The sequence below is a fragment of the Meles meles genome, chromosome 4 (genome assembly GCF_922984935.1).
Source record: "Meles meles chromosome 4, mMelMel3.1 paternal haplotype, whole genome shotgun sequence".
Classification (NCBI taxonomy): Eukaryota; Metazoa; Chordata; class Mammalia; order Carnivora; family Mustelidae; genus Meles; species Meles meles.
This window is the reverse complement of record NC_060069.1, coordinates 104,182,878-104,327,056: the sequence shown is the minus strand read 5'-3', so window position 1 is coordinate 104,327,056 and position 144,179 is coordinate 104,182,878. Positions and strand designations below refer to the sequence as shown.

Sequence of the window (144,179 nt, the reverse complement as noted above, 5' to 3'; positions counted from 1 at the left end):
CTCTTCTGACTCCTCCTCGCCCTTCTCCTGTTTCTGCACCACCTTGGATGTGGCCTGTGTAACTGGCTTCTGTACCATCCTCCATGCCTCAGGCACCACAGCTCCTTCTCCCCTCACTGTAAAAGAGCAAGAAGAGCACCACCTGGATTTAACACCACCCACTTCAGATTTGCCCACCAGTGTCTCAAGTTAAAAAAAATAAAAATAAAAGTGACAATGGGGAACAAATTGACTGACTTTTAAGTGAACCCAGGTGGAACATATTCACTATTTAAACTAATTTAAGTTTGTTGGTTTAATTAAGATAGACATGTCTTTAAAGTTGTCAGCATTAAATGTGAAACTTATTCTACCAAGGTTTGCTGAAGCTCAAATAAGCTCATGTTACCGCTGTTGCAGTTTGTTAGCAATACGATGACTTAAAACAGGGGCACCTAGGTGGCTCAGTGGGTTAAGCCTCTGCCTTTGGCTCAGGTCATGATCTCAGGGTCCTGGGATCGAGTTCCGCATCGGACTCTCTGCTTGGTGGGAGCCTGCTTCCTCCTCTCTCTCTCTGCCTGCCTCTCTGCCTACTTGTGATCTCTCTCTGTCAAGTAAACAAATAAATTCTTAAAAAAAGAAAAAAAGACGACTTAAAACCTGGGTAATCTGTTCTGTCTCAAAGTGTTATAAGTAATTGTTAAGATAGCTTTCAAAGTCTTTGGTAACCTGAAACTTTAAAGTTTTGCTTGGATGATAAGTGGAATTAAAATCATTGGATATACACGACAAGGATGCCCACTCTCACCACTCTTGTTCAACATAGTATTAGAAGTCCTAGCAACGGCAATCAGACAACAAAGAGAAATAAAAGGTATCCAAATTGGCAAGGAAGAAGTCAAACTCTCTCTCTTCGCAGATGACATGATTCTTTATATGGAAAACCCCAAAGACTCCGCCCCCAAACTACTAGAACTCATACAGCAATTCAGTAACGTGGCAGGATACAAAGTCAAAGTACAGAAATCAGTGGCTTTCTTATACACTAACAATGAAAATACAGAAAGGGAAATTAGAGAATCGATTCCATTTACTATAGCACCAAGAACCATAAGATACCTAGGAATAAACCTAACCAAAGAGGTAAATGATCTGTACTCGAGGAACTACAGAACACTCATGAAAGAAATTGAGGAAGACACAAAAAGATGGAAGACAATGCCATGCTCTTGGATAGGAAGAATAAGCATTGTTAAAATGTCTATACTGCCTAGAGCAATCTATACTTTTAATGCCATTCCGATCAAAATTCCACCGGTATTTTTCAAAAAGCTGGAGTAAATAATCCTAAAATTTGTATGGAATCAGAAGAGACCCCGAATTGCTAAGGAAATGTGGAAAAACAAAAACAAAACTGGTGGCATCACGTTACCTGATTTCAAGCTTTACTACAAAGCTGTGATCACCAAGACAGCGTGGTACTGGCATAAAAACAGACACATAGACCAGTGGAACAGAGTGGAGAGGCCAGATATGGACCCTCAACTCTATGGTCAAATAATCTTCGACAAAACAGGAAAAAATATACAGTGGAAAAAAGACAGTCTCTTCAATAAATGGTGCTGGGGAAACTGGACAGCTGTATGTAGAAGAATGAAACTCGACCATTCTCTTACACAGTACACAAAAATAAACTCGAAATGGATAAAAGACCTCAACGTGAGACAGGAATCCATCAGAATCCTAGAGGAGAACATAAGCAGTAACCTCTTCGATATCAGCCACAGCAACTTCTTTCAAGATATGTCTCCAAAGGCCAAGGAAACAAAAGCGAAAATGAACTTTTGGGACTTCATCAAGATCAAAAGCTTCTGCACAGCAAAGGAAATAGTCAACAAAACAAAAAGGCAACCCATGGAATGGGAGAAGATATTTGTTGGGGTGCCTGGGTGGCTCAGTGGGTTAAGCCACTGCCTTGGGCTTCAGGTCATGATCTCGGGGTCCTGAGATCGAGTCCCGCATCGGGCTCTCTTCTCAGCAGGGAGCCTGCTTCCCTCTCTCTCTCTCTCTCTCTCTCTGCCTGCCTCTCTATCTACTTGTGATCTCTCTCTGTCAAATAAATAAATAAAATCTTTAAAAAAAAAAAGATATTTGCAAATGACAATACAGACAAAAGGTTTGTATCCAGGATCTATAAAGAACTCCTCAAACTCAACACACACAAAACAGATAATCATATCAATCAATGGGCAAAAGATATGAACAGACACTTCTCCAATGAAGACATACAAATGGCTATCAGACACATGAAAAAATGCTCATCATCACTAGCCATCAGGGAGATTCAAATTAAAACCACACTGAGATATCACCTTACACCAGTTAGAATGGCCAAAATTAGCAAGACAGGAAACAACGTGTGTTGGAGAGGATGTGGAGAAAGGGGAACCCTCTTACACTGTTGGTGGGAATGCAAGTTGGTGCAGCCACTTTGGAGAACAGTGTGGAGATTCCTCAAGAAATTAAAAATAGAGCTTCCCTATGACCCTGCAATTACACTACTGGGTATTTACCCCAAGGATACAGATGTAGTGAAAAGAAGGGCCATCTGTACCCCAATGTTTATAGCAGCAATGGCCAGGGTCGCCAAACTGTGGAAAGAACCAAGATGCCCTTCAATGGACGAATGGATAAGGAAGATGTGGTCCATATACACAATGGAGTATTATGCTTCCATCAGAAAGGATGAATACCCAACTTTTGTAGCAACATGGATGGGACTGGAAGAGATTATGCTGAGTGAAATAAGTCAAGCAGAGAGTCAAGTATCATATGGTTTCACTTATTTGTGGAGCATAACAAATAACATGGAGGACATGGGGAGATGGAGAGGAGAAGGGAGTTGAGGGAAATTGGAAGGGGAGATGAACCATGAGAGACTATGGACTCTGAAAAACAACCTGAGGGTTTTGAAGGGGCAGGGGGTGGGGGGTTGGGAAACCAGGTGGAGGGTAATAGGGAGGGCACGTATTGCATGGAGCACTGGCTATGGTGCAAAAACAATGAATACTGTTAAGCTGAAAAGAAATTTTTCAAAAGTGAAAAAAAAAATAAAATCATTGGATGTCTAGGTCTTTTCCAAATAGCATAAAGTGCTAAAACATTGATTACTGGACATAGGTTTGTGCTTTTGACTTCTTATTTCAAAGAAACTAAGGATATTTAAGTCTGTTGGTAAACTTGCTTTGTACTTAATCAGCTCATGAATTTGCTGTCTAAGAAATTGTAGTGTAACAGTTCACAATTGGTTGTTACTTGGTCTTCACTGGATACTGAGGTTTCTAAGAGTTCAGAATTCTGCTAACTGTAGTTAAAACTGATGGAGGACATAGGGGGATGGAGAGGAGAAGGGAGTTGAGGGAAATTCGAAGGGGAGATGACCCATGAGAGACTATGGACTCTGAAAAACAACCCGAGGGTTTTGAAGGGGGGGGGGGGTGGGAGGTTGGGGAAACCAGGTGGTGGCTGTTATGGAGGGCACGTATTGCGTGGAGCACTGGGTGTGGTGCATAAACAATGAATTCTGTTACACTGAAAAGAAATTAAACAATAAAATAAAATAAACCTGATGGGAATAGGGAAGCAACTCTGTGTGTAAAAAAGTAGGAAATGTGTGAGAAAAATATAAGGAACAGGAATGTATTTTTCTTTAAGGTAAAAGAAAGTAGTTTTGTCCTAAATGATCCTGGTTGTTTGGAGAGAAATGGCTTGGGACAAAATCTGAATGCAAAGGAAAATTGTAGAATGTTTGTGAAGGGAAATCTTTGGAAAGGAATTCTAGGTGTGGTCAGGATAGACTAAGATTGAAATGAATGCATTTTATTTTATTTTTAAAAAGATTTTATTTATTTACTTGAGAGAGAGAGAGAGAGAGTGAGAGAGAGCATGAGAGGGGAGAAGGTCAGGGAGAAGCAGACTCCCTGCGGAGCTGGGAGCCTGATGAGGGATCCCCGGGACTCCAGTATCACGACCTGAGCTGAAGGCAGTCGTTTAACCAACTGAGCCACCCAGACACTCCATGAATGGATCTTAAAGTATACTGGTATAAAATTGAAAAGTCTGCTCTCTCTCTGTTAAAAAGACAAAGTTTTCTGGAATTGTTGGTCTGTTCTTAATAAGAAAATATAAATAGTTGCTTTCTTTTTGCCTGCCCAGAAAAAACAGTTTCTGCATTTTGCCTTTATCAGGTCTTGATAACCCTAATCCTATTTAGGCATGTGCTTTAGAACTTTCTAAGGTTTTAAGAAACTTTTGCAAGATTTGAATTATAAACAGAAGTCTCATTGACTTATTAGGCTTGTTTATTTGGTATTTTACCTTCTGGTATTAGGTCATCACTCGATATTCTGGTTATTGAAGTGTTATGTGTCACAGAAATAACTGAATTTCTTTGTCAATTGCATCATAATGAACTTTCATATCAGACCATTAATAATGTCCATTCCTGAGTTTTTGTCATTTCTTTTTCTTTTTTTTTTTTTTTTTAAAGATTTTTTATTTATTTATTTGACAGATAGAGATCACAAGTAGGGAGAGAGGCAGGCAGAGAGAGAGAGAGAGAGAGAGAGAGAGAGGAGGAAGCAGGCTCCCCGCCAAGCAGAGAGCCCGACGCGGGACTCGATCCCAGGACCCCGAGATCATGACCTGAGCTGAAGGCAGCAGCTTAAACCACTGAGCCACCCAGGCGCCCCTTCTTTTTCTTTTTAAGATTTTATTTAAATATTTGAGAGAGAGAGTGATAGAAAGATCATGAGCAGGGGTGGGGGTTAGAGAGAGAAGCTGACTCCCCACTAAGCAGGGAGCCCTATGTGGGACTTGATCCCAGGACTCTGGGATCATGACCTGAGCCAAAGGCAGACACTTAATGACTGAGCCATCCAAGAGCCCCACTTTTTGTCATTTCTAAAGTTCTTGTTGTTTTGTAAAATGAATTTCATCCAAGGAGGTTCGTATAAAAGACTTTTAGGGCAAGTACAAGTACTCAATACTTTTTTTTTTGCCTTAATCAGAAAATCATTTTTTTATTATTAGCATATAATGTATTATTTGCTCCAGGGGTACAGGTCTGTGAATCATCAGGCTTACACATTTCGCAGAGTACTCAATACCTTTAAGATAAAACCTGAAATGGGTAAGAATCTTCTGAACTGACTAAAAAGTTGCATTCAAACTGAACAAGGATTAGTGACATGGGACTAAATGAACTCACAAGCTGATTATAATTTTGTGACTCTTGTTTGAAACATTGCTGGTTCTCTAATGTTTGCTCTCCCAGATTAAGGAAACTTTGTCTTAAAATATCTATGACTTACAGAAATGTGATAAAGTACTCATTTGTGAACAAATTGAAGCATTTAACATTTCTCTCTACCTGAGCCCTCTGGTATTTTACCAAGGTGAGACTGGAAGTCATACTTGAGAAAGACATGCATAGACTCAGATAGGACCAAACAGCTTTAAGGAACTAGGGTTGAATTTATGAAAGTCATAAAGCCCCTTGGAAATGTTGGCCTGATACCCTGTTTACAGAGTTCCCAGGAGCCTCAACAGGTGAGTAAAGAATGTCACTTCCTGGCAAGTGCAGCAACCTCAAGATATACTGGGGACCTTGAGAAGAATCTTCCGAATCTACAGATATTGCAGGCATGTCCGTTGGCAAGTACTCGGCTTGGCTTGGCTTCTGGCCTGTAGAGGCTACTAAGGGTTCAACCCAAAGATTCCTTATAAAAGTTCCAACAAAGCAGATTTTTTAAAAAAAATCTATAATCAGGGGCGCCTGGGTGGTTCAGTGGGTTAAAGCCTCTGCCTTCGGCTCAGGTCATGATCCCAGGGTCCTGGGATCAAGCTCCACATCGGGCTGTCTGCTCAGTGGGGAGCCTGCTCTCTCCTCTGTCTCTGCCTGCCTCTCTGCCTGCTTGTGATCTCTGTCTGTCAAATAAATAAATAAAATCTTGAAAAAAAAATCTATAATGAATCACTATTCTTGCTGAGCTTATATAAACAATTAGGCCAAGCTTGTTAATATTGGACTTGTTTTGCAAGCAAATTAGCCTTGATTTGGCTATCTCTGAAAATAAAGGGTGATTTTATAGAGAAAAATTGTGAAAAATAACAAATCCTTGCAGATGTTAAATTCTAGTTCTGATTGTCTTTGAATATTTGTTGTTTACCTATGCTAGACAACTTGGGGTAAACTTCAGAGAAATTGCCACAATGGCTCATGTATAGACCATCTCCTTGCTTGTTACTCTGTGAGGATAATAACAGGACCCCAAAGGCATATGATTACTTGAACTGCCGAAAAAACTAGCAAACAGACCAATTCTGTGTGGCTGGGAAAACAAAATCACTCCTTAAAAGCCATAGCATAACCCATTCCATGGGGTTAACTATGGACTTGTGGAGATAATGGATGAACCCACTTTCTCTATAATGGGATTGGATGATGCACTTGGGGATGCCCTTATTTCTGAGACAGGTTTTCTCCCACTTGCCAGTAATTCCTTACAATTAGGATAGTGTTAGGGGTAGACCTCAAACAAAGAGGGTTCCTTGATGGTTTTATTCCTTAGTTGTATTTGTCTGAGGAACTACCTCTATTGATGTAACATTACAAGTAGAGGCTTTACTCAAGCATACAAGTAACTTTAACTAAGCTTAACATGTACTCACCCACAAATTCAAAAGGTGGCTCTCCAAAAGCGAGTAGCCCTTGATATCCTGACTGCAGTTCAAAGAGGCCCAAAATTAGATGGCTAACTCCTGATGGGACCCAATGGCTAATTTGTGTCAATGGCTTCCCCCAGACTGCATAGGCTGCTGTACTCTGGGTTTTGCCTGGATGCACAGACGCATTATTAAAACTATAACCAACCCAGCCAAACTTACAAATTTAAAACAATGGTATACATGTTCTATGTCTCATTGGTATGACTACCTAACATCCATTTTTTTTTCCCCTCTTTGGGACTGGAGGATGTTGTTTGGCACATGGGAGCTCTTAATAACATATGGTCAAAGCCCTAAATGATACTCAGAATAACATTTATCTACTAAATACTGAAGTGACACAAATGTGTTCAACAGTTTTACAAATAGAATGGCCATAGATGTTTTAACTGCTGTACAAGGTGGAACGTGTGCTTCACAAAACAAAATGCTGTGTCTGTGTTCCAGATTACCACAAATATATTTCTAGGTTTCTAACTGACATGTATACCTAACTTGGTGCTTTAAACAATTCCTCTTTCCTTTAATGATTGGTTAAACTCCTGGACTGGAAAAGGATTTTTGTCAACTATCAAAGGACTCTTATTTGGGCTGATTTCTTTTTGTTATTCTAATCATGTTTTGCTGTTTTCTCCCATATCTCTCCACTTGGTGGTGAGACTTCTTCACTGCTGTAACTTCCAGCTGATACATGATCCTTTCCACTTGGGAAGATCCACACATTTGGTCTCTTTTGGATTCAACTGCTTCAGCCTTTCATAACTCCCATATCTATATAAGTCCCAGATGACAATGTTGACCCATAGGTAGAGACATCTCTACTCCCAGCAGGAAGAAGTTACAGAAGATTAGACCTTCCACCCTCAGTAACCTTAAAGATTTAAGGGTCAAAATTGTTCAGGGGGAGAATAATGTGGTAAACAAAGGCAGAAGAAAAATTATTAAATTTCCTTACAACTTAAGCCCATTGACAAGTCCTTGAAATGGGCAGAATGACATTCCTCTAGGGACTCAGCTACTTCAATGTTGATACTTTGCTGAGGGCAAAGGGAAATCTTAGCCCAACTCCCAAGACCCTGTAAATCTGCTTTAACATATAACAATTTCTTGGGAAATCTCCTTTATCTCTACCCTCTCCAGATACATGTTGGCCTTCATCCTGCAAGCATATGACCTACTGATATACATCTGAAGAGTCTCATGACTGAGTTTTTAGTAAACAATAATAAACGAACTTTCCTAACCCCATCAGGATCCTGGAAACCTTGATTCCAGAATACCTGGGAGGCTTATGCTATCCGTAACCTCCCAACTTGAAGTTATATAATGGGCCATTCCTCATGACCCCATTGCAGCTCTTTCTGCCCATAGGTCCTATTGCCATGCTTTAATAAAACCACGTTTTGCACAAAATAAGAAAGAAAAGAAAAGGAAAGGAAAGGAAGGAAGGAAGGAAGGAAGAAGGAAAAAGGAAAACTTGGATCCATGAACTGGAAGAGCCCACTGTGTACATGGAAAAAATGGCCTATCATGGTCAACTCTGTGATATAATCTAATAAACCTATTAGACATCAAATATACAAAAGCAGTCTTATGTGTATCCATGCAAAAAGGCCAAGTCACTGACAAACAAAATAACTTCATAAAGTAAGAGAATAGTGGAAGAAGAATTTTTAGAAACTGAAGAAAATGTGAGCCAACAATTTTATTTGTAGGTAAGCTATCTTTTAAATATCGGTCCTAGAGAAAAATAGTCTGATATAGACAAAGCAATCAGTAAATACTCTACACATGAACTCTTCCTAAGAAATTTATGAGATACATTTTAAAGCAGTGGTTACAGGAAAATGCAGAGCTCTGCACAGTTATGATACTTAGATAAATAAAAAAAAATAAAAATTAAAGCAATTAAATCCCTAGCTCAGAAAGATAGGGGAGAAAAAGAAGAAAAAATATTTAAAAATAAGGAATAGAAATCAAAATAGGAATTAGAAAATCTTAAATCTAAATAAATCAAAATACTGGTTCTTGTTGAAAAATTAAATATATAGACAAGCCACTAGTTAATCTTACCCAGAAAAAGAGAAGAAGGTGTAGATACATAAAATAAGAAATGATGTGGGGGAAATAACTATTGAAAAAGAATAATTATAAAAGTCATAATGTTCTATATAGCTGTATGCAATTTATTTGAAAAATGAAATGAAATGGATAGTTTCCCACAAAAATACAATATGCCAAAATTGACCTCAATAAAGATAAAAGTTTTAAGCAAATAATTTTCACAGGAAAAAACAGTGAGATGTGACAGAATTATCCTACAAGAAGCCCCAGATTCATTTATTTTTCTCAAAGATATTCCATCGTCCTTGCTCCTGAGCATAGTAAAAGTAGGGAAACTTCCAAATTTCTTTAATTAAACAAGTATGACATTGATGCACAAATCACATAAAATATAAAAAGAAAACTTAAGAACCAGTCTCAGTTTTAAATATGGTTGCCAAAATTCAAAGGTAAACACCAGCAAACAGATTCCTATGGTATATTAACAAAATACACCATGATCAAGTGATTTATTCCAAAGTATTTTAATATTAAGAAATCTAATATAGTTCATTACCATTAATAGCTAAGGAGAAATAACAAATGATTATTTATTATAGATACTGAAAAGGCCTTTGACAAATTCAGCACCCATTTCTGATTAAAAAAGTATACACTCAACAAAATAAGTATTGCTTCTTCTTTAATAGTAACTATGTGTAACTCATTTCTAGAGCCATATTTTTACTTAACAGGGAAACTTTAGAAGTACTCCCACTAGGATCAGAATAAAGTTAAAGATGCCCACTCTTTATTCCATTAACATATTCCAGGTGTTAGCCAATATAATTAGACAAGAGAAGATGATTTCCAACATGAAAATTTGAAAAGGAAGAAGCAAAACTACATCTTTCTTTTTTTTTTTCATTTTATTTATTTTTTCAGTGTAACAGTATTCATTCTTTTTGCACAACACCCAGTGCTCCATGCAAAACGTGCCCTCCCCATTACCCACCACCTGTTCCCCCAACCTCCCACCCCTGACCCTTCAAAACCCTCAGGTTGCCCCAACCTCCCACCCCTGACCCTTCAAAACCCTCAGGTTGTTTTTCAGAGTACATAGTCTCTTATGGTTCGCCTCCCCTCCCCAATGTCCATAGCCCGCTCCCCCTCTCCCAATCCCACCTCCCCCCAGCAACCCCCAGTTTGTTTTGTGAGATTAAGAGTCATTTATGGTTTGTCTCCCTCCCAATCCCATCTTGTTTCATTTACTCTTCTCCTATCCCCCTACCCCCCCCCCCATGTTGCTTCTCCATGTCCTCATATCAGGGAGATCATATGATAGTTGTCTTTCTCCGATTGACTTATTTCACTAAGCATGATACGCTCTAGTTCCATCCACGTCGTCGCAAATGGCATGATTTCATTTCTTTTGATGGCTGTATAGTATTCCATTGTGTATATATACCACATCTTCTTTATCCATTCATCTGTTGATGGACATCTAGGTTCTTTCCATAGTTTGGCTATTGTAGACATTGCTGCTATAAACATTCGGGTACACGTGCCCCTTCGGATCACTATGTTTGTATCTTTAGGGTAAATACCCAGTAGTGCAATTGCTGGGTCATAGGGTAGTTCTATTTTCAACATTTTGAGGAACCTCCATGCTGTTTTCCAGAATGGTTGCACCAGCTTGCATTCCCACCAACAGTGGAGGAGGGTTCCCCTTTCTCCACATCCTCGCCAGCATCTGTCATTTCCTGACTTGTTAATTTTAGCCATTCTGACTGGTGTGAGGTGATATCTCATTGTGGTTTTGATTTGTATTTCCCTGATGCCGAGTGACGTGGAGCACTTTTTCATGTGTCTGTTGGCCATCTGGATGTCTTCTTTGCAGAAATGTCTGTTCATGTCCTCTGCCCATTTCTTGATTGGATTGTTTGTTCTTTGGGTGTTGAGTTTGCTAAGTTCCTTATAGATTTTGGATACTAGCCCTTTATCTGCTATGTCGTTTGCAAATATCTTCTCCCATTCTGTCAGTTGTCTTTTGGTTTTGTTAACTGTTTCCTTTGCTGTGCAAAAGCTTTTGATCTTGATGAAATCCCAATAGTTCATTTTTGCCCTTGCTTCCCTTGCCTTTGCTGTTGTTCCTAGGAAGATGTTGCTACGGCTGAGGTCGAAGAGGTTGCTGCCTGCATTCTCCTCAAGGATTTTGATGGATTCCTTTCTCACATTGAGGTCCTTCATCCATTTGGAGTCTATTTTCGTGTGTGGTGTAAGGAAGTGGTCCAATTTCATTTTTCTGCATGTGGCTGTCCAATTTTCCCAGCACCATTTATTGAAGAGGCTGTCTTTTTTCCATTGGACATTCTTTCCTGCTTTGTCGAAGATTAGTTGACCATAGAGTTGAGGGTCGATTTCTGGGCTCTCTATTCTGTTCCACTGATCTATGTGTCTGTTTTTGTGCCAGTCCCATGCTGTCTTGATGATGACAGCTTTGTAATAGAGCTTGAAGTCCGGAATTGTGATGCCACCAACTTTGGCTTTGTTCTTCAATATTCCTTTGGCTATTCGAGGTCTTTTCTGGTTCCATATAAATTTTAGGATTATTTGTTCCATTTCTTTGAAAAAAAATGGATGGTATTTTGATAGGGATTGCATTAAATGTGTAGATTGCTTTAGGTAGCATAGACATTTTCACAATATTTATTCTTCCAATCCAGGAGCATGGAACATTTTTCCATTTTTTTGTGTCTTCCTCAATTTCTTTCATGAGTACTTTATAATTTTCTGTGTATAGATTCTTAGTCTCTTTGGTTAGGTTTATTCCTAGGTATCTTATAGTTTTGGGTACAATTGTAAATGGGATTGACTCCTTAATTTCTCTTTCTTCAGTCTTGTTGTTGGTGTACAGAAATGCAACTGATTTCTGTGCATTGATTTTATATCCTGACACTTTACTGAATTCCTGTACAAGTTCTAGCAGTTTTGGAGTGGAGTCTTTTGGGTTTTCCACATATAGTATCATATCATCTGCGAAGAGTGATAGTTTGACTTCTTCTTTACCAATTTGGATGCCTTTAATTTCTTTTTGTTGTCTGATTGCTGAGGCTAGGACTTCTAGTACTATGTTGAATAGCAGTGGTGATAATGGACATCCCTGCCGTGTTCCTGACCTTAGCGGAAAAGCTTTCAGTTTTTCTCCATTGAGAATGATATTTGCGGTGGGTTTTTCATAGATGGCTTTGATAATATTGAGGTATGTGCCCTCTATCCCCACACTGTGAAGAGTTTTGATCAGGAAGGGATGTTGTACTTTGTCAAATGCTTTTTCAGCATCTATTGAGAGTATCATATGGTTCTTGTTCTTTCTTTTATTAATGTGTTCTATCACATTGATTGATTTGCGGATGTTGAACCAACCCTGCAGCCCTGGAATAAATCCCACTTGATCGTGGTGAATAATCCTTTTAATGTACTGTTGAATCCTATTGGCTAGTATTTTGGTGAGAATTTTTGCATCTGTGTTCATCAAGGATATTGGTCTGTAGTTCTCTTTTTTGGTGGGATCCTTGTCTGGTTTTGGGATCAAGGTGATGCTGGCCTCATAAAATGAGTTTGGAAGTTTTCCTTCCGTTTCTATTTTTTGGAACAGTTTCAAGAGAATAGGAATTAGTTCTTTAAATGTTTGGTAGAATTCCCCTGGGAAGCTGTCTGGCCCTGGGCTTTTGTTTAAAACTACATCTTTCTTGAGAGACTACAATAAAATACCTATGAAACTCAAAGGAATAAATGATAAAACAGAAGTAATAATAATAATGTAGAAAGATAAAAAATTAATATATGCAATTAAATAACTTTCATATATATATGCAATAACTGTTAGAAGATATATAATGGACAAAAAACATTTTATATTAACAATTCAAAAATGAAAATTTAAGAATAACCTTTAAAAGAAATAATGCATATTACTTCAAGTTCTGTCATGGTGGCGTACGTCCACTATGATCTACCTTTCTAGCTGATTGCAACTAAAAATCCTAGATAAAATACCAAAACACCTCTAAAATTAAACAACAGCAAGCAGAATGTGGAGGAAAATTTATCTTTCTGGTCGGGGGAACCAGGGAAAAGTCATCCTGAGCGTTGGAACTTGATGAAGGAAAATCCCATATCAGAAAGGAATCCCTAATAATGCATATAAACCAGAGTATTTTAGGCTGGTTCTTGAGTTGTGCATTTGTGGGAAAAACCCAATCCAGCATAGCAGTGCCTTAGAGAACCCAACTTCATATGAGCCATAGCCACGGAAAAGTGAAACATTACTTGGGTCTGAACCTATATGGTTAAAAACGTATATGGTTCTTAAATCATTATATTCACAAAAGGATTATAACATATTTCAGGGTCCACACAACATAACATTCCACAGTTTATAAAATACAACCATAAATCGCCTAGAAAATGTGAGCAATTCTTAAGAGAGAAGACAACCAATAAATGCTAACCACAAAATGACTTGGAGTTTAAAATATGAGAAAAAAAGATTTTAAAATAGCTATTATAACTATACTCCATGAGGCCATGGAAAATGCACTTGAAAGCAATGGAAAGAAGTTCATTGAACCCCCAAGAGGATATAAAAACAAAAGAGAAAAATAGCATGCCTAGACATAGCATAATTAAACTGCTGAAAAACAAAGAATGTAAAGACATATAAACAGTTTTGAAAGCAGCTATGAAATGACACATTACATTGACTTTTACTTCTTTCCATATGCAAAAACAACTAAAGCTGGATTGTAGACCTAAACATACAAATTAAAATTTTAAAACCTTAGAAGAAAACACAAGAGAAATCCCTTATAATTTAACAAAACCATAAAAAAATAATTGGGACATCTCCGCAATTAAAAGCCTCTGTACATGGAAAATATAATTAAGAGGGGAAAAAAGGCAGGCCAAATATGAGAGGATATATTCAGAATACATGTATCAGACAAAGGACTTGTATCCAGATTACATTAAAAACATACTACTTAACAGAAAGACAAAGGACCCTCATCATCACCAAATGGGCAAAAGGTTTGAATAGACACCACAAATGAAGATAGACCAAAAGCAGATAAAGACAAAAGGACATGAAAAGATGATTGTCATTAGTCATAATGAAAATGCAAATTAAAGGGCTCCTGGGTGGCTCAGTTATTAAGTGTCTGTCTTCAGTTCCGGTCATGATCCCAGGGTCCTGGGATCAAGCCCCATATGGGGCTATCTGCTCAGCAGGGAGCTTGCTGCTGCTTCTCCCTCAGTCTGCTTTTCTGCCTACTTGTGATCTCACTCTCTCCCTCAGTGTCAAATGAATAAATAAAATCCTAAAAAAAAAAAAAAGAAAAAAAGAAAATTCAAATTAAAACTATGAGATTCTACTACATACCCATTAGAATGATGAAAATTAACAAAACTTAACCAGGTCAGGAGTTGGTGAGGATGGGAAGAAAGCAGAACTTTCATACACTGCTGGTGATAGTGTAAGATAGTAAAATCATTTTGGAAAATGTTTTGGCAATTTAGGAAAAAGTTAAACACACCCCTAGCAAATTACCCAGCCATTCCTCTCCTAGGAACTGGCTCAAGGAGAAAAAAGAGGAAAATCCGTTCATCCAAAGTCTTACATACTTTTGTTTATAGCAGCTTTATTTGTAATAGTCAGTAACTGAAAACCCAAATTTTGATCAACAAATGAGTGGATAAACAAATTTTGGTATATTTAACAATGGAATTCTACCCTGTTATAAAAAATAACGAACTGTTGATACGTACAACAATATGAGTGTATCTCAAAATTATGGGAAGGAGGCCACTCACACCCCCAAAAAAGTACATGCCATATAGATAGAATTGAACATTTAGAGACTTACAGTGTCTGTTCTGGCATGTAAAGAGTTTGGAAGTTGTCATCCCATTTACAATAAAGAAAAAGCTAAACAAACTAAAAAACAAGTCTTCTTAGATTTATTGAACTATTGACTTCACAATACAAACCACTGTCTTGAAAACTGGAATCAGAATATAGGAAATCACAGCTTAGTGGGATCAGAAACTACTGCTGGAGCTTGTTAGAAACAGTTAAAAGATAATTGACTAATTGCTGGAGACTGATACAGACTAGCATCAGATAAAAACTCCCGGGTGCATCCCAGAGATAAATCCCATTTGATGATGGTGTATGATCATTTAAAATACAAAAATGAGTCACATCTATACACTAAAAATAAACTACCTGAAAACGAAATTAGAAAAACAGTCTCATTTACAATAGCATCTAAAGGAATAAAATACTTGGGAATCAACTTAACTAAGAAGAGGAAATAGTTGTATACTGGAAACTACAAACACACTGATGAAAGGAATTGAAGACATAAACAAATGGAATGATTTCCAGTGTTCATGGATGGAAAGACTTAATATCATAAAGTATCCTTATTACCCAAAGCTATCTACAAAGTAATTCTAGTCCTATAAAAATCCTAATGCCACTTTTTATAGAAATAGAAGAAAAATTCATGTGGAACCATGAATAGCCAAGTAAGTTTTGAGAAGAAGAGTGAAGTTGGAGGCATCACACTTTCTAATTTCAAAATTTATTTCAAAGTTAACTATAATCAAAACAGTATGGTGCTAGCATAAAGATTGGCATACAAACCAATAGAATAGAATAGAAAATCCAGAAGTAAACCCTCACATATGCAGTAAATTGACATTCAGTAAGGGTGTCAAGAATAGACAATAGGGAAAGGATGATTTCTTCAAAAAAAAATGGTGCTGTGAGAACTGCATATCTACATGCAAAAGAATGAAATTGAAAACTTACACCATCCACGAAATCAACTTCATATGGATTAAATACTTCAATGTTAGACTTGAAACTATAACACCCCTAGAAGAAAACAGGGGAAAAACTTTTTGACACTGGTTATTGGTTATGGCAATGATTTCGTGGATATGACAACCAAAACCATAGGCAATGGAACCAAAAAATAAACAAATGGGACTACATCAAACCAAAAAGATTCTGCTCAACAAAGGAAAAAATGAAGAGAGTGAAAAGGCAACCTAGAGAATGGGAGAAAGTATTTTCAAGACATGTATCCCATAGGGAATTAATCTTCAAAATATAAAAGCAACTCCTACAACTCAATAGCATAAAAACTAATAACCTGATTAAACTGAAGAAATTTGGATACTGAAGAGGACAAACATAAATGGAAAGATATTCCTTGCTCATGGATTGGACCAGTTAATGTTAAAATGTTTATACTACCCAAATAAATCTGCATATTCAGTGCAATCCCTATCAGAATTCCAATGGCAATTTTCAAAGATATAGAACAAATAACTATAAAGTTTGTATGGGACCACAAAAAACATTGAATAGCCAAAGCAATCTTGAAAAAGAAAAAACTGGAAACATCATTCTTCCTGATTTCAATTAATTACTATTAATTACTATAAAATTACTATAAAACTATAGTAATTAAAATACTATGGTATTGGCATAAAAATAGATACATATATCAATGGAATACAAATGAGAGCCCCCCCCAAAAAAATGAAAAAAAAAAAAGAAATGAGAGCCCAGAAATAAACCTATGCCTATATAATCAATTAATTTATGACAAAGGTGCCAGGAGTATACAATGGGGAAAATAGTTTCTTCAATAAATGGTGTTGGAAAAACTGGATCACCACATGAAAAGAATGAAACTATACCACTGTCTTACTCCACACACAAAAATTAACTTAAAATGAATTAAAGACTTAAACATAAGACTTGAAACCATAGAACTCCTAAAGGAAAACACAGGTGGTAAATGCCTTAACATAGGTCTTGCTGGTGGGTTTGTTTGTTTTTTTTAATTTAGCAACAAAAGCAAAAATGAATAATGGGACTACATAGTAATAAAAAGCTTCTTCACAGCAAAGGAAACCATCAAAAAAATGAAAAGGCAACCTACTAAATCGAAGAAAATATTTGCAACTCATATATCTGATAAAGAATTAAGATCCAAAATATATGAAGAACTACAACCCAGTCACACACACACACACACACACACACACCCCACATATCCAGTTAAAACACAGACAGAAAATCTGAGTATATATTTTCCAAAGAAGAGGTACAGAAGACCAACAGGTACATGAAAAGATGCTCAGCATCATTAATCATGAGGGAAATGCAAATCAGACCCACGATGAGATTTCACCTAACAACTGTTAGACTATTATCAAAAAGACAAGCAATATTAAGGAGGGCACGTATTGCATGGAGCACTGGGTGTGGTGCATAAACAATGAGTCTTGGAACACTGAAAAAAAATTAAAAACAAGACAAGAAATAACAAGTGTTGGTGAGGGTGTGAAGGAAAGGGAGCCCTTGTTTACTTTGAAGGGAATGTAAATTGGTGTAACTGCTATGGAAAACAGTATGGAGATTCCTCAAAAATTTAAAAATGTAACTACCATATGATCCAGCAATTCCACTTCTCAGTATTTATCTGAAGAAAAATGAAAACACTGACTTGAAAAGATGTATGCACTTTTATGTCCATTGCAGAATTTTTTATAATTGTTAAGATATGAACCATCAACAGATATATTGTGGTATATATACACAATGGAATATTATTCAACCATAAAAAATAATGGAATGTTGCCATTTGCAACAAATGGATGGACCTTGAAGGCATTATGGACCTTGAAGGCATTATGCTAAGTGATAGAAGTTTCAGAAAGAGAAAGACAAATACCATATAAGCTCTCTTATATATGAAATCTAAAACAAAATGAAACAGCAACAACAACAACAACAAAAAAAAATTATCCATAGATTCAGATTGGTAGTTGCCTGAGGAGAGGGGTGGGGGTGGGGAAGAAATAAGTTAAGGGGGCCAAAATAGAAAACTAAAATGGGTTAAAGACTTGAATAGACATTTCTCAAAAGAAGACATACAAATGACCAATAGGCATATGAAAACCCCTCAATGTCACTAATCATCAGGAAAATGTAAATCAGAACCACATTGAGATATCCTCTCACACCTGTTAGGATGTCTGTTATCTAAAAGACAAGAAGTAATGAGTGTTGGTGAGGATGTGGAAAAAAAGAGAATCTTTGTGCGTTGTTGGTGGGGATGCAAAATGGTGTACCTGCTATGGAAAACAGTATGGAGGTTACTCAAAAAATTTAGAATAGACTACCAAATTATCCAGAAATCCACTTCTGTGTATTCATCCAAAGGAATCAAAATCAAGATCTCAAAGTGATATTAGTACTCCCATGTTCATTTCAGCACCATTCATAATAGCCAGTGCATGGAAACAACATGTCCATTGACAGGTGAATGGATAAAAATGTATTTTATACACACAATGGCATATCATTCAGCCTTAAGAAAGTAGAGATTCTGCAATATTTCACAACATGGAAGAATCTTGAGAACATTATGCTAGGCGAAATAAGCCAGTCACAGAAAGAAAATACCACATTATTGCACTTATTCAAAGTATCTGAAATGATCCAATTCATAGAATCAAAGAGTAGAATGGTGACTGCCGTGGGCTGGGAGAGAGGAGAAACGGGATTACTAATCAACAGACAGAAAACTTCAGTTAAGCAAAATGAATAATTTCTAGAGATCTACGATACCACATTGTACCTATAATCAACTCTACCATATTGTACAGTTAAAAATTTGTGAAGAAGGTAGATCTCATGTTATGTTTCCTTGACACAATAAAATAAAACAAAGTTGAAGGCACTATTCAAAATGAAAAGGGATTTTTCAGAGTTTAAAAAATGTTTTAAGTATCCAAATTTTTGAATCTCAATATTAATGTCTCCTTCACAGTGACATTGACAGGATTAAATCAGGTACATGTAAAAATGATCCCCTTACATAATCTTTTTTTTTTTTTTAAGATATATTTGTTTACTTCAGAGAGAGGGGGAGGGCAGAGGCGAGGGGAAGAGGAAGAGGGAGAGAGGATCTTAAGCGGACTCCTCACTGAGGGCAAAGGCCTCCTCGGGTCTTGATCTCAGGACCCCAAGATCATAACCTGAGCTAAAACCAAGAGTCATAATCTTATGTAAAAGTGGAATAGAGAGAAAAATTACAAGGAACTTAAAAGTACAGTTTTCTTTTTAGAGTTTGTTTTCCCTTCAAATTTCATATTAAAACCTTACACACATTTAGTTTAAGAAAGGAAGGACAAGTAAGCTGCTTCTCCTCAAGTTGTTGCTCATGTTTGTCATTAGTGTGAGAAGGGAGGCTCTGGCCTGGTAGAGCAGCACTGCACCTCCAACTAGGTATGACTGGAGAGAATGAGAGAATATCATCGTAAATAACTGAGCTATAATCTGAAAAATTAGCTGATTATTCTCTCCCTGTATTCCTGTTAGTATTCCCAGTTTATTCTGGTGTTATTTTAAGCTTCCTATTAAGTCTCTGCTCAGAGACTTCTCTGTCTATACCCAGGATATCATTTCAATGCAGAAAAATCAAACCGTGAGTTTCCTGAGGGGAAGAATCATGTCTTACTCCTTTTTTTCCCTTTCCATCAATTAATGGTGCTTAACATATACAAAACCCATAAATTCTTAATGTTTAGATAAGTAAATAGAAGAAAAAAATATTGTGGCAAATTATACAAGGAAATCTTTGATTTTTATTTTTCACTAAGGAGAAATTTATTCCTAAGACCTAAATCAGTACAGTCTTACTTTATTTAAACAAAGCTGAAGATGAGATGGGATAAATTAAGAGTAGATAAGGCATAAAGGAATGGTAATTCTTGTTTGCAGGAAATGACATCACTTAGGAGTTCTGTTTTTTCTTTCTTTATCCTTCATTTTTCAATGACTATTTCAAGTTTTCCTGAGTCCCTGATGATACAGTCAGTTATAGCCTTGAGCTATGCTAAATAAAGGAACAATTATAAATTTCATAGTGAAGGTCTCTCTGGCATACCATCCTCTTGTGGAGAGGTAGACAAGAGAGAAAGGTGGGGGAAATACCATGATAAATTTTTTTCATTGTCCCTTTTAATTCTTGTCCATTGTGTGTTTTACTACCATCCATCAGAGTTATGTCAAGAACAGGCTTTACCTAAAATAACTGAAAAGTACCATAGTCTATCACTTACCCCGTCAACAAGTAAATTTGAAGCTTACCGTCTTTTACTAGGTCAAAAGGAATTGCTAATATTTTTAGAGAACATGATGGATTACAGTGAGAACTCTAACAAAAGGTGACCAAAATAAAACATCAACATCATTTTCATTTCTGAATTGGATGGAAGAAGAATGGGAAAAGCATAGATGACATTCCTCAACCTTATTTGCGATTTATTTTAAGAGAGATGGAGGAGGGCAATGGGGATAAATTTCAAGCCATCATTTAAAAATGTGGCCACAGGCAGTTGTTATTGATGTGTCATTGCATCCTGCTATTTGATACAATTTAAAATGCATTTTTCTTTCCTTGAGTTTGATTTAAGGTTGTCTGCCCAAAACTCCTCTAGGGGCACTCCCATTTTGTGTCTTCATTTTTCAAAGAATGTGAAGTTGACACAAAACTTAGAGAATTTGGTCTTAAAGTCATTAAGGAAAGAAAATTGGTCATAGAGGAAAGAAATCAGTCCCCTCTTTTATGGGGCATATCTCTGAAACCTTTATGCTTTTCCTAACTGACTCTGGAACTCCCCAGAACCACAGACATCCCAGTCTCTAGCTGTATTCAAGATTTGGCTTCTATTCCATCATTTCAAATGTATTTAGTTAGTTTCAAGTGCTTTATCGCCTACGTCCATAGTACAACAGTTTATAGATTGTTGTCTATAGAACACTAGAGGAGCCAGAGGAGGGTTGAAGAGAGTACCAAGAAAATGTAAAATCTGCCTCACACCTACAGTTCATCCACGGAACATCTGCCTTTTCTTTAATGTTAAGATTTATTTATATACCATATGAATTAAGGATACCACTAGTTTAAAAAGTTGGAAAACCATTGCTCTACCCAATTTAGAACAACTGAAGAAAAGTAGAATCATAGAAATTTAGAGCAAAAAGAGATTTAAGAGAAAATTTAGTCCAATTCTTTGATTATATGGATGAGAAAATTGAGTTGGGAAGAAGTGAAGAAACACGTCTGAGGGCTCATGGTGATTTGCAGACACAGATCTGTTGATTTGTAGTCCAATATTCTTCCTTTCTTGTTTTATAATGTCAGTGATGTTTAAGGAATGGAAAGTGAGGAAACATTTCTAGTAGCTAACTAAACTCCATGATGTTGTTAGCTACTTCAGAGATCCTATGAAATATTAAAACAGATTAACCCCCATTCACTCATCTTTCTGTCTATCTATCCATCCATCCATCTACCCAGCCTTAACCAAAGAAATATAGGTTAATACCGGGATGCTATTCCTGATTATATTTTTTGTAGCAGAAATACTGTAATAAATACACCAAATTCCCAAGCACTCAAAGTTTAAAGACTAAAAGCTTATCTTTAACCTAAGGGTTTTGGGGGTGTGTGTGTTCATATAACCTAATATATAGATGTTCATAGCCAATCCGTGTGGATCTGTGAGCCTGATGGTGGGTATTGTGGAGGGCACCCATTGCATGGAGCATTGGTGTGGTGCACAAACAATGAATTTTGGAACACTGAAAAAAATTAAATTAAATTAAAAAAAAAACATCTATATGGAAGGCATGTATTCCAGATCCTTTATCTAAGACAGCACTGAATCAGATAGTGGACATACATATGAGACTTTTGATCAAAGATTCTTGGAACTTCCAAAAATAATTCATATTAAAAAAAGGGAACTTTTAACTTAGATTTTGCTATGAAAACCTGGATATCAGTATGTCAAGTTGAATCACATACTGATGTCACTTTTTGTCATAAGTGATATGTGTCTTCAAACCAGACATCCTTACTCCTGTACTTGTGTTACTCTCTAGAAGGACATAAAACATGGGAATTAAAGTGATATTAAACTTTTCACTGGTTCTTTCAATAATCTGCTATTATAGTATCACTAGCTCCCATATTAATCCCCCAGTTTGCAAGTGGTATCTCACATACACTTCAAATAATTCTTTAGTGACCAAAAGTCATGTGCCCTTTTCTTATTCTTCTGCTCCAGACTCACTCAGAGATGTATGCTTCCAAGGCCTCCAGTCCATGTGGATCTGTGTGAAGTTGCCTTGCATCAGCTGGCAGAGCCCACAGTAATTCTCTCTTACCGGGTGCACCTGCTTTCATGGATGTCACGTCACCTCCATAGGGCCCTGATGTTGCCACTGGGCATGGCTACTACCTGTCCCTGGTACTGCTTCTTTCAAAGAGTGCTTTCAGTTGCTGCTGCTGCTACAATATACTATTAATGTCTCAATGCACTCTGTCACTTACTCTGACTACCATCACCTGCATTAGGGGCTGCTCTTGCATATGAACCCTCGAGGAACCCTGGCCAAAGCCATTTGGGATCTGAGAAAAACTGTAAAGATCTCTTCTTTACAACCTGTGTTGTTTCTTTTAGTGGTATATTAAAAAAGAGACTGTACCAAACTCTACAGTGTTTTTATTCAAACAGCTATGATAAAATAAACTTAACATAGATGTTCATAGCTTCTTTGCCTCCCTCCTCTCTGAAGAGATAAAGGACAAAATTTAAGTGTATTGTGAGAAAAGCAATCAAGGAAATAGAACTACAAATCCAATTAGGGGATAGAGGACATATGGTAGAGGGATTTCCTATGTCAGATGCATATCGTGAATGCTCTATGCAGAGGATGGGGAGCTTGATAGATCAGGACGGTGAGGACAAGACTATGCAGATGGGAGAATTCTTTTTTTTTTTTTAAAGATTTTATTCATTTATTTGAAAGACAGAAATTACAAGTAGGCAGAGAGAGAGAGAGGAGGAAGCAGGCTCCCTGCTGAGCAGAGAGCCCGATGCGGGGCTCGATCCCAGGACCCTGGGATCATGACCTGAGCTGAAGGCAGAGGCTTTAACCCACTGAGCCACCCAGGCGCCCCAGATGGGAGAATTCTATTAGGATACAAGAATGAGAAATTTCCAGGAATGTGGAGATGCTCAAGAATCAGGAATTTTTCATTAGAGTGGCTGTGGACTAAGTTTCTCTACTCGCGTGATGCTGGAAAGATAAAGAAGGCTTAAATTTCAGTCTGGACTAGGTGCAGCTTTATACACACTGTGTAGTTATTTCCATAGTTATGTACTGCACACCATCCCATCCCCTCCCTATTTCTCTCCCTTCCATAGACGTGAGTTCAGAAGGACTAGGTCAGGAGTCAGTTGTGAAGGAGAGACACCAATATGTATACAGAATTCCTGCTGCCTCTTGAGGCTGACGCTTCACTACAAAGTGGAGCCTGATGATCTCTGCTCTCCTGAGATAAGTTCTCACTGAGATTATTCAGAGTCCCATAAACTTATTGTAGATTTACTCTTGAGTTGGCCAGAGTTATCCAGGTTTGCCTTAGCCACGGCCAAAAAGAATTTAGGTTCAGCTATCCTCACTTTCAATAAAAAGCAGAATTGTCTCTTGGATCATGGTAAGCTATTCTTACTCATGCAGTTAAGTTCTTTGGGTGCCAGTGTATACTGACACTTCCATTGTTTTCGCATTCATGTACTCCAATTTTATAATCCCCAAATTAATTCGGAACAGCTGAAGATGAATCTGCATGAGAAGACTACATGCTTCCCAAGGTATCCCAGTTGATTCAACGGCAGATTTATTGTAGACTTGTGGGCTCACCAGCTTTTAACCTCATTTTGCTTCCCAGATCGGCATCTGTGTTTGTTTAACAGCCACTGGCTGAATCACTCTGAGAATCATGGAAGCATGTGGAAACCCCAGGGGTCACATGGCTCATCTCCTGAAGTGACACTATGGGTGTTTATATCACTCATTGTGTTAGGATTTGTCTCGTGGAAATTGAGCTCAAAGGTTGAGTCTGTCAGTTTCCCTGAAAAATAAATCTCAGAATTCTCAGTGACCTAAAGTTTTCCCTCAAGGATATCAACATTCTTTTCTCCAAAAGCCAAGGAAGAGGTGATGCCATATCCTGATAACAAGGAGGCTGTATTTAATTCATGTTTCCAGTATTTATAGTGTTCCTACCATGTGCCAGGCCCAGCACTATGTACAGAGATGACTGGAACATATACATAGTCTCCCTTCTTATCTCAAGAAGGTCACTGGCTATTAGGGGAACAGACAGTACTCCCACAAGGCAGAGAGAAATACGAAGTAGGGGTGTACTCGAGGTATATGCCTGCCTTCTGGTAGATGGGCAGTTAAGTTTGACTATGGAGGGAGAAACAGTTAATGGTAGAGCAAAACAGGTGAAGACACTTAGTCATTTCTTGCACATGACCACATCTGTGCCATGAGGGAAGGCACTTGACTTGGAAGCCATCATATCTGCCATTTGTAAAGTTCTTACTATCCCCCCCAAATACTCCCACCTTGAGTTAATGTGATAGCTAAATATGAAAGTATCTGAGGCACCTCTGAAAAATGGAGATGCCCAAGCCCCACCACAGACTGACTGAAAGAGGATCTCCAGGAGAAGATCTCTTTCTTAAAGCTTTCTCTCCAGAGGTTTCCCTAGTAGTAAAGCTAGTCAGCTTGGCACAAGCTTTCACACTGGCTTTTTGAAAACCATTGCTCTGAGAGTTCTCCTCAAATGGCCTCAACCAAAATCCCATACAGTTTGTCAGTTGGGCTGGGTAAGTATTCCTTGACACGTGCCACCTGATGTTACCTGCTTTTAAAAATTCCGCTGCAAGCCAAACCTGAAGAAGAGGTATCTGGGGGAAATATGGTATATGTTAAACTTGGAAGTCCCCCAAGTCCTCTTCAATCCCATCCATTATGTCTAGACTCTCATTTTACCACCATTGGGTAGGGCTATTTAGGACAGAGAACACTGTGGGCCATGGGGATATGTGTTTGAGGCCAGCTTGAGGTTAGTTTCAAGGTTAGTCTTAGCCCTTTCATAAATTTCTGGAAGTATTTATTTGTCAGTCAGAATGAATGCTCGTTTTTCTGTTTGATATGAGTATACACTGCTCAGCCTCTTGCTGAGACCAATAAGCTAACTGAAACCTTGCAAATGTCCCTAAACCTTCAGACTTCGTGGACACCATGACCATTCACACTTCTTTCGCCCAGCTACAGTAGTATCAACATGGTAATTGGGAGGTCTTGGCAAGAGAGCTGGCTTCAAGTCCCGATTGTGCCACCATGTATATCTGTGGACCTTGATTGTCTCATTTAATCTCTCTGGGTCAATTTCCTTGTCTATAAAATGAGGGAATTGGACTGGAAGATTGTCAAGGTCTGACCCGTTTTCACTGGGGTACTGTATGCTGGACTGTCCTTTGAAGATTGCTACAAAATGACTTACACCAATGTTGTCTCTGCTAATGTTCTTAGGTAGAAGTGTGAATCCTAGAAACAATTTTTCAAAAGCCATCCTTTCTTAATTAAAACGGGAAAGAAGAAAATCACGTAGTATTTATTCGGTGACTATCATGCCCCAGGCATTGTGTCAGGTGTTTCTTCTTCTGTGAATTCATCTAATCCCTCTAAAATTCCAGGAGAATTGCTCTTCTAGTTGGGAGACCCTGGAAAATTCTCATTTCAGAAACAAAAAGAAGACTCAGATGGTAAAATAACTTGCCTAAGTTCACTGAGCTATTAAATGATAGAAGTAGGGCTCAGGTTAAGGTTTTGTGATGCTAAACCCAGTGCTGTTGATAGCTCAAATTCTGTTATAATCCTGCGGGTGGAAGAGGTCCTTCCCTGTAAATTAACTGGCTGGTCCACTTTGGTAGAGAATGACTGCGGATAACAGCCTGTGAGAGCTCTGCTATTTGCCCTTCATTTCATGCTTCCCTTCAGGGTCCTCCATGAGGCTCACATTAGTCTCTGACTGAGTTACCAAATGAATGTCTGTCTCCTCTTTCTGTTCACCAACTTTTCTTCCTTAAAAAGGAAAAATAAAAATAAAGCATAGTTAAGTATTAAGGCAGAATTAATGCTGTGTTTTTAATCATGTAAATGCCAGTAAAAATCCCAAGTAAAATCCCAAGGCAAGCATAGCCGAACCCATTGTACTAGCAGAAGAAGGAATTAATGCCATACCAGATAATGAAAAAATTCGAAGTACTGCTAGGACATTGGATGTAGTAGAACAGGGAGTCACAACTTAACGTTTTCTGCCTTTCTGTATGATTAAAATACCAATTTTGAGACTGCATTAATTTTAGCCATAATTCTTTCCCATTTTATGAAACATTCTTTGAAAATGAAGCATTATTATAAAAACCTGAAATGTTAAAAAGAAATACATAAGGGTGTTATTGGCTCAATCAATATTCATTAAAAAATGAGGAAATAGCTTGAAATGACTCTGAGGTCACACAGTAGGGACTTTAGGTTGTCAAGCCCCAATTCATAGCTGACAGCTGGCAAACATTAAAACATTAAAACAACACATCTGCGAACCATTTAGCTATTCTTTTGCATAACAGGCATTCTTCATGTGGAATCTACTCTGGCAGAGGAGCCACTGAGCAGACATGCCATTTACTGCGACCTCAAGTCTGAGCATTTTCAGGTGGTGTGGGGGAGCAGCAGTAGTGTGTTCTGGCCTCAGCTCTCTCCTTGGCCCCTGACATTCTGTCATTTACTTAGTGCTCAGTTTTCCCTCTACCATCACCACCACCATCGTTTCAATTTCTTCTAGCTCAGAAAATGTTGCTCTAATATTAATATATAATTGGCCAATTCCAGAAGCTAATGGTCCTTACCAGTCTTGAGCTAAGAGAAACATATCTTGGGACACCTGGGTGGGTCAGAGAGTTAAGCATCCATCTTTGGCTCAGGTCATGATCCCTGGGTCTTGGGATCGAGTCCCACATCGGGCTCCTTGCTCAGCGGGGAGCCTGCTTCTCCCTCTGCTTGCCCTTCTAACTCTCTCTGACAAATAAATAAAATCTTTAAAGAGAGAGAGAGAAACATAATTCATTCATCTGTCTGTCTGTCTGTCTGTCTGTCTAGATTCTAAGCAGGGTCTTTCCAGTCTGAGGCTATGAGGTTTTTCAAGTATTTTATTTCCTATTTTCTATTTTATTCCTACCTTTTTCCTATTAATTCCCTTAATTTTTCTGGTTTGGTTTCAGCATAAGCTCAGGTATGGCCAATAGATAAAGTAGATACAGTATCATTGGCTTGTGAAAGTAATCGCTTTAATGAAGGGTCTGCTGAGCTTCTGTTGGTTCCCAGGAAGCATGGCAGAAGGGACTGTGTTTATAATTGACTCTAATCCACTCTAATCTTCCACCTTAACCTCACCAAGAATTAAGTGATTGATTTTGGGTCTCTTGAAAGAAAATAAAGACCTCCTGGGATGAAAGTTGGCAGCTGCCCAAGGACAATCAGACAATTGAGGGTTGGCACCATTTGTATTTGGATGTGAAGAACTATCTTGATCTAATCAGGTGATTTCCCTCCCACATCTCCACACAATCTTGGTTTTTTTCATCCCTAATTGAGCACTAGCATGATCCTGGGTCAGAACTGGACAGAATTGCATAACCATTTCTTTACCTCACGTAATGCCAGATATACCTAAGACAAAACACAGCCAGAATGGTGTAAGCAAAGCTTATTCTTTAGCATTCTGCTTCCTCTAAGTTTCACCCCTCACTCTCTTGCCCCCAAGTCCAAGGTCTGTGGTTCCCTGTGTGCTGACCTTAGGCTGCAGGCACTACCCTTTTTCTCTTCAGCCCACTAGAAAGTTATATCATATAGTCTCCATCTAACAGAGGCCATTTTTCCACATATACTTGTGTTAGCTACTACAACAATGAGATAAATTGGATATTAATCGCACGAGTCCTTTTTTTTTTAAATGCTATTGAAATTGGGTCAGAATTATAAACCAATAGGAATGGAGAACAATCGGCAAGCACAGAGAGAGAGTCGACCTTCCTCTTCGTTACCTCCCTTCAACACTCCTGTTGTCCCCATTCTTCAGCCACCTTTCCAGTTTCCATTTGTGCCAAGATACCTCATAATCAGCAAATTTAGTTGTCCTCTGTCTTCTCTTTGTACGTGGGCCTCTCAGCCCCCTGACAACCGTGCCTTGCTGAGCTGGAACCCTCTGTCATGCATTCTCCTCTCCTACTCCCTGACTTCAAGTATTGTTGATTTTAGCTCAAAGTCAACATACCATGTTCAATCACAGTCTCATCTCCGCTCAGGAATCCTTTACTTTATTTCTCTTGCCTTCCTGTCACCATCCTTCTGATAGGCGTTCCAAAGCTCCCTTCTCCACTTTCCTCAGGGCTCTCCCCCTCATTGATTTTCTGCAAGTTACCCACCTGCTTTTCTATTTATACACAAAGCTGGGGGCTCAGATCTGAACTCCTCCAACTTTCTTACTCTCCACATACCAATCCTACAATAATTTTTCTTCTCCTCCCCATCAGACCAGAAGCACTTTCGTTTTCCTTTGCAGTGTGGCCACTCTATGTTCTGATCTCAGCCCTCCTCATTGTTTCCCAGACACTTTTCTGTGACTTTTACCTTTTCTTTTTTTTTTCTTTTCATTAGTCATCTGTTTCTCTTCGCTCTGTTTCCCCTCTGCCCCCACTCCTGCTACCTCACACTGTCCCTTTCTTCTCAAAAGAATCCTCTACTCTTTCTGCCTCCCAAAATGTAGCTCAGCCTCTGAGTATGCTATCATTCTTCCACCACCTGCTTAAACTACTAGTGAGAAAAAGAGCAGGGAGGGTAGACAGAGAAGAAAAGAAAGAAAACAGAACTTTAGGAAGACCCATATCATGGAGTTGAAGGTTGAATGGCTTGCAAATAAAGAGAAGGGTTAGCCACAGAAGTGTGCATGGGGTGGGAGATGCGAGCAGAAGACCACTGCCCTGGATTTGCCCATGGAAGCCAGACAAGTTTCCCAGCAGTCCCACCCTCTGAGCCAGGAGAATCAGGACAGGAAAGAGCCAATTTTCCATTCCAACCAGGTGGACCCTTAACAGAGTCAGTTAATGGGCAAGTTGGTGGGATAGAACAGTGGAATTCCAGTGCAGCAGGTACAGGGCTGACCTTGGTCCTCCTGCCATACACTGCTGGGCAGAGGAACCAGTCAGCTGCTGATACCAGCAGGTCCAGAAATCCTGGATGGAGCTACTAAGGGATGAAGGAACCTGCTGGTTATGTAGTATGGTCTCCTCTCACCTCTCCCCACAATCCCCCATTCACCCACACCTTCTAGCCCCAGGTGGTTCACTTTTAACAGAGCATTATCAGTTTTTAGGTTTTGCTCTCATCTAAGTTCGTCTGCTCTTTTCTCAGTGCCTGTCTCAGATGATATCTTTTTTCTTTGAATTAATGAAAATATTCTTAATCTTTGACCTATCAGCAAACTTCAGGACCTATCATCAAACTTATATTTTTAAGAAGCAAAGCCAGACCAAGGCTCCTGTAAAACTCAGAGAGAAGTAAGGTCTTTATTGTTTTGTCATACTGAGGCCTTGAGCCAGAAAGATCAAGCTTGTGTCAGAAGATATTAAAGACCAACTCAACAACATACGGATTTAGAGGCATGTGTCACATTTGATATGGGTAAGAGAGGAATAGCCATGACTGAGTCAAGGCAAAGTATACTCGGAAGCACCCTGAAAGGAACAGGGACCAGTGCAGAAAGAACCCTTGAGTCTTTCTCAGCCCAAAGAAACATAGCTCCTGAATCAGACAGTGCTGAACCTGAGTAAATATCATCAGTAAGGGTATTCATCTTTGTGTTCCCACTTTCTTTTATGGTATCATTATTCTAGGCAAGGACCATTCCTGTCTAGTTTACACTGAGCCCCCAAACATCACCAACACATAAACACTAACTTGCTTAGGGAACTCGCTGGCAGCAGAGCCCAGGGAAATTGTGTCATCCATTTAAGATGTCTCACATCCTAGACACTCTGTTATCCTAGGCCGCTGCTGGCTCCCTTGAAAGCAATAAGCCGACAACACAGGAAGCAGTCAGGAAATCCAATATCTAAACCCTATATGAGATTGTGGCCCCAATCTAATAAGAATAGATTCATTTTATTTTATTCCCGTTTTGTCACCTGCTTTGTGGGAAAAGTGAAACATGATAAATCAGAACATTGTGGCCACTTCTGAGTACATATTGACTCATTCCTTGAACTTTTATACCAAACATTTTGAACAGTGTAGATTCGTGAGACTGAACTTCTCGGCTTCCTTCTATCACGGTGTTGCAGTCGTCCCCTGCTAAGGAAGCTTAAAGATTTCCTTAGGGTTAACTTTAAACTCTCAGTTGTTGAATGATCTGGGACTGATTTAAATTCCCAAATGAATCTGATGGAGACATTCCTCTGATCTAGATTCATCTTCCTGGAGTGGCCCAGAACCAAGACCACTCCAGGAAGCAATTAGGGCAGGTGCATTGGCTAACTTGCCTAAGACTTTCAAGGAATCCGTGGTTTTAATAAAACCTAAATTTTATTTGAGCAAAATTGCTAAAGAAAGCAAAAAGGTAAAGAATCTGAGATCCCAGCCTCTTCCAGTTTAGACGGTTTCTTTTTAAGTAGATAGATTTATTAATACAATTTTAACTGGATTTTATAGTGTCTCTATGCCCTACCCAGAACATCTGTATATTGGGTGGCTGTTTACTTTAGGCTTTCATGTAAGCCCTAGCAAGATCTTTCCATTAATCCAATCACTACAGCAGGCTATGATTAATTTACTATAGCATTGATTTTTAAGGATTAGAGAAAAAGCCTTCTTACTCGGTGGGGAGGGGGGAAACATTAAGGGATTATAGGCTGCATCTGCCAGAATTTAGATATTCATCCATATAATTTATTGCAATTTTCTATGTTTTATATGGTCTATCATCTTCTGAATAGTTCATGGATATCTTATATTTTGTAGCTTAATAGCATGCCTAGCAGACTACTGTAATGTTGAGATCTCTAAAAGTCATTTAATGATGACCATTAGACTCGTCTTGACTCAGTGAACTAGAAGGCCATTTTCATTTCTGTAATCTTTAGCAGTTTACTATTTTACTAATGAGGAAACGCAAGCACAGAAAGGTTAAATGACCTATCTGTCCAACATCACTGAATTGAGGAAGAGCTGTGGCTAGAAAGTCTTCCCTGACTCCCTTCCTTTGCATCTTATTGTTATTACCATTATTGTGGCTTCATAGCTATATTGTTGGCCAAGCTCTGTACCAAGTGCTTTCAGATGTGCTTTCTCACAGCAGCCCTGGAAGCTAGATATTGTCATTACCCTCATATGTAAGAAGACTAAGGCTTATTCTCTCTTCTTGACATCCAGGACCTTTTGCTTTCCTTCTCTGTTTGAGAAATATATTCTCTAATTTTTATTAATGTGAAGATTTTGGTTTGCTGTGTCTTACTAATATTCACTACCTGGTAATCATCTATTTAGCCTCATAATTTTTGAAAAATATTAGTTATATTTTAAAAAATGTTTTGTCTTTTTCATTTTGTATGTAACTTCATACTTCATGTTTTTAATCACAGGGATGATAATAGAGCAAAGAGCTCACACAATGGAGGATAAGGACTTCTTTTACCCAAGTTCTCCTTTGATCATCCAAATGGCTCTCCCAGCCCCTTGAGCAGATGGTTCTCCAAAAAGAATCCTTCTGAGCTACTTAGAATATCTATGGTTTATCTCATGTCAGGATGTGATTTAGGTCAGGGTCTTTGGGAAACATATGTGGTGAGATTTGCCTGCAGGAGGTGTAATGGGGACTGCTCTTGGGAACAACACCTACCAGGGAGTGAGGAAGCAAAACAGGGCAGAAGGAGACGTTGATTTGTGATAAAGTTAAAGCACAGGACTCAGCCGGCCCTACAAGGGAGCTCTAGAGCTGGGATAACTCTTCAGAGTTGTCCAGAATTGAGGCAAAGACCAAGCCTTTGTACCTGACCCTCATTATCTTCTCATTACATGTGGGCTTTTCCCAGGAAGGAAGCATAAACTTGGCAGAGGCAGCTCTCTTCAGATGAAGAAAATTCTTGGAGAGTGACTCAGTTATGAGCCATTAGCAGGCAGCACTTTCAGCAGCAGGGGAAATGTGTGATTCAGTCTTGGAAGAGGGAGTTTGTCAGCACACCACAGGATCTAATACTATAAGATGCCAGTTTCCTCAGTGCTGAGAGCATGCTTGATTATCTGAGATGATTTTGCTTCAAGATACCTTTAGAGGTTTGAAAAGTGACCCGCCGAAAAGAAGTGTGCAAGTCTTAATCTCCAATATCCATAAGTGCGACCTAACTCAAAAGAGAGTCCTTGCAGATGTAATTAAGTTAAAAATCTCAAGATGATATCATCGTGGATTAACAATGTGGGCCCTAAATCGAGTGACTAATGTCTTTATAAGAAACAGAAGAGGAGATGACACAAGGAAAGGGGGAGAAGGCCGAGTAAAGACTGAAACAGACTGGGTGATACTAACAGTCCCCAGAAGCTGAAGAATTAATGAACAGATTGTCTTGTAGAGCCTTCAGCTGAAGGCTCTGCTTCTGGACTTCTGGTTTCTAGAATTGTGAGAGAATGAATTTCTGTTGTTTTCGCCACCGATTTTGCACTAATTTATGCAGCCCTAAGAAAACAAATATATTAAACCATTTTATCCCTACATAAGAAATTATACATTTAAAATCCATAATCTCAATATTTCTGTCCAATGGATTTAGTGCAAACAAACCATGACAACAGTGTGTCAGGATCCAGAACAGCACAGACATCACATGGTGCTGCAGAGTATCTTGACAGTTATAAGAAAGTTATAAGTCTTAGTTCATAGTTTGTGGCTGGGTCCCGTTACCCACTTTGAACTCTCCATTTCTGGTTTGCTTATTCTCAAGTATTTATTTCCCCTCCTAATAGGTCATGGGGGTATTTTCCTGATCTGTAATATTTCATGCCCCCACAACGGGCTTCTTTTCCACATGACAGAGGTAGAAATTTCCTTGGAAAAAATCCAAGAGTTTTCCTTAGATGAAGATTTCAGATTGATGCCTGTGCACCCACTTTTTCTCCAGGGAAACCTTGGTCCTACCCGGAACGGGAACGTTGAAAGCAAAGGAAAAGAGGAGGTCTATTAAGTGTTAACATTTGATCTCCCCAGGGAATGCTCTTAACATACAACGAGGTGACAAGAGGTGGTGAAGCTGAAGTTTAAAGGTGCTGATCATTTGTTTGTCTTTAAAATCAAGAGCTAACTCCTATTGCACAATGGTCAGAGCCTCAAACAATGTCTTAGTTCATTCTATATGCAGAACATAATGACACATTCTTCTGATTTCAGCTGTTCGTTTGGAGAGATCCGAGATCTTACAGACATTGCCAATAGGGGGAGCTTTTTCTCACGAGAGGACTTAACCTCCTATTGCATAGGTCTGAAGGAAGTGACATCTTTTGAAGACTTTCTTGGAAGGGAGAGGATCCTCAACTCAAGCTCTCATCCACCACCATTCTGAAAATTCTCTGACTGGGCTTCTGAGGTGACTCTTTTGAGGCTGGGCACTCAACAGTGAGCCTCAAAGAAAGCCTGCAGCCTTTCTGTTACAATAACTGAGGACCACATTGCTGGTGTGCTGGATACTACTTTTGTGTGTGTGTGTGTCTCTCCAGATCTACCATGTTTATTGGCCCAGGAGGCAAAGCTGTGTGGACTGTAAATGAGCTCTCTTGACCACTGGTTCTGCAGATGTCTCAACCTTACTCTCCTTCCTCCCTCTGTGGAAAGTGAGGTTGAGATATTCATGTCCCCAGCTCCCTGTGTGAAGAGTTGTGGCTTGCCTGCATTTCTATACTGAAAAGGCCACAGTTCTTGTCAGGAGGCCCTCTCCCTATAGTTATTCTCTCCAGTGACCCTCTCCCAATTCCCCTCAGTCCTGGGAAAGGAAATGGCTCCCCAGTGTTGCTAGCCCTGAGAATTATGCCATCCCTTCTAATTTCCCCTATACCCTACCATGCCTTATATATAAACCCTATATCACTTTTGGATATGCCTTTTGTTTTCTGATGGGTCGAGACTGGCTTACCAACTCTGGGGTAATGCAGCTCCCAGGAAGTAAGAAATTCAGTGAGAGCTAAACCACTAGTACCAGCAGAAGTTGTTCTGTGTCTTCTCTGATATTTAAAATATCACCTGCCTGTATGTAGGAGACCTACGTTTTATCATATTCATTTCCCCAGAGTTATAGCATCATACTCCTTAGCTTTCTGGCTATCAGAGAAAAGAATCTTGTCATTGGTAGAAGTAGGTTTGTCACTTCTATCTTAAGTACTGCTGTTGAATTCCATGGCTCATGCGACAAGGATTTCTTTATTTTCTATAGTTCATTTGAGCATTTGGCAGGTCAGCCATGAAATGTCTTTAAATTTATATTGACATTGTCAAGGTGTATATTGTCTGCTCTTTTATGAGCTACTGATTTCCTTAGCCATTTATACTTTAAAGTGAACTTAAATGTCATAATTGGTAGGGGACCTACGGGGGTCCTTGGACTGCTCATACTTATAGTGATCACCCCCTCCTTGATAATGTTAAAACGATGTCAGTGGGGAGGTTCTTTATCTTTGTCTCTGTAGATCAGTCCTAGTGCCTGGCATGTAGTTGGAGCCCAATATTTGTTGAGAAACTCATCAGAAAAAAGGATATATATTGTTTTTAAGCTATTGATTAGCTTTTTGCAATTTTGTGGACATTGTGAGAGGAGTATGCTAATTTGTTCCCATTGATGGGAAATGATGTTATTTAATAAAGAGAGTTTTGTCAAAAAAAATTAATATAGTATCTGTTATGTGGCCAAGACCATTCTGGGGGCTGGAGATAGAGCAGTAAATAAGAAGACAGCTTTGTCATGCATTCCCCCCAAAGGCACAGCATGAGATAAGAACCTGTTTACAGCTACCTTAAAATGTCATTCTCTGGAACAGAAATGGGGGGTGGAGAAGAGTAAAGCAGGGAAGGGAGAACAACCAATCTAAGGGCATATTATTAAGCAGATTATACTATGGACAGATGTGGCTGGGTCCCTCTGGGCACCTTCTAAAGAGTCCTGTAGAACACACCTTAGAATCCCTCACCTGATCATCAAAAGAGGAAGGATTTATGCACAAGCTCTTGCTCCTCATGGGCCATGTGTTGCCCCATGGGGTGTTAACTACCTTTCAGGGTTGTTCATGTGTCAGAATGGATGAGGCACTGTGTCTCTGCTCCAGGGACATCCAGGTCAGAAAGTGAGGGTCATTCCGGGCAGCAGAGGAGAGGCACTTTCAGGTTGTATACGTAAGGAGCTGGTTGCTTCCACAACAGCTGGAATGAAAAGGTTTGTCGAGAGGATGTTTGGTGAGGTGTAAGAGATGATTAATACACAAAATTCCTGTCCCTGCAGAGCTTACATTCTGAAAGAAAATAAAGTGACAATACACCAACATGAAAGACAGCAACCTAACTTCTCTTAGTCAATCGATAAGCACCATGGAGGAAATAACTGCTGTTGATGTGAATGAGACCCATAGGTGGGGAGAGGGGGCGTGCTTCTGTGTACACTCATGGGGGTCAGAAAAGTCCTTGAAGAGGAAGGGGCGACCCCAGAATGACAGAATCCAGTCATGTAACAAGGCTGTGGAAGAGTACTAAACAGAGCAAATAGCTCATGCAGAGACCCTGGGGATTAAAGAACACAGAGAGCCTGAGGGACAGAAAGGAAAGAGGGGGCAGACTGTGGTGAATGAGGGCCTCTGGGGCTAGAAGGGCGGAGACAGTGGAGTCAGGGGCTTAGTGGTCGGTTGTGCAGAGTCTGGCCAACCAGGGTGAGGTGTTGAGTTCTTCTCAAGCACCTGTATGCCTTAGAGATGTATGGAAAGAGGAGCTTAGACATTTACAAAGATGGCATTTAAGGTTTATACTTCTTACAAGTAAGTGCCAGATCTCTGTTACATTGTTCTATGCAATTTTATGTCCCAAAGGCACATATCTGAGTCACACGACCTGTGAGGCTGGTATGTGGGAGTGAATGGTTTTGCTGGGACTTGAGTCCAGTTGACAGCCCAGTCTGGTTTTGTGGTTCTTTTCTCAGGGTCATGTAAATAGCAATATTTGTGGTATGATTAGCCTTTGTTTCTGTATGAAAAAGTGGCCCACGTTAAAGCCATGCCTTTGAGTTCAATATTTATGGTATGCATAGCTCTGTGACTTCAGGTTCATCATTTCCCTTCACTGGGCACCAGGTGCCTTGTTTATAAAATAAGAGGGTGATGATTCTAAAGTTCCAGGGTCTATAACTATGCTTAGAGCATGAAACTGATACAAATGCTGATAATTCCAAGTAGATTCTAACATTCTCAAATGCAGCAAGGCATGATTTGGTTTTAGGGAAAAAGAAGAAGCAAGAAAGAAAAGAAAAGCTTTTTCCAACTTTCTCAAAAGGGACAAGGCATGATTTTGTTTTAGAAAATAAAGCTTTGAGGATCTTCTGCTTGCTTCAGAGGGCTCTCCATACACAGTGTTTTCTGTTGTTCATTTGTTTGCCTCGTCATCCAGTTCTAGAAATGTGGCCTTCCCAGCTGGGCGCTGGGTAATTAGAGCAGCTTCCCCATAGGCCGGCTGTGTGCGCGGAGGAGAGAGGAGAGGCCGCAAAGAGAAAGCAAAGTATTTGGAGAAATAAATAAGAGATCTGTAGTGCCTTCTCTGAGCAAAATGAAAGAGAAAAATACATAATAAATAGTGAAAGAACAGTGGCAATAAAATAAAATTGATGCTGAGTTACATAATACCAAGCGAAGTTAATGCAATACCTTCAATTTAAAAATGGCTCCTGTGGTATCACCCAGAGAGCTGGTCAGAATTCCTCCCGGAAATTAAATTGAAAAGCAAGCAAGCAAACAAATACACAAACAGAAACTTCTCAAACGAATATGTGTGTGTGTGTACATCTATACATTCAGACAGAAATTGCTCACTATTGTGAGCAATATTGCTCACTATTTCCTCTGTGACATACTATAACAGTTCAGTAGAGAGAATTGTAATGGGAACAAACAAAACCAAATGATTTCTAGATTGTTTCTTACTTAAGATATCAGAGGCATTTTACTTTGAGGAATGGTTGCTTTCAGCTGTTGAGCATACTGCACTGAATAGTTGAATAGTGTAAGAAGATTCCGTGTCTCAGTGTACGATGTAGTACAGGGTTTTCTACAACAAACTCTTTGACCTTGACCAAGACACCTCTGGAACCTCAGTTTCTTCATTTGTAAAATGAAGAGCTCTGGTTCTGCTAGATCATTGGTACAGCTCCTTCTAGCTCCAACATTCTAAAGATTGTGGCAGAAAACAGACAACCTTTGTGTCGAGGCATGCTCATGCCTCTGTTTTTGACTCTTCATAAAGAAGGCAAATTTTTCAAAAGTTAGACTTCTTCTTTTGGAGAAGGGGAGCATGTTTTTATTCACAAAAATCCTCTATGTTCTTAGACCACTCTGGGGTCTGAGGTTCAAAAGAATGTCTGTGGTCTCTGTAAGATCCTCAGTCACCAAATAAAGTGGAGTAATGTTTATTGCAAGGTTTTCATTGAGCCAGAAAGGTGAAATAATACATTTTTAAGAGATGTTCAGCAGTGAGGACTTTTCCCTCACTTACTTAACCTTCCCATCACAATTCTTCCCCTATGAAAAGTATTTGATTTAGCTCTCAGTTACCCAGGAAATGCTATTAATCACAATCTCCTATTTCCTGATAACATTACCTAACTGAGGTTGTATTGAGCCACAGCATTACAAAAAACAGCAAATACCAAAGTGGCCTCTGTCCTCTGTCTTCCTCTCACTCGCTGGTTCTGGCTGTGGCTCTGGCTCTCAAACTCAGAACTCCTGAGCCAGGGAATGTAGGCAGCTTCTGGAAGATGCAAAAGGCCAGAAAAGTCCTCTCTCCCTAAAGTTTCCAGGAAGAAACAGAACTCTGCCAACACCTTGGTTTTAGAGTAGTAAGACCATGTCAGATTTACCTACAGAACAGTAAAATAATAAATTTATGTTGTTTTAAAAGGAAATCATTGGTGGGACACATTACTTCCAAAAGATCAGATGCAGTCCATGGCTGACTTGACGTAGTCTCTTGTTTTCACCAACTATAGAAACACGGTATCTGTATGTGAATCCATAGTTGTAAAAACACAATGTGGTTAAGAATATATTTGCATCACAGTATGTGACTTGGCTCCTTAACTAACTTTTTTTAAGCTCTGAAATCAATTGGAACACTTCTCAGTTTTTTAGGTGGTACTTTTTTTTTCTCATTGCATTTAGAAGAGACGTTTGAAGAAAATTTCAATGTTTTGAAACTGGGTAGAACATAGAATCTATAAGATTTCTTTTATTGTGTGTTAATCCTAGTAATATTAATAGTTTTAAAAATATATTCCTGCAAAAGTCAACATTAATGAATTATGAGTGAGCTAGCATTAGCTTCCCAGGTCTTTGGCAAAACCAAGCTCTCTCTTCTTTCTGTCGGTGGCCCTTTCTCTCTCTCCTTATTTTAGCTTGCCACTGAAAATTATTCAGAGGTTACTAACTATAATTATTATTCAATTGAATTTTTAGATTCTATTTCCTAAAGTAAAACATTAGGTAGAAATTTTATATTTATCTTACTTAAAAATTCTGGTTTAAACATCTATACAATAGAATCCCATGCAACTGTTTCAAAAGAAGGAGGTTTATCTTTGTTTTATAACATGTCTATGTCTGCAATATATTATGAAGTAAAACAAAAGGGACAGGCTGGAGTGCATGTGGTAAACACAGTAAAAATCAATTTTCATCATACATACACATTCATATTTATGTAAAATCCAGGGAGATGCAAGACAAAAATAGAGATACTAGTTGTCTGTGGGTGGTTAGGATTCCAGCTGATTTTTATTTTCCTTGTTAACCCTTTTAAAATGCGTTGTGGTAATGAACAGATATTGATGTTGTCATTGGAAAAGTGTATTACATTAAAATCAGTCTTTAATGGATGGCATTGAGCATGGTGGAAATGATGGTGATTAAATGGATTGCCATCTGCTGAAAGTGTCATGAAATTCTTTCTCTCCCATTAGAGGGTAATTCTTAAATCTCATAAAATCTGAGTGAAAACCAAAAGGGGGGAACTTGCTTCTCATGAAGGCGGGGCCTCTACCTAATGGGCTGTCCCTCACTTTCCATCAAAGTCCCGTGATCCCTTGCTCCTTGAGGAGGTGGCTCTTCCAGCAGGGACCCATGACATTTAATCCATGACCCTTCTCCATGGTCTTACAGCCCTTGCATCTTCTACAGTTTTTCATTTCTCCTCAGTCTGATGCATGAAACTTCCCAGCAGATTTTGATTCCCTGTCCAGTTGGACACCAAGGCTTACCTCCTCTTTCCTTGTAATGTCCACACCCCCTCACACTCTGCCATAAACGATCAGTAGACTCTTGTCCTCCAATGCTTAAAGAAATACAAGACCCTCAACAGGTCTTCCTCCTCCATCTTCCCCCCTTATTTTATCCACCACTCCACTCAATTCATATTTCTAAAATGTTATTTTATATATGTCACTCTTTTGTTGAAAGACCTATAACATGAAGAAAAAATATAGCTCAGAATTCAAAGCCCTCCATCATCTAATCGCACCCCTTGGACAGCTTTTTTTTGGCCCACGCCCCTCAATAAAGCCTCTGTTCTATGATAACAACTGACTCACAGAGTTGGCCTTGAACTGAAGCAGTTCCAACTGATGGCTCTTAGTGTTTCCTGTGGTTGAAATGACTTACCTTGTGGTTTCCACCAGACTTGTTTTTACAGTATGAGGCCAGGTTTAGGTTCCCTACTGACTTGATCCTTATACCTCTCCTCTCCTAAAATTCTGGGCTACCTACTCATTCAGTTTTGTGCCTTGTGTTTCTTGACTCCTTTATGGTGTGCAGGGATATTTCTCTTCAGCAAAATAATAAATGCAGGAAGAGCAAGAGTTGTGTTTCATCATTTACATTTTCAAATCACATAGAACTGGTGCACTTGACTGGCTCAGTGTTAAACGTCTGACTCTTGATTTCAGCGCAGGTCATGGTCTCAGGGTCCTGAGCCCTGCACAGGACTCTGCTCTGAGCTGTGGTCTGCTTGAGATTCTCTGTCTCTTCTTCCAGCCCTCTCTCTGCTTGTATACCTGCCAGCTCTCTTGCTCAAAAATAAATAAATAAATAAATAAATAATTACATAAAATCACCTATAATTATGCCTCTTCAGTAATCCCTTAAGAGTTGGCACTCAATAACTATCTCTTGATTAACTGAAACATTAAGCAGCATGTTTTCTAAGCATGCTGCATGTACAAGGGTGTAACACTCCACTTTCGAATTTTTATATATAATAATGAAAGAATAAAAATCCAAGACAAATCAGTAATACAAACTGGTAATAATGAGTTAACCTCTGCGCAAGCCACAAATGTAAGTTTACCTTTTGCCCAACTTCCTACTTCTGAAAATGTCCTTTTCTCATTGAGTGTCAGTGTTTAGATGAAGCATTTAAAAAGTTTGCTCAAAACACACAATTATGGCTTGCCTCCAGCAGAAATAATGCGTGCCCCTGGTTCTCTTTGTAAATAATTGAATTTGCCTCTGAAGTTCAAGAAGTTCAATATTTCTTTGTGTGTGTGAAACGGCCGGCTTCTGTTTTCTCTTTATATGCAGCCGACTCTAATCTGAGGCAGAAGAAATGCTGTGCAATTGGGATTTGGTGAGCAGGGAGGATAATAGAGATTTTCAAGACTTCCATAGAGGAGCTATTTTTAAGTACAGAGAATGTCTATCCCCATGCTGAAAGGGCCTTTAGAAAACGTTACTGGAATTGAAAAGCCGCGGGGGCAGTTCCCATCACCTGGGCGAACGGTGCCAGTCCGCAAGGCGTTGCTGCCCTCTGCTGCATGAACACGGGCATGGAGGGGCTGTCGCATGGGGCTTGCCCCTGGAGGACACCAGGTGCGTTCCATTAATATTCTGTGGGCATCTGCAATTTTTCTTCTCTTAGAGCCTGGGTGAACTCCAATGGAGAGCTAGTCAAATCTGATGACTCCAGGCCACAGAGGTTTCTAGCTCCAAAACCCACAGACCAAGCTCTAAGACACACCCTGAGAGGACAGATTTGCCAGGCTGCCCAACCCCAGTGGAAGGCAAGGATTCCAAGTGTCCGCAGCTCTGGAAAATAAGTGATGTTTTCCCTTTTTCTGAATTTGAGGGATTTTTTTTTTAAAAAGGTGTTTTAGTTTAAAGCACTAGGAGCATAACTGCTTCAAGAGGAGCTATTCTTAGAGAATTCAGTAAGTTTAGATTTTTATGGATTTCATGTTGGTAAATTCTCTTAATAGGACTAGTGGAGTGAGGTGACCGAAGTCCTTCCCTGGGCTTGTCATGTGTCCCAACGGAATGGGAACATGAACCTGCATATCAAGATCTCCTAGCCTATGTTTGCCACTACACGTCATCACTGTGATTTATTAGAATTTCTGGGGTTTAGTAAAGAGAAAGAGACGAAGGCAGTCAGAACAGGGACATCTCCTGACTTTCAGTCAAAGTCTTTGCACTCCCCAGCCTCCCTGAAAGCATCCCTGTCAACACCACCTGGCCCAGCACCTCTAGGGATCTGAAACTAAGTGTGGAGGTGGGCATGGGGGTGAGAATAAAGGTCTGAGGAGCCCTGAGCTAGGAAATAAGTAACTCTATCTTCTGGCCTTTGCAAGAAACATCATTAGCTTTGTGGTGAGAAATTGCAATGATAGTTGTCATGGTGATTGTTCCCAGTGGTGGTACAGAGGGTAGCCTGGTGTAGAGGGTGGAGGGTAGTCTGGACATCCAGGACGGAACCCCTGTTTCACCACATGCAAAATCTCTGTTCTCCCAGCTAAATTCTGGCCTTCTAAATGGCTTATGGTAATGCCTTATGTCTTAGCATCGTCCATATTCCTCCCAAGTCCTTCTACAGGGACAGATCAGTATATACAAGATAGATCAGTATATCATGATGTCGTGATACACGATGTCAGTATACATGACAACAACGTGGCCAGAATTCTCTCTCCACAAGACCCCCATAAAACAACAACCTTAGGAACACAGCTCAGCCATCTCGTTTGTCTTCAGGCTTGCTGGCTGCTGCCCTATTGTGGTAGTGTAATCAGGGTTACAGAATATTTCACCAATGGTTCATATGGTTGCATGTAAACACATGTATTTCTTTGGTCTTATTCTTTGTCCATCAACCCTATCCTGTAGTCCTCAGCTCAATGCTCGTTCTCTTCAGGTTGGAAGGTTATTTTGTTTCAAGCTAGAAAAACCAGTATGTTTCAAGCTAGAAAAACCATCATATACTAGGAGTTGCCTCCCTAAACCCCAGTCTCAGTCCTCTCTAAATGGAAGTGACGGGGCAGATATCCCAGGCCTAGTAGCTGGCTGAGGTAGGAGGTTCTCTGCCTTTGGATTCAGATTGTTTCGGCCTTACTCTCTCTGGTTTTTGGCTGGGACACAGACAAGTTCTTCTGCTGTCAGAAGGAAAAAAAAAAAAATCCTCCAGCTGCCGGGGTGAGATTCCCCTGTCTCACCTCCAGCCTAGCCCAGATGGGGGTTGGGAAAGGAGCCCTCCCTTCTCAACACCCCTCCCCTCCACCCAGGAAATGTGGGCTTTCCTGCATTAGGGGTGACAATAAAATTCGGTTTGATAACTGATGTTACCCTCCGTTACTTTTCAGATTTTATTACAATTAAGTGTGTTAATTCTTTGTTCTTTCACCCAGGAGCCATTCTGGAAAGAAAACATATTTAAAAGTGAACAGAAAAACTGTTGTGAAAGACACGAAGCTCCCATTTGTTAAATGACTCCGTGTTCTTGAAAAGAAATGTATAAAAAGCACATTATGAATCGCTCTGCATGATTTCCTTTGTTTGGATTTTAGAAGCAGCATGACTGACACAGAGATCCTGAAGGAGAGAATCTTTGGATCCTGAGAAGTCTTTTAATGAAGGTGATACACAAAATTTCAGAGAACAGTTTCAACATTGTTCTGGTGAAGGTTATACTTAGCTCCGAACCACATTACTTTCCTGTCTACGTTTCACTTCCTGGGGTCTTGCCAAGTGATAAACAGACCCAGGCGTGCAGTAGGTTTGGGGTTTTTCTGCACAAATAGGGGAGCTGGAGTTTGCTTCAAGGCATCAGTTGATGTCCATGATCATGGAAATGCTGGCGTAAGGCCTTCAGGAGACGATGGAGAAAAAATGGACCTACTGTGCTGTCTGCTCCATCATCCAGATACATTTCGTCAGGGGTAAGGCTTCCAGTTGTCCTGTCTTGTCAGATCAGCTGCTTTGGGGTGAGTGGGGCCTCTGTTCGTTGAAAATGATTATGACGACTGCTGACATTAATCGCCAGAGGCAGATCATTGCTAAGGTTTTCAGTTACAAATTTAAGTGGCAGCTATCGGAGAGATGTTAGAGTCTAGAAATGATTACTAATGAACACTAAAAACGAGAAGGGAATGAGTGGTTTGTGCCACTGCTCTGAGACATTTTCACCCATTTCCTTCCTAAGAGGATCTCTAGAGTAACTGGAAATTATGCTTCTTGGAAATGAAATGCTCTCCACATGGTCGTCAGAACAACTCCCGAATTCTAAAAAAAATCACAAAGCCACCAGTACTGTGGGATCCCTGCTCAACTTTTTCTCCCTCTCGAGGATCCTTTTTCTTTCGTATATAACAAGCATTACTTCTCCAAATACGAATGTCTTTGGGAGTTAAACATATGTTGAATTTTAATGAGGCATGTGTAGGTATGGACCTGGAAGACAAAGTAGGGTCCTTACAACTCTGGGAACTGGTGCCTTTCGGGCCTATTTAAAAATAGCAGGAGGAAAGATTAGTTCTGCATTCCATAGCATGGGGGAATTATAGGGAGCCCGAGTGTCTTAAGAATTAACTATGCTTTACAGATAGAGCTACATAGATTTTAAGGAGAATTTCTAAATCAAAGGAGACGTTGGAATACAATGCTGTGGATAGAATCAGAGGCATATTATCAGGCAGAGGAGAGCTTACAGGGAGCGACATTAAACTGTACTAACCTCTGCCTACCCAAACTTTTGAATCCATGAAAGTGTAATAATTCCCATTTGTCAAGTACCTTAGAGAGCCTTGTTTCTTCTCCGTTGCTTGTCATCTTTTTATCTTTTTCCTTTGTGAGCTTCAGTGGTACTTGTCATAATAATATATCATTCCTGGAACAGTGTTCCATTAATGCTAAAATGGAGGCCTCCACTAGTGAAGGCATGTCAAAGGCTCAATGCTTAACATATTTTAAGTGCCTTGTACTATGTGGTCAGAGAGCTGATGGGAGAGGATCTTCTTCTTTTATGTCTAGTACTTCAAAGTGTTGATGATAGATGATGCTGACCGTAGTTTATCTTCAGTGGAAACTCTACCTGAGGTATTTTCTCCCTTCCTCCCCTCAGGAGCCCTTACTGCATGGACATGGAGGTCTTTTTGATCTTTATAGTGAATGTCAAATTTCTTTCTCTTCTCAACCAATTTGGGAGGCAGTTGGGTTGTTATGAAGGTTAGAGAAAGAGCACAGACTTTCGGCAACCAAATGCCTGTTCTTTTACTGAGGTGTAACTTGAATCTAGTCACTTAATCACCCTGTGCCTCAGTTTCCTCTTTGATAGAGTTTTAACATCATTCTGTGGTACATGAGGAGGATTAAATGGAATAGCCTATGGAAAAGCATCTTGTGAACATAGATCTTTTTAAAAACAACCCACACATATCAGTTATTTTTTCAGTTTCAGAAAATATTATTGGTGTGTTATATGCAGCTCTTAAAAAAAAATCAATAATACTCATTGTAAAAGTAGTTGTCATAGGAAGTTTGCTGGTGGACTTCAATTTCTAGATAGGCTTAATTTTATTCATAGGTGGTAAGAGAACTTAAGTTATCCTTTGGACGGCCCAACAGACAAAAGAGAGGACTGTCTCTCTAGAGTCCTTAAGCAAATGCCTCCTCATTTGTACTGAGTCTCTTCTTCTTTATGGGGATCATGCACTGGCTCCCTCCTGTGCGTAAGGCAGCCGGAGAGAAAGTTTCTTAGTTGCTCTCTCACCTCACCAAAGTGACCAAGGTTTAATTAAATAAGAGTCATCCCACATGAATCACGTAAGCGAATGGCTCATGTTATTCCTTTTCAGGAGTATGGGAAAAAGCAACCAATACAGAAGACATCTATGCTTCCCCTGGCTCTGACGTCAACCTGACCTGTCAAACATGGAAGAAAGGCTTCTTGGTGCAGATGCAGTGGTCCAAGGTCACTGATAAGTTGGATCTGATTGCCCTTTATCATCCTCAGTATGGCTTTCACTGTAGTAACGGCGGGCCCTGTGAGTCACTGGTGACTTTCACAGAAACTCCCAGTGATGTGTCCACGTGGACTCTGCACTTAAAGAATCTGTCATCCTTGCTCACTGGGAAGTATGAGTGTAGCTTTACTCTGTATCCAGAGGGTGTTCGGACTAAAATCTACAACCTCCTACTTCAGACAAATGGTAAGCATAACTGTAGAGGGAAAGGAGCACACACTTTCTCTCGGCTCTCACTCATTTGACAGATGTGTCTCATGCGCCAAATGTGTGCGAGACACAGTGCTAAGTTCACAGAGGTTGGGCAGAAAGAGGTATTGCCCAGAAAGGAAGACAGAAATTCATCACATAATTCCACAAATAAATGTAAAATTGCAACAGTGACAAGTGTTAAGGATAAGTGATAAAGGTCTTGTGAAAGAGCATGTACTAAGGATCAGGGAAATTGACCCTGAGAAAGCAACACAGGAAAAGAAGTCTGAAGAAAGGGTAGACATGAGCACCATTTAGGAGGTGGGAAGTTTGTGAGTGATCCAGGGGGAGGGAACAGCTTCTGAGAGGGGCTTTGTAGTGTTTGAGGACATGGGAAAATGCCAGCGGGGCTGCGGCGCAGAGGTTAAGGGATGAGGTGGGAGACATGGCAAGAACCAGATCATGTCAGATCTTGTCAGCCATATTTGAAGTTTTGATTTTTATCTAAGAGCCATAGGAAGACATTGAAGTGTTCACAACAAAAGGATGGCATGACATTTATAGCCTGGTTGTACTTGTGTCAGAAAAAGATCGTGCCGGCTTCAGTAGGAGAATAGAACAAAAATGGGCAAGAAGGAAATGATGGGATCCAGCTAGGAGACAGTCCCAGTAGCCCAGACGAGACAGAGTGATAGTTTGGGTAGATATAGAAAGAAACAACAAATTGAATGCTTTGGGCATAAAATAGGTGTGACTTGCTAATAGAGTGGATATAGGTCAGTGGTAGCATGAAGGAAAGGGAGAGAAAAATTTAAGGTGACATGGGAGGAGATGCCATTCATTGAAGGCACAGAGAGCAGAGCAGGTTTGTGGGGGGGATGTATGCAAGTGGCTTTGGGTATATGGCCTATTTAGTCTTGGGCAGGCAAAGGTACCAAGGAGGCTGCTAGACAGGTAGCATTCACACATATGTGCCTTAGAGGGCTGCATTTGGAGGCAGGAATTCTAGGCTTAAGTTCTAGCTCCTTTCTGGACAGAAATAAATTTCACCAGGGGACTGTCACGTACATTCTCCGAGCCCATCTAGAAAATGATGATACTAAGGCCTACCCTAAATTAGTTGGTCCTACAGTAAATGATTTCCATTTATACTAATGGAAAAGAATGAAAATGAAGGCCAACAAATGGAAAATGCACTGGAAATGAAATGTTTTTAAGTCCGGGGAAAAGTGGCCTGGTAATGTAAAAGAAAAACAACAAAAATTAACTCATGAAGGCTGTGCTAAAAGAGGCACAGGACTGCCCAGGTCGGGCAACAGGGATGGATTTATTACCTCCTCTCCTTTTCTTATCAAGAGATAAGACCAAGGTGTTGGAACAGCTCATCTGGAGACCGGGAGGTCCTCCACCACTACTTTACAATGCCCTATTCCCACTGCTGTTTTCCAGGAAAAAAGAAACACTTGAGTTCAAATTGGGGGTGGCGTGGGGTGGGGTTGAACAAAGAGAAATAAGGAGACCTGCGTAGAACAGTGCTTCGCTACACATACTTTGGAGTCAGCGACCTGGATTTGAGTGTTGGCTCTGTCCTCTACTATATATACATACCATCTTTGTCAAGTTATTTCAAGTCTCTATGCTTTTGTTTTCTTATATAACAAATATGGGTAATTATAGTACCTCCTTTATAGGTACCGTTATTTTGATGATTAAATGGGATAATTTGTGTAAAGCACTTAGCATAGTTCCTGCCAGAGAGTCAGAGTTTGGAAAAGGGTAGTTTTCCTTAAGAAGAGTAATAATGATAATGTATGAACTCTATTTATCAGTTCTTATTTAAAATGGGTCCTCCTCCCTCTTTTTTTTTTTTTATATTTGCCTACTACTGAACCCAGTAGAACATTGAACATACATTAGCACAGGTACACAATGACCTTGGCTTTAGACAAAGTTTTTGTACCTTTTGCCTAAATCTGTAAAATGCGCTCTCCCACCTCTGAGGATCCAAAGCCTCCCCTGAGAACTGGCACGATGGATTGATGTTCCCTCTAGTAAAGAAGGGATAGGGGACAGCTCAACATGTGGACAGCACTGGAGAGGAGGTAGTACGTTACCCGGAAAGGAGAGTGGCATTGCCTTTAAGGAAGGCATATTTCTTAAAGGGCAACTCAAAGAAGCCAAGTTTAGCTTTTGAAAACTGCAAATCTCTGGAGAGGCAGAAGCCATGTCTACACGCTTTGTGGTTAGAAATTTCCCAGTCTTCTGATTGTAACTTTGCTGCTTGTCAGCTGCACCAGATTGAAAAAAAGAAATGGCCTCAATAATAAAGAAATAGTTCTGATATTGGGTACTGAGTACAAAGAGAGCAACATACGAAAGAGCAAAACAGGAAGGGGCAAAACATCCTTCCTTACAGAGTGACCAAAAGTGTAAGCCTGGTGGAGAGTGAAAGGGTAGACACTTAACTCAGATGAGGCAGTTGCCATTCAAAAGCCCTGTCAAGTCCCCGCCCCAGTGACACATCTCTTCCCCCATTATTCCTTTGATCTTCACTCTCTTCTTCTCTCGCTCGTGCCATTTCCCTTGTATACCCCTGGGAGATCTTGAGGTTCGCGAGCTAGGTGGGTAAGCAAAGCACACACGAAGTGAACATGAACAGAGCACATGAACAGAGGCAAATTGAGATGGTGTAGAAGAAGCTAAATATGAAAATCTGAAGGACCGCAGGCGGCTGGGACTTCTTGTCTCCTTTCTCTTGTCCTCTGAGCCATTCTCCTCCCCATCTGTTCATAAAACAGTGTCTGTCCCCATGTTCCAGAAGGCCTGAGAAGGGATTCTGTTCTTCTTTCACAGTATTTTGTTCCTTTGTGTGAGCTGGTGCTCTGAGGCTGCAGATGAGAAATTATAATGAACACTTGGGCTTCGCTTCTTTTTCATTTTCACCTGACAGGGTTCCCTCCTGGGTTAGCTTTCGAGTTACCCCAAGAAATGCAGTTTTCTGAGCTAAACCCTTAGTTGCTATAATTAATCCAGGTTTCCTGGATTTTGTTTTCTTATATAAGTGCCTGAGATTGTAGGATTTTTGATGTATTTTAAAATTTAAAGTTACTAGTTTCTGTTATTAAAGTGCATGTGGCTCTGATTTCCCAGATCATGAAAAAGCCTTAGAGGGCCATTAATGTTGTGACTGAAAGCAGTAGGAGGGGAAGAAATAATGGTAATACAAGGAGGAGGAGGTAGATAATAGAAGTAGTATAGAATATGATAAAAGAACTATAATATTACTAGTAATGGAATATACTATCTTGAGAATATAATCTTGGTAATTTGACTACCCTATCTAGAGGCATAATGTACTCTTTGACTCTCTTCCAGTTTTATTGAGAATATAATTGACATATGACATTGTATTTGTTTTGGGTGTACAGCAGATGATTTGATACTTATATACATCTCATGAAATCATCACCACAATAAGTTTAGTTAATATCTATCACCTCACGGAATTAATTTTTTTTCTTGTGATGAGAACTTTTAAGATTTACCCTCTTAGCAACTTTCAAATATATGATACAGTATTGTTAACTTTAGTCACCATGCTGTACGTTTTATTTCCAGAATTTATATATCTTATAATTGGAAGTTTGAACCTTTCGACCCTCTTCACCCATTTCACCCCCACACCCACCTCTGGCAACTGCCAACCTGTTCTCTGTACCAATGAGTTCATTTTGTTTTGTTTTTTAAGTTCCACATAGAAATGAAATCATACAGAATTTGTCTTTCTTTTGTTCATTTAGTATAATGCCTTCAAGGTCTATCCATGTTGTCACAAATGGCAGGATTTCCATCTTTTTAAATGAATATTAGTATATTATTAATGTATATTAGAGTATTTTCCTTCTCCATTCATGCATTGGTGGATACTTGGGTTGTTTCTATCTTAGCTATTGTAAATAGTGCTGCAATGAACATGGGGATGCATATCTTTTCAAGGTGGTGATTTTATTTTTTAAATATATACCTGGAAGTGGAAATGCTGGATAATATGGTAGTCCTGATTTTATTTTTTATTTATTTATTTTTTAACTGACTGTGAACAATCAATTAAGATAACTCACTACCTTCGGACCAGCCTATTTATTTATTTTTTAAAAGGTTCTATTTATTTGTTTGAGAGAAAGAGAGAATCTTCAAGCAGACTCCCCACTGAGTGAGGAGCCCAAGGCTGGGCTTGATCCTACCACCCGTGAGATCATGACCTGAGCCAAAACCAAGAGCCAGAAGCTTAACTGACTGAACCACCCAGGTGCTTTGGTAATTCTATTTTTAATTCTCTGAGGAGCCTCCATACTCTTTTCCAGAGTGACAGCACCACTTTGCATTTCCACCAAAGATGCACAAGTGCGACCTCTTCTCCATATCTTTTCCAGTATTTGCTATCTTGTGTTTTTGATAATATTAATTTTAACAGGTGTGAGGTAATATTGTTGTTTTGATTAGCATTTCTCTGTTTAGTGATGGGGGGCCTTTTCCTTGCCTATTGGATACTTGGATATCTTATTTGGAAAAGTGTCTGATCAATTTCTCTGGCCATTTTTAATTTGGATTGTTTGTTTTGTTGCTGTTGAGTTGTTTGATTTGTTTATGTATTTTGGATATTAACCCCTTATCAGATATGTGATTTGTAAATATTTTCTCCCATTCCATAGGTTGCCTTTTCACTTTATTGATGTTTTCCTTTGTGGGAAGAAGCTTTTTAGTTTGATACATTTAGTTTGATGTCCTGTTGCTTATTTTTGCTTTTTTTGCCTTTGCTTTTGGTGTCAAATCCAAAAAAAAATCATTGCTCCTGTGTTTTATTCTACAAGTGTTATGGTTTGGGGTTTTATGTTCAAGTTTTTAATCCGTTTTGATTTGAGCTTTATGTAGCGTGGAAGACAGGAGTCCACTTTCATTCCTTTGCGTGCAGCTATCCCGTTTCCCCAACATCATTGATCAAAGAGACTACGCTTTCCCCATTGTGTCTTCTTGGCTCCTTTCATAATAATATTGTTATAAATTAATTGATTCTATATGTGGGTTTATTTCTGGGCACTCTGTTTCACTGATGTATGTATCTATTTTTATAGCATGGTTTGTTCCTGAGCTTGAATGCTGACTCTTCTTATATTCTTGTATTCAATCTTTATCCAACAAATATTTTTAAGTGTTTAAAATACAGGGACACAATCCAGACATGACTCTGTCATCAGGAATCATGAAATCTAATGGGAAGAGACAAAATAACCAAATAAACAAAGAAAGGCCAAATTGCAACAGTGAAAAGTGCTCTTGCAGTAAGAAAGTAGTGTTTTGAGAAGATGTAATAGGAAAATCAGGAACGGTTTCCTGGGGAAGTGATGCTTGAGCAGGAATTAACTAGATAAATATGGTGAAGACAGCTTTACATAAAACAGGATGTGTAAAGGCTCTGTGTTGGTTAGGAGATATTGCAAGTATGGGGGGTTTTGAAAGGTATGGCTTGAGCAGAAGGATTAAAAGGGAAGCCTTTGAAGAAGAGGCTCGTTAGAAACTTAAGTTTTACCTTTATCCTAGGAGCTATGGAAACTAATTGGAAGGTGGTTGTTGATTTTTTTTAAATTTTGAATTTCAAAAAGATCTTTATTGCAAGATTATAGAGAATTGATTGAGAAAAGATAGAGTGGATAATATAGATCAGTTAAGACAGGACAGAAATCTAAGCGAGATAAACATTGAGTAGAGTGGCAGTGAGGTACCTAGGGAGGAGTGTTCAAATTAGAAGTATATTTAAGAGATTCACCCTATAGGATGTAGTGTTGGATTGCATGCGTGGAATGAGGAACAAAAAGCAGTATCAAGAATGACGCTTTGGTTTTGAATGTGTGGAACAGGAAAAAATGGGGGGATGACTCCTTATGTTAGGAAAAACTGGAGGACAATCTGATCGTGCAGGGGTCCTTTAGAGTTTGACTGAATTTGATTATGTACATGTTGAGTTACATGGAAGTTAAGATAAGGAAAGAGATATACAACCTCTGTTCTAGAACAGAGGTTTAAGCCAAAGATAGCAATTGGTGAACTATATGAGTATATGCTAACTGAGGTTTGGGGAGTGAAAGAGCTCATGTAGGCAGAGAAAATCAAGTGAGAAAAGCAATGTAACCCTTCAGCTGAGATAGATGGAGAAAGATAAATCTTCAAAGGATTAGAAGAGAGACTAAACAGGCAGCAGTAAAACCGGGAGAGAATTTGGCTCACAAAAAAAAAACTAGAATGATAATATTTCCTGAAAGGAGTAACTATCAATTCTGATGTTTCTGAAAGGACAGCATAGTTATTGGATTGTATTTAGGAACAAGATGTTATTGATCACCTTAATAGAGGCTGTCACGAGGACAAGGAACAGCTGAGACAAAATTAGTTACACAAAACAACCAGTAGGAGTGTTTGTAGGTTTGTAGTGATTTTGTAGGTGGAGCAGTTAGGTGTGGCACAGAGATTCCAAACGTGAACGTGACAGTGGACAGCAGAAATGGAGTGGAGACAGTAGGGATAACAGCGGCAGACTAAGGGGCCAGGTGGTGGATGGGCAATGGCACGGTAACTGAAATCACTCGGGATTGTATTAGGGTTGCAATCTGGATAACAGAGATCTTCAAAGAATAATGGGTGGGGACTGGGACATCGGAGTGGGAGCTGGCAAACTCGAAGGACCACATAGCAAATAGTTCAGACTTTGTCCATACAGCCTGTACAACCTCTGTCAAAACTGTTCAACTCTGCTGTAGCATGAAAGTACTTACAGTCAACATGTAACCTAAGGGACCTGGCTGTGTTGCTGTAGAACTTGATTTACCAAAGTAGCCACCAGATTTGACTCCCAGGCCACAGTTGGTTAAATAGTTGGTTAAATTCGGTTACAGTCACCGAATAAGAGGATAATAGCAGTGAATCTGGAGAGAGAAGGATTAGTTTTTCTCAGAGTATGTTACATATAGCTGGCAATACTCAAGATGATTTCAGATGATTCCTGAAAAGATTTTAAAACCTCTAATTGTGGAAAGTTTCAAACATGCAAAATTATATATTATAGTATAATAAGCTCCCAAGGAGTAAACATGCAACTTCAATCATTATTAACTCTCAGCCTTGTTTCATTTACCCTTAGCAACTACCACCTCCCAGATTAAACTGTCCCAAAATATCTTATTTATTATTATTTATTATTTATTATTATTTATTATTTTAGAATGATTCTTTAAAAGCTAAAGATGATGTATATATATAAAACCATGATACCACTACCAGAACTAAAAATAACTAGTAAATTCTTAATACCATGAAATATCCAGTTGACCTCATAGTTGTTATTTTTATATTTTAGTTATTTACATTGGATTCACATCAATTCAAAGTACTGTGATAATTTGAAAACTCGCTTTTTTTTATTTATTTTTTAAAGATTTTGTTTATTTATTTGACTGAGAGAGACACAGCAAGAGAGGAAACACAAGCAGGGAGAGTGGGAGAAGGAGAAGCAGGGTTCCTGCTGAGCAGGAAGCCTGATGCGGGGCTCAACCCTAGGGTCCTGGGAACATGACCTGAACCCAAGGCAGCCTCCAAGCCAACTGAGCCACCCAGGCGCCCCTCTTGTATTTTTTTTTTAAAGATTTTATTTATTTATTTGAGAGTGAGAGAGCATGCACGTAGGGAGTAAGAGGCAGAGGGAGAGAGAGAAGCAGACTCCCTGCTAAGCAGAGAGCAGGACATTTTGTATTTCTTATTTTTCTTCTCCAAAATATTTGCTAAGTAAATTTGGCTCTTTATCCTGTAAAATTAGCCACAGCCTGGATTTTGCTCCTGTATCCCTTGTTTACTTGTTACTGTTCCTTGTTTACTATTTTGTTGAATATAGAGATTTGATCACATTAACTTCTTGTTTTTATTTTTTGTGTTTTTTGGCACAAGTACTTAATAGATGATATTGCATAGTTACATCTGACGCACATAATGTCTGGGTATGTGATGTTAAGCGCCATTGATAAGTATTGCCTAGATCCATTAATTCCTTGTGGGTTGACAAAGAGTGTTGCTCAAATTCTATCATTCTTGTATTTATTACCTGAAGTCTTCTTATAGAGAAATTTCCTCTCGGGAGACAATTATTTGATAGATGTACGGTTTGTATAAGAAAAACAAACAGATGCTTGATTTTCTTCCCTTTATTTATCAGTTTTAAAAATGAGTTGGCTCACTAGCACTCTTACAAGGTGACCAAAAGTATTTTGTATTAAGTATTATGAACTCAGGGGCGCCTGGGTGGCTCAGTGGGTTAAAGCCTCTGCCTTCGGCTCAGGTCACGATCTCAGGGTCCTGGGATCGAGCCCCGCATCGGGCTCTCTGCTCAACAGGGAGCCTGCTTCCGCCTCTCTCTCTGCCTGCCTCTCTGCCTACTTGTGATCTCTGTCTGTCAAATAAATAAATAAAATATTTTTTAAAAGTATTATGAATTCATATGAATTTGAACATATTGATGAATTTCAGTTCGTTATGATTATTATCCTTGTTGTAGGTCCTGTGTATGAAATTATTAGTCCTCTGTGATATAAGTTGCAGATGTTTTCCCAGTTTGTCGTCGGTCCTTACTTGCTTGTGATACTGTTTCCAATGCAGTGTAATTCTTACTTTTATGGAAAAAGTTTTCCCCATTCTCAGATTGTATAGAAATTCACTCATGTTATTTCTAACACTTGCATGGATTTTTATTAGCATCTACATTTGTGATGCCAGATTTCAAGTATTTAAAAATGTGCCTAAGTTTCTACTGTTGTATATCTCTAATACTTTTTTCTGTATTTTCTCTGTTTTTCCTTTCTGTAGTTTAGTTTAGAAATTTTCTATTGACCTGTACTTCCAATTTACAAATCTTATTTATTGTGATGTCCAATTAAGTTTTCAACCCAATCAAATTAATTCTCAGTTTCTGATCTAATATTTTTAAATTACTGTTTTTGGTAGATTTTTTTCTGTTCTTAAAGAAATTAAGAGAAACAAGAGAGAACTATATATATGTGATCTTTTATATTTACCCTTATATTTACCATTTCCTGTGCTCTTCATTCCACCTCATGAAGTTACTAGTTGGTATCATTTCCTTTCAGCATAAAGGACTTTAGAATTTCATATAAGACAAATCTACTTGCAACGAATCCTGCTTTTTCATTTTTACTTTTGAAGGATAGTTTCACCGAATGCAGCATTCTTAAGTGGGCTGCTTTTTCTTTCAGCATTTTGAATATATCTTCCGATCTCCGTTGTTTCTGGTGAGAAGTGAGCCATTAATTGTATTATTGGTCTCTGCGTGTGATTGTTTTGTTTTGTTTTGTTTTTCTTGCTGATTTCACTCACTGCTTCCATAATTCCCTCTTTGTTTTTGGCTTCCAGCAGGTTAATTATAATATGCCTAGGTGGATTTCTCCTTGTGTTTAACTTTTTTGAGTTTTAAGATTCCTGGAGGTTAGATTAACCTGGAGGTAGACTAACTTCAGAGAAAGTTTTTAAAAATCAAATATGAAGATTTGGGCCATTATTTCTTTAAGCATTTGTTCTGTCCCACTCTCTTTCATCTCTCCTGCTATGACTCCCATTGCCTACATGTAAGGACACTTGATATTGTCCTATATGGCTCTGAAGCTCTGTTTTCCTTCAATCTTCTTTCTCCCTTTTCTATATATATATACACACATATAAATAAATATATATAAAAATATAAATATATATATTTATATATACATATATTTATATAAATATATACATATAAATATAAATAAATAATCTAAATATATATGTGTATATATATTATAATATATAAATAATATATAATTTATATTATATAAATATATAGGGAGAGGGAGAGACAACACAGGTGGAAGGGGCAGAGGGAGAGGGAGAGAGAGAGTCCTAAGCAGACTCCACGCTGAGTACAGAGCCTGATGTGGGTCTCAGTCTCATGACACTGAGATCATGACCTGAGCCAAAACCAAGTGTCAGATGCTTAACTAACTGCACCATCCAGGCGCCCCTAAGTCATTTATATTAATCAATATTCAAATATACTGATTCTTTAGCTTCCGCCATCTCAGATTCACTGTTGACCATCCCTAGTAAATTTTTTATTATTTTTTGTTACTGACTTTTCAACTCTAGAATAATTATTTGGTTCATTGGATAGTTTTCTGTTTCTCCATTAAGATTCCCTATTTATTGAGTCATTTTCATCACCTTTTGTTTTAATCCCATGAATATTCTTATAAGAGCCGCTTTAATGTATGTTAAGTCCAATGTAGGAATCAGTTTCAACTAACTGTTTTTTTCCTGATCATGGACATGCTTTCCTCTTTTCTTCATATGTCATCATTTTGTTGTTGTTGAAAACTAGGCATAAAAATAATAACAATAATGTGACAACTCTAAATCCAGTGGGGTTTTTTTAAGTTTCCTTTTTTTTTTAAATTTTGGTAACTAACCATACCTAAATTATAAAATCTGTTTCCTCTTTAGTGTGTGAAGATTTTTCTGCTCAACTTTTTATTATACTTATTATGTCTTTAGTTTAGTTTCCAATGAATTGCCCCTGCATTGGCAAAGCCCCTTTATTGGTCCACCAATGAATTTGACAAAAGTTGTGCTCAAATTCCTCAAACCTGTTAGGCTTCCACCCCCTACATATAGATGTGTGTATGCTGGGTTGAGGGGGGTGGTTAAAGCGTGTGTTCAAAGTTGCAGACCATAACACGATCTCCCTTGGCTTTTGCTTTTCAATAAGCTCCCTGAGGTCTCCTCACTCACCTGTGTATTTTCCCAGTCAGCCTGGGATGGGCAGACAACTTATCTTAGCTATTCCGTGACTCTCTAATTTCCGGACTCTCCATGTTAAATGTCTGTCTGGTCTGCTACTCACCCCAAATGGGATTTGCAAACCCATGCTAACCAAGCTTCAGTTTTTCTCTGTTTTCCTACCAAGTTTGTGTCTGTTAGCTAACAAAGTGAAGGATCTACACACTCAGATCTAATTTAAGTCTGCTTCTTTTGGAAGAAAAGCTGCTGTTTCTTGCAGCCATCTCCAAGATGGTAAAGCTACCTTTCTCACTGACAACACTGGGGAAGGGGAATGGAAGGATTCCTAGGCAAGCAGAGTAAAGACTCCTGCTATTCTGCTGAAGTTCTAGCATTTTTCCAAGAAGAGAGGTTTCTCAATTACATGTTTGCCTTTGGTCTTGAAATGATAGTTTTTATAATTTGCTCAGTTTTATACATGGCTTTTTTCACTGACCTTTTCGTGGCCCCATAGCCACAAGCACCTCAACCCCCCCCCCGCCCCATTTGTGATCCTTATATTTTCTCCTTATTTTATTTATTTTTTTAAGTTTATTTATTTATTAGAGAGAGAGAGAGAAAGACAGACAGTGAGAGAGGGAACACAAGCAGGGGAAGTGGGAGAGAGAGAAGCAGTCTTCCCTCTGAGTATGGAGCCCGATGTGGGAATTAATCCCAGGACCCTAGGATCATGACGTAAGCCTAAGGGAGAAGCTTAATGACGGAGCCACTAGGTCCCCTTTTCGAATTACTTTAAAATATGTATTTATGGGGCGCCTGGGTGGCTCAGTGGGTTAGGGCCTCTGCCTTCGGCTCAGGTCATGATCCCAGGGTCCTGGGATCGAGCCCTGCATCTGGCTCTCTGCTTAGCAGGGAGCCTGCCTCCCCACCTGTCTCTGCCTACCTCTCTGCCTACCTGTGATCTCTGTCTGTCAAATAAATAAATAAAATCTTATAAAAATATATGTATTTATTACTACTCCCTTCCTTTTAACAATGATTTATTTTTAATGCTAAAGGTGAACATAGATTCAACACTCACCCCAGCCTTTACATGAATCTGTCCCCAGTCTAAAGTGTATTCTATTGGAGAATCCTCAGGAAGTGCTCATGGGAGCAATATTCCTTCACTTCTTACACATGGCTCTAACAGGTTTTATGTAGTCTTCATATCAAAAAGCTAATTTTGCTGAATATAAAATCATTAGCTCACATTTTCTTTCCTTGAGTACATTAAATATGTTGCTACATTATTTTTTAGCATAAAGAGTTGCTGTCAAAAAGTTAATAATAATCCTATTTTCCCATAACTGACTTTAAAAAATGCCATTATAATAATTTGCTTAATGTCTATTCTGAGCCTATTTTCCTACTTTTTCAGTATACTCTTTCAATATGTATTTGCTAATCATTTTTTACTTTAAAAAATTATACTTGAATACAATTTTTAGTATTTTTTTCTGTCTACTGCTTCTTTACTTCAGTGCCTTCTATTATACACACTTTCAATCTTCTTTGCTTATCATTTTCTTTGAAAGTGATACTTTTTCTTTTAAAATTTATTATTTATTAATTTATTTAAAAATTCCCCTTTATCCGATTTTAAAATTTCTTTTAGTGCATTAACTTTTGGGCCAATATGTTCTTGTTTTTCTTCTAGTTTGCTCTTAATTTCTACAATGAGTTGTTATTTCCAACCCATTCCTGAATTCTCTTACTTGTCTCTGCTGAGCTTCCTTCTTTCCAGTTGACTCATTTAGCAGTCTTGTTAAAATTTTTTGCAGCTCATATCATTTCCCTTATTTCTTTTACCTCATTTTGAGTTATTAGTCTACAGTTTTTATTTATTGTGAAATTATCTTTTTCTAATATGCTGCCATTGTTGAGGGGATATTCTTTTGTTCTCTTTTCTCTTTCTTCTCATAGTATCTTTTTTTTTTTAAGATTTTATTTATTTATTTGACAGAGAGAGAGATCATAAGTAGGCAGAGAAGCAGGCAGAGAGAGAGGAGGAAGCAGGCTCCCTGCCTAGCAGCGGGGCTCTATCCCAGGACCCTGGGCTTTAACCCACTGAGCCACTCAGGCGCCCCCTTCTCTTAGTATCTTTATGTGTGATTTTACCCCATTCCTTTTCTATTACTCACACTTAAGGTAAATGCATGTTGATTTTTGCTATGGAAGGGTGGACCAGGCTAGCTTTTTTAAAGTCTTCAGCATCTCTAGAGCCCTCTCTTCTGTTATTTTCAAGGTAAATAATATGCTATTGTACTTTCTGAGATATACTTCTTTTCCTTCTATCCCTCACTTTTATCTAAATTGCTTGTTTGCTTTCTCCTTTTGGACCTGTCCTGTTTAATTTGGACTCTCCTCCCAGGGTTTTCTTCCCAGTATGGGATCTGTCTGAAAAGCACCCTCTGTTCCAGCACTGACAGGCCTCTTCTTGTTTCCCTTGGAGGCACTGGTAATCTGGTGCCTGCAAACTTCTTTCTACATTTCTGCTGCTGTTCTCGGATTAGTCTGCCTGTCTTTCCAGTGATTACCTGTTGCTTTGGGTGGGGGGGGGTGGGGGAGGGGGTAGAGGAGAAGTTCTCTAGTTCTGAGGGAAATAAGAAGCCCAGTCCATTTTCCTTGTTGATTTCTGCTCCGTTGCTGATACTGCAGTGATCCAGTGATTTGTCCCCATCTATTAATGGGGATGTATTGTTAATGAGTGTTCCTACACATATTTCCTATGTGTTTTTAGGTTTGCCGCTCTAGTTACTTTGTCTGTTTTTATAGGGAGTTTCAGGAATATTTAAAAGGTGAGGTTTTGCATTCCCAACTTCCCAGGAAGTTACATTCCCAACTTCCCAGAATCTGGATCAACTTTACAAAAATTTAATACTTATATATTTGGGTAATATATATTAAAATATAATTAACATATCAAGTGAATTTCATGCACTTCTCAAATATTAATGCCTAGACCTTCCTCTGTTTAAAATAAACTTATGTAAGTAAAACAATTATGAAAAACAATTACAGTTATATCAGGAATAAAATTAAATAGTAGTAATGATAGTAATGATGGTAAGCAGTCCTGGCAAGCAGTTTCGGTGGTAGTATACAAATAACTCTATTTGGAAGTACTGTTACAGCTAAATTGTCGTAACCATAAAAGACAGGACTTTTTTTTTTTTTAATTATGGGACTGGAATAACCTTTGGAAGCAGTATTGAGGAGCAAGGAAGGCACTGTTCCCACCTCCTCATTTTGAGGAAATCAGGGCATAAGAAAATAAACAGCCACTACTTGAGAATGATGTAGGAAGGATGTGCCTAATGGAGAGGGCTGGTTTCAATTAAGGAAGGCAGGAGGAACAAATTATCAGTAAAGTTTCTATTGCTAAGACATTGGAATATAATGAAGTCCTACAGGCTACATATACCAAACTGAGAAATATTTCACTTAAAAATGAATGCTGTTAATAATAATGAGGATACTCATACCCATTAAATTCACAGACTTTTTAAAAATTTATTAATTTATTTGACAGAGAGAGAGATCACAAGTAGGCAGAGAGGCAGGCAGAGAGAGAGGAAGGGAAGCAGACTCCCTGCTGAGCAGAGAGCCCGATGTGGGGCTTGATCCCAGGATCCTGAGATCATGACCTGAGCCGAAGGCAGAGGCTTAACCCACTGAGCCACCCAGGTGCCCCCAAAATTCACAGAATAAGTAGCTGAATGGTCAGAAGAAAGCTGTTAGTATAAGGATGATCCTTGCTAAATAGGTTATTGTAGTTCAAATAAACTAAACCCCAAACTGAAAGAACACATGATTCAGTAATTGGAAATGACAAACAAAATGATGATGTGTATATATGACAGCAAAAAAAATCAAGCAAAAATACAGGTAACATTTGTTGGTTAAAAGGACTGTAAAGCATGAGAAAACATATGCATACAAACAAGAGTTGTATAGACATGGAAAAAAAGAAATCAGATTTTCGGGATATTAAGATGATAGAGTTCATTTATAAAGTATTCTTTGATGTTATTGTAGTTCAGTCACAAATGCGTATGTGTGTGTGTACGACTTCCTAAGGAGAGGCTGTGAAACCGATATGTATCACATATGACTTTTAAAATGAAGAATAAATAAATAAATAAATAATCCATTAGCAGTGCCTTCTTCAGAGTTTCCTTATATGTTTTTCTATACCATTCCCTCTTTGGAGGAATATTTATAAGTTCTAAAGAGACAGCTCAGAAAGGCAATAAGGCAGTAAAAAGATCAGCAAACGTCAGAGTCTGGCAGGAGGGAGGGATGAATAGGTGGAGCACAGAGGACTTTTAGGGCAGTGACGCTATTTTAGGGCAATGGTCAATACAGGTCATTATACAGCCCTCAATACCCATGGAATGTTCAGGGCCAAGAAGGAACTCTAATGTAAACAAGCTATGAACTTGGGATGATAATGATGTGTCAGTGTAGCTTTATCAATTGTAACAGTACAATCACCACTGTGATTAGGGATGTTAAGGGGGTAGGGGTGGCTTGTGCAAGCGTGGGAGACAAGGGAGGTATGGGAACTCTCATACTTTCCATTCAGGTTTGCTATGAACCTAAGATGTCTCTAAAAACTTTAAACCTATTAGGATTTTTTATAAGACAATTAGAGGCCAGGCTATAAAATTTTATATTCTAACTGATCAAAAAGATATGATCTAAAGCCTAAAGCACCATTTTGGGGTTAAAGCAGAGGAACATACCAGACTGTGAGTTGGACTCTTTTAGGGGAGTTTCATTGTAATTTTTCAGTGATAAGCAGCTCTCCAATTCTCAGTGGTTCCTTTTTGCCATTTATGCAATGAAGACTATAGTGGGGTTTTGCCTTGTCATAGGTGTCTCCTGAGGGCAGATGAAGCTCTCCACTAAAACTGTTCTTGTTTCTTTCACAAAAAGCATTTTATAAACCAATCACATATTTACGTCTCTTTCACCTGTATTTTGTTATAGTCACACAGGATGAATGGAGAAGCAGCCATATAATAGAAGTACAGATAAATCAGACTCTGGAAATACCATGCTTTCAAAACACCTCCTCAGAAATTTCGTCTGAGTTCACCTTTGCATGGTTGGTGGTAAGTGTTGCCCTTTTCAGTGAATAACTACAATGATCTTTAAATATTAATGAAATATAAATGAATAACAAGTAATAATAGGGAAGGAAGCACACAGGTAGAAAGTTGGGGACTGGCAGGGGAAGGAAGGGTGGGCACTAAGATTCCTTCCAACTCAGCAAGCCTCCGGGTCTACGAATACAGTAATTTAAAAACGAGTTCCTAAAGGTTAGTTTCTATTTCAAGCCATATACCAAACCCTGATTATAGAGAGAAAAGGGTGTAATGGTGTCCTGGAAAGGAGCCACATGCAGCAGAAACCCCTACGCACAAATAATTGTCTTATAAACAACATATGCAGAGGGAGAGACCCCTTTTCCTAGAATGTTTCCTGCTACATCCTGGGGAATACACCACATTCCTTTAGATGGGGACACACAAACTCTAATGCTTACAAGATATTAGCAGGAAACAAACACAAGAGTAATAGGACTATATGAGAAGCAGCCAGCTCAGTTGTATTATCGCCACAGGTTGGGGCAGGCCTATAGCTGCCATGTTTTCTGACAGGAAGGAAGAAAGGAAAGAAGGGAGGGAGGGGTGTAGAGGGGAAGGGAGGGAGGAAGGGAGGGAGAAGAGGGAAGGCAGGAAGGGAAGGAGGGGAGGGGAGGAGAGGGAAGAAAAGGAAGGAAAAAAAAAAGAAAAAGAAACCAGAAACCTAGATTTCTATGAGAAACTTTCCAAGGCAATCCAACCAAATGGCAGCTAGCTTTAATCTAAATCTATAGTAAACCTCTTATATTGTTGAATTGGTTGATGACACAAGACTAACACAAAGATAACCATAAGCACTGTTTTGAGAATCACATAATGGGGTGTTGATTTAGATGATCCAGAACATGATTTTGATTATTTTTGCATTGTCATCAAAATGAAAACACAAGATTTAAAAATTCTTGCCGAACTCCTAGATCTCCATGAATACAGTGGCTGATACCCTTGCAAAATGCTGTCTTCACATAAATGATAACTCATATTATGAGTTACCTAAATTTTTGTGGACTGGCTTAGAAACTAGACCCTTCATATACAAAGATCTGTCTGACGATGTGCCAAATCCAAAGTAATGGACTGGCAAGGAGGCCTCAGAACACAACCTACTGATGAGTTTTCAGTGTCTAGATATATTTTTTTTTGGATAGTCAGTAGGGTGAAAAGAAAAAAAAAAGTTCTAAAATAACTTTCTCAGACTGTCCTAAAATCTACAGTGTCTTTTTGTCATCTGTCAAAAAACACATTCTTTCCCCTTTGTACAGTTTGGTTTCCAAAGTGTAGCTCTTCTTATCATTACACCTATCATTAGTATAAGTCAGTTGTTCTTAACAAACGTGATACAAAGTGGTTCTCAGAAAAAGCTGAAAAGAGTAGATGAACTCAAGAGGACAGGAACTGGCTGTCCTAGACATTACAGCAATGGAAGGTCACTACACCTTGTTTGCGTTATTCATAGCTTCCACCCAAGGGCAAACATTTCCACTCTAATACCACAATTTCACTATCCAGGGGAATCATCAATATTAATAATAACAATAATACAGTTGAATAAAGCTTGGCTGTAGGGATTGATACTGGCTAGTAAATTGATCTATAGTGTTCTCATCTTTTTTTTTTTTTTTTTTTTTTTTTTTTTTTTTTCTCATTTTATTTATTTTTTCAGCGTAACAGTATTCATTCTTTTTGCACAACACCCAGTGCTCCATGCAAAACGTGCCCTCCCCATTACCCACCACCTGTTCCCCCAACCTCCCACCCCTGACCTTTCAAAACCCTCAGGTTGCCCCAACCTCCCACCCCTGACCCTTCAAAACCCTCAGGTTGTTTTTCAGAGTCCATAGTCTCTTATGGTTCGCTTCCCCTCCCCAATGTCCATAGCCCGCTCCCCCTCCCCCAATCCCACCTCCCCGCAGCAACCCCCAGTTAGTGTTCTCATCTTATCTAAAGGCTAGGTTATCTGTTTTTCCAAGCACGGGTCAATACTTCAGCCAACCTGTGTCTTTTGTGTGACTCTGAGCTTCTCCAGGGCAAAAAATTATGCCACTCATTTCAAAAATCCCTAGCCTCTCGTTTAGTACCTAGAACACAGGCACTCAACAAAGACTCAATAAATAATCGAATGGATCTGTTTCTCTTTGTCCCTCTCCCCCACAGTCCTATTCATTGGCCCCATATTAAATGGTGGTCACTAAATTCATGCTGGCTGTTTAACTGGTTAATGAGCATCTCATTAGGCATCAACGACTAGATAACTGATAAGGCTTCTTCTATGCAGTGGTTGTCTTCAAAGAAACGAAGAGGGCTATGCAGACCTTACCTGTGGCTCCTGCCAGGGCATGTAAGATAAATAAGGGTTGGAAAGAGTACGCCTAAGGTCACACAGTGAGACAATCCTAAACTTCAAGAACCTCCAGCCACGCTGTCACTTTGAAGGATGCACCATGATACAGATGACTTGAGGAATCTTTGAAAGAAACTTCTCTTCAAAGGGAACATCGTTTTGGCAAATGTGCTGAGGAAATTCCTACTGCACATTCCCTTTTAAATGTCAAAATCTATTTGCTCCTCCGATTTACATCTGTGCTCCGCACGGTTGGCAGCTGTGGGATTCTGCAGGTCTGAGAGGAAATCCACTGATGTGCTCATATTAGGGAATCCACCGCAGCTGGACACAAATACCCCCTCAGTCCATATTTTCATTCTTTCATCTCTTGTTAAGCTGGTAGTAGTAGTAATCGTAACAAGCCAGTTGTTTTTAAAAACGTGACACAATGTGGCTTTTAGAAAAAGGGTAAAGAGCGGAGGTGGTGAAGATGAGCTGAGGAGGGCAGGACCTGCTGGACTGAGCTCAAAAGCTGCAAAGAGCCCCCCCCCCCATGCCGCTCTACGCCCTGGAAGCAAATTTTTTAAAAGATTTTGTTTATTTATTTGACAGAGAGAGAGATAGCGAGAGCAGGGACACAGCAGGGGCAGTGAGAGAAGGAGAAGCAGGCTTCCCACTGAGCAGGGAGCCGGATGCGGGACTCAATCCCAGGACCCTGGGATCCTGACCTGAGCCGAAGGCAGACGCCTAACCAACTGAGCCCCCCGGCATCCCTGGAAACAATTTTATAAACTAAGATTATTTTAATCTAGGTCACTGAAAAACAAAAGGTATGTCTTCTTGTATGTGGGATTTTATAAGATCTAATTAATTCTGTTATGACACTCATGGGCAAGGTGGTCTTTGAGATCCCTTAGTTATAAAAAAGTATTTGTACCCAACCCCATGCAAAGGCTGTGTTAAATGTGTTCATGGGGTTGTTTCTTTGCATTTGGGGAAGTTACATTCCAGGATGGTGACTACATTGAAGTAAAAGTCATCAGATGCAAATAGTGTATCCTACATTGATCTAGCAGGAGAGGTAATGAAATAAACACGAAGGGTTAATCCTTCAGTGGACACTGAGGGTTTATGTACATGATGGGATGATGAATAAGAAGTCATAGGATGTTTGTGTTTAGATGGTATGCAGTTGGTTGGTAAAGGACAAGCAATACTTCTCCCAGTTTATGTTCTGATGCACAAGTATAGAGTCATCTGGGAAATTCTGCACACTTACCCTGGGAGCTTCTAAATATTGTCTGATACTGTTTTCATTCCAGGGTATCACCCTGATTTCCTACGGCATAAATTTCAGTTCAGTCCAACAAACATACATGACTCTGTTTTGAGTGTTAGGTCCTGTGGGGATATAAAACTACATCGCATATATTTCTTGCCATGAAATACAGCTTTAATAAAAACATAAAAAATGGCAGCCGAGAGGGAAAATAGTTTGATTCTGCGTAAATGCACCTGGGAAAGCTTCTTAGATTATATTTGAGCTGGATAATTGAAGAACAGCTGGCCAGCAAACATCAGACATGTACTACACCAAGACCCTGGGACTGTGAGTACAAGTTGGAAATAGAGGTGAAGAGAGAGGTATCAAAGAAATGTTTGATTCCAAATTGGTGGATAAAGAGAAACCCTTGATTTTTCTCCTTAAAATCATGAAAAGAAGACTATATCAGATTCAGACAGTTCAATATTTGTGATAAGAGCACAAAACTAAAACCTATATGCTTACATTTCTTCACATTTCTGTCTATAAATAAATCTTTTCTATATACTCTTCTTCAATATTTGTAATCTTTTATATTTAAACAAGAAGTGAACTGGAATTATAATCAATGTTGGTTTCCCATGCCTGTGGGAAGCCTAGCTATTCAGAAAGCAAGACTCACCTTCTACCTAATGGCAGCTGACCCTAACTGTCCTCACTGTAATCAGAAATATAGTAGCCAACCCACAAAGGACTAACAGCCCATTGTGATAATTGGAAAAATATTGTTCTGGTGCTCTACAAAGGAGACGTGGGGAGTTTTGTAAGCAGCCCTCCTTGATAGCACTGACTGGGTGGAAAATAAATGGAAGAAATGTGAAGATAGGAAGCAGTTTGGAGATAAAGAAGTAACAGCTGACGCAATTAACAGAATTTATTCAATGTGCTCTATACACTCAACACCTGACATGGGCTGTGGTCAACATAGCCAGGTCTGACATGGTGCTCAGGCCAGCCTGGAGATGAGATAACATCACTAAATCAAATAGTACCAAGGTCTCTTTTCTGTATTGGAAATTCTGGTTCTACTACAAAAACAGGAAAGTCTTCACAAATTATTTTAAGGTTTGTCATTAAGGTCATTGAGGGACATATAGGAAGAGCTTTTCATGATTCGGTATGACCCTGCCCAACCCTCATCATGCCAATCATTTTATCCAAATCCTGCCCAAAATTAAATTATACATTTATTTCTCTTCTATGGGCCCTGATTTGGGGGGATTTTTTGTGAATTTATTCTTCTCCTCAAATAGACTAAAAGCAGAAAAGGCAAGGACTGTTTGTTCTACTACTTTTATGAGGCTGAATATAGCAAAATCATTAACAGCATGAGTTTGGGGAAGGAAATTGTTGTTTTCAAATTCTGGCTCCTCTGTTTACTGTGTGACCTCGGAGCTAGGATTAGGGTGAGGTGAGCAAGGCCCTCTCCTTAGGTACAAAATTTAAGGGACTACCCCCAAAATAGTAATTAAGATACATATTTTAATGAACTTCTTTAAAACCAAAATTTAGGGAAAATGCATGATGAACAAAATATCAAAATTTTAAACAAAAGTAAGCTGTTGTTTTTGTCTGCTTTGAGACCCAGTTATGCTATTCACTAAGTATTTTCCAATTAGCCTGTGGTTTCTGGGACTTCATGGTATCATGTCCTCCATGGGCACAAATTTACACAATCATAAAAATTTTCTAATTGTAGATTTTTTATTAATTTTTCCACCTGGTCAAAACACGGGAGAATATTTTAAGAAGTGTATATAGAGGTGAACATTTTTCCTTTTGTCTCAGAATTCAGTAAGACTTAGGACATGCGTAACGAAGTTTTATATCCCTCCTGTGTAAAAGGGGATGATTATAGTATGACCTTATGGTAGTATTGTGATGTATAAAGAAGATGGACCTTATGGTAGTATTGTGATGTATAAAGAAGATGGACCTTATGGTAGTATTGTGATGTATAAAGAAGATGGACCTTATGGTAGTATTGTGATGTATAAAGAAGATGGACCTTATGGTAGTATTGTGATGTATAAAGAAGATGGACCTTATGGTAGTATTGTGATGTATAAAGAAGGCAACACAAACTAAATAACTTAGCATAGTACCTGTACTCAGTACATATTTAAAGTTCATCTTTAAAGGATCCATTTTATGACTCCGTGATTCTTCAGTTTAGCCTTGCGGATGGCAAATTCTCATGAAATACAGACGATCATCAGTGAGGCTGGAGAAAAATGAATTTGTCTTGGGTATCTACTGAGTGTTGGGACGAGCACACGTGTACCATATATATTAGCCAGTTCAGGCTGCTCATTAAATCATTAAATCATATGTGTCCTCCAATTTGAGAATCCCGTTAAGTTTTAGGAATATTTATTAACATTTTAAAAAGTTGTCATTTTTTTTTTCTTTGAACAACAAGAAAAAAACCACAAACAGGAAAGAGTAAAGACTCGGTACAAGACCAATTACCGGTCTGTTTCCAGCAGACCAGGTTACCTAAGATCATTATCATCAGGTAGAGTTGAGGCTGACCCCTATCACCAGAGTGGATCAGTATATCATAAAAGAGCTCCTTCAATCAACAAATTGCCCACACCTCCGCAATCAGCAATTTGTATAAAGGCCTTCAGCTTCCTGGAATTTCTTTTAAATTTTTCATTCTGGGATACTCAAAAAAAAATTCTTTTTATTATTTTGTGATGGTTTAGTTTTTATTAGTACATTGTTGTCTCTGAGGCTTAATTGTTCCTGGACCTCGGCGTCTCTGCTTTTGGATGCTGTGACTCAAACACCTTGCGTTGTTTGACCTTTGCACAAATTACTTACCTTAGTTTATTCCAGATTGTCATAAGGAATAAATGAGACTTAAAAGGGCTTTTCAGAGTGTCTAAAACACAGTAGGTGCTAAATAAATGTAAACTATGATTAGTAAGAATATAAAATTTTAGTAGTGGTGGTAACATAATATTAGTATTATTTTCCCCTCTCCAGCTCCAGACGTTTCATTGTTTGCCTGAGCTCATTTTCTCCCCACCTCTTCTCTCATTTGCTCTGTGAAGGCGGCCATTCACACGCAGGTTCTTGCCTCAGCCACTCTATTTAACTCCTCCGTCAATTAAACTATGCTGGTCAGCCACACGGAGCTACACAATAAAGGAAAGGCAGCTTTTGTCTTCTTAGTCTGCAAGCTCAGCTTCTGGCTGCCTTTCTTCCCACTGCAAAGTAGCAGGTGGAAATGTTCCAAGTGGGGAGTCATTTACTAAGTGACCAAGAAGCCTTTTGAACTCTTAAGATCCTCACAAAAACAGAACCTGTGCATGAAGTGAGAGCTGTCCGTGAGCAGGTTGTGGACCTGCAGGGGGAGCCTGCTTCCTTAATGACTGGCCTCCAGATCAGCAGCCATGGACTGAAGGGCCTTCCTCGGTCTTCCGTCACCACCCAATACTAAGGACTCCTTTCAGAGGCCCTGTCTCCAGGATACAAGCTCTCTCCCTTTAATTTTCTGTGTGCATCTTCATGAGGAAGATAGCAGCACTGACACCTGGGTCCCTCTGTGTGGGGGGACGAAGGTATGTACATTGTTTCAGGAGGAATATCTTGAGCAGGGTATCATTCTTTGCAAGGGGCACTAACTACGTATGGGTATGTAAAGCTGATACCAGTCCTAGCCATATGACCCTAAAGAATGGTGTCTTACAGAAGACTTTCTATGAAATATACTCTGGAAATACCTGTATGAACTATTTAAGAAGTCTGCCTTCATGTTTCCACCATTTTCTGCTCCTCACTCATACTTGAATTCTCTCACTCACTTAGCTTCCATTTCTACTACTCTGAATCATCTGGCTTTTTAACAGATTTAAGCCAGAGAATCCAAGTGACAGATCTTTCTTTTCATTTGTGTGTGTGTGGGGGGGGGTGTGTGGGTGTGGGTGTGGGTGTGTCTCCTTCCCCATCAAATGTACTGCTGTTCAACCTTCTTCATCTTAGTTCCCTTCATTTCCCACTGATCTCTTCATGTCATGATTCATCTGTTGTTTAGAGTTAAACCAGTGGTTCTCAAACCCGGATCCTTTGAGGACCTTTAAAAAAAAAAAATGCCCCAGCCTGAGTCTCATCCCAGAACAACTGAGGTAGAATCTCCAGAGGACAGACTTTGGGCATCAGAATGTTTTCAAAGCAACTCAATTGAGAATATTAAGTTATACTAAAGAAGAATGAGGGCATAACCCTTTCTCTACCCTTGTGCCCCTCAAGCGTCCCTCCTCACTGGCCCTTAGCACATATACTGACACTGACCAGCACAGTGATACCCCAGGGATCTTGTCCATGGAAATTCTGGGTATGGCAAGAATAATAGGAGTATTTCTTCACAGACCCAAGAAAGGATATGGAATAGAAGAACCAAATACTTCAAATAAACTCTGATTTGTGGAACTCAGATTAATATCTACAGTCTACTCTTTATGTGTCCTCCTTGAAGGTAACAGAGATAAAGACAGAAGGGCAAGGACCAAGACTAGGAGGCACCTAGGGCACAAAATTTAAGGAGCACTTACTCTCAGATGCCCACCCTGCGCTTACAGGATCTGGAGACCGAATGCCTCCTTAAATGTTATGCCCTAAGGGTCTCTTCACCTCATCCTAGTCCTGGCCCCAAGGAGAGCTAAAGGAGCCCTTTTCTAAAGGGAAGATAGAAGGGAGGACAACTGTAATCCAGTTTAAGTGAAGATTTAAAACAAAACTAATACAGGACATCTTAGCATTAAGATTCTTGTACTTAAAATAAGAACTACGGTCTTTCATTAGCCTCCAGTGCTGTGCCCTCCAAATCCCACCTGATACGCAGCTTATGGAAAGTTATGAAAAGAAAGTTCTAGTCAGAAGATCATCAAGTTTCTACTCACTTTAGGAGAGGGTGACTGTAGTTGTGAACTGACAAGTGTAAAGATCTTTTCTCTAGTAATATACTAAATATCTCTTGATTTCAATTCTTCGTTCATCATCTCTATTTTTGCAGATATAAATGAATTAATGCATATGGAACATCTAGCCCAGAGCTGACATGATTGAGTGCTCAGTAACTAGTGACTATTTCTTTCAGCAGGAGCATAATGGAAGTTGGGAAACACTCATCACCCAAGGTCACTCCATCAGCAATTCCACATCGTTTAAAGACAGAATCAAGCTAGGCACCCACTATAAACTCTACCTCTCTCCAGTCCAAATCCATGATGATGACCGGAAGTTCTCCTGCCGTGTTGTGGTCAGATCTGGCAAAATCTTGAGGAGTTCCACCACAGTCAAGGTTTTTGGTAAGAGATTTTGTTCTCTGGGCTCCCTGCCATCTTCCTGTCCATTTCTCCTGTCTTGCTCCACTCTGGAAGGAAAGTGCCTTATTAACTGGAGAGCAGCTCCCCAAGGTGGCTACTCTAGAGCTGTTGCCCTTGAGACTGTCATTCATGTTAAGGGTGGGATAAGGAGAGAAGTTAAAGAACAATGATTGAGTTGATAGAATAAAATCACACAGAGAGTGATTGGCCCTGGATTGACCAATTTCCTGGTGACCACTCCTTATTTACAACTTTAATGTTTCCTGCGAATACTGGAAATCTCTTTAATTATAACTGCCAGAATCTAATTACTTAGTTATCTAATTGTCTTGGTTGCTTGTGGAGGAAGGCGAGATAGGGCCAGTACGAGAAAAGGAAAATGATAAACACAGCTCCAAAGAAACTGCAAGCGTTCCCCCACCCCCAGCGGGGCCAGGGCCTCAGCTAAGGAGCCAGCGGGTATGGCCCTCTGTCCCTGCATTCACAGAAGTGTGGAGCGGAGCTGAGATACCCACCGTGGCCTCACTCAAATTGCACAGACTCTGCAGGGAGAAAATCTGGGGGAAATGTGAAAATCCTACTTTGCTCGGTGATGCATGGCAATATTAATAAATACAAACCCCTGGCTTTAGATTTTTGTTGTTGTTGTTGTCACCAAGAACTGTGTTTTTTTAAAAAATCATTTTTAAATGAAGGCAAAGAGAAAAGCAGTGATATGGAGGAGCAATTAATTATTTTTGCAAATGAGGTAAACAGAGAAGATAACTTCACAGAATCTAAGGGCATGAGCTACTAGATTTTCCTTCAGTTCTCTGAATGACTGGATGAGTGAATCATCTTTGTTTTTACTTAGAATCTTACTTGCATTATTTTTAAAGATCAGAGAGTTCAGGATGTTGAGGGAAATGCAAACCCTGTGGTGTATAAAGACGGACCCAGCTCAGCCAAGATTTCTGTAGTTTGAAGTCTAATGCTTATATCCCTTCCTATATTGCTCTCTGGCTCACCCTCCTTCCCTCCCTCTCCCTCCATCTCTCCCCAGGGGATGGGCTAAGAGATAATCAATCACCTCTGATGATCAGGTTGCTTATGGAGCCTGAACAGTGCTCTGTGAAGTGGTGGGAAAGACTGTTCATCTCTCATCAATTTCACCCTCCACTCACTTACTGGGGCGTGACTGTCTTCGACCCAACATGAAACAGACTCATCCGGCCTGACTTTCAGCAAATCAATGAAGGCAGATATCCAGGATGTGAAAAGAAATGTCGATTCTAAGTTAGACGAACTATGTCCCATTGGACCAAGGGTTTTTGCTCCTCAGCTTGATCTAACTGCCTTGTCAACACATAAACTGCACCCCGTATCTCTCTGCGACAGATACTTCCATCTTCGTCTCAAATGCTTTTCACTCTTTCACGTCTCGCTCTTCTGGCCCTGTTGGTGTCTACAGCTCTCTCTCTGTTTCATCTTTTTTTTTTTTTTAAGATTTTATTTATTTATTTGTCAGAGAGAGAGAGACAGAGAGAGAGAGATCACAAGTAGGCAGAAAGGTAGGCAGAGGCAGAGGGAGAAGCAGGCTCCCTGCCGAGCAAGGAGCCCGATATGGGACTTGATCCCAGGACGCTGGGATCATGACCTGAGCCGAAGGCAGCCGCTTAACCAACTGAGCCACTCAGGCATCCCTCTCTGTTTCATCTTTGATCTCCTTTCAGTAGATGCTCAAAAATAAGAGGTTCTGCCTGCTTGCTCATGAGCTCTTCCCTGCTTCCTGGCTTTCCCCCTTTAGCGAATGGGCCATCCAGGCTGCGCATGGGTGGTCTCATCCAGTCCTCAGACAGTGTGTGTGTGCCACCAGCTGCGTATTACAGTGGCCTTGGCATGGAAGGAAAGCACATGTCTTATTCAGAACCCACTCAGCATCCCTCGGTGATTCCTCAAATAGAACAAGCCAAAAATTAAAACTTGAGAACCTTGACATAAATAGCCACGTGTAGTTTGGATGCCCTAAATCCAGCTTATTTCTTCTTCCTTAATAATGTCTCCATTCTCTAACAGTCCAGGGACCAGAAGCTTCCCCAGCATCCTTGCTACTTCCTGCACCCCTCTCACTAATCTCTTCTGACTTTACTTTCCTTAGCAGGGAACCTACCATCACAGGTTTGCCCCTTCCTAACTCCTGACCCCTAAACCCGATTGTCCTGAGCCTCAAAAGAAGTGTCTCTCTAGCACCCTTGCAGCTTTCAGTACCTATTCTTTCTTTCGGGTCCTTCATTTCCATGGTATTTGTTGCTAATATGAAGTCAGAATCCCCCTCATCCTGTTAGTGTTGTAGGGTGTATTTTGGTTTGGGCTCCGCTGAAAGAAACCACGGAGATAGGATTTGAGTTAAATTAATTTATTTGAGATTTACATATTGAGGGAATTTATGGAGGGAAACATCAGGAGATGAGTGGAAAAGCCAAAGAAGGGAAGGAAGATAATGAGATGTACATGACCACACTGGTTACCAGTGTGGGCTTAGAACTCACTCCCACAGGGGAACTCTGGAAGAACACACATCAGAGTTCTCTCCCAAATAAAGGCAAGGAAGTTGGAGTATTATCCGCCAACTCCCCATCTGTTATCACCGTTAGCTCTCTAGACTTTCAGTTTGCCCTACTTGTGGACTAAGTGTGCTCCCATAAATCCTTAGGAGGGACTCATTAGGTATGCCCAGTGAGAGGCCTTCAACAAGTAGAAGGAAGTGCCACATGGCTGTACCAGGCACTAACAGCACCGTGACAGACTTACTGTCTGCCGTCAAGAACTGTCTTAAAGTCACTTCAGTTCAACATAATGTACCCAGTGTCTATTTTGCACTGGGCACTGTTAAGTGCTAGAGATGGACACATGAATGAAACAGCCTGGCTTCTAGGCACTTACGATCTAGCAGAACATCAGAATCACTGAGATACTCTCTGGTGCTTTCTAAGATCTGCATTTTCCCTGAAAATGTAAATTTCTTAAGAACAGTGAAGTTGATCTGTCCACCTGTGTTTCCTAGGCATCTAGTATATTGCTGGGCACGTAGTGGGTGTTTAATAAATATTTGATGATGAATCTTACACACCCATGCACGTGCACATGTGATGCACGTGCGTGTGCGTGCACACACACACACTCATGGCCAGGTCAGATGACAGTCAGTGCCACTAACTGTGTTTTGTTTGCCTTTAAGCTAAGCCAGAAATTCCCACGATTGTGGAAAATAACTCAACGGATGTCTTGAGAGAGGTGAGTCACATTAAAGCTTTTGAAAATCTGTAGTGTAATGTGCCAAGGTGTGTTTTGTTGCATCATTGTGCAGAATGTTTTCTCAAAGCACCTTATTCCTTGGCCCTCAGTCAATTAATTTCTGGTGAGGAAGAAGAGAAACTGAGTTGATCCTAGAAACCAAATGGGAATCTTACTTTCTGACTTCGGGCTCTTAGAACATGTGATCTGTAATCCTTATTAATCCTTAAATTTTCTGGAAAAATTGTCTCAATAGTTTAAATTTCTCCTTAATAAAAACTGGAGAAGATAGTGAAAGAAAAGTAGGACAAAAAGCAGTGTGAATCCTGGTATAAGAATGAGGCCTTTGCTCAGCTGCATTTAATTTGTTCTAATCTATTTCCTATAGCATCTTTCCTGTAGTTTTTATTTGGAAGTAACAAAGGAAAGATGCCCTTCTGTAACTGCTTCAGAATCCTGGCTAATCCTCAGGCAGTAGGAAAAAGGGCAGGTGGAAAAGGGAAGTCGGGTAGGGCCATCTGACTTTAGTTTCTTGTAAGTAATTCCCAGCCTCAAGTCACTGGGATCTGGGCTCACTTGCCAGCTCTTCTTGCTGCCTGTGACCTTGGGCAAAAAACTTCAATCTTTGTAGTCAGTTTTTCTATCTCTATGAAGAGGATAAGAAGGGCATCTGCATCTTGTTGTTCTTAAGAATTAAATGAAATAATTGTGGAAGGTTCTTAGTATAAATATGACAGATACTAAGCATCAGTGAACATTATGATTGTTGCTATATTGTTATTACTATTAGTGTTAATCAGCTGTCTTGGGACACTTCAACTTAATTCAAGCTTTTCAAAATCCCAAGTTGTAAAATAAATATTCCCACAAATTCTCAAACATTTCTTGCTACACGGGATGAGAGAAAATTGCGCTCATATTCTAGTTTCTTCTAGTCCTTCGAACACTAAATAACTTATGATTTCTGGTCCTGCTGAATATCAGTCATTTAATTTGACAGCTGCATACAAATCATAGCTCAGACTCTGTGGGATGGTTTTAGATGAGAATATACTTGTGTCTTCTGTTGATTTTATGTATTAGTCTCTTAGATAATTGGTGTTATAATCCTGAGTACATAAAAAAGATTAAAATTCTTTTTCTTCCACAATTAATCCCAACTTTATTAGTGGATTTCATTTCAATAGTTTGACTAAAACAAACTCATGGCACAATGTTTGATAGGTATTTTTGTTTCTTATAAGGATTTCTCGAAGGTCCTTTATGCCAATCTTTACAGGTACTAAGGACTCAATCCAGATATGGAACCATAAGATTGGATCCAAGAATTCCGGTTAAAGAGAAAAAAGACTTTCTCTTACATGTTATCAGATTTCCTCTTCTGTACCCATGCTTACCTGGGTTCTGACTAGACAACTCAGAGAACCTTCCTTCCTGGGGAATTAGTGAATAATCTCTCACCAACTCTACATAACCAGCAACAGGACACAGCATGTCTGTGGATCTTTTAGGGTTCTGCCAAACATTAGTAATTCTTTACCCTTATATTCTTAGAGTCCCCATTGTATTTTTAATAGCTTCTTAACTCTTCAAAGTGCTTTCACATGCTTTTATCGAGTCATGCTTTCAGTGAGCCTCTGAGAAAGGTAGGGCATGAGTCATCTTACTGATGAGAAATTGGGGCCCGGAGAGTCTACACAACTGACTACGTTGCTGATAAAGAGCAGAGCCAGGATGAGCATTTGGCATCCCCGATTCCAGGCCGGGCAGTGTAAGGAGAGGAGCCTCTGGTTCAGGAGCACAGAGAACTAATGTCGAATCCTAATCTGACCACTTCCTGGCTACATATCTTCATCCAATACTTAACCTCCACGAGTCTCAGCTAAGTCATCTAAAACTGGGATCAAGATTAATATTTCACAGGGTTCTTGGGTGAATTAAATGCATGCACAGTAATGGAGTACCTCGCCCATGATCGATGTCTCGAGAGCATTTCCCTCCTCCCACTATTTATCATTCACCTATTCTCTTTTACCCATCCCTTCATCTGAATATATGTTCATAAATCTCCCATGTGATTGATTTTAGGAGGCAGTGTGGGATAATGAAAAAAACAGAACATAGACTGTGGCATCCGACAGGCCTGGGTCTGAATTCTCCGCCATTTATTAACTCTGGCCCCTGGGACCTTGATTCCTTAGCTTCCTCATCAGTGAGCAGGAACAATGATCCCAACTGCTGAAGAGTGATATAAAGATTAAGTGAGAGAACATATGCAAAATATCTACCATCTGGCAACCATAGGGTTGGTTCATGGTAATTTCCAACCCCCTCTTCATTCCTGAGAAATTAATCCAACATGTTCCTATGAGATGCTTACTAAGTGCTATGTATTCACTACACCAGCAGCCCTTGGTGTTAAAGTAATAGGGATTTGGTCAGTTATGAGTTATGTTTATGGTTAATTGGTTTTTCCTGAAAAATAGAAAAGCCCCCAAATTATCCTAACAATGATGCTTCTCAGGGTTTGACGTGACAGATTTGTCCAAGCAGAGTGTCATACCCGTGGGTATCATATTCTTGTGAGTTCCATGGCAAGGCTTCACCAGGACCCCAGCATGGCGCACAGCCTCGGCCCTGCAGCTGACCTGGAAAGGGAGTCTTTACTGAAACCACAGGGCCCCTTCCTGCACCAGACTTTGTGTTCCAATAAAAGATGCTGGCCTAGAGAGCCAGCGGCTCACAGCCCCAGCCCTGTATATCCCACTCTGATGATGCAGCAAGCGAAGGCACAAGAGAGAGGCATGAAAACGCCAGAGTTTGTGCAATAGTTCGGACTTTCCATGAGTCATGTATGTCTCTATTTCATTCCTGTGCTTTCTGCTTCAATGCCATCATCTCTGTGGATCTCGTCCTTGTTATTCTCTACCTTTATTATGTTTGGCAAAAGTTGGGTGAAAAAAAATATATATATATAAAGAGCTACCTAACATGAAACAGGAAACAAAAGTATTTGGGGTAAAAATGCCTGAAAACAGGGCACCTGGGTAGCTCAGTAGATTAAGCATCAGACTTGATTTCCTCTCAGGTCATGATCTAAGGGTCATGGGATTGAGCCCTGTGTCAGGCTCCAAGCTCAGCTCTGCTTCTCTCCCTCTCCCTCTGCCCCTCCACCACGCTTGTGCATGCTCTCTCTCACAAATAAATAAGTAAATCGTTTAAAAAAAAAGCCTGAAAATGAAGAGAAGCTAAAATCATAGGAGACATGTGAAGTAGACGCCAGACTCTAAAAACACATATTATCATTCAGCAGTATGACTCTGGTAGCTCTTTGAAGATTTTCATTGTTGCCCTTGATTTAATTGTGATTTTGCAAAGCCGGAAACTTTGTGGATTCTTTGTCCTTCTTAAACTCCATTTCAAGTGTACATGTGTATGGGTTTAAGATTAGGTATTAGAGCTTTTCTTCCCCTTCCATCCGTCCATCCTTCCAATCTCCCACCCTTCCTTCCTTCCTTTCCCTTCCTCTCTCCCTTTGCCTTCCCTCTCCTCTTCCCTCCCTCCCCTTTCCTTTCCTCTTCCCTCCCTCCCTTTCTTCCTTTCTTTCTTTCTTTCTCTCTCTCTCCCTCTTTCTTTCTTTCTTTCTTTCTTTCTTTCTTTCTTTCTTTCTTTCTTTCTTTCTTTCTTTCTTCTGTCTTACAACACAATAAGGCTCTGATTTCCAGTGTCCAGCCATGGGACTCCCAACAGCCATCATCACTTACAGTGGTGAGTCCCTGAGCTCACACCCTGGCTGGAGAGGGCCCTGAAAATGGCACCATACCCCTTTGGGAATCCATATGGGAAGTGAAATCTCTATCAGGCAGGTTTCTAGAAAAAAGGGAGATTAAAAGCCTGCAGTACAGTCTGGGTTTTTCACAAGCTTGTGTTTGGAGTTGTGCTTGTTCTACAGACAGCTCACAGAGAAGACAGATGTGGCAGTTAGAGCTGCAGACAGTCTAAGAACAAGCACTAAGAGGGAGCCACACGCAGGTAAGGACAGAGTGAGGCAAAAGCCATTATTATACCAGGATCTAGTCCGCTTTCTGGAAGGTTGTTGCCTGCCAGTAAAGGGCTTGGGCTTATTTATGAGACAATGAAAGACTGTGTTTATTAGCTGTTGTCTCCCAGCTCCCACCACCCTTCACTCACCCCCAACCCAGTTAAAGAAAAAAAATAGGTTCTAGAGGAATCATTCGAAATAAAAGTCAGCTCCAGCACAAAGGCCACACTCCTTGCCAGTTGGTTTTATTCTATTCCTGAGTGAACAATATATTAGGCGTATTCTTAACAGCCCAGGGAATTGTTCTCTCCCTATAGACTATTAGCTTCCATTTTTTCAAAGCATATCTGAGTATTTTAAAATGGGCATTTTTTTTTAAATCAGGGAACAGTTGGCATGCAGCCAGCATCTCAAAGACAGGGATAAAATCCCACACCAATAGCTCAAGTGAATGAGGGGTCTGTGGGGACAAAACAAATGCAACCTAAGTGTTAAAAATTGACCTCAGAACCTGGGAAAATGTTCTCTGTCCTTCAGTCTCCCAGGTGTCTCGTCTTTTCAAGGTGAATTTTTTCCCCCTGGAGGGTGGGGGAGAGGATCCATCTCTCTTCTGTGTTCACACTTCTTCCCTATCCCTTTTTCTTTCTTTTCTGGTTTGCTGCCTCTTTTCCTTATTTCTCCTTCCTCACCCCATCTCTCCACCTTTCCCTTTTCCTTTCTGAGTGTCTCTCATCTCTTCCTCATGAAATCCCTCTTCAACAGATCTTAGTCTAAAATTGGATTATATTTTAAAATATTTATGAATGAGTTCCTATACCTTCCGTTCTTACTGTTTCATCCGAGTGAGCTGAAAAGTTCAGTTCTCTCTGTGCTGATCACACATGAATGACGTATGTGTTAGGTTGTTGGAAAGACTTACAGGATCCAGACAGATTGTGCTGGTGACACAGCTTTAATATAAGCAGATAGTACAACACAGCACCAGTGGGAGAAAGACCTGCACCAGACGGGGCCCGAGATCTCAGGCGGAGGCTTCTTTGTCCATCCACAGCTGGGCCGCACAGAACAAGCTCTGTCCCCAGTTCTCAACTGACCACCGGGATGTGTGCAAAGGTCTGGGCCCCAGGAACCCTGAGCTCGGCTCCTGGAGGGGCCTCTTAGAGTGAGCTGGTCACGTAGGGACATTCCAGCCACCTGACCAGCCTCACCTGTCAGAACCCTCAGCTCCACCAAAACCAAGTGCAAAGCATAAATCCCGTTATTTTCACTCAGCAACCCAGCAGGGTGGTTCGTTCCGTACCCAAACTCACAGACCCATGATGGCAAAACAGTATTTACCTGCAGTTAATGCATTTTGAAGTTTGGATCAGGACAGTTTTAGGAACCCTGTACATAAGTGTTTGGTCAGCTGCCCCTGTTGAGATTCACCTGCTATGCACTCTCTCTCTTAAAAACAAAATACTTCCTATTTACGCTAATGTGGCTCTTTGCTGTGGGCCTCAAGTGTGTTTTCAGAACAGATACCTCCCAGACTGATTACACAAAATGGAAGGGATGAGCCAAGGCAGGCTGCTCCTGCTCCCTCTGACAGGCTTCCTTCTCGGCCCTCACCTTCCACTTCATCTCCAGGATGGCCTTCTCTACCTCCTCCAGGGCTCGCTCTCGCCTTTCCACTGCCCTCTCCCGCCATTCCACGGCCCTCTCCCTCCTAAGCACCTCCTTTTCCCTTTGGCTGGCCCACAAAGCCAGGGCCCCCACCTGCTCCAGGAGCCGGGCCCAGTCGCCCTCAATCCCTATGGGGAGCTGGGGCCCCTGGGGCCTCAGGTCCTTGCGCTGCCCCACCTGACCATGGCCAGTCCTCTCCAGCTCCTCTCTATGCATGCTCTTCAGATGTTTCCACAAGGCTGTGGTGCCCACGTTAACCCCAGGGCCACGACTCACCTGCCTGCCACACAGGCGGCAGGTGGCGTATTGGTTAGGGTGGTGGCCGGCACGAACAGGGGCCAGGTGGAAATACTCCCATACCTCTGAAAACCGGGTCCCCTTGTTGTGTGGCAGAGGGGCGGGCATGGCTCTGGTGAAAGGGCCAACCGGTTCTCCCTTTTCACTCACTGCCTCTTCCTCCTTCATCTCTAGGTCTCTTTTTGCTTTCATCCTGGTTCCCTCCTCTTCCTCCTCTTCCCGCCTCATCCTATCTCCTCTTCTGCAGCTTTCCTTGAGCCGGAAGTCTTAGCTCAACCACAGCTAAAGCAAAATGAGTAATTGGGAAGGGACTGTGGTAACTCTTGGGCATTCACAGCAATGGTCAAAGGCTGGCCACACCTGAGTGGTGTGGTGTTTCCTCCTTTCTGCTTCACAGGAGAGTTAGGGTGAGTCAGAGCCACATGAAATGCCCTCTGAGGCTCCCATGTACATTATCTCCAGGCCCCAGATGTGTATTGATCCCTCCTTGTCTAGACCAGAATGGCAAAGCAAATGAGCCCAGAAATCACAAAGTTCTTCAGCGAATTCAGTGTCCTCTACAGATCAAGCACCACCCCGCACGTTTGTGAACATTGGAAATGTCAGGTTTTCTCTTGATTCTCTCCTGGCTGCTTCCACTGTTTCTGTGCTCGTGGATGCCTATAAATGGGTTTTAGAGGATCTGAACCCTCAGGCTGCTCACGACGTCCAGGGCTGTGGCATCACTGGCCTTCCTCAGAGTAGGGAGAAGCACACCCAGAGAGATGCTGATGTGGGAGACACTTGCACTTCCTGAGAAGTGGTGCAACAGGCAGTCCAAACTCTGGGTAAGAAAGTTCCCAGTGTGAGGTCAGTTTGCCCCTCGAGAGGCAGGTCCCTCTGGGAATGAGATTCTAAGAATTCTGAACAACAGGCTTAGCTGTTTTCAGCAGGATGAGCTGGCATGGACAGAGGAGAAGGAGGTGGAGCACATCTCCACAGACATGTCACTCGACGGTCCTCAGCAAGTAGCTTACACTGCACCTTCCGTGGCACCATCACCTGCAAAGCCAATAGCTGAGAAGACCTTCCCCATGGCAGCTTGCTCCAGATGTTTCCCTGATTCACCCCCACCAAAATAAATAGATGGATAATTAAATTACATTGTAAAATATAGCCTGACACCTCTCTCCTTTTGGGGGTCATTTCTTAAGTAATGGAGAGCCTTCTTTGTCAAGCTTTGCAACCCCAAAGAGTTAGGAAACACTCCCACCTCCCCAACCCTACAAGTGGGTACTTACAGTCAAGCAAGGCTCTGAACGTGTCTCTGAGGGCTCTGGTGTGGGGTGAGCACTCCTGCACACTGTGGGTAGCTATTAGCTGACTCCTGCCCCCAGGGGGAGGGCATCTGCAGCTCCTGTTCCCTCCCACATCCAGGGAAGCCTCCTTTCCAGGTGGGTGTGTCCAGGCCTGCCCACACACTGAGGCAAACTTTGTCTCAGCCCCCCTCCCCACCCCAAAAAGAGGTTCCTGGAACAGGGCTGGTAATAAAACAGTAAGTCAAGCTCCTACAAGTCTTAGCTCTGTCTCCAGATAACTCGATCATCTGGCCTCTTAAGCAAAGGAAAATACTGAAGGGGGGGAAAGGGTGAGATTTCAGCAGAGAAACCACAGGCCTCAATGACATCTGTGCTTTCAAATATTTTGTCCAGTTGTCAGTCCATGAGTCTCAACATTGGGTTTGGAAACTATGGAAGTTGTAAATACAGTCAGTGGAAAAGAACTTGCAGGAAAGGGAAGATTAAGTGAAAGGAAACCTCCCAAGTTTAAAGAAATCTGAGAAGTTGAGAGACAGATTTGAGGTTGCTTTTTATTATATTATGTAACTGGAATTGGCAAGGTTGAATTGCTATTGGCGTGTATTCTCAGTTGAAGGGAAATAAAAGCATAGTCACATAAATGCTGTATTTACGTATATGTATATTTAGGAGGGAGAACCTACCAAGAGGAGACAGGAACATTTTGAAGAAGGTATCTGTGGAAGGAAAATGCTTGAGTTATAGAAAAGGTGGAAATGGCAGACCAGAAAACAGAGACTGAAAGATGAATTTCAAGTGAAGAAAGAAGGTTGAGGGGAGGAAAGACTCCAAAGAGAAATGAAAAGTTGGTAGACAAATAGGAGAACTTTAAAAAAAAAAAAGATTCCTCTTTCTAAACTAAAAAATTATTTTTTTAATGATTCTGTGGAAAGCCCTTCTGAAAAGTTTCTGCCCAAATTTAGGCAAATTGAATCTGAGCTAATTTACAAATGGTCAGCATTTCAGTATTTCATCTACCAAAAAAAAGGAAATGATCATTCTTACAGCCAGATGTGAATTCACTTTTCCTGACTCTTCAGTCTCATGCTCCAATCTCCTGCTGGCTTCCCTCTGCTGCCGGGACAATGCCCCCAACTCACAGGAACCCTTTCCATCTCTCCATCTTTGTGAGTTCCCCACTAGTTTCCACAACAGCCCACTTGTGGAGTCCAGGCCCCTCTCTCCCCTGTCTGCAAAATACAACTCTGTTCTCCAAGTTATTCCCAGAGTTCACCCCTCTCTGCTCTCCTACAGAACTGCCCAAATATTTTCTGCCACTTACTACAAATTCTTTGTGCAATTGTGCAGGTATTCTGTGTATACTTAGAATAATGTGTTAGAGAAACCAATTCTTTGACTTGTCTCCTCAACGCAACAGCCGCGCGTTAAGTGGGTGAGTGATTTTGACTTCTCAACAGAGGGAAGTGTGTGTGTACACTCATGGGTGTATACACACAGACTCTTGTCCATATTTACTTCATATATATTTTTTTAATTTAACATGTTTTTCTTCTGACTCATTTGGAAGTTCCCAAACAGCGTTAATTCTGCTTGCTCAGGAAAACCCTCTAAACTTGATGTTTCATAAGAGGTTTGACTTCAGTTTGAGCTGGTTAAGTCTGTGGCTTTTCGAATTTAGAGAGACTGGGAGGGAGGAGTTCAGGACAAGAACCACATTCTGAAACAAAAATCTTGGAACACAGTTTGGAGATGGTAAGAGAGTATTTGAAATGGGACTCACTCCATAAAATCTGAATTCAGAGAATCCACAAGAGTTAAAGTTTTTTAATATTTTTATTATGCTGACAAGAGATTTCCTCAGTAAGCCTATTGCCTTTATAAAATAATGGAACCCTTACTTGTTCCTGATATTACCGTATCATCATCTTACAGTGGGTTAACCGAGCATGGAGAAAATGAGTCATGAGAGTGGTTTAAAGTATTGCTGTTAATAAAAACCTTTACCACTTTTTTTTTAAACATTTCATTTCCTGTAACTTTTACATCCCTTCCTGGACCACCTGAAGATAAACATCAATCTTTGGCATTTTACTGACTTAAAGAAATTGAACCCTCTTTTCTTTATTAAATAAATTATATTGTAGGGGACCTGGTTTTACATTTGATTTTCCAGGACAAAAAGTGGCATTCTGTCATGGGTCTGCATGGCTGATCCATGCACGTGTCCCCATTGTCAAGTGCAGAATGAGTGGAAACACTGGCAGCTGCCGTGTTCTCTACATTCTCTCTGCATTCCACAGACAGTCCCCTCTGAAAGTCTTGTGATTTCCTTGGGCTTTTTGTAGGGATGTATGGGGAGGGTGCTAAACTGTACCTCCGTAGGACCTCACCAGAAAAATGCTACTCTAGTATCCTTAAATTTGGTTTCTCAACTCTTCTCAGGACCACACTCTCTGGGTATTATTAGTCTGTGGGGAAATTGACACCCCAATAATTACGTATAGTTCATTGTTCTTTACTAATTAACTAGTGAATCCATCCATTGTGGAAAATATTTGAGAACAAGAACCAGGGCTGGCTGTGTGTGAAATACATATATCTCTTGATGAGAAAACAAAAAACTATGAATGGGATTATAATTTTGCAGTGTCTCCAATAAAATAATGAGGATCCTGTAAAGTCTTATTTGGATATTTTCACCAGGCTATTGAAATAAACTATCATCTCAAAAAGAGCAAATACGGTGTTGGTAGTAAAACATAACTGACCCTACCTCTAATCTTTCTGTTTTTTAACATAAGCTACCTGTTCTGTTTCTTTCATGTTTTAGTACAATGTGTCTTACCAGGAAATATCTTGGACTGGAACTGGAGTGGCAGAGTTCCCAATTGTGCCATTGACTACATTCTACTCCCTTTCACGATTCTGTGATTTGGGGCCTTGCTTTCCCCATCTGTCAAATGGCAATGATAAGGCATGTCCTACCTGCCCTATAGGATTGTTAGGATGATAAAATGAAAAACCAATTACATAAATTCTCTACAAGTCAAAAGTGAGACATTTATAATAACGGTGTCTCTGGTTGTGGCTATAAGTAGTACTTTACATTATTTTGGGAGTGGAAACAACCAAAATATGGATATCTTTTAGCTTTTAGTCTAACAGAATATTCTTTTCTGACTTTTGCCTGTTAGAGCTTATCCCATTTTTCTAGTCTTTGGCTTGCATCTAGTATTATTTTATTCTTCCTGTATGCAGTTGTGATCTGCCTTCACCAGAACCCAGAATCCAGACTTGCAACATTAGTCTAGTCCTAGATTCTTCATAAGTTAACCTATGATTCCAGCCCTGGATTCATGACATCTCTTTAGAGACAGCCAATTTGTAGCTCACATTTTCATATAACCTCTGAAAGGTAAACACAGCTTTGTCGAAAGTGGAGAAAATCCTTTCCTGCCAATTTGCCGCATGTGACAGTTGGTGGGATTGTAAGGGGTACCAGTTTCTTCTGAATTTGCAAATAAGCCTATCTATGTTCTGCCTTTACCCCCAGAGAACATTTACCTGCTCCCTGAGGAATGTATTTCCCACAGCAAATCTCACATGGTTTATAGAAGGAGGCTTTCCTCAAGGTGAAAAAGAAGGTAAGGAAATCAGTCAGTCGAAATGGGTTTGGCAAAAGAAAGAAAACAAAGAAGAAATTACCATTTAGCAGGTTGATCTTGGCATTTAAAAACAACTCTCATTCCAAAACAAACATCATCTTGCCTACCAGGTGCTATTTTCTGACACCGCATCTAGTGCCTCTAAGAGGACCAGTGTGGGTCACATTTCCCAAAATTAAAAAATACACTTGACTTCTTCTTCTTCTTTTTCTTTTTTTTTTTTCCTAAGATTTCTTAGAGTGTGCACGAGCAGGGGGAGGGCAGAGGGGAAGGAAGAGGGGAAGCAGTTTCCTCACTTGATGCCAGGACCCTGAGATCATGACCTGAGCCAAAATCAAGTGACCAGCTGAGCCACCCAGGAGCCCCACACCTGATTTCTTTAACTTGCATATAAATGCTCATGTCTTATTTAACTGTTAGTAAAAGCTGATCTCTTATAGGAGGGCAAAAAAAAGTTAAATTCAACATACATTTATTAATAATTTCATTTATCAGAAAACTTAGCGCCACTGCTTTAAATCAACAAACAAATACTTTCTACTTTTTCTTGTAAGGTCTGAGTGGGGTGGGGTGTAGAAGACTAGAGGAAGTATACATAAAGGACTGGGCTTTATGACAAGGAACTCCTCTAGGAGGATTAAAAAGTCTTGGAGCTGGAACACACATAGAGGCAATAGAGGCAAGCTCAGGTGAGAACGTACAAAGCCGTATTTTTAAGAGGTAGTAAACTGGCAGAACGATCCCAGCCATTCCCTGCCTGGGACAACAGCCTTTCCCCTTTCTCTTGAGTCATTCTTTTGCTCAAAGCACAGTATGTTTTCAACAGTAACTGAGTCCCATAGCTCTTGCTACATTATTACTTTTAACTGATAAAATAAAAATTCATGTTGATGAACGATTGTATCAGTCCACTTGTTTCATTTTTAGACTCTTACTGGGTTTGTTACTCACTTGAAAATAATTCACCTTTAATAATGATGGATGCAATCCTGAAAATATCTCTTAAAGGTCATTAGACATATGTTCTCCTGTTAAGTAAGCCCTGCCTTGATGTGCTGGATTACCCTCCCAACCATGAGGCCAGACAGTGTGGTAAAACTGCGTTTAGTTATTATTTTGGCAAGTAACAGCTTCAAAACTAGCATTTAGAGCCCGTCATGTAAAAAAGCTACAGAGAGTCCAGAAAGTTCTGGCATACAGTGACAGATGGTTTTACATTAGTTTCCTGCTGCCATGTGTGCTATTTGGAGGCTGGACTAACAGTGGCAGTTAAATAGTTTCTATTGCTAAAGGAGACTCACAAGACCCAAAATGACAATGGTTATAAATCTATAGCTTATTTCAGGAAAAAGATACAATATAACAACACCATTAAAGTAAGGGTACGTATCCCGTGTCTAGATTTACAGCAAGGGGGCCAGTGAAATCAGGCATGGGGTTCTTTTTAAAGGGGGGGATGACCAGTATGGCAGAGAATACCTCAGAAATGGGGAGCCCAAAATGGAATCTTGGCTAAGGTTGTTTTGTATTTTACTTAGACATATTCCTGCTGTGTAACCAGACTCAACAGTAAAGCCTTCCCAGGTTCTAGGCCAAGCCACGTGCAAATGATCAATCTTACTGTTAGCAATAAACAATGCTGGTGAGCTAGGACAGCCGGCCCCCCACCCCCTTGGACCCATGGTCACAAATAAAGCAACACTATTAATCAATATATTTTGTGCCTTGACCATGGATCAATACCATGCAGGAGCTTGAGCAAAACAGTTTAGGTTAACAGTTTAGGCCTGCTGGAATAAACCCTCAGTGTGCAGAAGCTGTGATTTGACCATTTTAGACTCTGTTACTGTAAACTGGGCCTTCCCCAGCCATCTCGACATCATTTTATGGCTCATACAGAAAACACTGGTGACTGATCTTGTTCCGAATCTGTCTTGCAGGAATATACATTACTAATGAAGAGAGAAAAGACAAAGGTGGATTTTTGGAGCTGAAGTCTGTTTTGACAAGGGTGTATGGTAATAAACCAGCCGAATCAAACAACCTGACCATCTGGTGTATGGCTCTGTCTCCAGTCCCCGGAAATGAAGTGTGGAATATCTCATCTGAAAAGATCACTTTTTCCTTGGGTGAGTTGTCTATTTAATAAGGTCAACCAGGGGTGGTCATGACTGCCATAAACTCAGAACTCTTCTAATTAGGATAAATAGAACGCTCATTATTTCCATGGTAGTTTAATCTTGGAAAACTCTTTATACAACTCAAAATTATTAAATTTCATACTATCAAAACCTTTTCGACAAAACAATGGGACTCTGCTTAAAAGAATTTCTTCAAATAAAAAGTAGCTGATTCCTGTTTCTGAGAATTTCTGGTGAATTTGGCAAATTTTTTTCAACTTTCTTTAATAATAGCTTTTTGCTAACAACGTATAATGAAAATTAACACTAATATACTGATGATCAAGAGAGATTCTTAAAATCCTAAAATCCCTTCTGAGTCACTAAAAACCTTCAATTATATATGTAGAACTTATAATTTTAATACTTAAGTATTAAATTATATATAGAATTTATAATTTTAATACTTAAGCCATGTATGAGATATAAATAGCTTGAGGATAAGGACTCTATCCTAATGATTTTCATGCCCCTAGGTTGAAGCACAGAATCTGACACACTGAAGATTTTTATGACTTGAAAATTGATATGCAGGCTCATTCTACTTATCACAACATTTGCTTAACCAGAATATTTGCTACTCTATTCCTCACCAGATAATGGAGATTTTTCTACCTAAAAGATGTGAACAAATGTCTCAACAAATACAGCAACAACAGATTGCCTATAAAAATAGAAGTTTGTAACGACAACTATCAAACATGCACAGATAACAGTAAAGTAGTACTAAAGCAGATTTGTTAGCCATTATTACAATGCTGCAAGACCATTAACATCTTTTACCACCTTCCTATTTTCAGATACTGTAGTCTGTAACATACTTGTAAAATCCAGGATTACTTATAAGGAAAAGTTTCCCTTTGCTTCAAGGCTACTGCCTGGTCTCGGGCAGCCTTTCACAAATGCAGGCAGTTGGTTCCTGGGAGCCTTGGATGGGAAGGGTACATGGCTCAATGCAAATCCACCATTGAGAAGCAGGTGCCATTCTGAATCTGGGACAGTGGCATCATGCTTATGACGCTGCACACGCGTCTCCCTATGAACTCTGAGTTAATCATTCAGAAGTGGTCATGGGTTTACACTGGAACATCTATACTCAGTTTTGTCTAGTTCCTTCAGAGATAAATGCACATCCTTTCTAGAAGGCGGGACACAGTTAAGGGCTACAGTCTTGGAATAGGGTGAAGGTAACTGGTTCTCATGTAGATTTGCCAGTAACTTTGCCAGACTCTAAGAACATGAGCTAACAACAAAACAACCTTAAATTCCTAAATCCCATCACAGAACCATGTTTAAAATCCCAATCTTTCCTGACATTAAAACTGAGTTTTTCTTGGTTTAAAAAGTTTTATTTTATTTTTTAGAGAAGTTTTAGGTTGACAGCAAAAGAGGAAGGTGCAGAGATTTCCTATATACCCTCCCCCACACATGTACATTCTCCCTCACTATCAGCTTGACTCAGCACAATGGTTCATTTGTTACAACTGATGAACCTACACTGATACATCACAATCACCCAAAGTCCCTAATTTACCTTGGGATTCACACTTGGTGTTGTATATTCTATGGGTTTGGACAAATGTATTATGACATGTACCTGTCGGTGGTTTCAAACAGCCTTCAATTTTCTCTGCCCTAAAAATCCTTTTTGCTCCTCCTATTCATCCTTTACCCCCAACTCCAATCCCTGGAAACCACTGATTTTTTTTTTTTCCTTTTCCTTTTCCAATTTTTCCTTTTCCAAATGTCATATAATTGGAATCATACCGTATGTAGCGTTCTCAGATTGGCTTCTTTCATTTCATAATGTGCATATAGGGTTCTTCAGTGTTATCTTATGGCTTGGCAGCCTATTTTTTTAATAGTACTGAATACTATTCAATTTTATACGTGGAGCAGTTTATAGATCTGTTCACCTACTGAAAAACATTTTGGTTGCTTCCAAGTTTGGGCAATAATGAACAAAGCTGCTGTGAAGATCCATGTGGAGGTTTTTGTGTGGGCACAAGTTTTCAGCTCTTTTGAGTGAATACAAAGGAGTATAATTGCTAGACTGCAGGTAAGAGTATGTTTACGTTTGTAAGAAGACACTTCACTCTCTTCCAAGGTGACCGTACTATCTTGCATTCCTGCCAGCAGCGAATGAGAGTTCCTGTTGCTCCACATCCTCACCAGCATTTCATACTGACAGTCTTATGGATTTGGGCCATTCTAATAGCTGTGCAATGATATCTCACTGTTGTTTGAATTTGCATTTCTCTGATGACATATTATGGGAATCATCTTTTCATATGCTTATTTGCCATCCATTTATCTTCTTTACTGAGGTGTCTATTAAAGCCTTTGGCCCATTTTAAAATCAGGTAGTTGTTATCTTACTGTTGAGTCTTAAGAGTTCTTTGTATTTTTCGAATAATAGTCCTTTACCTTTTGCAAATATTTTCCTCCCAATCTGTGGCTTGTCTTTGCATTTTCTTGAACTACGCTAAGTCCTAAGATCAGAAAATAATAACTAATTTTAGGATAATAAGGAAGGGCTCTGATCCTGATACCCAAAGCATACCACAATTCCAGTTTTACAGGACAGCTCTTGATCTAGTATAATTTTCGGTTCTGAGCAAATGGTTATTTTTAAATTGTCAAACGAATTTTTAGCCCTTATGATCAAATATTAAAGCCAATAAATCTTGAAGAGTTCAGTTTCCCAAAATTATAGCTTACATTCTAGTCACATTCTCGCATGGATCTTTGGGAATGGTTTAGAAGCTGTAGTGGAGACTCTGTAAAGCAGTATCATCACTGGATCACACTCCCCTACTTGTTGTAAGTTCTGAAACACCTACTTCCAAACATACTTTCTGCTCCTGGTAGTACTGCTGGGTGCCTTATGAATGCTGGGAAAACTTCTGATGCCTTGTGCAAGAGTTAGTGCTTTATCAAGCCATTACTGTTGACAGATATTGAGATGAAAATACAGGACAAAAATCTAAAGTGGAGAAATTCTGAGAATATTACAGAGCAAAAAGGAAGAGGAGCTTTCGATGCCCTTTGTTCCCAAAGAAGAGTTGGCAGCCTGCAAGCTAACAGTCCCCTGAGACAGAACCTTCCCCACCTACATCACAGTCTCCCAGGAAGTTCAAATGCTCAGTGATTCTTATTCTAGTAAACTCAGAAAAGGAGAGAGGTCAGGGTCAGGTGATCAGTGGCTCATCAAGCAGCCATGGAGTACCAGGGCCTGCAGATTCCTGTGACTCAACAATAAATACATTTTTTTTTTTAAGATTCTTTCCAAAATATCCTATCCTGCTGTTACCAAACCCCAAGTTTGGCTGCCCCTTGCTCAGTAGGCCAATACTCAAGAGAGGAGTTTGGGGTTGGCTGGGTGGCTCAGACCATTAAGCGGTTGCCTTTGGCTCAAGTCATAATCAATCCCAGGGTACGGGAAGGAGTCCCGCATCAGGCTCCTTGCTCAGCAGGGAGCCTGCTTCTCCCCCTGCCTGTGGGCTCTAACAAATACATTTAAAAAAAAAAAAAAAAAAAGTTTTGACTAGAAAGGAATATGAGCTTTATTCAAGAGACTAGCCACCTGGGGAGAAGGTAGACTCTTGTCCAAGGCTTTCTCCCTGGCCGGGGAGTTTTTAAAGGGGTTCAGAGAAGTTAGTTGGTAAGGGAATGTAGTGCTCTGTAACATTTCTTTATGATATGCAGACTTGGTGGTCCCAGCTAGAGACCTTATCTCGTGCTGGAGGGTTGTGCAAGGGGGTCTGCTTCCTATTTCAGGAGGTGTAGGAGTGCTCTGTTCTTTCTAGGAAAGAATGAATGCAAGATCTATAGCTATTCAAAGGAAAGTTAATCAATCACATGGCCTAAGGGCATTTGCTAAAGTTCAAACACCACTAGGTTAACAGGAGGGGCCAAGGTAGCTTGCTTTACCGCTAGCCTGGCTTATCAGAATGTCTAAAGTTGTAGCACTGTTGGGCCAACTTTTTTGGCATATACAGAGTTGCCTTGTCTGGTTTTGTTTTGTTTTGAGGTGGAGGTGATTTTTTTTTTTTAATTTTAAAACAAAAGTTGAGTGCAAATACCCCCTGGGGTGGGTAATGTCCTTGCTGTCATCAGCTATTATTCATCATTAAATGGCTTTCCATTTAGGATAGAGAGAGATTTAGGGGTTGATGAGTCATGTGTGTTTGAGGGTGCATGTGTATTTTGGAATATGGAGAAAGGATCAGAAAGGGATATCTCAATAGTGGGGCAAGAGAACAACTGAATATTGAGGCAGAATATGCCAAATCCTTCCTATGTCATGATTTTTCTCATACCCTGTCTGATCCTAGGGATCCTAAGGGTATCAGTTAAGGACTTTAATATACACAAAAATCACCCAAGGATCTTGTTAAAAAGCAGATTCTGATTCACTAAGTTGAGCTGGAGGGGGAGGGCCTGAGATTTATGTTTCTAAACACGCTCCTAAGAGAAGCCATGGGCTGCATTTTGACAAGCAAGGATCTAGCAAGATCTGAAGTTTGGTTCATTTCTAGATGGACCAGCTAAGGGCTGATCCAAGCTCTAAGTAAACCCTAGAACTCTAGAACTCTAAACCCTAGAACTAAGTAAACCCTAGAACTGCCCTGTGAGACAGACAGACACCTGGCCACTGCTACCCATGAGTGTGGTCCTAAGCGTCCTGCCAGGCCTGCTGCAGACGGACACACTCAGGAGCCAATGAAGTTGCTTTAGGCCAGCAGCTTAATCCCTTAGAACCGGATGCCAAATGTGATGGTCTGAACACCGACTGACATGTTTCTGCTAAATTCTACTTTTGACTTTTGGGAAATAGTTTTGTTGTTTTTTGTTTTTTGTTTTTTATTTCCTGTTAGGTTTTAGCCACTTCTTTCTACACCCTCTGAGTTTTGTTTTGACCAAGGCAGAGTTTCTACTTTACAGGACAATCTGAAACCAGAAGGACTTTTTTTTTTTTTTTTTTTTTTTTTTTGGCTGCAGGCTTCATGCTGAAAGCCATGCATCGTTTTTGTTACAGGGCTAAGAATTCATCTTTAAATACAAATCTCGCAGTGGCAACTTCCTAATACACTGTAAGGATATGTGTTGGAGAACCCCTCAGATTACAAAGCCATGTGGTGTTAAATATGGCAGAATAATATCTTAAAATAGAAATAGTTAGTAAATGAAAAATAAATGTTTCCCTTTGCAGAAATCTAGGATTAAGCATAACCTATCAACATCTTCTTTTCCAGAAGTCAACAAACATGTTCTGTTTTTATCTGCCTGATGGTAAATATTTTATGCTTTGTGGACCATATGGTCTCTATCGCAGTTACTCAGCTCTGCCATTGTAGTACAAAAACAGCCATAGACATTACATAAACAAATGGACGTGGCTATGTTCCCATGAAACTTTATTTACAAACACAGGCGATGGGTGGAATTTGATTTGTGGGTAGTTTGCCACCCTCTGTTCCAGTCAGTCTACAGAGCAAAACACCCATGCTTCCAGGCCCATATGCTTATTAAGGTTACTGCTTTGGCAGATGATGCTTATTATGCACCAGCCATCAGATAGGCACTTAAAGTTGGTCTTCTCTCTTTCAGTGTTTAGAAGGAATCCATATGCATTCATTCATCCACTTGCATTTGCCGGAAACCAGAAATACCATGAGGAGCAACACAGTCACCTCTCTTGAGGGGTATACTGATGATGTAGAGTACTAAGGCCCCTGCTAAGTTAAACATTAGGACTCTGAGCACATCACAAAGATCCCTGGGATTCTTCAAGTTTCAGATGGTGCATACCAGGCTGTTTGCAATGGGAAAGTATAAGGAAACATCATGCACACAAAGCAAGAATCCATGGAGACCAGGTTGAAATATCACCCCTTGGATTGAGTGGCTGATTTGAGATGTAAAAGATGATAGGCAGCATCGGGAAATGAAGTGGGGAATGGAACGGGGGGAGGAAAATAATGATCAGATTTGAATGTCATGTTGAAGTGTTCAAATATGTTTCAGATGGGATGGGTAGAAGAAGATGGTCATTCCACTAGCCTATTTGTATGCTCTCAGGTAACTTTCTACCCATCCCACACCTACCTCCTCAGAGCTTAATAGCAAGGGATCATTTATATGATAACAAGTCAGAGCCAGCTGTAAGCATCGCCTACAGCCAACAGCAACAACACTACCAACACTGAAAAGAAAACACAGATACATTTCGATTACAAAACACATTTCCCTTCCAATGTGCTATGTGCTATCAGGTGACAGAACTTATAGAATATATTCTTTTCTCTTAAAATAAATTATAGAACAAAACCAATAGTATAATTTATAATTAAATGTCCAAGTAATTGACACAGCTCATCAGATGTGTGACGCTCTACCCAATATCATAGAAAGTTGCAAAATTCCCTCGCCTCAAAATCATTTAACCATCTTCCACCCAGACCTTCCTAAAGTCAATAGATCCTTCTGGCATTTGTAGATTGTTTTATACTGCTTGTAGGACTATTTTACAGTTGAATAGTGGGAGCTTTAAGGAAATGATATAAATGTATTATATGATAAAACAATATATTCTAGCCTCTCTTTCATCCCTATCTGCCCCCACACATGCAGAGAGAAAAGTTATAACCAGATAAAAAATTTCTGACAAAAACGGGCATTTTGGAAATGGCAATAATAATACCATTAATCTTAGGCTCATTGATGTTACTTCCAGTTGGATAGTTACATCATTGTTTCTACTCTTGCCAATAAAATTTTACAGGCTTGCAGATTTGTAGATTGTATGATTATTTTGCAAATACTTTGAAATATTAGCTGCTATAGTTGTTTTACCAGTGCTTGGTTAAATGTTATTTTCTCCAGGAAGCTTCTCCTTACTTCCCAGTCTCAGCTGGTGCCCTTTCTTTGCAATCCCGTGGTGCCCTACACTCAACACAATTCCTGGCTCCCTGCCTATTACCTAGGGTCTGGTCCTTAAAGACAGCCTGATGTCCTCCACCACCATGTCCCACTAATGTAACAGACCTTCAATCACGATTTCTGAGATAAATGGATAAAGTTGTGGGGGAAATTAGGTCAACACATCATCTTTCTATTACAATATTTTGTTCCTCATCATTATCCATTTCATCCTTTCAGGCTCAGTGAACCCTTCCGTAGGTCCTCTGCTTGATGCTGTCACATCAGCCGTTGGCACCCAACCGTCTCCAGTCAACAGCATGTCTCCTACAAGTAAGAATGTTTTCAGTCTTACTTTCTTTTTTTTTTTTTTTTTGAGTGTAGTTGACACACAATGTCATATTAGTTTCGGGTGTACAACATAGTGATTCAACTCCTGTTACGATGTGCTCAGCACAATGGTAGCCACTTGTCTGTCACCATACAACACTGTTAAAATACAACACTGACTATATTCCCTATGCTGTGCCTTTCATCCCATGACCTACTTTTTCTATAACTAGAACCCTGTATCTCCTACTCGCCTTCACCAGTTCTGCCCATTCCCGCCCCCTTCCCCTTTGGCAACCGTAAGTTTGTTCTCTGTATTTATAGGTCTGATTTGTCCTGGTTGTTTATTTATTTGTGTTTATTTTTAGAGTCCACATATAAGTGAAATCATATGGTATTTATCTTCCCCTGTCTGACTCTTCATGTAGCGTAATAACCGCAAGCTCTACCCATGTTGTCGCAAATAGCACAAACTCGTCCTTTTTTAAGGAGGCATAATAATCCATCTTCCTTATGCACTCCTCTGTTGAGTAGACCCTTGGGTGGCTTCCATATCTTGGCTATTGTAAATAATGCTGTAATAAACATAGGGGTGCCTATCGTATATCTTTTCAAATTTGTGTTTTCATTTTCTTTGGGTAAATACCCAGTGGTGAAGTTATTGGATTATATGTACTTCACTTTTTATTTTTTTCTTCATACTATTTTTCCATAGTAGCTGTATTCTCACAAAGGTTCTTTTTTCTCCATATCTTCTCTGGCATTTGTTATTTCTTGTCTTTTTGATTTTGCCATTCTGACAGGGATAAGGTGATATCTCAGTGTGGTTTTGATTTGCATTTTCCTGTATGTCTTCTGTAGAAAAAAATGTGAAATTTTCATATTTGCAGGTTCTCTGCCCATTTTTTTAAATTGGATTGTTTGGGTTTTTTTTATTTTGAATTGTGTAAGTTCTTTATTTTATTTTTTATGTTTTATTTTAGTTCCAGTTAGTTAACATATAGTGTCATATTAATTTTAGGTGTACAATATTTATTCAACAATTCCATACATAATCTGGTGCTCATCATCTCATCATGACAAGTGTACTCCTTAATTCTCATCATCTATTTCACCCATACCCCCACCCCTGCCCCTCTGATAACATCAGTTTTACTCTATAACTAAGAGTCTGTTTCTTAATTTCTCTCTCTCTCTTTCTTTTTCTCTCTGCTCATTTGTTTTGTCTCTTAAATTCCACATGAGTGAGATCATATAGTATTTGTCTTTCTCTGACTTATTTTGCTCAGCATTGTACTCTTTAGCTGCGTCCATTGCTGTTGCAAATGGCAAGATTTCATTCTTTGTTATGACTGAATAATATTCCATTGTATAGATATAAATATAGATATAGATATAGTAATAGATATCACATCTTCTTTATCCATTCATCTGGATAAATGGAAATTTGGCTGCTTCCATAGTTTGACTATTATAAATAACACTGCCAACATGTATCCCTTTTAATTAGTGCTTTTTGTGGGGTTTTTATGGTAAATACCCCGTAGCACAATTATTGGATCATAGGGTGGTTCTCTTTTTAAATTTTTGAGGAACCTCCATACTGTTTTCCAGGGCGGCTGCACCAGTTGCGTTCCCACCAACAGTACACGAGGGTTCCTTTTTCTCCACATCCTTGCCAACATTTACTGCTTCTTGTATTTTTGATTTTAGCCATTCTGTTAAGTGTCAGGTGTTGAGCATCTTTCCATGCATCTCTTAGCCACCTGGATGCCTTCTTTGGAGAAATGTCTGTTCATGTCTTCTGCTGATATTTTTATTGGATTTTTATTTTGGGGGTGTTGAGTTTTATATGTTCTTTAAATATTTTGGCTATTAACCTCTTATTGGATATATCATTTGCATATATATCTTCTGCAGATATCTTCTCCCACTTGGTAGGTTGACTTTTTGTTTTATTGATAGTTTCCTTTGTTGTGCAAAAGCTTTTTATTTTCATGTAATCTTCTAAGATTTGTATGGTTTTAGGTCTCACATTAAGTCTTCAATTCATTTTGAGTTTATTTTTGTGTATGGTGTTTGAAAATAGTTCAGTTTTACTCTTTCACATGCAGCTCTCCAGTTTTCCCAGCACTATTTGTTGAAGAGATTTATTTCCCATTGTATATTCTTGCCTTCTTTGTCATAGATTAATTGACCATATAAGCATGGATTTATTTCTGAGCTTTCTATTTTGTTCCATAATCTGTGTATCTGGTTTTTTTTTTTAAGATTTTATTTATTTGTTTGACAGAAAGAGATCACAAGTAGGCAGAGAGTCAGGCAGAGAAAGAAGGGGAAGCAGGCTCCCTGCTGAGCAGAAAACCTAATGTGGGGCTGGATCCCAGGATGCTGGGATCACGACCTGACCTGAAGGCAGAGGCTTAACAATTAAGCTGAGCCACCTAGGCACCCCTGTGTGTCTATTTTTGTGTCCGTATCATACTGTTTTGATTACTATAGCTTTCTAGTGTATCTTAAAATCTGGAATTTGAAAGAACTTCCAGCTTTGTTCTTAAGATCGTTTTGGCTATTTTGGGGTCTTTTGTGGTTGCATGCAAATTTTAGCATTATTTCTTTTAGTTCTGTGGAAAATGATGTTGGTATTTTGATAGGGATTGTACTGAATCTGTAAACTGCATTGAGTAGTATGGATATTTTAATGATATTAATTCTTCTGATCAATGAGCATGGGATGCTTTTCATTTATTTGTGTCATCTTCAGTTTGTTTCATCAGTATTTTATTGTTTTCAGAATACAGGTATTTCACCTCTTAGGTTAATTTTATTCTTAAGTTTATTCTTAAGGTTTTTCTGTTTTTGTTTTTTATTTCTGGTGCAATTATAAACAGAATTATTTCTTAATTCCTCTTTCTGAGACTTTCTTATTAGTATATAGAAAAGCTACTGATTTCTGGGTATTAATTCAGCATCCTGCAACTTTATTGAATTCATTTATTACATCTAGTGGTTTTTTGGCGGTGTCTTTAGGGTTTTTTATATATAGTAGCATGTCATCTTCAACTAGTGACTACACTGTTTTATTTTCCATGAGCTATCAATCTTTTAACCAAGCAGATTGATAAAGAAAACATTTTTAGAAAATTTGTATGGTTCACATTCTTTTATTACCTATAACATTTTAGGCAAATATATTAAGTACTATTCTTACAGCTTTAAATAGTTAACATAGCTTCCAAAGCCCTTCACTTGAAACCCTGGCAAAATTAGGGTCAATAAATATGCAATGCGAAATTTAAATTCTGTATTTATTATTAAATAGGTTAATAAATTGATAGTCTTCTCCACAACTGTGTTCTCAGTGGGGTATTTAAGAAATTGGTTATAAATGGGCATCCTGTGGACCAGATGTAGTTAGATAGTTTTAAATTTAAATTTGTTCTAGTTCATATTAATTTTGACAAAGTTGACTGGTGAGGACTGTGAATTCAGACTCCCAGTGGCATTAATAATGGAGGCCAGGCTGGGTCAGTGTTACTCTGGCAAAGGGAGAGCAGTGACTTTCAGAAGGTTGCAGTTATGCAAACAAATCATAAATTCCCATACCTATAGCCTTTGTGTTTAACAAAGAACCATGGTTACTTTCTTTAGGATATATATATATATACACACACACACTTCTCCTTTGTACAGGAGATATATCTCCTGTACAAAGGAGTAGTACAGTTCTCATTTCTTATTTAATTAAAACTATCAATTTTAGCTCAAAATGAGAATGGAAAATGAAATAAAACAAAAGCATTCAGGAGAAATTAACAATTCTTTCAGCCTGTACCCTGTGGCACATGGCCTGCAGTCACTGTCACAGGTTGATACCTCTCAGAAAATGAAGTATGTGGCAGGGTGGGAAATGTCTGCAGATCACCCAGCAGAAATTTTACATTCATCTTATTTCTCCTAGTTCTTAATGTTTTGCAGTTTTTATTGGAAGCTGCTTTTTCTTCTACGCCTAACTCATCATTCAGCAATAAACCTCAGTAGATTATGTTAGCCTTCATTCAACAAATATTTGCATACTCAAAAACAATACCTTAAATTTCTTTAGTACTCTACATATTATCCAGTTACCCAGCTCTCCCTAATCAATTATCCCCGACATTAGCAACTTTTATTTTTTTTTTATTTTTTTAAAGATTTTTATTTATTTATTTGACAGAGAGAGATCACAAGTAGGCAGAGAGGCAGGCAGAGAGAGTGAGAGGGAAGCAGGCTCCCTGCCAAGCAGAGAGCCCGATGCAGGACTCGATCCCAGGACGCTGAGATCATGACCTGAGCCGAAGGCAGCAGCTTAAACTAACACTGAGCCACCCAGGCACCCCCATTAGCAACTTTTAAAACGTATATTGTCTTACATGATTTTGGGGTCAGAAAGCCAGGAACAGCTGAGCTGGGTGGTATGTTTCAGGTCTTTTCATGAGGTTAGAGTCAAATGGGGTTGGTTGTGGCTTCAGTTATCTAAAGGCTTGACTGGGGCTGAGGGTTCTGCTTCCAAGTTTGAGCATGTTGTCAGGAGGCCCTTGTTCCTCACCATATGGGCCTCTCCAGAAAGCTTCTCACATTGGAACAGCTGCCCTTGCTCAGACCAAGGAATTCAAGAAACAGAGTAACCAAGACAGAAATTGCACTGCCGTTTTATTGCACGCATCATTTCGCTTTATTAGAAGAGAGTCACTAAGTCCAGCTCAGATTCAAGAGGAGAATTAGGCTCTACTTCTTGAAGGGAAGAGTACTAAAGAAACTGTGGATGAGTTAAAACCACCATATCCTGTCATTTAGAAAATATTTGCACATAAAATGCAGTACAGCTTGATCTTTATTATGGGAGGTAGACAGAGCAAGCATTATCATCCCCATTTCCCAGATGAAGTCATTGAGATGAAGTCACTGAGACAACCACACAACTAGTAAGTGGCAGAGTTAGCATTCACACCAAAGTCTTTGGACTCAAATCTAGTTCTTGCCACATCCCATACCAGGGTTTCTCCAATTGGCCTGAACACTTTGTGAGGACAGGGGACATATACCCAGCATGGAGTAGATGCACAAAAGTACTAATTGAATGGAGCACTGGGTGTAGTGCATAAACAATGAATTCTGTTACACGGACAAGAAATTAAATTTTTAAAATGAGGGGGAAAAAAGTACTAGTTGAATAAAAGAATTAAGGAGAATATTGCTCCTTCACTATATAAGTGCCATTTAATATACTCCATGATGTCTTTAACAAGAGATGATCATTTATTTCTGCCTTCAAAATGGTTGCAGTGTACTTGGAAAGAGATTATATTTGCCCACAAAAATGATAATTGAAAAATAGTATGGTGAAAGGTGCTGCATCTTACAGAATTAAAATACTCACGGAGAGGTACAGACCAGCAAATTTTCGACTTTGAGTAAGAAGATGTCCCTATGGGTTCTTGGAGTCAGGAAATGTTACCAAAGAGAGGAAATAAGATGACTGACCTTTTAAGTATGTGTTGCATTTATTTGACTCAGTTGAGAGCTTGAAAAAAATTCTAAGCAAAGAGAACAAAGTGAGTAATTTGTGCGTTGGCAAGAATGTTTGTGGGAATTCGAGAAAATATTAGGAGATAAGTTTGGGTCAGAGGATGGGATTATGTAGCAGAGAAGCAGGGAAGATTAGAAAATGCAGAATAAAGAAAGTGTTAAGCCCCAGCCTAAGAATTCTCAGTGTTATCCCTTAGGAAATGGGATTGGGAGCCCAGTAAATATTTTTTAGAAAAGAAGTGACATAATTAACTTACCAAATATTTATTAAGCTGTGACTACATACCAGGTATCCTTCCAGGTACTGAGAATCTGACAGTGACCAGAAGACAAAACAATTATGCCCTTATGATATTAACCTCCCACCAGCTGAAAGCAGAAATGAGTTTCTCATACTGAGTTTTCCACAGGGTTAGTTGATATACATTAAATGCGTCCATCAGACCAAATACCATTCTTATTTCTGTGAAGAAATTCAAGGAAAGGAAAAGAACATTTGTTACCTCAAGGAGGCTGCAATATAAAATAGCTCTAGTATTAGACAGGGAAAGAGAATACAGTCAAATGAACATATTTGTTAAAAAGCAGGAAAAAAATCTGATCTACTCTCATGCTAAAGTGATATGGTTGGGAAATTTCTGGAGAGTCACAAGAGCTCCTTAAAATAAGATCCTACCACACTGAACCACAGGAGTGTTGTATATATCAGCGGTTCTCAGCAGGGAAAGTTGACCATCCCCCTTCCAAGGACATTTGGCAGTGTCTGGGGACATTTTTGTTTGCCACAATTGGCAGGGAGGGTGCCACCTGCCAAAGCCAAGGATGCCACACGTTATATAGCACAGGACAGGACGGCCTCCACAACAAAGAATTATCTGGTCCAAAATGTCAGTGGTGCTGAGATTGAGAAACCATTTTAGATCAAGGCTCAGGTATGAGAATAGCTGTTTCTCACTTTACAAAATCTGGACCTCTGTCAAAAGAGTAACAAATTATGTTTGGAACGATTTTCAGTCTAAAATGTCAAAAAATGTTAAATCAGTCGCTCTTTAAGGCTAAACAAAACTTATTTTCTTAGAAGAAACACTGAATTACAACTGAAAAATCCAAATTTTGTCTTGGTAATCTGGAGGGTCATTGTGAAATCACATGATGACTGGCTGCCTCATGTCTCAGAAGCTAAAAGGATTTACCCTTTGTGTTCTTTTAAGAAAGGAAACAAGATGGAACATGTCATGGAGACTAGCTTCAAAACGCTGTGGTTTCATTCCAAATTCTACTATGGAATGCACTGTATAATTCAGTCATAATTGTTAAGCTACATGTCTTGCTGCAAACATCCAATTTGTATTTTTTTTCTTCCTCAGCTTAAGGATATTTTTTTTAATGAGTGTAAGATAAAGCAAACAATGTTCTTTGACTAGAGAAGGAGAGCCTCATCACAAACTGCAGGAGTTACCCAGGGAGCCCAGCACAATTCAGCCTGAACTGATGGGTGTTTTCTGAGTCCCAGCTGCATCTGCAGCCCTGTCCTAGGAAAAGACATGAGGTGGACAAGCTAAATGGGGAGACAAGGCAACCTGGTGGGATGGAACAATTAGAGACATCTGACCAGTCTCAGGTGAGGCCCTATGCCTTCGAACTCTGGCTTTGAACTGGCTTCAGGGTGTGTGACTAAAAGAACAGGCCTCAGAAATGCCAGCCCCGATGGTGGCAATCATCCAAGACATTTATTCATTCAACAAGTACACATTGAGTGCCTAAAAGGTGCCAGGAACTTTAGAAGTGCTGGGATACAACAATGAACAAGACAAGCAGGACCCCAGTTACACAGAGCTCGCATTTCTAGCACGACCAACTTGCCTACTTTCCCATTTCACTGTCTACCAGGCCACAGGCCTTCGGGTTCTGCCTCAGATTTTTGTCTGCATATGAACCCTTGGACCAGATGGTGTTGGTTTTGATATTTAGCCTTTTCTGAAGCTTTAGCTAATCTCCACAGTCTAGATCTTTCTACTCCTGAACACTTCCGATAAAATATCAGGTACAGTCTGACCCTAACCATTGGCTAGCTCTACAAGTAAGGACGCTTAATGCTCAGTAGGTGGGGATCAGACACTGAGGGGTACGGACTGAAGGAAGCAGCTGCCTAGGCGAAGCAACAAAACTGATTTATGAGAAAGCATGTCAGAATGGCTGGGGGATTACACTGGAAGATATCCCATCGGGCAAGATTGTCAAATGTAAATCATAGCGGGAGCAGGAGTATCGAGTATTGTTTATCCAGTCCTCCCTCTTCGGAACAAGGTAGCTGTGGGAAAAAAGCTATTGGCTGGCCTATTCTTGCATTCATTTCATAAATTACTGAGTGTCTGTAAACACACCACACAACCTGTAATGAGCTCTGTCCTGCTTACTGTCATTTCCCCTCGGGGGTGTGGGGGTGGTCCTGAAAATCCTTTCCAGACCAGTAATCCGGCAATACACATTGCCTTAGCCATTCAGTGAGCACATGTTCCTCAAATAATCTGCCTCCCCTGGGCAAACAGTCTTGGGCAGAGATGAAGATTTCACACCATATATTTCCTTTATGCTGGTCTAAAGGTCAATATCCCTCTAATCCTGACATCAGGGATTGGTGAACCGGCGCAGATGTGCTTAGATGTAGTTGACGGCCTATATTCTTTTAAGTGCAGTGCTCCAGCTAATGTCATTATGGGCTTAAAGGCTCTTTGACCTGCAGGTAAATTGATGGAGTACAATTTACACATTTGCCAAGGAAGCTGGGTGGCTATGTGGGTGGGCAGTATGTCAATAGGTGGAAGGTCAAGTAAAAATATTACTATTTGAAGAAATAAATTAAATTTCCAGGTTCAGTTCTACGTAGAAATAAGGCAAAGTCTTGAACAATTGAGCTTGACAAACCAGATCACTCTGACAGCAGCAACCTGAACTTACAAATAACTTTTACCTTTATGTTTAGTTGAATAAATGAGCTGAACTGAGTACATTAGCAAAAAAAAAAAAAAAAAAAAAAAAAAATATTTTCCCCATTATTAACTCCAGATGAGCTCTCTTGAATCATTTCTCCTTAGCCTCTATAGGCTTTTTCTGGTGATTTTCATATAATAAATGTTGTCTGGTCCCTTTCAGATTCAAGAATGGACTTGTGTCAATAATTTAAAAGCTTGTCAAATGTAATGTCAAAACTTGCAAAAAATTAATTTGATCCAGAACTTTCCCCCTTCTCCTACCCACCACACATGGGTGTACCCCAGCTGCAGAAGCTGGGGATGGAAGGTTGTGTGCTTCATGTCTGTGGGGATTGGGGTGGAAGAAATTTCTGTGATTTCCTGGCTCAATCCTCTCCTGCACTCCTGCTTATTGGTTTGGACCTCTTTTTTGGGGTCATATCATGTAGAAAGAAAGAGAGAGGTAGGTAAGAAAAGACCTTCCTTATCAGGCTGACAGTAATCTGACCTAAGTGCCCTCTAGATGGGGTGAATAAAAAATGTGCCATGTTGACCTCATGGGGCACTCTGGCAGATTTCTCAGAAGTCTGTGACTGGCCTGTAGCTATTGTCCCCTTGATGCAGGCCATGTCTCTCCTCCAATCTTCTTTTTTTTTAATCCCCCTACAGCTTATAAGTTTCCAGAGTTCTCTCCTCTTAGGAGCTTTTTGTTCCTGTAGATATTCTTCCTGGGTAGATTTCTTTTCATGGCACCCTGTTTTGCATGGGAAACATGCACCTTGGCCTCCTATTTGGGGAAGCGCTTTTCTTCTCCAATATGGCCATTCAACTCTTCTAGTCAAGCATAGGTTCCCAATGTAGCTTAAGTCAGGCACTAGTTCTCTTCATCCCAAATGCCGGGACACATAAGCCAATAACTCTGAGTGGTTCTCTTGAAACCACACTTCACTTGGGTTAAGGCAAGTCCCTCCATGAGAGGGGACCTGACTCAAAGCACCCTGATAACTCTCTTTTAAAAAATCCTCGCTTGGGGTTCTTGCCCCTCACATAGTCTTGAGGTTGAGTGATGATGGGCCAGAGTTAATGGAACCCACTCCACATGCCCTTCATAGGTGGTCTAGAATTCTGCTTTAGAAGTGAGGATGACTTGCCCTATAATATCATTCTTAGCCTTTGGAACCTCATCTAAAATAAAAGTACAAAGAGCTCCATTTAAAAATTCTGTTCTGTGTTATCCATTAAAATTCAGCTTTTAAAAGAAATTCAGTGAGATTAACAATGATCTATCCAAAAAGGAAATCAACAAAACAGTCTCATTTATAATACATCAAAAGGACTAAAATACTTAAGAATAAATTTAAGTGAAGAGGTAAAAGACCCATACACTGAAAACCAAAAACACTGATGAAAGAATTTGAAGGAAACACAAACAAATAGACATCTGATGCTCATGGATTGGAAAAATTAATATTGTTAAAATTTCCATGCTGCTCAAAATGATATACGGGTTTAGTATAGTCCCTATCAAAATTCCAGTGGTGTTTTTCACAAAAATAGAAAAACAATCCGAAAATTTATAGTCACAAAAGATACCATATAGCCAAAGCAATCTTGAGAGAGAACAGAGTTGGAGGCATCACACTTCCTGATTTCACACTATACTGCAAAGCTGTAGTAATCAAAACAGTATGGTACTGGTATACATTCAGACACATAGATCAACAGAGCAGAATAGAGAGCCCAGAAACAAACTCAAGCATACATGGCCAACTAGTTTTTACAAAGGTCCCAAGAATACACATGGAAAAGGATAGACTTTTCAATAAATGGTGTTGGAAAACTAGATATCAATTTGCAGAAGAATGAAATTATCTTACAGCATATACAAAAATCTCCTCAAAATAGGGTAAAAACTTAAACACAAGACCTGAAAGTATAAAACTCATAGGGGAGAAGCTCCTTGACATTGGCCTTTGCACTGAGTTTTTAGATATGACACCAAAGCTTGGACAACAAAAGCAAAAACAAACAAGTGTACTATATCAAACTAAAAAACTTCTGTATAACAAAGGAAAGAAACAACAAAATGTAAAGGCAACATATACATTGGGAGAAAATATTTTTAAGTCATATATCTGATAAGGGGCTAATATCCAAAATATATAAGGTACTCATTCAACTCAATAGCAAAACAAGAAACAACTCATTAAAAATGGGCAAAGGACCCAAACAGACATTTTTCCAAAAGAGACAAAAAAAAAAAAAAAGCCATCAAATACATGAAAAGAACCTCAACAGCACTAATCATTAGGGAAATGCTTATCATAACCACAATGAGATATCACCTCCCACCTTGTAGGATGACTTTTACCAAAAAAATAAAAGATAAAAATTGTTAATGAGGATATGGAGAAAAGAGAACTCTTGTCACTCTTGGTAGGAATATGAATTTGTGCAGCAATTATGGAAAACAATATGAAAACCATTATGCAAAATGGTTTTTGAGGTTCATCAAAAAGGTAAAAAAAGAATACTATATGAACCAATAATCTCTATTCTGGTTATATACACCAAGAAAAATCAGTTACATCTAAGAGGTAGGGAAACAACCTAATCTTCCATTGACAGAAGAATAGGTAAAGAAAGTGTGTGTGTGTGTGTGTGTGTGTGTGTAATTCAGTCTTAAAAAAGAAACAGATTTTGCCGTTTGCAACAACATGGATGAACCTGCACATCATTATACAAAGTAAGTGAAATAAGCCAGACACAGAAAAAGAAACCTGCATCTCATTTATAAGTAGAATTTAAAAGAGTGAAATACATGGAAGCAAAGAGCAGAACACTAGTTACTGGGGTGGAGAAATGGGACATCAGAGAGATATTGTTCAAAGGGTACAAAGTTGGCGTTATGTAAGATTGATAAGTCAAGATCTAATGTACAGCGTAATGACTATAATACTATATTATACTATATTGAATATATATATTATATATATCATAATATATATATATTATATTGAATATTGGATATTTGCTAAGAGTAGATTTTAGGTGCTCTCATTGTACAAAAAAACAATGTTAACTATGTGAGGAGGGATATGTTAATTAGCTGACTGTACTAATAATTTGACTATATATGTTTATATTGAATCATGTTGCACACCTAAAATACACTTTTTATTTAAAAACTAAAATCCTGAGCCAAAGGGACATAAAAACAAAGATAAACTACTAATGCTACATCAAAATAAAAATCTTCTGCACAGCCAAGAAAAGAGTCAACAAAACTAAAAGGCAACCTACTGAATGGGAGAAGAGTTTTGCAAATGATATATCTGATAAAGGGTTAATATCCAAAATCTATAAAGAACTGGTACAACTCAATACCAAAAAAAAAAAAAAACCAACAACAAATAATCCAATTAAAATGGGCAGAAGACATGAACAGATATTTCTCCAAGGAGACATAGATGGCCAACAGACACATAAAAATATGCTCAACATTGCCACTCATCATGAGGGAAATTTAAATCAAAACTACAATGAGATATCACCTCATACCTGTTGGAATAGCTAGAATAAAAACACAAGAAACATTGCTGGTGGGAATGCAAATTATTACAGCCATTGTGGAAAACTCTATGAAAATTCTCCCTAAAATTAAAAAAAAAACTACCCTACAATCCAGAAATGGCACTATGAGGTATTTGCCAAAAAATACAAAAACACTAATGCAGAGAGATACATGCATCCCTATGTTTATTGCAACAATATTTACAATAGCCAAAATGTCCATCAAGAGAGGAATGGATAAAGAAGATGGGATGAATATCTTTCAGCCGTAAGAAAGGATGAAATCTTGCCAGCTGCAACAACATGGATGGAGCTAGAGTGTGTAATGCTGAGTGAAACAAGTCTGTCAGAGAAAGACAAATACCATATGATCTCACTCGTGTGGAATTTAAGAAACAAAACACATAAGCAAAGGAAACAACAGAGAGAGAGAGGCAGACCAAGAAACAGACTCTTAACTATAGAGAACAAACTGATGATTACCAGAGGGGAGGTGAGGAGGTGGGGATGGGTGAAATAGATGAGGGGGTTTATCATTACTTATCACAATGAAAAAAATAAAATGATAAAAAATTAAAATAACTTACTAAATAAAATAATTTTGTGAAAATGAATAGCCATGATGAGGTGATGACTTACCCATTGAGATCATCCACAGAAAGCTGTAGTTCTTGGCAATAGTGAGATGGACTGGCAAATAATTGGCCAGAGATGAGGATGCTTAAAGAAAATGGGGAGAAACAAGAGAAAGAAGAAAAGGGAGGACATTAATATAGGTAGTTCCTTCTTCAATTAATTATTATGAGCAACAGAAGGGGTTAGGCATGGAAAACACCTAAGTGTCAAAATGTTACACTGTACTATTTGTCCCCTTAAATCCCTTTGGAAGATGGTAGGAACCTATGGTAGAAAACAGAGTGGTTGATTAATTAACCAGTCTGTATAAGTTGTGTGTGTGTTTGTGTGTCTATGTGCACACGTGTTTTAATAAAAACAAATAATCTAGCCCTAGAATTATGTGTCTACTTCTACTTTCAATGACTACTGATGTAAATAAAACCCACCAGGTTCATGGTCATGTGAGTGGAGGAAGAACAGAAGTGAGGAAGGGCAAATAGCTACAAAGTTAGCCTGAAAGTTCATGTGTTATACCCAGTTTCTTATATTTCCACTACTCTCTTTTTTCACTCACTCTGCTTTATGCAAATTGGCCTCCTCTCCGTTCCCACAGCATGTCATTGGTGCCTCCAACTCAGGGCCTTTTTCCTTCTTCCCTCTGCCTGGAAAATTCTTTTTTTTTTTTTTTAAAGATTTTATTTATTTATTTGACAGAGAGAGATCACAAGTAGGCAGAGAGGCAGGCGGAGAGAGTGAGAGGGAAGCAGGCTCCCTTCAGAGCAGAGAGCCGGACGTGGGACTCGATCCTAGGACCCTGAGATCATGACCTGAGCCGAAGGCAGCGGCTTAAACCACTGAGCCACCCAGGCGCCCTGCCTGGAAAATTCTTCCCAGCCCAAATCCACATGGTTCACGCTCTCATCTCCGAATCTTTGTTCAGATGTCATCTTCTCTATGGGACTGTTTTATAGCTGTAATGTCCTCTGTTTCACTTCCGATAGGAAGTTTTATTTTTCCTCTTTTTCCTGTTTTAGTTTTCCCCCACAGCACTTGTTAACATCCTGTATAATGCACTAGTTTGTCTTCTTCCCACAAGAAAGGGAATCCCATAAGGACATTTTGTTTTTGTCTGATTTGTCTGTGGATGTATCTCTATCACCTGGAATAGTGATAACACATGGTTGTCCCTAAGATTGATAACTCAATAAATATTCTGGGGATTAAGAATATTTTTCCGTAGGGGTCTCTGGGTGGCTCAGTTGTTAAGTGTCTACCTTCTGCTCAGGTCATGATCCCATGATCCTGGGATCGAGCCCCGCATCAAACTGCCTGCTCAGCGGGAAGCCTGCTTCTCCCTCTCCCACTCCCCCTGCTTGTGTTCCCTCTCTCGCTGTTGTTTTTCTCTGTCAAATAATAAATAAAATCTTTAAAAAAAAAATTTTCCGTAAATATTTTGTCGGTAAGTATTGATAGCTCAGTAAATATTCTGGGGGTTAAGGAGGAATTGATTAACAAAGGAAGTGCTTCAGGGAGAGCAGAGGAAGGCTCGCTGAAGAAACTGGCATTTGGCCAGGTCTTGAAGACTGGGCAGCCTTATGATGGGAGGCTGAGAGCGGCAGAGAGGCAGGGGCAGAGGTCTCCGTGATTCTGGGTGGCTGTGTGCTGGGGACCATGACTGAATTCCAAAGCTACTCTCTGATTCTGTAGCAAGGCTAACTATACTTTATAAGGCTACCAGAATGGAATGAATATAGTCTCTGGTGTCACACAGGCTTGAGTTCAATTCCTGTCTCTGCCACCTACTAGCTCGTAACCTGGGCGAGACATTTTGCCTCTCTAATATTGTTTCCTTATCTCGAAAACTAAGACTGGGTATTATCTAGTTCATATGGTTATTATGAGTATCAAATATGAAAATGCATAAAGAACAAGGATAAAGCTTAGACCCATGCAGGACAGTAAGAAAGCATGCCATGATCAAAAGAAGAGTCCAGCAAACAAAACTAATCTCCAAATCAGTCAAGACCTTTATTTGTATTTTTTAATTCCTTAAAGGTGGAACCAATGACCAAATTAATATTTCTTTTTTTTTAAATGACCATTTTCTCCTCTATCTTTTACTTACCTCACCTCCCAACTACTCACCTGTCTCTTTTATTTGGTACAGAGTATGTCCATATGAAATGATCTTTAAAATTTAAGTTGGTTTGAAAACTGTATCAATATTTCTCCCAGATTAACCTTCCCAGCCCCACCATGAGACCTCCAGCATTGCCCTCTGTCTCCCTTCTCTGGCGATGAGAAGGACAGTCCCCAGGAACATGGCAGGAGTCCAGGTGAAGAGATTCCATTCTATTTCATAATGTCATGAGAAGCCAACCAGAATTAGCTCTTAGAGAACATGTTTCTGTGTCTTCCATTTAACTCAGAACTGAACAGCGCTGTCTTCTGACTTAATTGAATTTCTAGTGATAATATAAAGGGATAATTTTTAATTTTAGTGGAAAAAATTTTTTAAGTTGAAATAGAAATGGGCTAGGAACGTTTTGAAACCTCTCATCTAACTTCATGGCAGTTTTCAAATTAATATAAGCAAGACATATTGTACAAGTAGTGTTTTCTTCTAGCCCCCTTCTCTTTCCTAGAAACATGGGTCATTATTATGTATCTCTGGATGCTTGCAAGGTTTAATAACAATAAGCATTCAAACTGAAGAACAAATAAACAACCAGCAGACAAAGCAAGCAATTCTTTGTCACTGGGTTTGGCATATTAGTCGCCTACACAGCATGTCATGATACAGAACTAACTATTGAGTGCTGAGGAGGCTTGGCTGTATTGTAAATGTAAATATAACCTTGAAACAGAAAACACAAAAAACAAGCTGTCTCATTCATATGCTGAAATAGATGATCAGTATGAATCTCAAAGACTTGGCTGAGAGGAGTATAAATGTAATTATTTTAAAATGCTCTATTTGATGTCAAAAGAGAGCCAATTATGTCCTTTTATAGTTACAGATCTCCAGGTCAGGCTCTAGGAAGACACTTTTTTTTAAAATTTTTATTAACATATAGTGTATTATTAGCCCCAGGGGTACAGGTCTGTGAATCGCCAGGTTTACACAATTCACAGCACTCACCATAGCACATACCTTCCCCAATGTCCATAACCCCACCTCCCTCTCCCTACCCCCATACCCCCCCCAGCCCCTGCAACCCTCAGTTTGTGTTGTGAGATTAAGAGTCTCTTATGGTTTGTCTCCCTCCCGATCCCATCTTGTTTCATTTATTCTTTTCCTAGCCTAAACCCCCCACGTTGCCTCTCAACTTCCTCAGATCAGGGAGATTGTATGATAATTGTCTTTCTCTGATTGACTTAATTCGCTAAGCATAATACCCTCTAGTTCCATCCATGTCATCACAAATGGCAAGAATTCATTTCTTTTGATGGCTGCATAGTATTCCATTGTAGATACATACACCACATCTTCTTTATCCATTCATCTGTTGATGGACATCTAGGTTCTTCCCATAGTTTGGCTATTGTGGACATTGCTGCTATAAACATTTGGGTGCACATGTTCCTTCAGGTCATGACATTTGTGATACGCAGTAGTGCAGTTGCTGGATTGTAAGGTAGCTTTATTTTCAACTTTTTGAGGAACCTCCATACTGTTTTCCAGAGTGGTTGCACCAGCTTGCATTAGGAAGACACTTTTAAAAACAAAACAACAGGGACACTTGGGTGGCTCAGTCTGTTGAGCATCTGCCTTTGGCTCAGGTCATGATCCCAGGGTCCTGGAATCGAGTTCTGCATCAGGCTTCTTGCTTAGCAGGGAGCCTTCATCTCCCTCTCTGTCTCTCTGACAAATAAATAAAATCTTTAAAAACACACACATGCACACAAAACACCCCTGAGAAAGAAGCAGTGTTCCTGCTACTGGTATGTCACAGTTTGATCACTGTCTACTGCTGGGGCAACATGTGTGCACTGTGACAGGTAATGCCTTGCAGTCTCATACTCAGTTCAACACACAGAACAAACCCTTGTCGGGGGCTTACAAAGGCCCAATCCTAAATAGACACATACATACCACACATTGCTGTTACTAACAGTGTATGAGACCACCCAGTGGGCCTTTGCCTTGTGTCCTCTGCCCGGAGGCTCCCACCTCCCCTCTCCTGCCCCCACTCCCCATCCCATTCCGCAGGGGAGCCTTCCTGGAACTCTGAATAAGGCATTCCTTCTTTCACGTAGTCTCGTACATGGATTGCTTTCTGTAATTCTCTGGTTGATGTCCATCTCCTCTATAAATTCCAATTCCAAGGGAGTTGATCATTGTGCCCCCAGTGCCAAACGCAATGCCTGGAAGATAGAGGCTCCCAAATGCTGGGTCAATAAATGAAAGAACATAGGAAGGTAGAAGCAAGAGATAGCAATGTGGAGATTGTTAGAGGTCAGGTCATATAATGCCAAGGAACTTTAACCTTGAAGCGTAGTGTAGAGCCAAGAGGAGTGGGTGGGATTTAATTCACCTGAAGAAGTAGATAGTTTTCTAAATGACTTTAGTGCTACTTGCATGTAAGGAACAAGGTTTCATAGTAAAGGGGTTATTTTTTTCAATAACCTGTGTAACATGGTACAGACCCTCGGGCCAAGACCCAAACAAAATTCAGCAGGAGATCGAGAAGACTGAAATGAGCTTAGGTTCCCTGGGGATATTGATGGGGTGTCATTGATCCTTTTGTTTCCAGAAACTTATCGGCACACAGTCAGCCCTCAATATACTCAACAGGCCTGTGAGAGAAAGCATAGAGCAGCACTGATACTTAGGACAAGCAAGAGGCACAGTAACACAAAGATCAAGGCAACGTGTGAGGCTGGGGCAATCACTGTTCCTCCTCCCAGGTGGTCCAAGAACAGCATGTTCATGAATGAATGAATTTTCCTTTCCCTGCAGTAAAATTTCAGTAAGCAAGGATTTATGTCACCTTAGTTTCTGATTCTCCAGAAAAGAAATTTAATCAGTCTTATTAATACAAATGAAATTCTCTGTCAAGTTATACTTCAGGGGCGCCTGGGTGGTTCAGTGGGTTAAGCCTCTACCTTCAGCTCAGGTAATAATCTCAGGGTCCTGGGATCAAGCCCCACATAGAGCTCTCTGCTCAGCAGGGAGCCTGCTTCCTCCTCTCTCTCTCTGCCTGCCTCTCTGCCTACTTGTGCTCTCTGTCAAATAAATAAAATCTTAAAAAAAAAAAAGTTATCATACTTCATCAGGATTCCACTGATTCCTGACAGAATTAAATCACATGGAGCTATTGGTCAGTATGGGTCATTGGATTGGCTGGGGATTATGTCCATTGCTTGTCAAGTAAGAGGTATTTTTAATAGGTGACTGGCAGTTGCTGATTAGACTGAGATTTCTAGGTAACAGTAACATTGCCTACAAATAGATACAAAGTTCTCTTGATAATTAACTCTTAGTTCTTTATCGTTATTCTCACCATTGTTATCACATCACTACTTTAAAACCATTCCTTTCTGCTTTCACTTACTAAATCACTCAGTGGATTCTATGGAGGTCAGTTCTCAGGGTGAGAGGGAGGGAGGGAGGGAGTAAGGAAGGAAAGAAGCTCCTTCATGGGAGTTAAGCGAAGAGACTGTTGACCAACAGTGAAACCTACACTCCCTCCTACATGAGGAATTGAGTCCCAGGGTAAAGAGATCATTCTTTTCATCCTTCTGAGAATCTCTTAAAACCTGGACAGAGTCTTTCTTCTCTTTCCTCTCTCTTCTCCCTAGCTCTCTCACCTCTTCTTACTGTATTAACTAGGAGAAACACATATCTCTCGGTATCTCTTAATATCCAAAGATTACTTATGACTAGTCATTCTATCCTTCTGTACATTTTTTGTCTTGCCTTATTTTTAAAAGGATATGAAGTTTGTCTCCCCCTCCGATTTCTCCCACCTCACTTCTCCTCTCCTTCTCCCAATGTCCTCCGTGTTATTCCTTATGGTCCACAAGTAAGTGAAGCCATATGATAGTTGACTCTCTCTGCGTGACTTATTTCACTCAGCATAATTTCCTCCAGTCCCATCCATGTTGATACAAAAGTTGGGTATTCATCCTTTCTGATGGAGGCATAATACTCCATTGTATATATGGACCGTATCTTCTTTACCCATTTGTCTGTGCATAAACAATGAATCTTGGAACCCTGAAAAAATAAAATGAAATTTAAAAAATAAAAATAAAACAATGACAACAAAAAATAAACTAAAATAAAAGGATACGAGGTAACTTTAAAAAACATAACAATACAAAAATTTTAAAATAGGTTACTGCTTCTTTGTTACTGGCATAGAGAAATGTAACATATTTCTGTATGGTTGATTTTATATCCTGCAGCATTTCCAAATTCGTGTATTAGTTCTAGCAATTTTTTTGGTGGAGTCTTCTGGGTTTTTTACATAGAGTATCATTTCTGCATTTCAGTGAAAGTTTGACTTCTTTCTTGCCAATTTGGATGCCTTTTATTTCTTTTTGTTGTCTGAATGCTGAGGGTAAGTCTTCCAATACTATGTTAAATAGCAATGGTTAGAGTGGATTTTGCAATGATGTGGATGGAACTAGAGTGTATTATGCTAATCAAAGTAAGTCAGTCAGAGAAAGACAAAGACCATACGCTTGCACTCATATGTGGAATTTAAGAAACAAAACAGACGAACATATGGAAAGGGGAAAAAAGAGAGAGAGGGAAAATAAACCGTAAGAGGCTCTTAACTATAGAGAACAAACTGAGGGTTGCTGGAGGGATGTGGATGGAGGGATGGGCCAAATGGGTGATGGGCATTAAGGAGGGCACTGGTGTTGAGCACTGGGTGTTATATGTAAGTGATGAATCACTATAAATTCTACTCCTGAAACCAATATTATACTATATGTTAACGAACTAGAATTTAAATAAAGCTTGAAAAATAAATAAAATAAAATAGGTTAGTAAAGGAATTGCTGCAGATAAGGACAAAGATAAAGCCATCTCAATAAGAGAAATAAAATTCAGATTCACTCTGTGATCCAGTGATGGGGTGTTCTGTTCCACACAGTCATTCAAGAACCCAGGCTTCTAGCAGGTCTGTCACCTGTAAGTTGTGATTTCTAAGTCCCCCTGCTTCATAGTATCAGATAGCATATGAGGGAAGGTCATGAAGGATCTTACGTGGAAGGTCTTATACATCAGGTCTTGAAATGACAACCGTCACTCCCACTCATGTTCCATTGGCTTAGACTTCATACATGGCCACACCTAACCAACCATACCTACCCAACCACCAAGCAGGCTAAGAGATGTAGTTCATCTGTACCAGAGAGAAGACTGAGTTTGGTGACTAGCTGATAGTCTGACATGCTGATCTATATTCTCACTAAATTGTAAGAGCAATATTTCTCTCTTTCCTCCATCCCCAATTCTCAAATACACTGAGCCTCAATAAGTATTTGTTGGATAAATGAAGCTGTGCATATTCAGTATTTAAAACATTTTATCTGCCGTCCTGATTCTGGTTGCCCATTTTAGTTCCTCATACAGCACCATCTGAGGCAGCCTCTAACGCATCTCCCCATGTCTGACTGTATTCTGGGAGCTTGGATAAAGTGTGTCTTTGATGCCCATTAGCTGCTAATTGCATTGCAAAATGATTGTTGTTGATCATCTCTGTAAATCACCTATAGATGATTGGCATAAACCATTATGCCAATTTATTTATATATCCTACATATATTTTTTTCAGAGATTTGATTATCCATTTCTTCTTTTTATTTAAGCATGTCATTTCCCAGAACTAAGATACCTGGGAAGGTGAGATCCCATTCATTACTAACTCAAGCTTACAGGGAAGGAGCATACTATCATACTATAAGGATATTATTAAGAATATCAGATACAGTATACAGTATTCTTCTTTAAAAGACGAGAGAAGGGGTGTCTAGATGGCTTAGTCAGTAAGTGCCTTCCTTCAGCTCAGGTTATGATCCCAGGGTCCTGGGATTGAGCCCTGCCTTGGGCTTCCTGCTCACTGGGAAGCCTGCTTTTCCCTCTCCCTATGCCCCTCTCCACTACTTGTTCTTGCTCTCTCTCTCTCTAATTAATTAATTAATTAATTAATTAATTAAATATTTTAAAAATACTTTTTAAAAAAGACTGAGGAGAAATTTGTTGTTAATCCCAATAAAAAGGAAGCTGTATGTCTCTTGAAAATTGACTGGTTTCATCCTATGATAGCCATTAATGGCTTAACATTTTTTAACTTCGTTACCAGAAAGTTCTGACTAAATGTGGGACCTATATCTGTTAAGAGTACAGGACAGCTCAGTGGGCTAAGCCTCTGCCTTCAGCTCAGGTCATGATCTCAAGGTCCTGGGATTGAACCCCGCATTGGGCTCTCTGCTCAGCAAGAAGCCTGCTTCCCCCCCACCCCCGCCCCCGCCTGCCTCTCTGCCTACTTGTGCTCTCTCTCTCTCTCTGTCAAATAAATAAATAAATAAATATCTTTTTTAAAAAAAAAAGAGTACAGGACATCAAAAAATGCATTTTGTGTACTATCCACACCCCCAGGTTTTGACAGGTATCAACATACTTTTTCTAACTATATTTTCCTTGCCTTTAGTTTCCCTATCTACTCCAGTTATCTTCTTGAATTGAGTATTTATGGAAGTGACCTTAAATATATTTGTTTTCCAAGAGATATGACCATGTTTTCAATGGAGTGTATTGGGTATTTTTCTTTTTCAATCTGCCCTGTTTCATCCCTAGGGATATTTTCAAAGGAATTTGAATTAGTCCTTCATTTTGGGAGGAAGAGGGAGAGAGGAGAAGAATGGGAAATGATGGACTAAAAAGATGGGGATGATTTTGAAAGCTAAGAACTGCAGTAGATAAGTAACCATATTACACATATGAAAATGTTACGTACAGTTGTGAAAACTCACTGCAAGGTAAGTTCCATGAGGGTGAGGACCTTATCTTCATTGTTGTGTGTAGACTGGAGTCTGGCACAGAGTAGACACTAACACAACATATTTTGAAAGTGTGAATGTGATATACCTGGAATTAGGAGAGCTGAGTTAATATCATATAAATGATATGGAACATTGGCTATGGAGCCACAAGTATATGCCTTTTGGCCTCAGTTTCATAAAATGAAGCCATTAGACTATGTATTCACCAAGGTTCTTTCCTTCTCTAATGTTCTATGCTTTACATGCCACCCTTGTTAGTTACAGCAGCACATTAAACATGGGAATGTAAACACCATGTTCGGTGTTTAATTTGGGAATTTTCTTTTCAAAATAGGATATCCAGCTATATCTTCCATAGCTGTTGGAGAAGTGGATAACTTGACTCCAAATACCACCCCTCAAAGTGAGTATAGTGACTTAAAAGAAATAAAATACAAGCTTTAGTACAGCTCTGACGACACTGAGCTTTTGGCAAAAGGCTATATTTTTCATTTCATGTTGGTATTTTGGTTTTGAGTTGCTCTGTGGCAAATTGTAATCTAAATGGTGGCTATACATTGATATGACAATCAGTATAATCTTTAAAATATGGGTTGGTGCGTTGTTATACTATACTTTTCATTTCTCATGGAATTTTAAGATAACATGAAAGTAATCTTGACAGTATTCCCAGTGATCTGAATTGGCGACAGGAACAGAAAAAGAAAGAAAAACAGTGACAAGTTGGCATTAAACATAAACTACAGAGCTTTCGGTTGATATGCCAGCTGTGTTCCTGTGTAGGAAAGCATATTTTCAATTTCAGATTTCCCCAAAGTCACATAGATTAAAAATTCAGCACATCAAAGTAAAGTTAAATTATAGCTGTATAAAAAGGTTGGATTCTGAGAATTTTGTCTTTCAGCCAGCAATTCCAGTGTGACTACCCAAGGCTTCAACTACTCCTGGACCCCTAGCGGGCAAGATACCAAAAACTGTAAGTATAACTGTGAGTCCCTCGGGGTCTTCTGGGCCTCATTAATTCATCCAACATGTATAATGAACAACTACGACGTGCTCTGCTCATAATCATATTAACAAATACTTACAAAACATCTACTGTGTTTGAAACATTGTTGTAGTTGCTGGGGATAGGTTTGTGAACAAAAACAGATCCAAAAACAGTTCCAAATTCTGGGGGAAGAGAGACGGGCAAATGGTGACGAGTGATAGGGAATAAAGCAAGCAGTGAAGGGAGGCACTGAGGTTCCGGTGGGAGAGTGGGTTGCCATTTTCAATAGGAGGTTTTGCAAGGCCTTCCTGAGGAAGGTGACATCTGAGTAAAGATATAACTGATGGGGATGGAAGGGCTAACTGAGGAAAGAGTGAGCTAGCCAGAATACACATGTCACTAAAAGCAGTGAGAAGAGGGAGCCCCGTGTGAGGCACAGAGCTGGTGTGGCCATTTAATCTGGCCACCCTGCAGCAGTGTGTGCTGATGCCACATTAGCAGGTACCCACAGCATCCGAAGGGAAAGTCTACTACCTCTTAGTGGTACAAGACAGAGATCTGCGTGGTAGGGAAGTGGCAAGGGATGTGGCTGCCACTAAGATCCCAGATGCTGCTAGTGCAGAACTCTGGGCTTAGCTGCTAGTCCCTTGGCCACAAAGAGTAAATGCATGTGTCTCTTTCAGGAAAGCATTTCAGTTGTACATTTAAAACCTCTAAAAGTCTTTTATACCTGCTGGCTCAGTCATCTTACTTCTGGGAATGTGTCCTCAGGAAGTAAATCAAATAGCAAAGAGGAACATGTATCATTTGCTCTTTGTAGCATTAGTTATTTATTTTATCTCTTTTATGGAACTCAAGTTCACAGATCTGGATTAACCATAATCCTTAATTCATGACACACTTTGACCATTTGTGTATGACCCTCTGAAATTTAATTTAACATATTTCTTTTAACAAATATGTTAATAATATAAAAGACACCTGTGAATTCAGTGCCCAAATATGAGATGAAAAGGGGAGTATCGGAAGAGAGAGCACACCCAGAGAGCCACAAATAAGCATAACCTAGAGATACCAGAGGTGGCATGGCGGATTCCTGTGAAAAGAAGAGGCAGTCAGCAAATAGATCTGCAAACCTTGATTATTTACAAGAAAAAAAGTATTAAAATGTATGCCTGCCATGCACATTACATAAAAATAGGCTCCATAGAGTATAAGATCTTTATGTCAAAAGCAAAACATTAAAGCATATAATAAAATAAAGGTGAATTTCTTTCTGACTGTGAGGTGAGGAAGGGTTTAAAGAAGAGAAATAAAGCACCAACCATAAAAATAGTGGAAACAATAGAATACCATAAAGTTAAGAATATTCTATCAAAAGACACCTTAGCAAAAGTTAAAAAGAAAAGGCAAGCTATAGTGTAGAAGATATTTGCAACATATGTAATTGAAAAATGATCAGGAATATATAATTGACAAAGAATCAAAACTTTATATCAAGAGTATATGAAGTGGCTAAAATCAATTTTTAAAAATATAAAAACATTAGAAAATGAGCAGAGAAGAACATCACAAAAGATGTAATAAGTGGCTAGGAAACACCCAAGGAGATGCTTAGTCTTTCTGGCAATCAGGAAATGCAAATGAAGATGAGAATCAGATAACCGTTTCACATATAATCAATAGGCAAAAATTAACAAGTCTGGAATTGTCAAGTGTTAGGTAGGATGTAGATCAATATAATGTTTTATATGTTGCTGGTGAAAGTACAAGTTAGTACCATCACTTTCCACCATTTTGACGTGGTGGTGGTGGTGGTGTGTGTGTGTTTTTTAATTTTATTTATTTATTTGCCAGAGAGAAATCACAAGTAGGCAGAGAGAGAGGGGGAAGCAGGCTTTCTGCTGAGGAGAGAGCCTGATGCAGGGCTCGATCCCAGGATCCTGAAATCATAACCTGAGCCAAAGGCAGAGGCTTAACCCACTGAGCCACCCAGACACCCCTTGACATGGTGTTTTAATGCCAAACAATTTCATACCCTACAACTCAACAGTTCCATTCTTAGATTTATACTCTACTGCTCTACACACACACTAATATATGTAACCAGGAGATATGCACACAAATGTCAGGGGAAAACACTATTCATAATAGTAAAAACTCTAAATAATCTAAATCATCATAGCCAAGAGAATAGGTAAGTAAATTATTGCATAGTCATATAATATTATAGAGCAATGAGAAATGAGTGAATGACATCCATATATAATAGTATGAGTGGATCTTAATAAGATTGTCTTGAGTCAGAAAAGTAAATGTCAGGTGACAATATATGGAATGATATATATATATATTTTTTAAAGATTTTATTTATTTATTTAGAGAGAGCACAAGGTTGGGGGGAGGAGCAGAGGGAAAAGGAGAGAGAATCTCAAGCATACTCCACCGAGAGAGGACCCCAACATGGGGCTCCTTTGAAAGCCAGACACTTAACTGACTGAGCCACACAGGGACCCCTGGAATGATATTTTTAAACAAATATTAAAGCAAGTACAACCAAACACCATATGGCTTAGGCATAATATGTGATAGAAACTAGAAAACTATATAAATGAGTGAATAATAGACACATTCAGAAGAGCATTTGCTTTGGAATAGGCATACAAGGGATGAGCCATGTGTTAGAAGTTAAAATGTCAGAAGACATGTTACTTACAGTAATCCAATAGTCTGTGTGTAAGAGTGGGGGTGAGAGGGTATTAAAGAAAAATATATCCAAAAATAAGAGAATGTAAAATAGGATGAGATAGTAATTCAATGCAATATTATGAAGTCAATCCAAACAATAACCATAATGTACTAAGCTACCCAGTACATCTTATCATAAAGACAAGGTTACTGGCTAGAAAATTTTCACCCATCAGATATAAATTGAAAATAAAAATATGATATAGACGGGGGATGAAAGTCCATACTTAATACACTAACATTTATCCTATATGGTGTTAACATAAAATTAAGTTTGTAATGAACTCTGCTGAAACTCTCCTTTACCTACACTGGCTTACCATTCTTTTTTTTTTTTTTTTTTTTTTTTTTTAAATATTTTGTTTATTTGACAGAGAGAAATCACAACTAGGCAGAGAGGCAGGCAGAGAGAGAGGAGGAAGCAGGCTCCCCGTGGAGCAGAGAGCCCGATGCGGGGCTCGATCCCAGGACCCTGGGATCATGACCCGAGCTGAAGGCAGAGGCTTCAACCCACTGAGCCACTCAGGCGCCCCTTCTTTATTCTCAATGGTATAACACAAGTTAAGTTCCTTATCTTTTTTGTTGTTGCTTACCTGTATCCCCAGTGCCTGTGGTAATGTCTGGCATATAGTTGGTGCTCCACAAATATTGCTGAATAGATAAATGAATCAATACTTGTTGTTTATGGAGGGAAATTATGTAGCAATGTTGATAAAATATTATTGGGGGGGGGGACCTGGGTGGCTCAGTCAGGTAAGCATCCAACTCTTGATTTTGGCTCAGGTCATGATCTCAGGGTTGTGAGAGCCAGCCCTGTGTTAGGCTCTGTGATCAGTGTTGAGTCTGCTTGTCCCTTTCCCTCTGCTTCTTCCACCTCTCTCTCTTTCTCTCTCAAATAAGTGAATAAATAAAATCTTTAAAAAATGAAAAATAAAAGAGTATTGAACAATATTATAGGATAAAGTGGAACTGAAATTAAAGTTTATGCTATGATTATATATGTTCTCCTGTATTTTCATTCTCAGCATAATACTTGGTGTCTAATGATTTCCTTTATTTTATTTATTTGGGGTTTTTTGTTGACATTATACTGAAATCTAAGATACACAAGAACAGGAACCTAAACCTTTTCCTGTCTCATTCACTATAATATCATAATGCCTGTAGCAGTGGCAGGCATACAGTAGGTGCTCAGCAAATATTTCTTGAATAATTGAAAGAATATGTGTACATATGGATAAGGACAAGGAAGAAAACACACACAAACATACACAGTGAAAAGAAATGACCCGCTTAAACGAAATTTTTGAACTTTTTGTTTGCTTTATTTAAATTGCTATTACAACAGTATGTGTGCCCAGAATAAAAAAAGAAATCCTGTTTATCCCACGCATCATGTCATTATGAAGCATAGAGGCTATCCAAAATATTTTCTGCCCTAGAAACTGGAAAACTGAAAGGTCTTGCATGAAAGTACTTTATAATTTACACAAGTATATTCTTGGTCTTTTTAGTAGATTTCATAATGAAATGAACTATGCAATTCCTCTCATCTTCTATCCTTCCCCACTTGAAAACTTCATTTATCCTCAAACGTCTATCATTCCTACCACGAAATATCTTTAGACATTGTGAAATCTAGGAAGGGACTCTAAAACCCAACAAACAAAATTTTCCTCACCATGAAAACTCACATTCTTACTTATGCAAATAAGAATATCTTGTTTAAACCATAAGTGACTCTTAATCTCACAAAACAAACTGAGGGTTGCTGGGGGGAGGGTGGGTTGGGGAGAGGGGGGTGGGGTTATGGACATTAGGGAGGGTATGTGCTATGGTGAGTGCTGTGAAGTGTGTAAACCTGGCAATTCACAGACCTGTACCCCTGGGGATAAAAATACATTATATGTTTATAAAAAAATAATAAAAATTTTTTTAAAAAGAATATCTTGTTTACTAGTTGCCATTTTTTATCCATAAGCTTAAAGAAAAAAATTCCCTGCAGTGAGTTGCTCTATTTATAATCATTCACAAAAATACATTTGGATCCAACAAGTTAATATTGATTGCTCACTCCCAAACTATTTTTGAAACATGTTTCTACTTGTTGATTGGACTATAATGTGACATCCAATATTAGATGATGCATTTGGCAAGATTCATGACAGGCATTGGTAATGGGATTTTTTTTCCCTTCCAGTATGTTTATTTCAAGAGATTTATGAAATGTTCACAGACAGAAAAAGAATGATAATGGATGGATTTCTGGTGAAATAAACCCACTAGCAGTGTTTCTAAAGCTCTTCCTATTTGTGAGCACATTCTAATGGAATATTTGCTTTTACATGCATTTTGTGTAGCTCACATATATTTGGATGTTACTAGAAGGTTCTGGGGGCATTGCATTTCTATTAAATTTATAAGTATGCATTTTAATATATTCTTTTCTTCTCATTTTATCAACTTTAGAATATTAGCATATAATCCTAGTTCAGCTTCCAAGTTTCCAACTGCCTGGAACAAAAATGTGTATTTTACTTTAACCACCTATGAAATGGGGATATCAACTCTGACCATCTAAATACCTCAAGTGTATAAGGCTAATAACATCCTGGATGTTCTCATCCTGACATTCAGGTGATCAGGCCAGGGAGCAGAAAAGGGAAGCTTAATTACTTTTCTCTTTGTTTTTCCCTGCCATCTATCTGGTCCAGTGGAGCCTAAAGCCACATTGAAATCAGTCAGTCTGGCTAAGTTAGAGGAGCAGAAAAATGAAATGAGTCTCCAAAGGCCCCTATGCCTCCAATTTGCCCCATTACCAAAATCAACAAGCTTATCATTACCTCACCACGTGTGCCCATGCACATGGGCACTGTGCGCATGCATGGGCATGCACACGTGTGCATGAGCGTGCACACACACACACACACACACACCTGGGCCTCATAGTACCTCTTAAAAACCTCACATAGGGTCTCTGTTTTATTCTTTGACCATACATTTCTATTCTTCAAAATTCACGTACCCTTCTTCACAAATTTTGCAATTGTATTTTTTACCCTGTCCTTGGTCCTGGTTGGTTCTTCTTAGGCTCTTGGTAGCTCTGCCTAATAATTTTGTAGCAACTCATTCTACTTTCCATAGGGAGAAGGGATGGAGAGGCTGGAGTTGAGGGGTTGAGAGTCAATTACAGGGACATAGCAATGCCAGAACCTACGGCAATGTTGGGCCCTGCTCCTCTTTCAGGCTGTAGGATAATTCCAACAGTCCTACTGCTCCCTGTTGGCTAAGAATCTCTAAACTCTCCACTCTTCCTCTCAAATTCTAAAATCTTATGTATCTCAGATCACTTCTCATTCTATGTTCCTCTTCTCTAAAACACTGTTCTCCAATTCTGTTACCTAGTTCCTGATCAGGTCAACTACAAAGTCAAGATTTCTTTCTCTGATTTTAAGTTCCATTTTCTGTTAAAATACCAAATTCTGGGGGCTTCCTGGGTCTCTCTACAGCTAGCACACAAGACCTGCATATCCTGCATATCCATGAGTGTCATCTTTTTTTTCATGGTCAGGAAGAGCGTGAGGGTCCCATCTATAGATGAGGTGGTCATGGCAAGAACAAACAGGGTAGCTGATGCCAGTGTGTTCTTCCTGGTGTAAGGGGTGGTGCTGGCCCAGTACATATTCACCCTGAAGAGGAGGATGGGGCAGAAAACCAAGATCTTTGAGATTCCTGTATCCAAGTCCTGCTTGCCACCCATGCCATTATTCCAGGACAAAATCAGAGACAGAAGAACTCAGAATGTCTTGAGGAAGATTGGGTAACTAAGACAAGTTTCCGTAAATGTACAGGCAGAAATGATGCCCAAATTCCAGAGAAGTTCAGTTTGCATCAGCTTACTCTATAAGAATAACAATTATCTGTGGTTTTATCAGAAAAGGAGCTATCAAACTTCAGATAACCATGGATTTGGGTATGACACTAAGTAGATTTTCCTACAAAACAGAAAGATGCCCAACATGTCATAATAGTTACTGACCAAGTTTTTCCAACTAAGGAAAAACACTATGTTGTCAAAATTGATTCTGTTTTTACCATGGGATGAAAATATCCCTTTGTGGTAGAAAGATGTGCTAAAGCACATAGTTTCCTTGTTTGAATAAGCTTCACCCAATGATAAATTTAAATAAACTATAGAAAAATCCAATGTTATGCTCCAGGAAGGATGTAAAAATTTATTTGAGAAACTCTAGCAACACAGCATCCTGATGTTAATATTTTCAGCTGATAATGGTGATGTACTCAAGGAGGTTATCCATCAAGCTGGTGTTTATCATCCAGATGTCAAAGTAGTGTTTATTCATGGATTTTGATGAAAATATAGCCTCAAAAGATTTAAAGAAGAATTAATTCATGTATTTAACAAACAGAATGCTGGTATGAAGAACACAGAATACTTCAATCAATTAAAAGACATAAAAACATAATTCTGCTGAGAGACTCTCAAGGAGACTTAAGAATGGCAGATCAAGTAGCCAATGTGGAGCACATTCTGAAAATTGGATATCTTTGGATATCTATCTTTGGATAGAGTGGATAGGTTTTTTGAAAAATATCATGTTAATGAAAGAGGAATCTTTAGATGTAGTGAAGTCTATCTTACTGAGGATTCTATAAGTAAGTATTCTTCAGGAAGACCTCTTCCCTGTGGGAGCAATTGATACAAGAATGTCCCATCTCTTTGTCTTGTTGAAAGACTCTTATGTATAATACATTCTTGCTCTTGAAGTTTTTTTTTCTTTATATTACCGAAATATTTTCAGACATGTTGAATCCATCAACTGGAATCTCCTTTTTCTTCACCTCTCTCACAACACACTCCCCACTATATTTTTTTAACAGAATAAAGACAAATCTTAAAACCAAAACTAGAAAAATAACTCCCTGCTTTTCCAAAGTGGATTCTGTAGCTTAATTTTATCACACAGTTTCTGAGGAGTGGAAGTCTAAAAAGGAAAATTTTTTAAATGGCCAACTAATTTACAAAATTTTAAGTACTGCCATTTTTGTAACTTGGGTGGATCGTGCTGCTGGTATCACCATCTCCTGAAATTGTGCTATGCTTGGTTATTTTGTCTGGGGAAATTAATATTGAGCAGAAAAGATTGGCATTCTATATTGGGTGAAAAAACTGTTGGTACCCACACGTAACTAACCATTTTGTATCTGGGCACCTGCCTAGCTCAGTTGGTAGAACGTGTAACACTTGGTCTTAGGTTTGGAAGATCGAGCCCCATGTTGGGTGTAGAGATGATCTAAAAATAAAATTTTAAAAACAATTTTCTGTATTTACTTGCTGATAAGATAAATATGAAATGGAAAAAAAATTGAATACCCAATTCCCTCAAAGGGGTAGCATTTGTTCAACTACTTATATATTAGCATAAATTAATTTATCACATCCTTTCTTGCAAACAGACTTTGAAAAGATAAAAAAATAAAAGTATCAAGCCCTAAAAATAACAAGTTATGTAGAGGCACCATGTTGGGCAAAATATCTTGTAAGGTTATCCAGAACAAATTGCCTTCTTTGTAATTTTATCTAAATCCAGGCCTAGTCCCAATTTCTTTTTAATTAGTTGTTGTTCTTTGTTATTCAAATCCCCACCATTAAGGCTTAGCCTTTAAAAATTGGCTTTTGAAAAAACATTCAGTCCACCATCTCTTGACCTTGATATTCTGTCTAGAACAGCACCAACAAAAAGTAGTCAAGATCACATGTTCAGGGTCATATAATTATACTGAAAATAAGAGCATCTCCCTGACCTAGTCAAATCAAAATAGCTGTGTGTAAAACTCCCCGTACCTCTGGGGTGACCCTAAGTCAATTAGCTATGACAAACTGTACCGTGAGCATGCCCTGGAAAGCACTGAGTTACACCACTCCTGAAGGGCCTGATAACATACCTTTGTCTGTAGCTGCAACTGCCATTGACATTTAGGTGAGAAACCAAGGAAGGAAAAAGACTAAGGGCTTTTGGTTTTTTAGGTTTTTTTTTTTTAATGTTTGTTTTGGTTTGGTTTGGTTTTGCTTATTTGTTCTGGTCTTGACACACAAGAAAGCACTTAACTTGGAAAATCATACATGCTAATGTTTTAAACAGATGAGCATAATGTTTTTCTACTGATTGCAACTGCGTGTAACCATAGCTATTTTACTTTATACTACATTATAAGCCTGTTATCAAATACAGAAATGCAGAGCCTGCCTAGAAGTGGAACTTTCTTGCCAGAGAGGGGGAACTAGACAAAATGAGTTGATCTACTCCAAAAGCTATAGGTACTGCCTGAGAGTTTGCTACCATCCACTCGAGGGGAAGGTTTACTTCTGAATCCATCAAGATGACTCAGCACAGCAGCTAGTGAGGCCTGTGACCAGAAGGGTCTGAAAATTCACTGTTGACACAGTTCACTTGACATAGCCAAACAAGAATATCAACTTATCCACAAGTACACACTATTTTGTTCCCTCGTGCATGTCCTACCAAGGTCTTCAAAGTCCCTTTGGCACCTTTGCTTGACTAAAGGCCACCATAACACACCTGGGCTTTCATTCTCTCCCATGTATTGGATGAACATAAGAATAGTTACAGCACACTCTCTGCGGCTGGGAAAACCTCTCCTAGTATTTTGCTTCCGTTCCTTCTTCCTGCTTCTAAGTAGCTATAATCAAAACCTTCCCTATTTGAGACATCAGAATCACAAGTTTTCCCTCAACTCCCACTTTATTTTGGGACATTCTAATGTGTGCTGCAGAATAGTTCAGTGATTTTTCTTTACATATTCATTAATAATTTTTTTTCATTTTATTATTTTATTATAAATGATTAGATTTAATTAAAGGTCAAGAAGAGGGGGCGCCTGGGTGGCTCAGTGGGTTAAAGCCTCTGCCTTCGGCTCAGGTCATGATCCCAGGGTCCTGGGATCATGATCCCAGGGTCCTGGGATCGAGCCCCGCATCAGGCTCTCTGCTCAGCGGGGAGCCTGCTTCCCTTCCTCTCTCTGCCTGCCTTTCTGTCTGCTTGTGATCTCTGTCAAATAAATAAATAAAATCTTTAAATAAAAAAAAAAGGTCAAGAAGAGGCTATAAAATAACTAGTCTTATACAGATTGACTCTTCTTTTTTTAATTTTTTTATTTTTTTATTAACATGTAATGTATTATTAGCCCCAGAGGTACAGGTCTGTGAATCTCCAGGTTTACACACTTCATAGCACATCAGGTTAACTCTTCTAATATCTTCTTCCTTTATCAGCTTCATGGATGCCCAGTGAAACATATAGTTCATCCCCCTCAGGTGCAAATTCAACAAATCATGGTGAGTGACAGGGGGGTAGATTTAGGGTTGGGAAGGTGTTGGCAGAGGTGGAAAATCAAGAACTGGTAAGAAACCAATCTCAGACAAGTATAAAAAGTGCAACTTGATGATGAAAATGACAATGAATAGAACCAAACTTCTCCCTGCCACAGTCACTCAAAGAAGCTAGTCAGAGACCAAGTCTTAGATTTTTTTTCTCTATTTTATTTCAAAACAAAACCTACAAAAATAGCATTTCTTGGCTAATTAAATCCATTAAAAATGCATTTTAAATTTAAATTTTCCATTAGAAATTGAGATGATTTGTCAACATGGAATTGTCAACTAGAATGTTGCAAAGGAAGTTTTATTGACTTTATCAAACACTTTACAGTGGGAGAAATGGTATTTCATTGGGAGGATACAGAACGGTCCCATTTTTCTATGGGTCCAACATAAGACATTTCCCTATAATCACTTAAATTTCTCATGGAGATTCTTTAGCAAATATTGTTCTGTTCCGTGTGCTGTACAGCTTCTCTTTTCCTCTTTAAACCTATAGAGAGTTACACTTTTTTGGTAGTTGTTAGATTCTAAGGTCCAAGTCTTGATGTAAATTGGTCCTTAGTAATCTTTATACATAGTACTTAGGAGCATTTAGGCCATTAAAATTGAGCTCTTCCTTCACTAGTGAGATCCAGTCATGATTTTACACCACTTGATTGGGTTGAGATGGCTGTTAGGATCAGTTCATATATCCCCCATATATCCCTAGGTGTTGTTTTCACCAGCACAATCAGGACATTTTCAGAAGTTCCCACAACTACCAATGGATCTACTAAAAATATTCACATCCATATCACTGGTGAGTCATTTACTTTTTTCTCAATTTTGTGTTTTACTCACTCAACAAATATTAGTTGGGTACCTACCATTTGCCAGGCCCTGTACCAGTTGTTGGGTATACTCTATGAAAGAAATACATCTTTCTCGTCTTGTATACATAGAGACCTTGAAAACACTGACCTTCGGAAGATTATAATCTATTGAAGATGATATACATTAAGTAAAAAATCATATAATTAAATATATTTGTGACAGATATACTGACATAATATAAGGTATTATCAGAACATAACAGAAATACGTTATTTTAACTGGCAACAGGAAAGGATAAATATATCCTCTAAGGATATATTTAAATTAAAATCTGAAAAATGAATAAAAATTGGCCAGGCAAAAAGTGAGAAACATTTTATCCTATGAAAATATATCTGAGACAAGAAAGATTGTTGGGGGGTGCCTGGGTGACTCAGTGAGCTAAAGCCTCTGCTTTTGGCTCAGGTCATGATCCCAGGGTCCTGGGATGGAGCCCCATATCGGGCTCTCTGCTCAGCGGGGAGCCCGCTTCCCCCTCCCTCTCTCTGCCTGCCTCTCTGCCTACTTGTGATCTCTGTCTGTCAAATAAATAAAATCTTAAAAAAAAAAAAAAAGAAAGATTGTTGGAACAAAGAGTATTTCTGTAATTAAACTAATAAAATTTTATCGATACTGAATATAATTTCTTGTTTTATATCATAAGAGATCAAGATCTTCCCAACCCAGATCTTGATTCTAAGTGCAGAAGTGTTGTCAACTCACTTCAGAGGGTGTTCTCTTGACTGGTGAGCACTCCACTTGAATTCTCAGCTTATTCTGTATCAAAGGTCATCTAGTCCTCAGATCTTTGGAGCATCCTGCATACAACATCCCAGTAGAACAAACTGAAGTCCTACCGATGCCTTTCAGATATTGGTGCCTTAAAAAACTGCCTAGTTCAGAGATGGGGCAAGATGGAGCTCCGCTTCTCCACTGGGACATTCCTGAAATCAGTGATCTCATTTTCTGTGTGTGGTAGGGAGAAAAATTTTAAGCATTGATTTAAAACCTTTTGTTCTTTTGTTTCTCTGAAACTTTAGGGGTAAAATGTTATTTCCCACCATGTTACCAATGTAGAGCCTAGTAAATTTTGACTTGACTGAAACAGAACTTTGTGTAGTCTTGTTAATCATCTGTATGATTGTTTCTTTTATGATCGTGATACTCTAGTCTTTCACAGTTCTACTGCTACTGTGAACTAGTGTGAACTAGTCACCTGCACATACAACAAAGCATATGGGTATGTTTCAGGACTACATGGGCTTCCAGAGTAACCTAAGCATCTGCTTAGACTAGGCTGAGGTTGGGTGAGCATCAGGAAGACCCCAGGTCTCTGGATGTGTGTCATAAACATGACAACATCATATTGCTGCAGTCCAAACTATGTTAAACATAGAGAAGATTTGGTAACCAATATTTTGAATCCATCTCTTTTGGCCTATGTGTTTTGAGACTTTGCTTTATAAAAAGCACTATAATAAATATGAGGCAATTAGAGAAATTAAAAACCTAGTCTCCGCCCACAAACAGTTCACAATCTAGTTGAAACAATAAAGGAAAATGAATCCAAATCATTCTGATACAAAATCAAATTTTTGCTCAAATGATCTACATAATCTGAAGAGCTAAACATCTATCCATAATGTATAAGGAATTTCACTGGGGTGTTGTTAGAAATAACAAACGCCTGGAAACAATTTAACCCTTGAACATTAAGAGACTGAGTAAATAAACCATGATACGTCTATATGTTGGGGAACTAGCCACTCATTTAATCAAAGAAGGTAAATCTCTATGCACTTTCATGAAAAGTATTCCAAGAGCATTTTTTTTAAATTTTTATTTATTTTTTTTTCAAGAGCATTTTTTTTTAAGAAAGACACAAGGGACAGAACAATATGTATTGCCCTCATTTCAAAAAAAGATATATATTCATAATACATATACATGTTTATATATGCGTATAAAATTTCTAGTGGGATACATAATTAACTATTAAAAGTTACTGCCTCTAATATGAATAACTGGCATCTGAAGTCATAAAGACATTTCCTTTTTCATCATAGCTTTATATTTCTGTACTATTTGAATTTTTAACATGATTGTAAAATGCTTTTCAAAAAGGGAAATATTTAGTAACTGTGTAATTATAAACATTCCCTTTTATTCTCTGCAGTAGAATCAATCTTACTTCCTAAGAGAGTTAATTTTCTTAATTCTTCCTTCATGTTAGAAAAAAGGTGAAACAGTCCAGAATATGATATTTACATTGCCAATGGTCTAAATCAACAATATTGGAAAGTCTTTGATTGACACAGTCTGACGTGGTGTACAAATGCTAGAAATGCAATGAATGAATTGAGTGTGGATATAATCAAGGGGTAAGAAAAATCAGTCTACTTATCACCCGCCAATATAATTTCCACCAGACCTTTACTTTTGACTTCCTCCCTTTGCAGACCATAGAAAGAGCAAAATAACTGATTTTAGTTTTACCCCTTTTGTCACTTCTCTCCTTTCTATTGCCGAAATGTGTAGAAGGAGAGAGAAAGGAAAAGAAGGGAGGTGGTAGAAAGGATTAGAAAATCTCCATTCTGGACACCGTTCCCTGAGTGACATCCAAATGAAAAGTCTTGGATGATGATCTTTTGAGCACTACAATTCTATGCGTACTAACCAGGCCTTCTCAGTTTAGGATTTTCAGCGCATCAAAATGTTATGATGTTATAATGCTTTTTTCCTCCTCCTAATACATTAATATTCCATAAAGCATATAATGACTCCTTAAAGAATAAGCAAAGTCAAAGCTAGGCCATTATTTCACATATAAAGTTTCCTTTACTGGAGTAAATTTGGAATACAGATTTAGAGCTTATCCCTTTTATTTTTCATTTTTACAAATTCATTGCCCATCATGTGCCAGGAAGTGTCCAAGGCCTTGGGAAAATGAAAGAAAAAAAAAGATTCATTCTGAAACATTATAACAAGAAAGACATCCACATAAATAGTAACTGCAGACGTGCAAAAACAGAAGTGAGAACAAGGCATAGATATGATCCCAGATCGTGATTGTGGTCAGTGAGGGCCATTGGAGAAAACAGGTAGGAGAGAGGGTTCAATTCATCCTGCTTTGAAATTGCCAACATTTGGCCTGAAAGTTCATCTCTCGTTATGTCCTTTGCAGGTATTTTGGTCAATAAACCTAAAGATGGAATGTCCTGGCCGGTGATTGTAGCAGCTTTGCTCTCTTTCTGCATCGCGCTGTTTGGTCTCGGAGTGAGAAGGTGGTGCCAATACCAGAAGGAAATGTGAGTATAATCCTGAATCTGCGGGAACAGAGATAGTTTTTCAGTACAACATATTCACTCAGCACTTTGTTTTTTTTAAAAAAGATTTTATTTCTTTATTTAACAGAGAGAGAGAACACAAGTAGGCAGAGTGGCAGGCAGAGAGAGAGAGGGAGAAGCAGGCTCCCCGCTGAGCAGGGAGACTGATGCAGGACTCAATCCTAGCACCTTGGGATCATGACTTGAGCTGAAGGCAGACGCTTAACCAACTGAGTCACCCAGGTGTCCCCACTCAGCACTTTAAATGTCACTCGTATATGGCATTCTCATATAGAACTGAGGAAAAGAGGCTCAGAGAAGCTCCCCAGCTTGCCCAGCACCACCCAGCTGGGATGAGTTGTGCAACTTCTGCCTTGGTGTCCCCCTCTCCCTGCTCAGTTGGTGACACTCGTCAGATGGAGCAAGTCAGTGGGCATGAAATGAGAATGGAGCCTTGCCTCACCTCAAACACTAAAACTGATTTTTCTTTTAATCTTCATTACTTTTTCATTTTCATGCATCTCTGAACTGCCTGGGCCCAGCTGGGTCCAGATGCTCAAGTGTGAAATTGAGTGAGAAAGGTAATTTTAAGAAACCCCAGCTGCTTTCCACAGAATGGGCTTTTACCATCCTTTTTCTTTTTCTCCAAGGACAAAAGAAAGTAAACAGTGAATTACCCCTTTTTTGTCTTATTGACATATCTTCCAAAAATCTTTTCCCTCCACTCTGCCATCTGAAATGACATGTCAGATTAAGCCTCGCTTTTCTGACTTGGCTCTTTTGGATCCAGAGTTGACCATGATTGGAGGAAACCCCTACAACATACAGAGCTGCTCTCCCACTCCTTCTACTGCTACTGTCTAAGATGCCAATGACCACTGCGCGGTACCTTCTACTTAAACTGTCCTTGAAGACTCTATATCCATGTGTGGCAAGTGTTTCCTGGTGAAAAACAAAACGCTAAACCAGTAGTCAGAAATTCTGGACTCTTGTCCAAGGACTACACTTTGGCTACCATATGACCTTGAGGACTTCCTAATTTCCCTGAAACAACAGAAGTGCAAATTTCTTAGAATTTTATCTATCTGTTGAAATATATTATCTGCATCAGAGCATCAGAAAAAAACAGGTAATAGGCATTAGATATTTTTATTAAAAGAAGAAAACGGGAAACTGAAATTTTGAATTGATTCTTTTTATGATTCTGTAGTCCAATATTTGTGTCATATAGAGATGAGAATCTCTCTCTCTCTCTGTCCTTCTCCATGTCCATGTCCTTCTCTATCTCTATACCACAGCAAGGGGCTATGGATTTGAGTCAATGACAGAAATCTGTCCACAGATGCATTTCTGTGTCTTGATATCAAGAGAGCTGGAGAATTTGTACAGCTAAATCCCAAACTCAGACGTATGCCTAATGCATTTCAGACAAAGAGTTGTGCTAACATAGAACAGTACTTTTTATATAAAGATGACTTTAAGGTTGTTCACTGATACAAATGTAAGGGATTCTGACATTAACCACCCAGTATCAACCAATACGAGGATTCCGTAGAGCCTTTCTTCCCATCTCAGCCCTATCCTCACAGTGCACAGTGACTGTGTGGGTGAAGGCGGGGGTAAGGTTGGCAAAGGGATTATATGAAAACCTTCAGTCGTTAGTCCCAGAATTTAAAGATTTTGTCTCTGGAGGAGTATTTTAACCCACATAAGAGAAACACTTCTTCTATTAGGAGGCAGTTTCCATGGAGAATATGGGTTCTGGTCAAAAGACCAGAATTGCTAGTCTGGTTTTCTTTACCAAGTTGCTGAAGACCTCAGGGCCTCAGTAGAATGACGACAATAGTGTCCAATCCCTAGATGCAAATTAAATAATGTTATGATAAAAATGCTTCGCAAACTACAAAATACCATATAAATATTAATGATATTATAACGTAGCTAATAAACAGAAGGAAAAATTCTGAGGGAACTGGTGGGTATGTCTCTTTCTCTGTGTCCTATTTTCCTATTTCCTGAATCACCACCTCACATTCCTAGCCTTGAAAGAGCAATGTTTTGTTCCTAGCATGGAAAGACCCCCGCCTTTCAAGCCACCTCCACCTCCCATCAAGTACACTTGCATTCAAGAGTCCATGGGAAATGATCTGCCTTGTCACGAGATGGAGACGTTCTAAGAGCCGCTTGAAACTTGCCACATAGATCTCTGCTAGAATCCTGCGAGAAGCTGGATATTGTGCTTTATTAACATAATTGCCCTCTAGCCAAACCTTTCCTGCAGCTGCAATGGATGTCAGAAGTGAGTGACCTGTTTTCCCAACAACTCAGCCCCTTTCATCTGCATGCCTGAAACTGAGCAAGAACGAGGCGAAGTCATGCTCATACCCCATGCGATCTGTAGGAATGTTCTTGCTTATGTAAGAAGTGCAAATGAGGCTGCTGTTATTAAAAAAGTACTTGCAGTGTTTTTATTTTTCATTTTAGTTCACTGACTGAGGTGACGACAGTGGTTTCAAGCATATGTCCACGCCAGATCCTCTTCCATTTGGGCATCTGCCAACATTCTGAACTATTTGCCAAAAGTATGCTCTTCCCTGAGGTTTGTTGCATTCCCTAGGAAAATTACAAAAAGAATAAAATGTGAAAGTTCTAGAAAGAATTCCAAATAAGTGCAAGTAGTCTTTGTACGGAAAATATTTTGCTTATTTTCACTAGAGGAAGTCGTAATACCTTGCACAAGGTGCTAGTCCCAGTCCCCCTTCCTCCCACCATGTTCTGCCCAGCCTCCTGCCCCATAGATTGAGGAGGGATCAAAGGGAAACCTGGCGAGCAACCAAGTAGCCTCGGAGACATAGGGAACACTTCATTGGCCTTTAAAATGATATGAACTAAGAGTGGTCCGGTCTCATCCTCAGCTTTACCTGTGTGTGTGTATGTGCATAGGTTCGTGAAACTATTACATGAGTAAACAGGCACCCTAACCCCGATCCAATTTCTGCAAATCCTATTATTCTCTTTTTCTTCTGGGAACTCTCCTGTTCATCCAGTCTGCATGTTTTTATCTGTCTTGAGATAAATACAGGCTCGAATCATACTGGCGTTGTTGAATTAATCCTGTTCCTACCACTCTTTTACAAAATAGTTCAGATAGAACATATAGGTAATAGAGAAGAAACCTAGTTAGCCAAACCTGTTCTGTATTCAACAAGAGTTCCTGAGTGAGTAAATTACTGATGCTCCTTGTTCTTCTAAACCACCCAAACATCCTGCCCTGGGAAGGAGCAACAGATGTTGCTGTCAGATATTATAACGTGGCTAATAGGCAAATGCTGTGTGGATTTTAGTCTCAAAAGGAACATTTAGTTCATTTGCAGTGTACTTATCCCTGACCGCATGTGAGAATAACTTGGAGAGTTTTTTTAAACACCAGCACTGTCCCACTCCAAAACAATGAAATCAGAATCCCTGTGGAGTGAGGCCGAGGCATCAGCACTTCCAGGTGATTCGAGAGTTCAGCCAAAGTTGAGAACTGCTGACCAGTCAGGGTCCCTTCTCATTAATCAGAATCTTGGTTAGGTACTTATTTTTGGTGGTGACCAGCCTCTAATGTGTCCGTCATGATTCTTGCCTCTTATATAGTCCCCTGATACCGAATGCAACTAACTTGTATAGCCGGCCAAGACTAGGGTGAGGCAAGGAAGACACCTATGGTATAAAATTTAAGGATATATTCAAATCCAGGGTCATGTACTTGTACAATCTTATGAGTACCGGTTGCTGGCCCAGTATAACCGATAAGATATGCAGAAGTCACCAGAGTGTGACTTCCAAGGCTAGGTAGCTTCTGCCTTGATCTCTCTTTGATCGGTCTTTCTGGGAAAAGCTTGTTGACATGATGTGAGGACACTCAAGCAGCCCTGTGGAGAGGGCCCCCTGTCAAGGAACAAAAGCCTACTGCTAACCAGTATCACCTAGCCAGCCATATGAGCAAGCCATCTTGGAAGTATGTCCTCCAGTCCCCAGTCAAGCCTTTGGTTAACTGCACCTAAGCTGATCTTTTGACCGGGACCTCATGAGAGCCAGAACCACTCAGCTAACCTCTTCTGGTTTCCTGACCCACAGACACTGTGCAGGATAATAAATACTCATTATTTAACACCACTGTCTTTAGGTATAACATGTTACACAGTAATAGATAACCAATACAGCCCAATGAATGGAAAAATAAACTAATGTTTGCCTGCCTTAATTACCCTCCATTCCTCAATTATTCTTGAGAAATAAATAAGACTAGCTTAATATGTGCCTTTGTCAAGAATAGTCGCTTTTTTTTTTTTTTGATCCAGCAGAAGTTTTGTTTTAACTGAAGAACATACGGTTGGCTTGACCAAATTAACTTTGCATTATAGGTCTTTAAAAACATTAACATTGGGGCGCCTGGGTGGCTCAGTGGGTTAAAGCCTCTGCCTTCGGCCCAGGTCATGATCTCAGCGTCCTGGGATCGAGCCCCGCAGCGGGCTTTCTGCTCAGCGGGGAGCCTGCTTCCTCCTCTCTCTCTGTCTGCCTCTCTGCCTACTTGTGATCTCTGTCTGTCAAATAAATAAATAAAATCTTTAAAAAAAAAAAATTAACATTTTGCCAGGATGGGCATTAGAAGTCCTATTACAAAAATGGAATTAAGACACTATGTGAATTTGAGTTGCCCAACATCACATAATCAGAAGGGATAGAGCCAGAATGATGGAAATCCATCTCTGGTTTCCAGTCCATGGTGTGATCAATCTCCATTATATCATAATATTTCCTTGCTTTGGTGTCTCTTTTTACTATAGACAAGAGATGTTTTGTGTACATTTAAGTAAATATGATTTTTTAATGCCCAAATTGTTGACAGAAAACAAAGAAAAGTAGAAATAATTGACCCCTGAGGGTAGAATAACCAAGAAAGTGTGAAAAAAAAATGACTAAGAAAAAGTAAAAAGAGTAATCAAGACAAGATGCCAAAAGAAGTTTAGAGAATCTGACCAAGTCCAGAGATAATGAAAGAGCATTGTCTCAGAAACTCAGAGCCAGCAAGAGGTTTTTTTTTTTTCTAATATATATTTTTTTATTTGTTTATTTACAGCATAACAGTGTTCATTGTTTTGGCATCACACCCAGTGCTCCATGCAGTACGTGCCCTCCCTATTACCCACCACCTTGTTCCTCAACCTCCCACCCCCCCCCCCCCCGCCCCTTCAAAACCCTCTGGTTGTTTTTCAGAGTCCATAGTCTCTCATGGTTCATCTCCCCTTCCAGTTTCCCTCAACTCCCTCTCCTCTCCATCTACCCATGTCCTCCATGTTATTTGTTATGCTCCACAAATAAGTGAGACCATATGATACTTGACTCTCTCTGCTTGACTTATTTCGCTCAGCATCATTTCTTCCAGTCCCGTCCATGTTGTTACAAAAGTTGGGTATTCATCCTTTCTGATGGAGGCATAATACTCCATTGTGTATATGGACCACATCTTCCTTATCCATTCATCCGTTGAAGGGCATCTTGGTTCTTTCCACAGTTTGGCGACCGTAGCCATTGCTGCAATAAACATTGGGGTACAGATGGCCCTTCTTTTCACTACATCTGTATCTTTGGGGTAAATACCAGCAGTGCAATTGCAGGGTCATAGGGAAGCTCTATTCTTAATTTCTTCAGGAATCTCCACACTGTTCTCCAAAGTGGCTGCACTAACTTGCATTCCCACCAACAGTGTAAGAGGGTTCCCCTTTCTCCACATCCTCTCCAACACACGTTTCCTGTCTTGCTAATTTTGGCCATTCTAACTGGTGTCAGGTGGTATCTCAATGTGGTTTTAATTTGAATCTCCCTGATGGCTAGTGATGATGAACATTTTTTCATGTGTCTGATAGCCATTTGTATGTCTTCTTTGGAGAAGTGTCTGTTCATATCTTCCAGCAAGAGGTTCTTGAAGGCAGCCCTCTAGGCACACTGATTTAGGAGAGTTGGCTTTAACTTGCACTTGAAGATTGAATCTGCAGAAATACAGAAACTTTGTTCCTTGAGTTTTGATAACAGCAGTCATGGCTATGTCGACCACCCAAAGCTTGAGTGTCCAGCAGAGACAGCTGAAATGGTGAGTGAAAGTTACCCCCGTGGGAGAAAAAGACATTAACTGGAGAAATGGGCTGATGTTGCTAGGAGAAACACAAGATGAGATGGTGAGAGAAGGGCATTTTATTTCCCAGCTTCTGCAAAGGGGCTTTCTTCCCTGGATTCTGTGATTACTCACAAGGCGGCATGCTGTAGCCAGGAATCCATGACCAGAGAGAGCAGGAGATTATGACCTTGGGCAAGATCGGAGCCAGAGAACACGTTTGAAATGATTGAATACAATTTTTCTCCCCAACCGGCATCTCTATAGTCTTCTAATTTCTATTACATTCTTTGCCTTGTCTGCTCACTCAGATTCCTCATGTCTCCTCAAGGGCTCTGTGAGATTATGATTATATGGTGTCACAATGGGGAAAATAAAGGAGATGAGTAACATACCTAAGATCACAACGTAAAGAAGAGAACATGGAGGTGCCTGGGTGGCTCAGTCAGTTAAGCTGCTGCCTTCAGCTCAGATCATGATCCCAGGCTCCTAGGATTGAGCCCCACGTTGGGCTACCTGCTCAGTGGGGAGTCTGCTTCTCCCTCTGCTCCCCAGCCCCCTGCTCACTCTTTCTCAAATAAATAAATAAAATCTTAAAAAAAAAAAAAGCTGATCTAAAAAATATCTAAGAACCACACCCTCCATACCCTCCATGAGTGTAGAGTTTAATGGGAGAGATAGACATTTAAACAAATAAATACATATGAAAATAAAAGTATGTATAAAGAAGGGAAACGAATAAAGAAAAGGGTATCATTTCAGAGACAGAATGTAAGAAATATTTTCAGAAGGCTTCAGAAAGGAGCCGTCAACAGAGACAAAGGCACTGAGACATAGTAACCCGACTTGAAAATCTTACCTAAGAATTATGCATACCCAGAACACAAGAAGGGTTCAATACTAGAAAATCTCTTAATATTTTGCCATATAATTAGGGCTTAGGAGGGAAAGCATACAATTAATCTTAAAAGATGAAGAAGCTTAAAAGGTCTTTGGCAAAATCCAGTGCCCATTCCTAATAAAAACTCTTGAGAAAATGGTATATTGTCTTAACTATATGTTTATACATAATATGTGTGTGCATATCTGTATCTATTTATATATAACTATATATATACATACACTAGTGTAGTATATAGATATAACTAGTTATATATATACATATACTATAGTACACATACACACACACATATATGTGCTATAATATATACTATAGTCTTTGTACATACATACTGTAACTACTCCTACAAATGTAACTTTACAAATAGATGTGTCCAGGGACACCTGGGTGGCTCAGTAGGTTAAGTATCTGCCTTCGCCTCAGGGGCTCAGATCATGATCTCAGGGTTCTGCAGTCAAATGCTCTACCACTGAGCTATACCCCCTGATCTCGGGGTTCTGGGATCAAGTCCTGCTTTGGACTCCTTGCTCAGCAGGGAGCCTGCTTCTCCCTCTGCCTGCTGTTCCCTCTGCTTGTGCACAAGCACTCTCTCTCTCTCTCTCTCTGACAAATAAATAAATAAAATCTCTGTGTGTGTGTGTGTGTGTGTGTGTGTCCAGATACAATGAAAGCAAAGATGGATACATTTGACTACTTAAAAATAAAAGTAATTTGCATGGCAAAAAAGCAAAATCAAAGGCAAATGATAAACTAGGTGAAAATACTCACAACATATATTACAGATAAAAGCTGATAAAGAACTTACAAAGAGGATAAATAAGCTTTCAAAACCTATGGAGGGGGACCTAGGTGGCTCAGTCAGTTAAGTGTCTGCCTTCACCTCAAGTTATAATCCTAGAGCCCTAGGATCCAGCCCCACCTCACACTCCCTGCTCAGTTGGGAGCCTGCTTCTCCCTCTATCTGCTGCTCCCCCTGCTTGTGTGCACATGCTTTCTCTCTCTCTCTCTCTCTCTCTCTGGCAAATAAACAAAATCTCATAAAAAATAAAAATAACTCTTAAAACACTTGAAAAAAATTCAATCATTAATATTAAAAGAAATGCACATTAAAACTTCACTAAGACATCATTTCTTCCTCATCCACTTGTGAAGAATTTCAAACCTTTGATGATGTGCTCTGTTATCAAGGCTATGGGGAAACAGGTACCCTCATATGTTTTTGAAAGGAATGCAAGATGACACAATCACTATGAAGAGGAATTTGACAATATCTAATAAAACTGCATATTACATTATCCTTTGACCTCAGGAATTTACCCTGAAGCTCTACCTCCAACACTATATGCACAAAGTTATTCTTGGCAGCATAATTTGTAATTGCCAAGTATTGCAAACTATCCAGATGTCCAAACATAGGAGATTGGTCGAATAAACTATAATAAGTACAGCCATCGAAATAGGAAATAGACTCTACAGCCATCAAAATAGGAAAGAAAAAAGTCTCCATTGACTGGTATGGAGTGATTTCCAGGAGATAGTATTAAGAAGGAAAAGCAAAGCAAAATACAAAGACTATATAATATGCTACCAGTGTAAGAAAGAAAAATTACAAATATATATAATTTATATAATATGATGTCTGTCTCTCATTGGTGATGTTAATTTTGATCCTAGGATTATGACTTGATCCTAGGATTAATTTGACCCTAGGATTATGACTTGAGGTGAAGGCAGACACTTAACCGACTGAGCCACCTAGGTCCCCCTCCATAGGTTTTGAAAGCTCATTTATCCTCTTTGTAAGTTCTTTATCAGCTTTTATCTGTATGTATGTGAGTGTTGTATCGTAAGTCTATATACATACATGCCTGTCTCCCAGATACGTCTTTTGAAAGGAACAAGGAGCAAAGATATTCCAGTAGCAGAGAGCACAGCTGGCGATCAGATCTTGCTCATTAAGATAATTTCCTGCTGAAAGGAAGCAGAATTTTTCAAAGAAATCTCTGATTAAGAGCAAAGATGATGTAGTGTGAGACGAAATATTTTGCTATGGCAGAAAATAATAACTTATTCCAAAAATGCTGGGGTTTACCAGAGAATGAAAGCAAGAGTCAGCTTGAAGGGACTCCTACTCGCTAAATCTGGGATAATTTGAGCACCAACCTAATTAAGTACGCTAATGAATTAGAAACCATTGAAAGAAAGCAGGAATTTTGGGCACCTGGGTGGCTCAAGTTGGTTAAGGGTCCGCCTTAGGTTCAGGTGATGATCCCAAGGTCCTGGATCCAGTGTCTCAGGGGGCTCGCTGCTGAGCGGGGAGTCTGCTGCTCCCTCTGCCCCTCCCCTCTTTCCTGCTCATGCTTTCTCTCTCTCTCTCTCAAAAATAAATTTTTTAAAAAAGCAGGAATTTATGAGTACTTACCAGAAATAGGTGCTCAAAATATAGGTAAGGTGAGACAGAGAAAAAGAGAAAGCAGAGGTGGGGGAGGAATTGTAGTAAAGATGGGGTCAAGCTAGATTCATCAACAGATGCCAGCTAAATCAAGCAGGAAGTTTTGATGACAGTTAGGATATTTTCATGGTCTCTAAGGATCTGCCAGAAGTATGCTTGTTGGTGACAAGGGAGGGAAACGACACGGTAATTATGTAGTGGAGAACAACTTAACCAAGTGATCGGTCGAAATGAACACCACTAGTGAGGAATAGATGAATAGATGAATACCCCCTCCCCCACCCCCCACCCATGTCCTACCAGGAAGGACACAATATCTCCATGCAGTATTAAGGCAAAGATCAATTAAACTGAATCCAATCACGAAGAGACACTGAATAAATACAAAATAAAAATGTCTTAAAGAAAGGCTCTAAAAGTATTCCAGATTAAAGGAAGCTGAAAGGATATGACAATTAATGGCAAATATCTAACTCCAGACTGGATCCTTTTTACTGCAGGGGAAGAAAAGCTACAAAGGAAATCTGACCAATCAGATCTGACATTTGTCAGATCAGCTGACAAAATTGGAATATGGGCAGAAGACTAGATAAAAGTATTGGTAACTCGGCTATGGTTACGTAAAAGAATATTCCTATTCTCGGGAAATACAGGTTGAAGTACTTAGGGGTAAATGACCACGATATATATAACTTACTCTCAAATGGGTGTGAGTGTATATGCAATACACATATATTACATGCACATACACGAATACATAGAAAAACAGATGGTAGAGATATTAGCAACAGATGAATCTAGGTAAAAGGAGTATGTGGGGGTTTTTTTCTGTTTTTATTTTTGCAATCATTTTTAATGTTTGAAATTATTTTCAAATAGAACTTTTTTTAAGTGCTTAAGTAAGATTCCAGTAAGTAATGCGTAACTAACTCTAAACCAGCCTATTTTTTTTCAAACGAGCCTGTTTTTTCAAACATTGCAACCCTTACGGTATGACAAGAGGCAAAGATCTGTTCCATCAAGGGAGTTTCGTTTGACTGTTCTCTGGGACTTACTTAATCTGAAAGTTCAGGAGAAAGTAAATGAAGATTCATCATGCAAGCTGGCTGTTTTTGTTTCATTTCTGGGTCTTCTCCTGCCTTGGGTACTGGCTGGGATCCACCAAAACTTCAATCAATTTTCCTTTCTTAAGGAAACGAATAGAGCCCTTTGATTTTCCCAAAACTCCAGGGCAAGCTTTTCCTCTCACCATTAAACTATTTCATATCAAAGGAAACTAAGCTGTGTCCCGAGAGAGACTGCAGCTCCTCGGGCAGCGGTTTTTGTCGACACCTTACTGGAAATCACGGAAACAGTGTATGCTTTACAGCAGGTCCTGCCTCCACATCCGGCACTCAGGGTGGCAGCCCACGTCGGCTTCCCCAAGCAGGTGCTGGGGCTAGAAGGCTCAGCAATCACTTCCCCTTTCCCTCCTAGAGTACTTTGTCCATCTCACCAAGCGTTCAATAAACAGCTTGACCGGTATGTGTTAATTCAATAAACAGTGAATTTGAAGATACTCTCTTTTTTTCCTGAGACCAAACTTTTTCGTTTGCTGCTTTTGCTTTAGAATAAAGTTTCAGTGAAAATTTGCCATTAAGGAAATGAGGGCCAAGGACTCCTCTGTTGGACTGGAATGTCCTCAAGGGTGTCAGGTAGCTTTGTATACCTCAGCACCCTCAGAGGGAGGGCGAGGCCTGGGACAAGTTAGTGCTCAAGTACTGTGTGAGTGAATGACAGGTGATGGCCAGTGAGAGCATAATAGAGGGGGAAACGCCTTGCGGAAGAGAGGGTTTAGCTGAGACAGGTGACAGTCTCTCACTCACCATGGTGAGCTGAGTTTTTTGGGTTTGTTTTTTTTTTTTCACTCAATCTGTGTCATAAATGAATACATCCCCTTGACATCTGTGTTCTTCAAAATCTTATTGTGGCAGGTCAGTCATCTGGGTGGTTTGGCGGATGCCTTAGATTGAAGTTGCCTTTTCAAAGTTTCTCTCAGATTGGTAGAATCAGGCCTGTATCCATGCGTGCTGAGAAAAGGCCAGGTCCTGGGAATCAGTGAAGACTAAGTAAACACAAACACCACGGTCGGGGGCAGCGGTGGTGGTGAGGGGAAATGAGGAGATGTTGGTCAAAAGGTACAAACATCTTGTTGTAAGAGAAATAAGTTCTGGGGACCTAGCAAATAGCATGGCATATTGTATACTGTATTGTGGAAAGAACAGATCTTAAATGTTCTCACCACAGCAACACCAAAAATGTAACTATGTGAGGTGAAGGGTGTGTTAACTAACCTTATTGTGATCCACATTTCCCAGGACATACATGTTCACAAATCATTACATCATACACCTTAAACAATGTTATGTGTTAATAATATCTCAGTAAACCTGGAAAACAAAGAAGAACCCCAATTAGCCCAGTGAGGAACCATGGTCTGAAAATTTTTTATAAGATTTTATTTATTTATTTGACAGAGAGAGATCACAAGTAGGCAAAGAGGCAGGCAGAGAGAGGGGAGGGGGAAGCAGGCTCCCCACTGAGCAGAGAGCCTGATGCAGACCTCGATCCCAGAACCCTGGGGACATGACCTGAGCCAAAGGCAGAGGTTTAACCCACTGAGCCTCCCAGGTGCCCCTTTGGTCTGAAATTTTAAGAGCAAGAATGGATCTCAGTGGGTCAAAGTTCTATGGGTTAGTTCTATGGGTGAAGTTTTTTTCCTGATCAAGTCAAGAGCAGAGAGTTAAGTCTTAGATGGGAAGTCTTTGGTCCTCTACTCTCCTTAAGTTGATAATCGAGTCTCTCATGGCAAAAAAAATTGGGCCCACGTCCCCGATTTGCAACCAGGTGTTGCCCCATTTTGCCCAAGGTTTGGAAAATGGGCACTATTTCAAGTTTTGGCCTCAAATCCACCTGTGGTCTTGTACTTTGCTGAACCAGGTTGGAGACTAAACCAAGAGAACTTCACTGTGTATAATTGGATTCAGGGTGCATTTCTCTCAGACCTGAGACTTTCACATGAGGGAACATGAATGCCCAAGGATATGAATGTGCACCAAGAAGGACTCAAAGCCACGAGATAAACATAGCACCTCTAGAATCTCAACTTTATTCAAATTATATATACATATATAACAAAATTTTAATGGATTTGTAAAAAAAAAAACAACAACAA

The 144,179-nt window shown here is 39.4% G+C and overlaps 2 protein-coding genes and 1 pseudogene across 4 annotated transcripts; 2 read left to right on the top strand and 1 right to left on the bottom strand.

Annotated features, from left to right (window-relative positions):
* The first annotated feature begins 43,197 nt into the window (after nt 1-43,197).
* On the top strand, nt 43,198-135,722 carry CD96 (CD96 molecule). 3 transcript variants are annotated; one of them, XM_046003896.1, is made up of 14 exons: nt 43,198-43,374; nt 45,289-45,642; nt 61,546-61,670; nt 70,461-70,668; nt 73,904-73,959; nt 84,815-84,905; nt 86,867-87,055; nt 94,271-94,363; nt 116,450-116,518; nt 117,020-117,091; nt 127,170-127,232; nt 127,987-128,076; nt 131,314-131,437; nt 133,524-135,722. In XM_046003896.1, the coding sequence occupies exons 1-14, from the start codon at nt 43,314-43,316 to the stop codon at nt 133,630-133,632; spliced, it is 1,704 nt and encodes a 567-aa protein (XP_045859852.1). In that variant the 5' UTR covers nt 43,198-43,313; the 3' UTR covers nt 133,633-135,722. The 3 variants fall into 3 exon arrangements, with proteins under 3 accessions (XP_045859852.1, XP_045859851.1, XP_045859853.1); XM_046003895.1 differs by having other exon boundaries at nt 70,458-70,668; XM_046003897.1 differs by lacking the exons at nt 73,904-73,959; nt 84,815-84,905 and having other exon boundaries at nt 70,458-70,668.
* ZBED2 (zinc finger BED-type containing 2) lies at nt 79,538-80,191 on the bottom strand. Its single transcript, XM_046003898.1, has one exon. The coding sequence runs from the start codon at nt 80,189-80,191 to the stop codon at nt 79,538-79,540; it is 654 nt and encodes a 217-aa protein (XP_045859854.1).
* Nucleotides 123,491-124,531, top strand: LOC123940912 (annotated as a pseudogene).
* Nucleotides 135,723-144,179: the final 8,457 nt, after the last annotated feature.

What these genes read in the sequence shown, in the direction of transcription:
- CD96 (XM_046003895.1), top strand. Translation starts at nt 43,314, where the DNA reads ATGGAGAAAAAATGGACCTACTGTGCTGTCTGCTCCATCATCCAGATA. An exon ending in CACCACAGTCAAGGTTTTTG is followed by an intron (nt 70,669 to 73,903) that starts GTAAGAGATTTT and finishes TTTGCCTTTAAG; the next exon opens with CTAAGCCAGAAATTCCCACG. An exon ending in TGCCAATACCAGAAGGAAAT is followed by an intron (nt 131,438 to 133,523) that starts GTGAGTATAATC and finishes TTTTGTTCCTAG; the next exon opens with CATGGAAAGACCCCCGCCTT.
- ZBED2 (XM_046003898.1), bottom strand. Translation starts at nt 80,191, where the DNA reads ATGAGGCGGGAAGAGGAGGAAGAGGAGGGAACCAGGATGAAAGCAAAA.